The sequence below is a fragment of the Lichenostomus cassidix genome, chromosome 5 (assembly GCF_008360975.1).
Source record: "Lichenostomus cassidix isolate B80296 chromosome 5, HeHo_3.0, whole genome shotgun sequence".
In the NCBI taxonomy this organism is placed as follows: domain Eukaryota; kingdom Metazoa; phylum Chordata; class Aves; order Passeriformes; family Meliphagidae; genus Lichenostomus; species Lichenostomus cassidix.
In genome coordinates this window covers 10,257,959-10,389,775 of record NC_139486.1, presented here as the reverse complement: position 1 = coordinate 10,389,775, position 131,817 = coordinate 10,257,959, and the positions used below count along the sequence as shown (strand labels likewise).

At 44.7% G+C, this 131,817-nt stretch overlaps 1 protein-coding gene across 1 annotated transcript; it reads left to right on the top strand.

Annotated features, from left to right (window-relative positions):
* Nucleotides 1-42,620: 42,620 nt before the first annotated feature.
* On the top strand, nucleotides 42,621-124,848 carry RCOR1 (REST corepressor 1). Its single transcript, XM_085061325.1, has 12 exons — nucleotides 42,621-43,034; nucleotides 43,124-43,183; nucleotides 83,959-84,042; nucleotides 101,702-101,754; nucleotides 105,792-105,953; nucleotides 108,516-108,634; nucleotides 112,014-112,092; nucleotides 116,630-116,824; nucleotides 117,799-117,876; nucleotides 118,041-118,098; nucleotides 118,646-118,875; nucleotides 120,420-124,848. The coding sequence occupies exons 1-12, from the start codon at nucleotides 42,848-42,850 to the stop codon at nucleotides 120,459-120,461; spliced, it is 1,347 nt and encodes a 448-aa protein (XP_084917451.1). The 5' UTR covers nucleotides 42,621-42,847; the 3' UTR covers nucleotides 120,462-124,848.
* Nucleotides 124,849-131,817: the final 6,969 nt, after the last annotated feature.

Sequence of the window (131,817 nt, the reverse complement as noted above, 5' to 3'; positions counted from 1 at the left end):
CAGTTGGGGTGCTTTGTTCCCCTCTTACATGCACATACAGAATCCCTGAGCTCTTAGCTGGCTGCTGGCACAGCCTTCAGTGTAGCACAGACTGTGTTTTCTCATGTGAAATTCAATAAATTCAGCATTTTCAGGACCTAGGCATAATCAGGGTTTTCAATCTTCTCCTTCATTGCCTTCTAATATACCCTCCTAACAATTAACTCTGTGTGTTGGGAGAAAGCCAAATGCAGGGTAAAAGACTTCGTTTTTCTTTCCCATAATTGAATGTCGTGTTCACTGCTGTCTTTCCCACTCGATTAAGTGTCCGTGTATGGTCTAAAATGCTCTTTGGTGAATTAGCATAAAGTCTGTCAGGATTTCAACCAACATTCTCCCTCCTGCTGCATCTGTGGAGCTCACAAAGGGCAGTGTTGGCCGGCAGCAGGGGCCTGGAGGTGGGTTTACTGCAACTCTGAAAAAACCACTTGCAAACCTCTCCCTGGTCTCCCTCTGTGCTGCAGGCTGATTGGGACAGCTAGCTGAGGACAGTCCTTTTTTTTTTTTTTTGATTACATCTAAAGACATATTGGAGAACTATTCCCCAAGCTGGACTGTGGCAACATCTACAGCACTGCATGTGATGGCAAAAAATATAATAGGTTGTCAGTGACTAATAGATGTCTGAGTTATGGGCTGGGAGGTGCAGTAGCAGAACTTCCCACCAGTTCAGGATGAGCTGGAAGTGAGATGATGACTGAGGTCCTCAACATGGATGAGCAGTGTGGTTATCTTGGTTGGCAGCCCCATCTGGGGGAATGGCCACTTGGAGGGTTTCCCCAAAAAGCACTCCCTGGAGCCAGTGTACTTTTTGCCACATGCCCCAGGGCTGCTCTGTGCCATCCAGTTCCAGGCAGAGGTTGCTGGTCGGTCCCTGGGCAGTATGACATTCCAAGGGACAGTATGGCATTCCAAGGGGCAGCATATTTCTGATCAACTTTTCAGCACAGCCCCAGCTCCTGCCAAGAGTCTGTCCTTGTCTCCATTACATCCTGCAGTGCCCAGCCCTGCTCTTTACCCTTCAAAATGTTCCTTTTTTCCCCCCACTGTGTCCATTTTTTTAACAACAGAGAGTTGGCTAGGTTGGAAAAAACCTTTAACAACATTAAGTCTAACTGTTAAGCCAGCACCAAACCATGTCCCAAGTGCCACATCTGCACATCTTTTAAATAACTCCACTACTTCCCTGGCCAGCCTGTTCTGGGCAGTGCATTCCCTGGGCATCTTGACCATGCTTTCAGTGAAGAAATTTTTCCTGATATCCAGTCTAAACCTCCCCTGGCACAACTTGAAGCTGTTTCCTCTTGTTCTATTGCTTGTTTCTTTAACTTTCATGATTCTTCAATCTTCACAACTTCAGGTTTGTTACCAAGTCCAGAAGCAGTCTCTCATACAAGAGGATGGATCATTATAATTTGGGAGAAAACTCAGTGGTGAGGGGAACAGAGCTGGCAGATAAACCTGGAATGTAACTGGGAGTTCCAAGCCCTCCTTGTCCAGAGGTACCTCTGCTCCCTGAGAAGGGATTGCAGAGAGGGATCTCATACTAGTGCTGTTTCCCCAATTCTTCCTGCAGCTCTCTCCGTATCCTTTGGATAAACAGCTGCAGAAAGGGAGCCTTTGTTTCCAGAAGCATTGGGGGAATGGCTCGTGGTGGTACAGATAACCCTGCCTGTTGAGGAGAGGCTGCAGTACAACTGGGAGGGTACACAATGTATTATTCAGCAGCTGTTTCCTCTCCTTTCAAGATATTTTCTGTAAAAACAGGGGCTGGAAGTGGTGCATGTGAGATGTGCAATCAACCACACAGAAGGAGCTTGAGCTTTTGGCTTGCTGGGTACTCAGACCATCCGTCACGAGGAACTGGTTTGTGCAAATCTGTGTCTGGACCTCCATGATGTTTGACTGCAGGTGGCCCATAAATGTGTTTTCTTTTTCTCTGAATGCCTGTTGAAGACCTGAAAATCTGATTTACAGAAGTGCCAGCTGCCTGCAGCTTTGACAGACGTTGGTAGGAGTGATGCTTTAAACATCCAGAGAGAGGCACAGTGCCATGCACCCCCATGAGTGGGCTCCTGGGGCTTTCTGCTTGGGCCCCTGGCTGTTTGCAGCCTCTCCTTTGCTTGGCCCAGTCCCTAAGGAGGGGACAGTGACAGCCCCCCATCCTCAGGCTGCAGATAAAGGAGATGCTCTCACATTGGTGAGCACTGGGTTGCATTTGTGAGGTGCTGTGGAAAAAAGCCCACAAGAAAAAAATACAGGTCCCCATGCCTGAGTCCAGCACTGGGAAAAAGCAATTGCCTCAGATGTGAATAAAAGGCGTTGCTGGGTTTTTTTTTTCTTTTCTTCAACCTGGTTATTCAAACTGCCGTGAAAAATGTCTGTTCTTTTCTTTTATAACCTCTTAGAAGCTCTCAATTTTAGCCTCCACTCTCCAGAGCCCATAAAATAAATGGGTAGAAACACCATAAAATGAACAAAATCCCAAACCATAGCTAGTTCATATTCTGAGTGTCTGATTAAATGAGTATTAAGGAAAATCCCCCATCTTACATAAATATGTAATTGTTTACAAATCTGTAACTAATTTTAAGCTATTTGAAACAGCCTTGTAGTAGAATGACCTTCTAGAAATTGAAGGGGGTGGCAGCTGGCTGCACTAAAGGACAAGAACAGACTAGATGTGAAACACCTCTATTTTAATATATTTGAAATTTTTCCCTGGAAAAGTTATGGGAAAATTTTAAAAAAGGTAATATTACTCATTTGTTTAATGTTTTTGGCTTTAAATAATATTTAACCCCTAGGAACTCAGCACCCTGTCATACCCAGGAACTGAGGATTTAACCAGGAATCAGCTGGTCAGGCCACCTTCCTCTCCTGCTGTCACTTTATAGCAGTGGATACTCAGCCTGCTTTCTGCCATCACCTCCACCTCTACAGGGCAACAGCAGAGATGTGAGAGAGGTTATTGGGAAAGGACAGTATCCTCTTGTACTGCCTTGCCTATTTACATAAGAGCTCCCTCAGAGCTGGAAAGCAGTCTTCTGTGCCTGCAGTTCCAAGGGGAACTTAAGGCAGGGGGAACAGAGGAGTAGACATAAAAACAAATGGAATCACACATTGCATTTCAGTCCCTCGTGCTGAATATTGATGCACAGTGCATTGAGCACCTGGCCTGTGCAGCCAAATCCTACCCAATCCCCTGGACCTGGATGCAGGGGATGAGAAGCGCTTCCCAGTCTCCTGGGTCACATGCTGACAAGGTCTAGGCATCAAGGTGAGACTGGCCCAGCCATTTCCCAGCCCTGGCCAGGTCCTAATCCAAGAAAAAAAGAGCAAGGTTAAGTTCTGCATCCTCCTTCAGCATTGCCCCCAGCTGAGGAGCATCCTTCACAGGTGCCCTCCTGCTCCCAAAGTACCTTTGTTATGAAACCAGAGGGTGGCTCCAGGCTTTCCTCTGTCTGCCTAGGGAGAGAGGAAACAGGATCCTGTCTCCCAAGGAAAGGTGGAAACAGCTGAGTTGGTAAGAAGAAAATCCATCCCTGTCCTACCTGTGGCTGGGCTCCAGTGCTGACTCCCTCTCTAAGTGCTTTGAGGGGATTTAAAATATTGCTGCCCCTTTGGTGGAGACTGAGCTGACCCCAGAGTGGGGCTGAGCCTGTGCTGCTGCTATGGTGCATGATGACAATCCACATGATTACGTTCCCAGCAGTGGGTACAGTGAAGTGCTGCCAGATGATGACACCTCACACGGTCCCAGGGATGCTTTTAGATTCATCTATTAATAGCTCCCTGTGTTTTCATTTCTGGAAACATAAATATGTATCCCCAAATGCTCCTGATTGTCACATGCCTCATCAGGCTGGAAGTTGGTAAATCAGTGCCTGATTTCAGATCTGTCCATCGTAAGGCTCTGTGATTGATCGGCATGGCCGGAGCTGTCCTCGCCTCACTCCTAAGCCAAAATCCTGGGAGCGTGTGCTCATCACAGTGACAGGCTGGGAACAGTCTGAGGAGGAACGCTGCAGGAGCTGGGTCAGTCCTGGAGCAGGCTGGCATAACTTCAGCTGATTTGAATGTGAATTATACACATTTAGGCCAGGCCTGGAATTTGCCCCTGGCATGGGCTGGCTCTCTGCAGCTTCACTAAACCAGTTGTTTTTGCCCCAAAATGCTGTCTGTGGGAAAAGAGCTGAGCAAAAGCAAATCATGCCAACCTCAGCTGTGACTTTGCCTATGAAAAATCCAGCTAATATGAGTGGCTCTTACTCCTTGTGATTTCAGATTTTAGCTTTTTTTAGAAATTGCAGTAGTTAATAAGTGCATACAAATGTGTGTGCATGGGATGCAAACACACAAACTCCCACCCATGAACACACACTCTAAATACTGGCTGATTCAAGTATAAGTGTTTTGTTTCTGGATTTAAACTTGCTCCAGATTTAGTAATTTTGGAGTGGAGATTTTGTCACACTGTATTGCTGAGATGCTCAGTGCAAATGTTGGTTTTGATCTGGCTGCTGACAGTTTCTTGGGTGATTTTCATTCTGGTTTGTCACATGATTGTCACATGGTTCTGCCTCTGAACCCAAAAGTCCCTCTGGGCTCTGGACTACCTGAGCTGCTGCTTTTGGGGTACATGGGTATGTTGGTAGAGCTCCCCCCAGACTGGAGATCAGCATTCCCACCTTCCCAAAAGGCCACTTTATAGCATCTTTTAGCTGTTGGGTGACTAACTTAAGGTGTTCAACCGAGTGGCAGCATAGGAGGGAATCAGTGACCCCACTGATGGGAACACACAGGCACAAGCATGTTTAAGACCAAGTATGGTGTAATGTCTGTCAAGAAGATATTTGCAGGTGACAAATTCCATCTGCTGAGACAAGAGCCACCCTGAACCATCAGCAGCTGGTGGGACTATGTCCCTGTGCCTAACGGTGCCTCTCCATCCTCTGGCAACATGAAAATCACCCAGGGTGAGCTGCTGCCTCCAGCCAGCTCAGCATGGGTCTGCCAGCTTCAAAAATCACCCTGAGCCATTATCTGATACAAACGCATCTCTTCCTGGGATCAAAGAAAGCCACCTGCATTGAAAAAGCCTCATAAGAGCTTTGACTCCATGCCCCCTGCTCTGGGCAGGACAGCCACCCTCAGGAGTGACAGAGGACACAGCCATGCCCTGCAGAGGTCACACTTCACTCCAGGTGGAAATGGCATTTCTGGGCACTCTCTGGCCTCTTTTAAAAGTCTTAATAATTTTAAGTCCCACATTTGGCTAAGGTAAAACAATTTGCAATTCTAGTCACTCACATGAGAATTATTTTAGGATAAACAGCAGAGGCATTTGCAGTCTGGTGAGACACTCCTTGCAAGTATTAATTTTGTCTTGTTGCTGGGGGGACTTTCTGGAGAAACAAATGGTGAGAAGAGAAAAAAAGAAAGAAAGAAGAAAAGGAAACTGGAAAGTGAAGGTCATGTCTTCCCTGTCTGGAGATGGTCTTTACCAATGGTGGTGAACTGTCCCTGCCTAAATCTTGGTGCCTGGGCACAGAAGGGGAGACGAAGGAGAGAAGGAAGCAGTTTTGGCCCTAAAAATGCAGAAATAGGAGGGTGATACTTTGCTTTCTTGCTGCTCACAGGGAGTCACCCAAAAGCCAGTTGCAGTGCAGAGCAAAACGTGGCCAATAGTGATCCAACTGCTTATCGAGCTGGGGAAGGACTGAAGTCAACTAATTTAGTAACAGCCTGTTTCCATAGTTTAATCCCATGTTAGCCTTGAAAATGCTAAATCAGGAGTGAAATCAAGATTTTTCTCACCACTGGATTTAGTTTAGCCTTTCCAAATGGGATAATACAGCAGAATGCTGCATTTATTTGGGCTGTTATATTTCATCCCATTTTATTTCCTGGTTTGTCTTGAGTAGCCAAGGACTTTCCAATAGAATGGCTTTGTTCTCTGCAGGCTGCTCAGAGCAGGTTATAATAACGAGCTGTGGATAATGTTTCAGAGAGCATCTCAGAAACCAAAGGCTGTGCCTCAAACCCAGGCTGCATAACCCTGGGCTATCCAACATCAGGCTTCCCATTCCAGCACCGGTTTTCCCCAGCAGGACTGAGGCTGTATGAAACAAGATATCAGTGAGATTACTGCATGGCTGGGCTCTGCTTCTAAGGGGCAGGAAACTCCATTAAAGAAGCAGTGCAAGTTGCAGGGCACAATGTGCACTGTACTGGACAGAGTGGCACTGGTTTGGAGGCTACTGGGACACAGAAACTGGGAGATGGTAGATCCTAGTGTTTATTCCCTATGTGCAAAGGCTGTCACAGGATGCATGACTCATATTGCATAGCCTTAGACTGCTTTTGTTAGTGTTGCTGGCCCAAATGGCCTGGGAAAGGCTGGCCAGGAGAGATCCCATGGTGGGCAGTCCATGCACAGCCTCTGCCACTGCAGTGGGGTTGCAGGGAGCTCTCGGGGGACAGCAGCAGGCTCAGGGGCCACAGCCCCCCTTGCCTGCCTCAGTCAGGAGCACCCTCTTCCTGTGGTGGGAGAAGGGCATGTGAGCACTGGGAGGACTTTTTCGGGAATGCTTTGCCGTGGGGTTTGCCATCCATTGCCCCTGGTTTCCACCAGCAGGGTGCGGGATAGGCTTTGGTAGCAACGAGGGCTTCTCAGCCTGCTCCTTAGGGCTGGTCTGACAGAGGGATCCTGCGGGCAATGTGAAATTCAATCAGTTTTTGTTTTTTTACCCCGTGACACAGATCTCACTTTACCTGCCCTTTTCCTGCCTACCAGCAGCTCAAACCAGCTGTGTCTTACACTGAGCTCTTGAAGTCAGTGGATTTTCCACAGCTCACAGTCACAGATCTGAGTGTGCTGATAACTGACTACAGCTTCCAAGAGCCCTTCCATGCACATTTTTTTCTGTCCATTGTGAAATAGAGGTATGACAGAGAAGGAAATCAAGTCAGTGATGATGACAGAGTTGGTCACAAACTGAATGAATCAGCAAACACCCTGTTTTCAGTTATTTACTTTCAACAAACCAAATATTCAGGGCTGAATTTTTCTCTTTCAGTTCCTCTTGGGTGCTTAAATCACATGCAATACTTTGCAAATATAGATTTCCACCTCATGTGTAAAAACAATGAGATGAATAATTTTAGCACAGATGGCTCTTGTAACACTGTTCTGGTTCCAAATAGTCAAGGATCCTTTTAGAGCCCTGGATCCTTACTGCTGGCATTTGAAAGCTAATGTTTGACTCTTTTTATTTTAGATTCTGTTCTGTCTTTCAACTTCAAGGTCATAATTTTGCCCTAGAAAGGCATAGGAAAATGAGGAAATTAAAAGACACTCTCAAGTACACAGTTTTAAAGATTTTACATTAGATAATTTGAGCCTCTCTAAGTTGTGGAATCACAGCTGATTACATCAAAAAAGGGTATTCAAGATAAAGTCCCTTTTAAACAAATAGTATGTAAGGAGTTGACCAATATTAAAAGCTCTAGAAAAAAACATTGTGACACAAAGAAAAGTAGATAATGTGAATGCAACCCAGCATGGTTTCTGCCTGGTTCCACATGATGCTGGGTGGAGTGAGCCAGAGCCAGAGCCAGAGCCAGAGCCAGAGCCAGAGCCAGAGCCAGAGCCAGAGCAGCTCACTTGCCTGTGACTCCTTGCTCACCATCACTTCCCAGATACCCACAGAAACCCCCTGGCTCGATGAACTCCTCACCAGGTGGGTGGTTAAAGCTTTCATTGAGACACTAAAAATACCCCAACAACCTACAGCTCCTACAGACTGGCCTTCAGGTGGTTGCTGTTACTACTCACACTGGATATAGAGGGTACTTAGAAGCTGGAAGATTTGGATTAGGAATCCCAAAGAGGAGGTGCTGTTTTTGGTATTGATCTTTGCTGGTATGTTCAGTAGCAGTCCTGGGATTTGGGCTGGAGGGAAGCTTGTTTTGTTAAGCTTTCTGCTAAGGGCTGAGTGGTGCCTGCAGGGATCCTTTCTCTGCCTTGGAAGATGAAGATGGGCTCTGGCTTCCCTGGAGGATGTAAAAGCTGGGCTGGAGGCCAATGAGGCTTGTGTGTGTTTTGGAGGATGGAGACTTGCAGAGCCTGTGCAATGAAGAGGGGTTGAAATGCCCTGTAAGCCTGATGATAGCAAGCTCAGAGTGGGCTGCTCCCTGATACTGGAGAACAGAGCTGTCTGAGTTATTCAGAGCTGGGGCTTAAGGAGCAGGTGGGTCGAGGGTGGGCAGTTTGCAGTGTGAGGCTGGAGGAAAGCGCCTCTGCAGACAGCTGCCCTTGGGGTATGTGTCCCAGAGGTCTCACACAAGGACTAGTCAGTGCTTTTAGGAGTTGTTGCCGTGCTGATTCAGAGACTCCCTGGACAAAGTAATTATTACTCTCAAAAGTATCATTGTGCTGCTTCAGATGTGTCGCTTTTAGGCTGATTTGTGGCTGAGTCTGGCCCTTCCAACAGCAACTGAACATTAACAGCTGAAGGCTTAACAGTAATATGCTTAGTGTAATAAGATCAATTATAATAAATGCCTGATTAAGAGCCCCAGGGACTGGAATCTTTCCTCTGCAGGGGCACCAGTGAGTGCCCTGGCACCAGTGGGTGAGGCTTCCCCTCCTCCAGAAGCTGTGTGTTCTACACCTCACTGTCTTGTCCAGACTGCTTTTAATTGTAAATAGACATTTTTTTCTGCTCCCACCACTCTTCACTCCTGGTGCAGGTTGCATCAGGGACTCCTCTGACATGGATTTCTGCCCTTTGAGCTAGATTGCCCTGACTGAGTTGCTTCACCCTGGCTGGGAAGCAGGATGTACGTGAGGGCACTTCTAACGCGGGGCTTGGGGGCACAGACCTTGGCACCTGGGCAGCTGTGCTCACACGGGGAGCAGTGCTGCAAAGCACCTGTGCATGGCAAAATTAGCCTTACACATAACAGTGCTGAGTGCAAAGTGCTTCAGAAAGGGGAAGCAGCTCAGAGCAAGTTAGGGAGGAATATGCTTCTACTTGTAGCAGCTCAGCTTTCACATTCCCAGACAAAACACACATTTGGGATGGATGATATAGTCTACTAAATGTCTTCAACTCTCTACTCAATATACTAGAGATGCACACCAGAAATTTAGAAAAGAATTGAATCTGAATATTAAACCAGTGATTCCCCAGAGGGAAATTTTCACGACTTGTCTGATTCTCCAAGGAGATGGTATTCCCAAAGAAGTAATTTTATAACTAATGATCAGATGAAATAAGGCTCTGTCAGAGGTTTAGAAGACCTAACTTGGCACCAGTTGAACACATATGGAATTTGTCGTCAGTAATAATGAAAAAAAATAGTTTGAAACTTTTTCATCAAATGTGCATTTTTTTTTTACTGAAAGTGCACTTGGAGCTGAAACCACTGTTCTTTTCAATCTTTGAGGTGAGTAGATGATTATGTGCTCTGAAACCCATATCAAAGGGGATGGTCCACCTTTCTGTAGCATTTTCCTTTTATTTGAAGTCCTTTCACAGGAACCGATGGAAGTTGTCATGACGTGAGAGGCAGAAAAGTTGCCAAATGTGTTGGAAACACAGGCAGCTACTTCTGGGAAAGTGGATAGCTAAGGGCTAACAGGAAGGCAACTGCTTGATTCCAGATTTAGATTCAATGTCCCAAATAACATAAATCTGCTGAACTTCTTCTCTGTCAATTCTCATGAAAATTGACCGTGGGAGATGATAAAATGTGGTTGTACTGAGGAGTGACCTAATGAAGTTTGACTTTGTTTATTCTAGGCTTTCTTCAACTTTTGGTAGGTGTTTTCACTGCATTAACACTGTAGTGGGTCTGCTCCTGCCTAAAACTTGTGCTAAAAATCTTGTGCTTGGAATGCCATGTCTCAGGACATTTGAAGGTAAATTCTGTCCCCATTTGGCACTAGCAGAATGGCTGAGCAGATCAGGGATTATTTTTTCTTTATTATTTACATACGTTGTAAAATACAGTAATTTTTCCACATGTTCTGCCCTGGGCAATGGAGGAACATGCAGAGCACAGCAGTTTTGACCTGGGTTAGGTGAAGGAGTTGGAAAGAAAGGACTGGGGGAGGTTGGGGAGAGGTTGGTGCTGTTCCTCCCATGGATGGACTTTCCTGAGGGAGGAGAAGGTTCTTTGCTTTCCCCCTCACTCAGCAAGAGCAGTGCTGGCCCAGTAGTGGGGACCATTGGTGATTGAAACCAGCCCTTGCCAGGTGGGTGTTTGTTGGGTGATGGGAGGATCTGGGTGGATGTGTGAGTAAAGGAAAGGAATAAAACTGGAAGAGTGGGGAAGAGGAAGATCTGACTAATGGGCCTGTGTCTGAGAGGCATGTGAAATGTCCTGTAGAGCCCAGCGGTGTTGGTTAAACTCCTTTGTGGAGCTGTTGGCCAAATGGGAGGGTATTAACCTTCCTGGATGAGGTGGATCAAGAGATGGAGAAGACTTTTGCTCTGTGTGTGGGTCCCTGCCTTCATGCCCTGCTGGGTTGCCACAAACTGGCCTGTATCCTGACCAGGTGACACTCCCAGGAGACAAGAGGATCCACATGCTCCTGCCCACAAACCTTTCCTTGCCCAGTGGCTGGTGGTACCCAGAATGACCCCAGGAAGACTGTGGAGGATGCTTTTATGGGAGCGAGGTTGTCCAAGGGTGACACCAGCCCTGGGAGGCTCTGCTCAGCATCCGAGCCCAGATGAGCTTTCCCTCAGCAAATGCTCTGGCTAGATGATTTGGCAGTGCAGTCATGCAGTGGCAGCCATCCAACCCTGCAAACCACAGAGCAACAGAAACTTTAAACAGAAGTTGCTAAACAGCACTTTTGAGGAGGGGCTGCAAGAGGCCCAAAGTACTCTGGCTGGGCCATCTCTCCAAGGATAACTGGGTCAATACCCCAACCCAGGATGGCCTCAGGTTCCTTGTGTGACTGTTGGCATCCTGGGGTCGGTGAAACCTTCTAGGGAGCAAAGGGTGAGGATTGTCTGTGCTGACCTGTAAAGCAAAAATAGCCATGTTTCTTTTACCTTTAACTATTTTTAGGTGGAGGAGTGGCTTGAAAGTTCAGTTCAATTCTCCTCTCATTTGTGTTGATTTTTCACCAAGCCCTGTCACGAGCCTGGCTTGTTCCTTAGAGTTAATGTAATGAGCAGGCCAGGTCTTGCACTGATCCTCCCTTACTGGATTTGGAGTCAGGTTCCCAAAGCAAAAATCAACCCCTTGGGAAGTTGGGCAGCTTTCATAGCAGTTGGTGATGCCTCTTGGCTTTTTCTGTCTTCCCAGGAAGCTTCTCCCGTGGCTCTGTCCTGTGGGAGCTGGTAAGGAATCACGCTGAAAACACTGCTGGGAGAAGGGCTGCTCCAGCCTCCCCCAAGCTCTGTGGGTGCCTTTGTCTCAGGACTGAACCATGGATTAAGGGCTTGGCCCCAGCCTTGGGACACAGGGTTGGCAGGGCCACCAGCTCCCAGCTGTGCTGCCCTTCCTTTGGAGGGGATGGGCTGCTGTCCTGATAGTTCACAGGTCCTGCAAGATGCTTTGAAATCTTGTTCTGAGGGGGATGATTGATCCCTCTGTCCTCAGCGAGGAGGCTGGAGCAGCTTGGAGGCATCGCTTTGTTCCCATCGCTTTGAACCCACCACCCCGGGTGAATAGTTGGAGTGTTTCCCTGTCAAAAAGCACCTGCATTTTAGAGTTCGTTAACTGCCAGCTTAAAATCCCCCCTCTCTCCCGAGAGGAGTGACATCTCTTGCTGCTCGCTCATCCAAAGATCCGCAGCCTGTGACAACCCAGGCTCCAGCCCTGAGCGCAGAGGGGAACCAGGCGGTTTGGGAAGGGGCTGGCCTTGTCCCGTGGGATGGCTGGGAGCTGCACCATGGCTCCTGAAAGCCCGCTTTGCTTTCCACGGGAGCGAGCACTTGGTTCTGGTGGATCTCATTGCACGACCAGGGGTTTCTGTGCCCCCGCGGTTCCGCGCTGCTGCTGCTGTTGGCTCCCCTTGTTTCCCGAGAGCGGCTCCGCATGCCGGGGAGGAGCCTGCCTGGGAGCCGCTCTGCTGGGTTTGGAGTTTCTATTTTTTAAATTAATTTCCCCAGTCATTGTGGCCGCTGCGGAAGGCTTTTTGTGAATCCAGCTCCGCTAGAGGGCAATGTGATCTGGCGTGGGAACGGGAGCGAGCCGGGATGGGATGGGATGGGATGGGATGGGATGGGATGGGATGGGATTGGGATGGGGTGGGTGCGGGCAGCCGCCACACTGGCCCGGCCTGGGGCTGAGCCCAGGGCTCGGCTCACCCCTGAACGGAACTCCAGTGCTGGGCGAGAGCATCTCCTGTGCCAATGCCAACCCAGTGCGGAGACAGAACAGGACTTGACAGTCAGTGGATGTCACCGAAAAGCACGGGTGAAGCCCCAAGGACTCCTGAGCACTGCTGAGATGGCAAAGCAAGGCGTGGGTGGGGGATGGATGACATGCACAAGCACGTTCTGCTGTGAGCAGAGGAGCCTGCCCTGGACACATCTCCTTCCTGGAGATGTCAAGGATGATTGCTCTGTGCTTTGAGCACTGTCCAGTGTGGTGGGAGATGAGGCTTTCTGTCACAAGTTGTCTGTTCTACTCCTTGGAGGGGAGGTGGATGCAGGGAGCACTTTGTTTTCATAGGGTCTGGGAGATGGCATTTTACTCAATATATTGAAAATAAGAGGGGATCAGTTTCTTTTCCTGGTCTGGGTAAGGTTTGTTATAACATCACATTACTCTGAGACAGTATGTGATGCAGGGTGGCTTCTCCTGGGAGGAAGGAGGTTACCTGAGGGAGTCAAATGTGCATTTGGGGTTTAGGGCCAAGTCTCCTTATGAGGTTCAGGGGGATGTGCTTTGGCAGTAGTCTAATGCTCCAACAGTCACTCTTGGCATTCTTGCTGCTCTGTCCACCCTGCTTTAGGCTGCCCATGCTGGGCTGGTCATTGTCCCCAGGGAAGGCTGTGGAGCAGCGTGAGCCATGCTGGAGGGGCTGTTGGACCCCATCACAGCACTTGGTGGCCAAAAAGCTCTTGAACCTAGGGTGACCCTGGCTCTGCCCTAAGCTGGTTTCTGGAGTAGACACAGCCAGGACTAAGGGCTACTCATGGGGGAGGTAACACCACAACAGCTGCCCTGCTGGAAATTGCCTCTGTTAAATTCAACATGGAACCTGCTGCAAGGTGGCATTTCAATAAAAAGTGTGAATTGCTGACTTTGACACTCCCTCTCATGAAAATTGACCGTGGGAGATGATAAAATGTGGTTGTACTGAGGAGTGACCTAATGAGGTTTGACTTTATTTATTCTAGGCTTTCTTCAACTTTTGGTAGGTGTTTTCACTGCATTAACACTGTAGTGGGTCTCCTCCTGCCTAACACTTTGGGCATGGGCATGTGGGACTTACTGACCCCTTCCAGAAGGCTGTCAAGAAAGCAAAATTAATTCCAGCTCGGTACATTATGTCATTTTGTTTTTCTTCTGTGGTTTATTTTTCTTTAATTTCATCTGCTCCAAATTTGGTTATGCAGAAATTTCCACTTCAACCCAATCTGTGAGCTTTTGACAGACAAGCTTATTTAAGACCTACAGCTGGAAGAAGTAATTAAGGTTCCACTAAAAATGCAACTTCTTGACCTAAGGCAAAAGTACTAAATTTCAGTTTAGTTTTACTTTATAATCTCAGGTTCAGCTTCATAGCCGTGTAACATTTTATTGCTGATTGTGGAAACAAGGCTCTTGTATCCTCCTTTTGTTTTTGTAGTGGAAGCTCACAAAGGTATAAAAAACCTGTGAAAACCCATTTCCCTCCCTTCACAAACCAAGGCCTACAACAGAGGGCAGATATTTTTTTCTATTTAGGGTGCTGCCAACAAGCACTTTTAAATGTTGACTTCCATTGTAGGACTGGTGGTGTGGGAGCCAGGGTTTGTCCTTGTTTCACCAGGATGGGGATGAGTTGTCTCATGATGCGTGGATCTTGTGTTGCTGACCTGAGCTTTGGAGCTTCCAGCCCTTAAACCTTTCTGGGTGATACCTGCCCCAGCTCAACTCTGGCCCTTGGAGCTCTGAAAGTGCTACCAGCCCTCGCCCAGCACTGGGGGTAGGGATGGGAAGGGAAGCTGTGCCTTGCCTGCATCTCCCTGAGAGTTATTTCCATGCCAGAGGTGGGGGGAAGTTTAGGCCTGGCTCAGGGAGACAGTGTAAAACTAACACTACAGCTGCCTGGAAATATTGCCAAATGGGAGTATACCCAAGTTCCTTAAAAAATCAATAAAGCAAGAAGGTAGTGTGGAATCTTTAGAAAATCAGATGCTCAAATTTTTGTCACAGCAGAGTATTCCACACTATTTTTTATTAACTTGCAGGCATTCCTGAACAGCTGTCTCCTGTCATACCTCTTTCTTCCCCCACAACCTTTCTAAAGGTTTTCCTGGAAAGAGTGGACAAGGAAATGGCTGATGCTCAATGGAAAACTAAAAGCCAACTCTTTTAGAATGAATTACAGGAACAAACCTTGCTCTGTTTTTCTGGGAAAACTTCACTTATTTAACTCTCTTGGATGAATCATTGCTGTTAGCAGGAAAGCACTGCTGGTGTTGTCTCCACTGCATCCTCTTGCACCCGTACCTCATCTCCAGAATATGTGCTGCTAATCCTGTCTGGAGCCTGTTACTGCTTTAGAATTCTCCCTTTTTGGCTGGACAGGATTGCTGCTACTTTTTATTAACAAGCATAGTTAAAATATGCCGTTGCTTTTTGCTTTGTGCCATGATACAGATTTGTTTGACCTTAGCACCAGGAGCTGGATGAGAGGAGAGCCATGATCTTGGCTTGACAGTGCAGGGAATAGCTGGTCCTGGGGTCTGGATCACTGCTGTCACAGCCCCACTGCTACAGAGCAGTGGTGCAGCAGGAGCTCCTGCTGCACATCCACATGGGCTTAAAACATTCTGACAAGTAAACTGTATGGGCTGGCTTGATGCAAGATCAGATAGAGTTTGTCAGGGCTGCTCCAGCCTCATGGTTCATTGGAGATTAACCATCTTCCCACAGCTGGCATGGCCCTGGCACGTAGCTCCCAGCCAAGTGCAGTGCTCAGGGTAATCCAGGCCCCCTCTGCTTGTATCTAACCAGGGCCAGTTTTGTGCTGATGCTCATGTTTGGTGAGGGTGTTGCCATGGCTGGAGTGGGCAAGGCCTGTTCCACCATGCAGCTGGCAAATACTGCAAAGGATCAATATTTTAGGCAGGCAGGGAGGCAGATCCCAGGAGACTGTCAATGTGCTTGGCTAACCCAGCCCAGGAAAAGCTTTGGTGAGGCATGGACCACTGATCCTGACCTGGGGAGGAGCTGCTCAGCCTTCATGAACCCAGAGGCAGCTGAAGGAGTGCAGCCCAAGCCTGGAGGATCTACCCCTGCCACAGTCAGAAGTTCAGTATTTGTGGGAGAGGAGATGGATTGTGTTTGCTCAGTGGTCCCAGAGGAAGCTGTTTCCTAGGGAATGGAGAGTGGGAGGCAAAGGGAAAAACAGAGAGCAGTTTAAAGGAGTCCTTCATTTGCTGCCTGTGCTATGAGGTCAGCAAGGAGGCTGCTTGGGAGCTTATGGCACTGCTGCTGCACTGTGGCATTTGCTAACACCGCTTCTAAATCCAAGGGGGAGAGAGAGAGAAAGAAAATTCAAAATAAACTGAAAGTTTTGTTTTAATTTAAAATAAAATCCATTAGATACAAAAAATGGGAACAACTTTATCCCTGTCAAAATACTTTTTGATAGGGTTTTGTGTGCAGACTGCCTCATTTTCATCCGTTTTGCAATAAAAAGCACCCGACTTCTCACCGGGGCTGGCTCTGGCAATATCCCTCAGTGACGCATTTGCAGTTGGCAGGGGAAGGAGGGAGAAGGTTCATGTGGGGTCAGACACATCCCAAGCGGGTGTTCCTCCAAGCGGGAAGAGCTGCAGTGCAGAGCTGCAGCTGCGGTGGCTTGTTGTCCTTGGAAAGGCCCCGCAGGGCTGGGGAGGGACAATGGTGCTCCTGTGCCAGCTCTCATGTGTGTGCAGCAGAGCCCTCCTCTGGTTTTTGGTCCCACTGGCTCCCTGTGGGCTCCTCATGATTTGAGAAGGGGCTGTGATGACCTGGGGCAAATCTTTCTGCCAGGCTGTTCTCAGCAAAACTTTGGGTGATGCTTGGATAGAGCTGTCCATGTCTCAACACCCAGTTCCTCAGTTACCTCCTGTAAGAGTGGTACCTGCTCTCACCTGCAGCCTCTAGGGCAGCCTGGAAAGAGGCAAAGTCTGGGTGTCACAAGCAGTGCTGACCAAAACCCAGGGCTTGTGTTCCCCTGCTGTGTCCTCAGGTGGATTATGCGTATGAGCCACACTGCTACTGCCAGGTAAGTGATGTCTCAATGTTTTCAACATTAAAAAAAATCTACTTTTCTTGTTCCAAATGATTTCCAAACATGCTAGTTGTCTAGATGATTCCCCTTGCACCAAAGAGTTCATTTTCCCTTGTTCAGCACAGGATCTAGTCCACTTGTAGGGCTTTGGTTGCTCTGACAAACAGTGATGATCAGGAGGAAGAATGACAGTGACATTGAAACAAAATACACTGAGCTGGACTGGTTTTCTTTGCAAGCATTTTCTTTTCTGACAGCTGCAGAAATCTTTGCCTGGGGATCCTGTGCTGAGAAAAATACCCCTGGGAAAAGCAGTTCAAAGGCAATTTTGGGAAAGGAAACTTTCTTCCAGTCCAGCATTGACAAATGCACATGCAAGTGTCGTAGTATAGCCCAAAACCTCTCTGACTTCTCCCAGCAATGGGCTGGGCCCCTCAGGAGCCACAAGCCCTCCTTTCTCTGCTTCTTGGCTAGAGACATCCCAGATACCAAGGGTTTGGCACCTGAATCATACAATTTGTCGGTGACCTGCGCTATTTGGAGACTTGGGAATGTGCCACCAGGATGCAGAGCAGGGCTCTGTTTATAAGTCACGCTGCTGCTGTAACATATGTCCTTGAGGGCAAGTCTCATGAACAGCAGCTCTGAGACGAAATGCTCCCGTGTGGCTCTGCTCCCCCTCACAGGGAGAGAGGCACAGCCCTTCCCACCAGCTGGTGTTGGCTGTGATTTGGGATTGCAGTGGAGGAGTTTCCATGCAGAGCTGGGGACTCTGGGGGAGGAAGGTGCCCGGCCTGGCTGTGCTCGCAGAGCCAGCGTTGGCGGCCTGACCTGCTGGAAATGATCTGACCTCTTTCTCTTAATTAAGAGAGTGAGCCCTGCTTGGGGTGATTGTCATCACAGTGGCTCCTGGCTGGTGCTGAGTGTGGGGATGGAGATTGGGCAGCTTTCTGAGCAAGGGTGTTTTAATGGGGGTTGCCAGAGCCCACGCAGACCTCTGGAAGCACTGAGTGGCCTCTTTATCCCAGGAGGGGCATTAAAGGCAGCTCTAGAAGGGAAAATGCCAGGACAGGGGGGCTAGGAACTAATGAAAAGAGAGTGAGGGGGAAGGGAGGCAGAGATTTGCTGAGGGACTAATTAGCATGAGTGAAAAAATGATAATAGGGTGAAGAGAGACTGGGAAGGAAGGGGAGAGCTGTGTGTATGTAGAGACCAGCTGGTGGAGAGAAACCAGATGAAAGGGAAGAAATCAGGAGCAGCAATGGGGAAACAGAAGGTGGGAGGCAGAGAAAGAAGGCAGGAGGATTAGTTATTTTGAGGGATTTTTTCAGCAGAAGAAATTTAAGGTTAGGGGAAATGGCATCTGTGGAAAGCAGAGAGGTGAGTTGAACTGAGGGAGGGAAACCTGTGCTTTAATATTTCTCTCCTCCAGGAAGAGGAGAAAAACAGTTTCAGGATAGCTGTGTGCTTGGTTATCCTGAGAGGAAAACCTGGATAGTCAAAGCAAGAAAAAGAAAGCCAAGGTCCATAATAAACAGTCAAAGAGCAAAGGAACAGCAGCAAGCTGTTGGGCAATTGATTGCAGAGAGAATGCAATTGGATTTTTTTCCCCCTTTAAGCAGGGTAAAAGCAAGCTTAGCTCTCCTTCTCTCTCTGAGTAACCCTGAGGTGGCTGTTTTGCTGTTTCTCTGCTGTTGGGTCACATCCACACTGAGCACATGTGAGCAGAGCTCATCCATAGAGCTGTTTCCCATTTCCAGGCCTCTCCCAGTGGCTTCTCCTGCAGGGCTGGGTATGGGCACTGGCTGTGCCTGGGTCTGCAGCCCCAACACAGGGCTCAGAAAGCCATGCTCTGATGGGGGTGCTCTCCCTTGACAGATGCACCCCAAGGAAGCTAAACCTCAGCTGCAGCCTCTCCTGCTCCATCTCCCAGCTGTGTGCCAGGTGAGAACTCAGTTTTAATTACTGAGCAATAATCTTCTTCACCTTTCTTTTGGAGCCACTGCTGTTAAACTCTGCTGGTGTGAAGTGCTCAGGATGCTGAGCCCCTCTGTGCATCTGCCATGCCCAGACCACACAGCTGGGAAAGAAATACACACCAGGGAAGAACCCAGACCACGGAGACATGGCTGTGGCGGGACCATCTCTGCTGCTGGGCAGAGCTAAGACCAGGGTGCTGGTAGGTTTATCCTGGGTTTTGGTTTTTTTTTTCTGCAATACCACCCTCTATAATTCCAGTTACATGGGTGTAATCATGTCTAGAGGTCTCAGCTGCTCCTCTTCTCCAGCTTGTATAGCAGTACTGATATGCTGCCTATAGGCAGAGGAAATTTGGGTCTGATTCAAGAAACTGCCTGGCCAGTACAGGCTCTGCTCATACCTGATGGCTGGGCACAGGCAAAACAGCACTTGTTGGCCTGGAAACGGAATAGTAGGAATTTTTGTGTGTGTGTGTTTTTACAACTTCTTGTTCTTTATGTGAATATCTGACGGACCTGGTGACAACGTTTAACAGCTTCCACATCACTTAAAACATCACCCTGTCTCTCTTTCCCTTACTGTAATGGGGGTTTTGGTTAAATAGAATGAGAACTATCCTTGTAGTCTATCAGAGGTGCTCATGGAAATGGCCCTTCTGTGAAGTATAAATGAATTTGCATTTTAATACACTTCTGGACAGATTTTGGTTCTGTGTGAGGTTTGCACTCAGTAGAGAGGGGGAAAAGGTCTGTTAAGCAGAAGTCATTATCAAAATATTGACACCATAATACAGGCCCAAATCCTGCTTCTTGTCACCAGCCAAGTGATCATGCAGGACCAAATGCGACCAGATTCCTATAGGAATCTCTGAATTGGCTGTGGTGGTGGCATAAATCAGGAGTGACTCCAAAAAGTCAAAGCATCACCTTTCTGTGTGTGTCCTGCGTGGGGAAGGCACAGTATGTGCTCTGAGGTCAGGGCTGTGAGCACAGTGTGGTCCTACATACACTAGCCCCCTGGGCAGGACTGGGCAAAACTGAAAGCAAGGTGATCCCAGGGGAGTGGAGTGAATCCTGTCTGAGGACATGGCAATGGCCATGGGTGTTATGGGAAAATCCTCCTTAGATGGGCATCTCTGCTGTAATATAACTGCACTTCAGGCAAAAGGCATGTCTGATTTGGCAGCAGATAAAGCCTAAGTGAAACTCTTCTTGTTTATTTTTCTTAGCTTTACAGCTCATAACTGGAGTGGCTGGGTTTCCTCCACAAAAAATGCAGAAATTTAATGATATTGAAAGGGCTGAAAGGTAAAGCAGAAAAATAAAGCTGAACAATTCCTTGTTTTTCTAAAAATCTCAGGCTTTCAAACTTTAAACTTTTCTTCTGTTTTTACTCCATTTTTATTAATTTTAATTAAAAATCTGAATTCCATTATTCAGTACCAAACCAAGCATTTCATTTCACATCAAACTGAAGTGCCAGTAGCAATAGTAATAACATAAATAGCCATTTTCATAATACAAAGAAAGGGACATGCTGAGGCTGAGACCTTCTTTGGAAGGGGAGACTCAGTGGGTGCCCTGGTGACAGCAGCAAGAACACAAGTGCATGCAGTGGTCTGTCCCTTTCATTGACAGAGTCAGATCATACAGTCAAATCATACAGTCACAAGCCTTACAGACAGAGGGGCCCTTCTAGGATGGAATAAGGAAACTACAGTTCCTTCTTTTCAGCCTTTAACAGCAGTTCAAGGCCCTGGATCTCACTTCTCTCCTTCCACTTATAGAAGGCCGAAGTGGTTTTGCTTGGTGAAAAGAAAAACAAACCCAAAAGCTCTGGAAAAAGAAAATCAAACTCCCTCCCTCTGCTGGATTAGGTATTTTCTATAGGATGACATTTTGGGGGAAGCCAACATCATGAGAGCCAGTGAGCACTGAGAGAGCTGTAGGTGATTTGTGATAAACTGAAACCGTAGTGGGTTGAGGTGGTTTAACTGTTTTAGCAGGCAGATGCAAGGGGGTGGGAGGATGTGGGGATTTACTTACAGTCCTGCTGCCCTTATGGACTGAGCCGTGAGCAGAGTGAGGAGCAGGTGGGTCCCCCAGGGAGGGAGCAGGGAGCAGGACTAGTGGGTTCTGCCCATTGGCTTCACTCTTGATGGTTTTGTTCCCTGTGCTGTGGCGGACAGGTTCGCAGGCAGCAATTCCTGTCAGGCCACAAAGTGAGTCAGATCAATGGTCTCACAGCTGTGACATCCTTTTGGTTAGCACAGTGTCTTGGTGGCCAGATTCTGGTGTCATATCAGCTGGAGATTGAGCCAGGCTCAGCCCCTCTTGGAAGTGACAAGGTTTTCTACAGCAACCCGTTATTGGCAACTTGTCCTTTGCATCTGACACAGACAACAGACTTCTTGGTTTTCCTCTGCCAGAGGAGAAGCAGCTGTAGATATCTCCCCTATGCAAATCTGCACAGCCAAGTGAAGAGCACAGCCACCCATGGGTGTCAGGGGCCCTGACAGGTCTCCAAAGATCTCTCCAGTATTCTGGCCATCAATCATTGTAATAAAAACACATTTGCCTCACTCTTCCCTTCCATCTTTACAAAGAAAATAATTTGTAAAGGCAAACCCACACTACTTCCAAGTCCTCTTCTTGATCCCGTCTTGGTGTTGGGAGAATGCTTCCCCATCTGTTTTACAACTAAAGGTTGGGGATTATGTTCAGCTTTGATTATCCAGTTCCCTTTCTCTGCTCCTTCAGGCAGCTTCACTCTGTGTGAAACTTGCTGGCCCAATTCTGTGCTCTGGATCTTAGAGATGGTAACTGGCAGCCTGCCTGCCTCAAACTGATAGTCAGACAAGAACTTTCTCAAGCACTGTATCAATAAAGATGGATATATAGACTGTTCCTGGCCTTATAAAGGGAAAAACATTTTCACCGTGCTGCTTATTTTTATATTTTTATTTTTACCTTTGCAAGTATACACAGGCAGTATGACAGGACAGAGGCTGTGCCAGAAGGTGCAGATGTTACACCACTCAACACAGTGAAGCTTTCAGCATTTTGGTCAAAAGCATTCTTAAAAGTGAGGAAAACCTTAGCATTGGCTTGAAGCACAGAGCATTTACATTTCAATTTGCCCCTGAGGCCAACTTAGATAGCAGCTGCCTCTGCAGCAGACGTGTGCCTGGGCTGCCCACCTTTGAGAACCCTGGCAGGGCAGGTGTCAGAGGCCACCAGCTCCACCATTGCACTGCCCCTTCCTGCTACCAGAAGGTGCTGGCATGTTCTGATAATACATTATTGTGGTGATGTAATTGAGGAAAAATGCTGTGTTTATCTTCTGCTCACCTAAACCCAGCTTGAAGAAAAGGCTCTGCTCTCATAGCTTGAGGAGGACCTGTCCAGAGAGGTTAATGGTAGAGGATGTTTATACAGGAATGGAGCTTCCCAAGGAGAGAGCTGGGAGGAAGAGGTGTCTCCTCTAGCTGTCACTTTAATTTCCTGCTTTTAAATTATCAGTCTCTGCCTTTTAAGAAGGATGTGTGTTGGATGAGAGCTTTGCCACCGTGGTGGTGTGAAGTAAATAAACTGATGCCTCCAGCCCCACTCACAGAGGTCTGAAGCCAAACATCTGACATGGGTTGGCTGATCCTGTAGAACAGCCTCTGGCTGGAGGTCCCTTTAGTTTAACAATGGGAGGGGTGTGCCAGTGATGAGGGAGACTTATCTTACCTTCTGTGCTGCTCAGTGTGACACATGCCCCACCAGAGCCATGGCACAGGTGGTGTGGTTACCCCACAGGCTCCTGAACGTTATTCCCGACTCACACCCACAGAGGTTGCACTCAACCCTGTAGCAGCCCCCAAACCTCTTAGGGATCTCCAGTAGTGTCACGTCAACCTTCTAGCCAGGAATTTGGATGGAAAAAGACATGCTGGCCATCTTCTAGAGATAGGGGCTGGAATAGTGTTGTTTAGCCTCCAGATGCCCAGCCAAATTGATGCATCAGCACAGCTTCTTTCCCCATCCCGAAAGCCTGAGAGAAATTGCTCTTCTGCAGATGTCATCTTGGAGAAGCAGGGACCTAGGAGGTTTGGAGCACAGTTACCTGTGTAAAGACAGCAGCAACTGCTTGGAAGATAGGTGTGAGCCAGTAGACTTGAGAGGTCATTCCTGCTGCCCATGGTGTGGGACTGTGGCTGGAAGTATTGATGGGCCAGGGATATTTATACTAGTGAGGATCACGTTATAAAGGGGGTAGCAGATGGGTGCTTAACATAAAGGATTATCCTGTGCTGCTGCCCTGCACCAGGGGCACCCCTTCAGAGGGGTGCCAGGCAGCCCAATTTGTCTCAAGTGAAGCCATTATTCTAGCTGGACTCTATTATAAGATGTGGGGTTTGCTGTGTTAGTGGGAATGGAATCAGAAATGCCTGTATAGGAGACATGGCACACAAACAAAACTAATTTTGCAGTTTTTCACAATTTGACTAATATTTCTGGGAAGAAAAAAGTGCTCCTGATGGTGATGCTTATTTAAAATTTCTGCTAGGTAGCTGCATCCTGCCGTGTCCTGCCCTGACCCTCCATCGGTTTCAGCTGTCACCAGCTGTCCCTTGCTCTTGCCTTGTGAGCTATGTGAAACAAAACAAGAATAAGTCCAGCATGAAAGTGTGAACGGCCTGTGCTGCAGACCACCCTCAGACTCTCTTCAAGAACAGAAGCTCAGAGTCAGCAGCTCTGGAGACATGCCCTGTGCCAGCTCCAGGAGGGATAACCCGCTCCACACACACGCAAAACCCTTGTGTGGCTGAGGGGCCCAGACTCTCGGCGCTTGCTAAAGCAGCCAGTGTGGGGTGGGGCAGAGAAAAACAAATCCTCAAGGTCTCTTTGTGGTTTTCAAATGGATAGGCTTGGACTTCAAGGCAATCAATGCCCTCAGAAAGTCTGTTGATGCTGCTGGATCTCAGACCAGCTGCTCAAAGGCTGTGTCTGGCTGACTGCAAAAAGTGTTACCCATCTTTTGTTCCCTTGGCTTTGCTTTCCTCGTTAGTTTCCCCTCTATTTTTTTTCTGTACTGGATAGAGTGAGCATTTGAATCTCCAGCAAAGATAGACTTTAGGCAACACCTAACATATCTATGGCTCTCCTGCAGTCAGAAGAGGCCAGCAGAAGGCCTGAGCTGAACTGCAGTGACTTGGAGGGCCTTTATTATCCGTGTTCACCCACATTGGGTCTGGCAGCTTGCAGGCAGTGGGAGCAGTTGCATGTCTCCTGCCTGCTGCCACAGACTCACGTTCCTGTGCTTGTGGTGCCTCTGCCTTCTCCTTTCTGGCAGAGACACAGGTCTCTGTATATGTACATGTGTGTATATATATATGTATTTATCATAATGTGTGACAGAGGCAAGATTAGATTACTTTTGGGTATCCGTGGGTTTTTTGGCACTGTGATCATTTGGCCTCTCCCAGCTCTGCAAGGAGAGGAAGTTGACTGAACGTTTATTACATTTGTAGATTACATATGCCCATCTACAGCATATGTTTACAACAAATTTATAGACACCTATAAAGGGGCTAACAGGCATTGTATTTAATTAAAGTGGCAGAAATTATATCATTGTAATAACTGCCTGGCCTTTAGAGGTAAAACGTAGTGCCAAGGATTCCCAGATGAATCATCTCTGATAAGAACCAGAAATGACATAGGCCATATATTGTATGGTGAATTTGTTTGGATTGGTACCTTTAGGGTATTCAGCCTTGCCAAGTCTCTGTGGTGCTGACACAGTTTATTACACATTTTCATTTATTAAGAGATTATTTGACTGCAGTTTGTTGTTTTATTGTACAGCAGGTGATAATTTTACACTAAATTAACTGTAACATCTCTGTTAGGAACAGGCCGAAGAGGCTTCTTGCTATGATGCTAAATACTAAGTAATGGCTTTTATTCATCAAGGGAGTAATTTGCTGCCATGTGCAGGGCTTGAATAAGACTTTCCACTAACCTGTTATTAGTCTGTGCGTGTTCAGGTTAGGGTTAATGGTCTTGTGCCAACACAGGCTCCCTCATAAAAACAGATATCTGTGCTAAAATCACACAGCTCACTACTTTCAGGCTGGACTAAAAAAATGGTTTTAGGCTACCAAATCTACACACAGGCAGAGAAATGGCCACTGTGGTCTGGAGATGGGTGGTGCTTGTTGTGTCAGCCCATGAGCTTGGATTTTAGCATCAGAAGAGGTTACAGATAGGCAGGCAAAAAAATGAAAGCTCCTTGCACAGTCTGACTCTTCAGTAAAAGAAGAAGATGTTGTTTTCATCCCTGGCTTAAATATTTGTTATTTCTACCAAAGAAATAATTCAACCAGAAAATAATTTTCAAACTCTTTATGAAAACAAAGGAAAAAAAAGAGCAACAATAACCATCCCTCTTTTCCCACAGAAATTAATAACTTTTGAAGGAAAAATATTTATTCAAAAGCCCCATTTTCCATTTAAAATAGATTACAGATGAAAATAATTTGCCTATCCCTTAATGAAGTCCATTATACCAGACTAGTTTCATAGTCTGTCTCACACAGATACCATTGAGTTAAGCTTTGTGTTGGGAGATGGGAATTCCACACCAAATTGAATTGGAGACTGAAGCAGGAACAATTATGGCTGCAAATTATTAAAGCTTTGCTATATTGGAAATTCACAGCATGCTTATAGCCGTAACTTACTATTAAGAAGAGCCATACTACAAAGTTAAAAAATAGAGGAAAAAATCAGAACCATATTGCTTTGATCACAATTCCATGTTTAAAGAAACCAATCACTGGCAAAATAATCCCCTTCCCAACTGTGCCATGGATTATCTTTGGTTAATGCTAACATTGCCTTTATATGGAGCACATCAAGGGAAAAATTATCAAATAAAATCTAGGGCTGCCTAAGTAATTCACAGTAAATAATGTGCTCAAGGGAAGCCCCTGACACAAACACACACACACACACACTCGTTCTCACTCATGTCTTTTCTGCTGGCCAGTTCTGACTCTGAGTGCAGGGTGAGCAATAACTTCAGAGCAGGCAGCTCTGAGTCACACACATCTGTTCTGACTGGACAAGCACATCAAGTGTTATATTTCCAGCTACTGAAAGGATGATCAGTGCTCCTAAATTAGCTGTCCAGTGTGAAGATTTTTATGATTAGTTATTCCAAGTTGTCTTCTGGGGAATATTTTCCAGGGCTTCTTTTAAAATTTGCTGCTCAAACATTGCTCTGCAGCAAGCTTGTTAGCTGGAGTGCTCATAGAAAGCTGCTCCCAGAGCAATGTGCATCCATATGCTGAGGCTATGAAATAATATTCCTAACTACATTTTTGCAGTATTCCCCAGATCTATGAGCACCAAATGGGTATGCCTCTTTTATTTATTTGGGGGTGTTCTTGATTTTAGATGAGGGAAAGTGAGACTACATAAATGGATGTTGTCTTGTTGCCTTTTGGGAATGACATTTGATTTCCACCGCCTCCCCAGGTTTTTGGAGTCTCTGTTTTCTGCAGATTTCAAGCTCATCCTTAATGTGGGTTTTTTTGGTTGGGTTTTTTTTTTTTTTTTTTTAAGAGCAGGGGCAATACTAGCCTATAAAACAAAACTCTCCTGGGCCCCAGGCCTGGGAATTAAGTGTTTCTGTGTGGGAGGCTCTGCCCGTGCATCCCAGCTTAGGTGTGAACATTTGAGGACAAAACCTGCACACTGCAGTGTGGAGGAGGTGCATGGCACCCTAAGGACACCAAAGACACAGCTGTGCACAAAGGATACTTGAGAATGAATCCTTTGCTGGACAGCTACAAAAGCTGCTGCTCCTGAAGCCACCAGCACAAAAAAAAAAGAGTAAATCTGGGAATGAACCGAGTCTCAAACAAATCTTTTGTGCATATTCAACATATTTTTTCGTGCGTAGTTGAGATTTTAAATGCATTCAGTCCTTCAGAGGCAGTTTCAGTCACTGAGTTTTTTAGAGGGATGTGGTCTCACACCTGGACTGGAACCTGCAGGTCCTGCCTGCCCTGCGCAGCACTAGCCCAGTGATGTCCATCCCTGTGGCTTTTAGCCAGCATACAGCAGCACAACGTGGCCTTGTGAAGCCCTGAGAGATCCCTAAGTGAGGGCTGTTCTGCCAGGACCCATGGACATTACAAATCCCGTTCTGTTCAGGCAGGATTGCAAACACTGAGGTGAGCTGGTAGGAGTGACATGAACATCAACTAGATAACTTCTATTTTTAACATCCAGCAAAATTATTAGAACCAGTACTGTTATCATCTGCAGGGCTACACCCCTTCTAAAAGGAGAAGGTACTGTGGGACATCCCGTACAAAATGATGCTTGGAGGTTACACCACAATACATGCTATTATGTTACATTTCTACCCATCTACCATCCCTGTAGCCTGTTCAAAGAACTGTAAGTAAAAGCTGAGCTGCTGATAACCACTTTACAAATGAAAACCTTGATTTTATTTGATGATGTAAGACTTGAGAAGAAAATGGGGGGGAAGAACACAGAACAGAATAAATTTTATTAGTAGAGTAGATGTGGCAGAATAATTAGTTTCTGGGAGAGTGTGGGGAATAGCATAAGAAGGCTGGAAAAGAAATAGCAGCTTAAAATTTGATTGTCTGTTTGGGGTGATAGTAAAGTCAAAAGTGCCATTTCCAGTCTAAAATCCCTATATCCAATACTAAAGAGCATTAGAGCCTAAATAAGGATTTGAATACAAATGTCTTCAACTCCAGCTCACCACAAAATTAAAGGATCTGTTCCAGGAAATACAGTGTCTTCATGAAGAGACCCTCCTAAATCTATGCCTTTGAAGTTTACGTTTTAATTTGGGATTAAAAAAAAAAAGAAAGTTGCACAGGGCCCTGCAGGAGTCTGACACAGTATCCTGGAAGAGATCCTGTGCTGCTATGGACTCGAGCAGAGCTGGGCTGCACGTCTTGCCACTTGCCTGCCCTGTTCCTTAAGAAGGAACACAGCCCATGGTGATGCTGCTGATGCAAGAGTGATTCAGCTGTGAACATGGAAAGAAAAGCTGAATATGGGAGAGAGGCGTGGAATCCAGGGCAGGCAGGATGGCACACAGGCTGGCTGAGTTCTGCTGATGCTGGTTTTAAACACACATGGTTTGAGTTAAGGCTGGCCTCCCTCTGTCCAAATGCATTGCAGATTACAGATGATGTGGGCTTTGCATGGGTAATTTTTTCTTTTTCATCTTGGTATAAGGCAGCCCAGGAGACACTATCACGTATGATGTGAGCATTTTTCTTGTGCTCTGTGTTTGATTTAATCAAAAGAGCTTTCTTAGCAGCCTGGATACACCGGGTGACCACTTCTACTATTCTCAGCATTTTCCAACATGATTATTTTGCCTGTCCTCTTTTATGTGCAGGCTTGAGTGCGCTCAGAAGCACCAGGCACAGCTCACTGATTTAGGGACATCTGAACCGAGGTAAAATAAGACAGTGGGTAGCTTTTACCACTGTGTCTTTACCTCCTGGTGTAGACAGAGCTGGCAGTAGGGTGGCCTTCAGCAGGTGCCCATGGTTGGCCCTGTCACACGAGATGCCTCAGTGCTGGAAGTGCTGTGCCCAGCAGCAGTGGTGGCAGTCCTGGGATGCAGGGCATGCTGTTAGTTGGACTGCTGGGAGCTGAGGCTGGCCCACAGCTCCAGTGGTGGCCCACGGCTCCAGTGGTGGCCAAGGTGGCATCATGGTTTGTGGCCTCTGTGGTGTTCTCCCCATGCAGGTGACACAACCCCAGCAGCACCAGGAGGCTCTGCCTCAGGGTGACAGCAGGAATTTGCTGCCCAGCCTCAGTGATGCTCTGACAGGTGCCCAATTGCTCTGCAAGCAATCCTGAGATTGGGTTTTGGTTTTATTCATTACATTACATAAAATACTCAAATTTGGAGAAAAAAAAAAGTTCAACAACACCATGAAAATCCACAATACCCAAAGGTATTTCCAGAGAAGGACATTCCTGTTTGCTCCTGCTGGGCAGGGTTGCTGTCCTTTGGGCCTCTGGTGCAGTGCTTTCCATTTTGAGGTCTGATGTTCTTGGGTCAGGCCTGGACACTGGAGCCTGTCCAAATCCTAAGCCTGGTTCATGGACCACTTGCAAGCTCCCCTCCAAAATGAGTGTATGCAAATTCACTGGATGTATTCCTTGTTTTTCTGGAGCTTGTTGTGCAACTAAAGATTAGTTTCTGAGTCATCTTGCTGTGAGTCCCAAGTCCTGCAGGGAGACACGCCAGTATGAGCCATATTAGTAACAACATCTAGTAAAGGGGTTGGTAACTTCACTTTAGCCAGTGGGAGAACTTGTGCACTGCAGCTCAGTTTGGGCTCTGAGAGCAAGGAAACCTTGGGTGAGGGGCAGCTGAGGGTTAATTTTTTCACCTGGAAAAGCTACATCTTCCTGAAGAGGAAAGAGCCACCGAATCTCTCCTGTGAGCTGTGGAAAACATTTTGAATTTTTTTTTCTTCTTCAAATGAAGAATTCATTAAGTTTTCTGTTCCTCTGAGTCCCCGTGCTTCCCATTCCCAGAGGCATAATATTGAGCCTAATCACCAACTAGAACAACTGAGGCCTTTATTTTGGTGTAAAGCTGCATGAAAAAAGAAAGTCCCCTGTGTATGCAGCTGTAACACTTGCATAATTTTGAGAAATATGAAGAAACTCACAACTGATTTCCAAATCTGCGTCTTCCTTTTTCCTATAATGAGTGTGATGCATAATTTACACAGGGAAGAAAACGTAGGAAGCTGATTATTTTTTTTCTTTCTGTTTGTTTTCATTCAGTTACAGAAGGGCTGGAACTGCAGAAAGCTGAGATAAGAGCCCTACCCCTTCCTTGGTGCAGTGAGAATGATATGGAGGATGAAGAGGAACTCAAGGTACAACCACGAGGACTTAGCTGAGTCTTTCCAGCAGGTATCAAAACCAAATATGTCTCGTCTGTTTCCTGTCTTGAAAAGGAAGAGCATGAGAGCCACGGAGTGAAACACTCAGTGATGTTGGGGACAATCACAGCCTCAGCCACTGAGATACCTGCCCACACCCACAGCTCTGGCAATAAACTGCTGACTACAAGGAATATTATAAAAATTCCTCCCTGGATGCCGTAGACACGTTGACAGTTTTGCATATGTTGAAAACTCCCTGGCTAATGACATATTTCCTCTTTGGGCTGACTCACGAGCTGCTTCTCCTTGCTGCTATGAAAGTTGGAAGCACTTCAACGCTGCCTGCTGCAAGTACATTTCATGAAAAGAGAGGAAAATCTCAGTATTATTTCTGGATTCATGGATTTGACCCTTTCACTTTTGCTGTTGGTGCACTCTGCCACTTTGACATTTATTAAATAGCTTGCTAGTGGCAGACACAATGACAATAAAATTTGTGTGTATAATTTAAAGTAAACAATCTCCACTCTTAATCTGGCCTTCAAGGCCTGAAGTAAACAACCACATTTCAGGCGAAGGCTACTGAGAAAAGGAAAGGTCTGTTGGGTGCTACTTGCTTTTAAACATTGAGACAAAGTGTTTAACAGCCTAAAAGCTCTAAGCCTCGTGTTGTTATGGGGAGATAACAGCTCCATTAATTAGATGATCAAATATTGTTTTATTGGTAAATTCTTGCATTGGCCTGGAATGGCTTGTGCTTGCTTATGAGACATGTGAATCAATTCTTTTGAGCATTTATAATTTTCTAGTAGATTATTTAATGTAATTGCCATAATTCTCTAATTCACGTAATATTTGCATCAATGTTGTGTGTTGATTGTGACCTGGTTCAGGGTATTTATCTGTGCTGATTTTCAGCAGCTCTCAGGGAAAAAATAAAAGGTCTTTTCATGATGTACAAGTTTGACACAATGTCAAAGCTTGTTTTCTGTCCCTCACCAGGAGAGGTGAGACTCATGGATCTGTGTACCTGAGCTCATTTCAGGTTAGCACCATGCCAGCACATGGGCAGAGGGAAATGTGAGCGAAAAGAGGCTGGATAAAGCCTTCAGGGCTGCTGACACAGAGACCAGGAGCTGACTTGGCTTCCCTGCCCTGTCCCTGAGCAGGGACAGCTTATATGGAGATGGGCAACACATTCCTCTGTGTCTGTTTGCCCCCGTGCACTGGTGGTTAAGCCACCAGCAAGCTGCTGATGGCCAGAGGTTACAGCCTGGAGGCTTAAGGAAAACTAAAACCACTGCAAATTCACCTTGAAAAATGGGCTGTAGGCAGAGTGCTCAGGGGTGCAACACGAGCCAGAATGGGGAGCCAGGGGCACACTCAGGGGCAGAGTTCTGCCAGCAGAAGTCACTCGAGCCAGCGCCAGGCTGTCTTGCAGGGACGTGGGCTGCACAGACTGGAATTGCTGGTGGATTTAAATCAGCCCCAGCACTTCACAACCTCTCCCTGTAGCTCCCTATGCAGGGCCCCTATACATTTGTATACCATACAGCTCCTTCACAGCCTGCAGTACTTTTAACACATAATATACATGTTTATCTCAAAGCAGGATAGACACCAATTAATACTGCTCGTTAATGAGGGCACAATCAACTTGCATAACCTTGAACCACTGAATGCACACAGTGATGTATGAATGAGAGGTTAACTGCAGATGACAGCTCATTTCTTTTTGCTCTTCTGCCCAGAACATCCTGCCAATACACACATTATAAATAACATGTTCTTGTGATGGTAATGGGGGGGCATTTCAGAAGCAAGCATTGCTTATTTTTTTTAGGAGTGATTACGTGACATTTGGGGGTTCAGCTTTAATACCATCTGTTACCTAGGCTGCTGGGATCAGCTGTTTCTGCTGCAGGATCTCCACTGCTGGTACCCTTGACCACAGCCCAGTTCTGCGTCCTGAATTAGAAAGTTGAATGCGAAACAAATGAACATAAAAACCTCCAGAAAAGGGCAAGTTGCATTTTTGATGTGCCTGAGACACCGGTGCCCATGTGACTCACAGTTCACGACTCGCAGAGTGGTGTCATTCGTAATTCGTGTAAGCACTCATTCGCTCACCCACACACACCCGTGTTATATCCTGCTTTTCCATGCAAAGCACTCAGCCAGCCATACAGGCCAGTTAGCAACACGCTGTCTCTTCTCTCACACAGATTATGCCACATCAGTGTTCTTTCTGTGGGGAATATATTTACTTGCTGTAAGGAGCCATCTAGTGAGGGTTTACTGCACATAAAATTAAAGTATCTGTTTCTTTACCGTTTCCAGGCAATACCGAAAGAAAACGTGCTAATTTTTTCCCCTCTTTCCCCCCCTCCATGTTCTCCTGCCACACTTAAGGTGCAGCTACAGCAAATGTCTTGAGCAGGTGAGGCTGTGCAGGACCGAATGCTCATTCCTCTTGCCATCCCTGCACAAAGGACAGGGAGCACATGTGCTCACCCTCGCTCAGCTCTGCTCTCGGGGGACCCATGCAGAGTCAGCACAGTCCCGAAGGACCTGCCCTCTGCGCTGGCAAGAGCGAAAGCAAAGTGTGTGGGTGGAGAATACAGGGAAGGGCCACGCTAGGCAGAAATGAAAGGCCTTAAACTTGGTCCCGTTCTGGTGTGCAGGGAACTGAAGGCAGAGCCAGCCAGGGAAAGTGCCCTTCGTCACGCAGGCAGCGATGGCATAGCCGGGAGCTTAATTTAATTGGCAGAAGGCTGAGCCAGAGCCTCCGTCAGCACACAGATAAAGAGAGCGGCGCTTGAATAGGGGCACTTCTTGCCAGTCTGCTTTTTAGGTTTGTTTTGTTCTTTAAAGAACGATGAGCTCGTGCAGATGGAAATGCGAGAGTAGAGTTGAGAGTGTCTGTGCACTGCAGAAATCTGAAGTTACTGCTCCTGGAGCATCAAAAGCACGGCCACAAAGCAAATCCGTATTGTTAGGAACTGTACAGTCTGCAAAGGGAACAAGCACACCAAGCTGAATATTAAGCCCTCAGCCAGGGAAATGACAGCAGGTTAGAACTAAGATTCTGTGTTATGCTCTGAAACTATACCCAGTGAGTGCAGTGACAGGGTGGAGGGGCAGCATTGCCTGTTTCAGGTGTGCTGAAACAGCCTCCAGACTAAAACTGAGCAGGCAGTGGGGTCTCCATCAAGGTGTGCCTGGGATTCTCCAGAGCAAGTGATGTGCTGGAGCATCATCGTGACATTCACTGTAGGGGCTCCTCTGGTCTCTGCAAGCCTCCTGGGGTGGGAGTTTGCAAGCAAGCAAGCAGCTGCACAGCACTTTGAGCAGCCTTATGCTGTGCTGGCACTGGAGTAATCCTCCCCATCTCCTGCCTGCCTATTTGCAGTGCTGGCTCTTAGTAGGCAGCTTTTCTGCTCCTCGATAGCTCAGCTCTGTGCTCTCCCACGTTGTCCTCAGCTCAATTCCCTTAGGCACAACAGGCCAGCCCTCAGTGGGAGAGCACTGAGAGACAGCTCTGTGGCACACGGGAGGAAAGAGACACTGAGATGTTGGACACTGTGATACACAATAAACAGGACAGTCATTTTTCATAGCTACGATGCATATCAGGATAGGGAAAGTAATCCAACTTTTGTACACAAGCCTTTATTCTGTAAAACCCAGACACTATCTCATGCACAAGAAATTGTCCTGGATTATGAATGTCTGCAATTTTACAATAATTATTCCTTGCTTTTAATTTTTTTCCTTGAAAATGCAATAAGTTAATTTGTAATTTTTTTTACAGTGAGAAAATCCCCATATTTAGTTGGTGGAAATTATTTGACTACATCAATGATTAATAGGTTTAATGTAATAGCTGCAATAGAAATTTAGAAAGCAAACAAGCCAAACAGAGCTGAAAGGATTTGTTATAATGATTTCATTAGGTATTTCTAAAAGTTTGCTTTATACTTGCAGTTTGTTGTCAGAAAGAATTGGCTGAATTCAGTCAAAATGGTTTGTTCTTTGTCTGTCTGTGGTCACCATAGCTACCATTTCAATCTGTTAACATATGTGGTATTATTTTGTTCCTGTCTCTTAAACTCTGTTCACAGATGCTGTCAAGATTTCCCTTTGTACATTTCTGATCAGTTCATGCCAGGTTTGGCTCCGTGCCTTTCCAGGGGAGAGCCTCTGTGATGAGGACCTGGTGGTCAGGGACTCGGTGCAGCAATGGAGATGGGATTAGAAGCTGGGGTGGGGATGCCTCCTACTCCACTAAGGCATGGGATCTGTGAGAAATACCTTGGGAAGACGTTGCCAGAGGTGTGCCTTTTTTCTGGAGAGGCAGGTATTCCCTAGATGTGCTGTGGCAGCTCCTTGGCTGCCATAAATCAGTATAAATGCATTCATTTTAGAGGAGGTGTCGTGTCTGCTGGTAGTCAGGTCCTGTGATGTTGCTCATTACACAGGTTTTGGGTAAGGAGCCAAGAGATGAAGGAAGGCACGGCTACAACATTTAAAATAAATAAATAATAAGATTGTACAGTCTCTATTCTTTTGCTTTTTTCAGTCTTAGAAAAGGTTCAGGTTGCCACTGAGAGTGGAGGTGTATCCGCTGTGTGCTATGGAGGGGATTGGAATATTTACTGGAGATCAGATTATCCACATTTCGCATTTTAATTGGCATTGAGTGAGAAAAAAATCAGTTTTTTCTGTTGTTGAGTGTGAAGGTGATTGAGATGGCTTCATTTTCTTTCCAGCTGTGAAGCAGACAGGTAAATATATTGATGTATGTATGCAGTACAATTTATAGTGAAGTTGTAAGAGAAATCAGATAGTCTGGAAAATACACAATTTCCTTTCAACAAAGCACTCACAGTAGAGAGTAAAGTTAAGGTGAGTCTGTATATTATATTTTTAAGAGCATAAAAGCATTTGTTTAACGCTCTGTACCTCTGATTTTTCAGAGCCACTGAGCACCCTGCTCTCTGATTTCTTTTAACTGGAGATGTGGGGTTTTAGCATTTCTGGCAGCCAGGCCCCCTTTACTAATGCCTGCAGAGAGTAGCTGGAGAAACTGTGAGAAACATTATTGTAATGAGGGGCTAATTCTGCCTCTCCTTCCTGCCTCTCAGTGCGGATAAAAGAGTGCCTGCAAGTCATGTTATGTGCACGGGAAAAGGGAATTCTGATTACTGGCTCTGGCTCCCCAGGGGCAGGGATGCTCTCCTAGCACAACTCACAGTAAGTCACATCTGCATTTCCAGTATAAGGCCCATTTTCAAGGACTCCTAGTTTGGCTATAAAAATTCACTTAGCATGTATGAATAGAAACCAAATTGACAAGATAGACCATAACTGCTCTGAAAGGGCCATTAGTTCCTGTCATATGAAAAATCCACATTTTAAAAAAGCAGGTATTGTTCACATTTGCACAACAGGCTGTAACCATTCCTTCTAAGTCATTATAGACTGTATGGAAATAATAATTTTCAAAGTCACTATTGATACCACAGGCACAGAAACAGCAGGAGTCAGATGCCTGCGCTTGATATTAATCCAGAGCCTTCCAGTGCCACTGAGCAGATTTGGATCAGTTTAAAACCTTGATTTACACTGATGTAACTGAGAAGAGGAAGACCACAGAATAAAGATTTGATCTGATATCTGAGTTTGGTGCAAGGTTTTTGGTGTCATCAGGGGAATCCCAGAGGGGCAGTGGCTGTGAGAGGGCACCAATGAAAGACCTGTGCTCAGTGCTGCTTGGCAGGGGAAATGAATCTGTATTTGGTGTGCTCCATATTTAATAAGGAAAAACCTTTGGGCAGATAAGAAGGTAGCTTTTTTTTTTTTAATTGTGATTTTAAGAGGCACTGGGTCATGGCTTTTTAAAAAATAGTTTCTTTTGGTTCATGATTAGTGCCTCACTTGACACCAAGTAGAGGTTTCATTGATTTTTTAAAATTTGTTTTCCTGGTTTTCATGTGTTGCAGGCTTTCTTTAGACAAATACCAGTAAGGAACTAACCTGAATTTCTCTCTCCTCCCTCTAAGATCACTAGCATTTGAGATTTCCAGATTATATTTGGGCTGAATGAAGAGAAAGTGTACAATCAAAGGCTGGCACTGGAGTGCTGATGAGCTGTGCTGCCTTAGGGGTGTGTCCACAGAAACTGGGCCTGAGCCTTCTACTGCTTTTGCAACAAAGGGAATTTCCAAGGATTTCAGCAGAGTGATCCCCACGTATGTCAGAAGGATGTGAGTAAGATTATTTTCTCCACTCTCACATTCATTATGGATATACCAACCTGTACATTTTTACTCTATTACAACAGCTTGCTTGGACCTATGACTACGGGTTTTGAAGGGAGTTTCAGACTAATTCTAATAGTTCCCTTTCCCGTGGGAATGGCAGTGCTCTGAGACCCTGTAGGATAGCCCTGGGTGCATTTCCCTAAGATCCCCGATGTCATGGGAAGAGATTGGGCTGAGGGGTGGAGCAAAGAGGGCTGTGTTGGCAGAAAGTCAACACGCAGATTTTTTGGTAGGATTTCAGGAGCAAGCAGCTGCCTCTCAGCTGGACTTCTCTTCCCCATTGCAGGGATTACCAGGATAGCAGCAAGGCAGCAAGACTCATGGAGGACTCCCAGGGAGGCAGGAGACCACCTGGCTGAGGGACTTTGCTGTGGTCAGAGCCCCAGGCACCAGCGTGTCTCCATGGGAGGATGCAGGGAGGAGGCTGCCTGGCAGGTTGCAAAGGTGAGACACTTCTCTCTGGGCAGTCTTTTCTGCTCCCACTGTGGACTGCAGTGACATGGGCCACTGGAAAGCTGCCACCATAGAGGAGTTTTCTTGCTGGATCAGGGTGATGTCTCTCGTAGTTGGTTATCCTTGACATAGCAGCGTCCTTCAAAGGTAATGCCACAGTACTGCACGAGCTCCTGGGGAAAAATTCTTCCCTCACTCAATTAAAAAAAAAAAAAAGATTTAAACACTGAAATGAAAGGGATTGTATTCCCCGCAAAGCTCTTACAATGAATATCTACTGTTAAACCTCAATTCTTGTCCCACTAGGTCTTGTGACAAAGAGCTCTCTGAGGGGATTGTGTGCATTTCTTGTTCAAAATCTCCTGTGAGAAGAATTATGTTATTTGACTCCCAGACACCCTGAAAATGATGGCAGCTGTCCCCTGCAATTTCATCTCCCTTCACAGACTAGCACTGCTCACTGGCTGCCCCAGAGACAAGTGAAATGGAAGTTTATAAAAAGAGAGTGGTATATTCCCAGGTTAAGTGCTGTGCTAACTGCAATCATCCCCACGATTAAGTGGCTCCCTAAAAGGAAATTTTTTTCCCCCATATGTTTTTTTAAGGAGTGATGAATCTCTTCACACAGTGTGTTTCTCCTCAGATACGGAGATTAACTTAAACACAGAACTGAGTGAAGCAAACCCATCACTATCTGAGGCTTTCTACTCTGATTTTGCTGCATGCCTCTTCCTCATCCTCAGGCAGGGAAAGATGCCTGTCCCACCTCACTCAAGGTTTGTTTTTTGGGAGAAGGCATCAGCTATGAGGGGTTAACACCACCAGAGCCTATCTCATCTCCTTTCACTGCTGTCCTTTCCCACTTTCTCCTCCTGAGCTCTTCTCCAGGGCTGCCCAGGGGTGCAGGTCCAGGCAGGGGCTGCCTGCTCTGGGTGCTGCCTCCCAAGGTGCCCCAACCTGGAGCCCTGCTGGCTGGGCAGGTGGGGGAGCTGAGGGGGAACAGGGCTCCTCAACAGCCTCAAGTTTAACTAACTAAGAGGAGCTCCCAGGAGGAAAGGGAGGAAGTGGAGTCCTGTGAGACAAAAAATAGGGTAGCAGGAAAAGCCGTATGCCCCAGGAGGCAAAACTCTGCTAAGGGGATGGTCACAGTAGCATGTAAAGATAGGTGACTCCTGTTCCCATCAGCTTCACAAGCTGTGAAATAGCTCCTAGCATGGATGCTGAAACAAACCCACTGGGGGCTATGTCCATGCTTTGCTGGGGACACGCAGGGTGTTCTCTGCAACTCTGCCCACACCAAGATTGTCATGTGCTCGTCCCACTGCTCTCCCTGGCATCGCCAGCCTCTGCCAGTGCAGGATTTCAGTCTCATGCTCTCCTTCCTCCCAGGGCTATCCCTCACTGCTTCCCCTCTGGGTCAGCCTGGAGCCCTGCTCTAGGCCAAGGCAGTGTTTCCTCAGCTGCTGTGGCTCCCCTGCTCCTGCCATGCTCACCCTGCAGCTGCCAGCAGCCCTTTTTCTGCCTCCCACTGCTGATCCAGCCCCAGCTCGGCACCCTTTCACTGCCACCACAGTCCCCCCCCTCCCCGATTTTTTCTGCTGGCCTCCCACTCACTACAGGATATGAGACATTCTCTCCAGTGGGAAATAAAAGTTTGGATTAAAATCTGCTATATTATTCCTTCTCTAAATGTAACTTTTAGGCTGAAAGGCTCCAAGGACAGATTTCCAAAGGCCTGCAAGAGATTTAGGGACAGATTTCAAAACTCTTCCAGTTACATTAAAATGAAATTAGATGCCCCTTGGGGTCTTTCTTCATCAAAAGGAGGTGCTTTTAAAATTTGCACATTATGCCTGTTTATGTCTTTTAGGCATGTAAATGTTTCCAGAGATTTGGGTTTTGAACACCCAAGTCCCATTGAAACCTAAGAGAACCAGTCATCAATTCATGTGCATTCCTTCCAAATTCCAGCCAAAATTGTTGTCGAACTTGGAGCACAAAGTTCTGAAGTAAGAGATTATAAACCTGATTTCCACTCTGCATTAGCAGGCAGCTTAGCACCAGGGAAAAAAAAACAACTCATAGTGTTGACTGTATAAACATCTTGTTCAAAGGGTAACATTTTCCTGATTAATAGCCTTTCAGTATTAAAAACAATCAGTCTAGAGCATGATTAATTGTCCCTTTCACTACTGGTAACCAACTAGATGTATATACATACGTACATACATACATACTTGTGTAAACACACAGGCACATTCTCACTAAGGTAAGCATTTTTAGCACATCTGTTTTCAAGGAAAATACTGTATGAAGGAGGTGAGAGAGCTGCTTTCTACAAGTCCAGAAAATGGGAAGGGTTTTAGCTCTTGTAACCCTTTGTTGCAAGAACTACCAGCCCCAAGGATGCATGATGAGCATTGCAGTCCTGGGAAAAGGCTTGAAACACTCACCTGGGCAGGAAGGAGACCAAGAAAGAGGCAGAAGACACTCTTCATCCAGAGAATAAAAGTTGCTCAGTTCTTGGGCATCCTGGCTGCATTTCTGCTTCATCTGTATTTTACTTGTGGGACTGACAGGGTTAATGACAGTAAGAAAAGTTTTCATTTAAAAATTGGCAAGGAGATGTGCTTTCCCTTAACAAAGAGAAACAAATTTCGAGAATTTTTTTAAAATGACAGTCCTGCCTGGTCCAACCTGTTAGGCCATAGTATACACACACCACTGACACTGTCTTTATAAGGAAGAAACTTTTTTTTTTCCACTCTTTTTGTTCTGATATCAAAACAGGTGAGCAGGTTAACCACTACATTACAGTATTGTCCAAAAGTTGCAGCCAAGCTCAGGTGCTAGGAAAATACCATCCCTGCTTTACATAACTCAGTCTGCTGCTGATCACATACAAAATTCCTCTTGAGGAGCCTCAGCAGGACATACAGGTGTGTGCAGTCAAGTGTGGGATCATGGTCTGACTTGTCTAAATGAAGTTTTGATCCAGATAAACAAGACCCTGTACCTGCCAGAGGCTCTCCTAATTTTCAAAGGGTTTCCTCCCCATCTGCCCCACTTTGTAAAACTTAAAAATAATGAAGTTTTAACACAGGTTTTCTCCAGAGCAAGTGCTGTGAGCCAGAGGACCAGAATTTGTTATTCTTTTGGCATTAGTCAGAAGCTGCAAATAGCGTATTCACTATTGCTGCAAAAAAATAAAACAATTCTGTATTTTGTGTACAGTCTCTGTGTACATACTCACCTAAACTCTGCAAAGAATTTTCTTTATGGCCAGAAAACAATTTTTCAAAATTTCCTTCAAGAACAGCACCAAAATCTGTAGTGCTATTTTGGGACACGCTCAAAAATTCAGGCTTTTAGCTTAAGCATAAAGAAACTCAACACCACTGTTCAGAAAGCAAAAACAAACAGGAAAAATTTTCTCAATGGTCAGAAGCAAAAGGCTCCATCAGCATCAGAAATGTTATATTCAGGGCCCATGAATTTCTGCAGAAAGGCTGGAAAATGAAGAGCAGCCCTGCTGTGGATGCAGAGGGTGCTGTTGGCCTGGGACAACAGCTGTGACAGGTGCCAAGTGGCTGTGACAGTGACTTCCTGCTCTGGGGACACACTCACACATGCACGGTGCACACACACGCAGCCCTTGGCACCCAAGGGAGCCTGCACAGGGCTGCTGCTGTTCCTGGGCACCTGCTTATCCTCTGCTGCCATCAAGGAGCAGCCTTGGGCGGGCAGGAGGGGCACAGCGTGCCCGGCTGACCTGGGGGATGGCATCCCTCATGGCACTGCCAAGAACTGGGGACACAGGGAATGTGCTGCTTCCCCAGCCCACTCTGACAGGATGGAGCTGCTCAACCCCACTCCTGAGAGGGGCTGCAGGGGCCAGGGCTTTGGGAAGGGCAAACAGTGGTGAAGTGCTGGCAGTAAGTGTGGTTTCAACAGCTCAAATGAGTGAAATTGCGTTATAAATAATTTAGATGATTGACTTAATATTTTAATCTTGGGGCCTAAGTGGGTAATGGTCATGAAGAGAGGAGGAGAGGGAGGAAGAGGAAGTGAAGGAAGACCAAAATTAGGCCCAGATTTGCAAAATTGTACACATGTGTGTGTCTCAGTGTAAGCTGTACACACATTTCCAAATGTCATCTGTGGTCTCAGGTTCAAGTTCAGGTTCAAGTTCAGGAGTGCTTCAGCCTAAGTCTTGGGTGAGCCTTTTTTTTTTTTTTCCAGTACTGGGACCTTCAAAGCTCGTTTTAAAATGAAAGATTGGGTGTTCCCTTCCTGCCCTTGCATTTTTGGAGTAGAAATCCTTGAATACAGAGAAGGATAATGAACACTCAGCCATGTTTGCATTCCTGTCTATAATGAAAATGTTTTCTCTGCTTCAGAACTAATACACTTTGCACTGGGAAATATTTGTGGCTGTCAGTGCTGAGCATCACTGATTACTCCCCTGATTTAGAACTGATATTTTCAAAGAGTGTGGGATCAAGAGTCACCATCATACATTTTAGTTCTGTGAGCTAGAAAAAGTTATTTTTATGTATGTATTTTTATGGAGAGAAAATTTGCTTATTTTTTCAGTGGTAAATAACTGGGGTGAACAAATACTCACAGGTACATGCATGTGTAAATGAAGGAAACTGACTGTACATATCAGTATGTACACACAACACACATATCGAGTGAAGATGGGAAAGGAGATATTGTAAAGACCACAGTATGCTGGAACAAACTACCATGCACTTCAGAAAGATATTTATTTCCCTCATTTTAACGGAGAAAATAGTGCGTGAGTATCAAGGACCCTTTCCAAACTACTCCCTGGAAGTGAAATAATTTTGATAATCTTAGGTATAACATAGAGAACGAAGAGCAAGCCCAGGGCTGGAGACGATGGCTCTCCCTCGGCGGCTCTTTCCCCCTCCCCCTGTGCAAATTCTCTTGGATTAAAATGGCAGAGGGAGGCAGGGAGTGGCTGGGGACAGTTTGGCTGATACCAGATAACCGCTGCTAGTCAAATGGCACTTTTAATCGCTCGGGCCAATAAAAAAGAAAACTTGCTACAGAAGTTAATTTGAATGAAAATAGCAGACACACCCCACAAGCTGCTTTCCATGACCGTGCATTGTGCTGCCTCACCCTCGAGTCGCAAATAACAGCGAGTCGAATTCGAGTCGCAAATAACAGCGAGCGGTCTGGCTATACTTAGGCTGCCCATTCGAGCCACGGCGGGTCTGCACGCCCCGTTTCCCCCTCCGGCAGTTCTCCCCCGCGCCGAGCGGGTTTTCCCGACAGGAGCCTCGTGTGCCGCGGGAAGGCAGAGCGGTGCCGCTGCCGCTTTTGTTCCCGCCTCGCCCCGCCGCCGCTGCCGGAGCGCGGCCGCCGCTCGCTGTCGGGTCACGCCGGGGAAGGCTCGGAGCGTGGGACGAAGCCCCGCAGGCAGGGCTCGGTGCCGCTCCTCCCCCGGGGCCGCGTGGGGAGCGGGGCGCCGCCGGCGATGCGGGGCGCGGAGCTGTTGCGCGGCCGGGCCCTGAGCGCGGATCCCGGCTCGCCACAAGAGCCCCGCGAGGCCAAGGGGGGACGGGGAGTTGCTTGAGGGGACCTCGGGGGCGCCGGCTCCTGGGCACCGCGAGCCTCCGGCGGGCGGCTCTGCCCCGGGGCAGCTGGCAGCGCCCCGCTGTCGGGGCTGCCCCGCGGACCCGGCCGTGCGGTGCCGCTCCCCGGCTGCCCGCTGCCGCTCCCCCGGCTCTCCCGCCCCGGCGCTGTCCCGCACTCTCGGCACCGCTTCGGTCGGGCCGCCCCCCTGCACTCCTCAGGCCACTCCTGGCCGCCGGGACCCCCATCCCCTGGCTGACTCTGGCCGCTGTTGGCGGCGGGAGCCGTCCGGAACGGGGCGAGCACCCACCCCCGACCCTGCCCGGCTCCGCTCCCCGCGGCCAACTGAGCTTTGTATGGAATCCCATTCAAACCACGCCGTAACCTTCCGCCGCGGGGGAGGCGGTGGGGGGGGGGGTAAAGTAGTCCCTCGCCACGCTCCTCCCGGGTCCGAGTTCCCGGCGGGGCGGCGGAACCGGGGCCGAGCCGGGGGAGCGGCCGGGGAGGGGCTCCCCGGCGGGGGGTGCGGCCCCGCCTCCCGCCCGCTCCGCTCGGAGCAGAGGAGCGCGGAGCAGAGGTATCGCTGGGCGGAGAGATCGCGCAGCCCGCACACACACGGCCCGCGGTCCGCCTCCACCGCGCCCGGCGAACGGAAGCGCCGGGCCGCCGCGATGGACAGGCGGCGCCGGCCAATGGGCGGGCGGGCTGGCCAGCCAAAATGTAGGTTTGGCCAATGGGAAGGGGCGGGAGTGGGGGGAGGCGGGGCCTGCCGCGGGCAGCAGCGCAGGTTGAGCGGAGTCCCAGCGCAGGGCTGGGATGAGCCTCAAAGTTCGGGGCGGTCGCGGTGGGGGATGTAGCAGCGCCGCCACCGCCGCGCACCGGCCCGGCCCGCCCCGGCTCCCGCCCGCCCTTGGCGCCTCCCACAGCCCCCCCCCGCAGTTTTTAAACTCTGATCTCTCCCCCCCCTTCCCTTCTTCTCCACACCCCCCCCTCCCCTTCCTCCCCTAAATGCCAGCCATGATCGAGAAGGGCCCGGAGGTCTCGGGGAAACGGCGGGGCAGGAACCAGAACGCCGCCGGGGCGAATAATAACAACAACGGCGGCAGCAAAAGTTTATCCGCCGCCCCCAACGGCAACAGCAGCGTCAACTCCTGGGAGGAGGGGAGCTCGGGGTCGTCCAGCGATGAGGAGCACGGTGAGGAGCGGCTGCGGGGTGGGTTTTTTGGGGGGTGTTGGGGCCGCTCGGGCCCACGCGGGTAACGCTTGTCCCTCTGCCTCCCTCAGCTGGCGGCGGAATGAGGGTCGGGCCGCAGTACCAGGCGGTGGTCCCTGATTTCGACCCCGGTAAGTCTTTATTATATTTTAAGGGGGGCAACTCCTCCCCCTCAGCCAGTGCTTTGGACCCCTCCCGATGAGCGGGGCTATTCCCCCCCCTGCCCCCCGGGTTCCGCTCATCGGGGCCAAAAATAATCTCCCCTTAATTGCAGTCTCAAACACCCAGAGCAAGAACAAGGACCCCCCCCTTCCTCCCCCCTTCCCCAGCGCACACGGTTGATAAAAGAAGTCTCGATGCTTTCCAGAGGGCGCTTTGCAGGCAGGGAGGAACAGGGAAGCTGGCAGGGCTGGAGGAGGCAGGAGATGGCAGTTGGGTGGGTTTTTTTTTCTTCTTCTTCTTTCTTCTTTTCTTTCTTTCTTTCCTTTTTTTTTCTTTTGTTCTGGTTTTTTAATGTTTGGTTTTTTTTCTTTTTTTGTTTGTTGCACCCATCTCATGAACTCGTGTTTCTGTGGTCTCAGTGATAGGGGTGAAACTAGAAGACATCAAGTTATAATTATAATTTTTTTTGAAGGTATTTAGAAGTGACTTGGGTCTTTATTGTAATTTTCTCTCTTCCTAAGAAGCTGCTTGCCTCTCTCCTCCTCCAAAAAAAAATGGTTTCACGTTCCAGCTATTCTGCGGTTCTTTGTAAGCTAATTTAAAGTGGTATGGAAGCAAATTTTGAGCAAACAAAGGAATTGGGGCTGTGCTGAAAGGCAGGTGCTGGAAGCACGGTAGTACTGATGTATCTCCGTGTATAGAAAGACAGGCTGTTGACCTCTTTAGTTCGAAATCTAAGCTTTTTTTTTTTTTTTTTTTTTTTTTTTTTTTTTGTTCCTTTGTAAGTGGAGGTTGAAGCTTGTGAAAACCCTCCTTCTGTCTGGAGATCCTAGCATTTGGAGTTGTCCCTTTGCCCAGCCCAAACTTAATTGAATCCTCCGCAGCTCTCATATTAAAACAAAAAGAATGGTGTGGAAAGCCACAGTGTCTCCTTATCGAATAATCCTGAGAGTTACTATTGTGTGGACTCAGGAAAAAGATTTATCGTGGGTCATCCTCAGATTATGTACTACTGTTGGATGCCTTTTTTGTTATTAAATATATATGTCTGTTCCTAACTGTTAAGATCTCAGGGTGGGGGGAGGGCAAAGAGGATTTTTTCTTTTCTTAAGTTCAGTATTACTTTTATTCATTTACAGAATAATTTTTCCCCACTCCTTCCCCACTTCATTTTCTTAACAACATAAGATACAAGGTCTTGGCACATGGGAGCTCCATTTCTTGGTTGACCAGGAGGAAAAAGGGGGCGGACAGGGGGGAGGAGGAGGAGGGAGGGGGAGGAAGGGGGAGCTGTTAGCTAGGCAGCAGTTGACACTGGTTCTCAATCTGTAGGTCAAACGCAACATTTCTGTAACACACAACGTGCATCACACTGACTTATCAGCCACGTATCACAGCAATACTTGGGCTTTTCGGTCACCCTGGTGAATTATGCTCTTTTGTGCAATTCATTCCTCTAACATAATAGATGGAGGGGGGAAAAATACTGTGGGCTGCTTCCTCACTGTCATGTACTCAGATGTACATTGTTCTGGTTTAAACTTACAGACATACGGTGACCTATACAAAGGTTATTGCTTTCTGGGCTGTGTGGAGTGGAAGGGAGTGAGAAGTGTGTGATGTGAGAAAACAGATTTTTTTCTGAGTAATCTATACTCTAACACGGGATCGGCAGGTGATTTTGTTTGAGTACACAGTGTAATACAGCAAGCTCTTAGTAGGTTCACCCAAAGTAAATGATCAGCCTTCTGATGGCCTGAGTGGACATCAGTTCCTCCTTTACTGGCCTCCGGGGTTTTTTTCTGTTTCTGAAAAGTATGCATTTTAAGTTAAGAAGTTTGGGGTGAACTTTTGTCTGCTTGTGTATGGATTGGTTTGTTTCCTGTCATGTGGAATTACCCAGGAATCGTTTTGTGATGCCACGTTGTTCCCTGAATTTTGTCATAAAGGCTTCTTGGTCCTAAAGGCTAAAAGACACATTAAGTTAATTTGTTATGTCACTTTTGTTTCCCTCTTTAAGAAGGAAAACCCTAAATAAGCTTAACATGCTGCACTAAGACCTTTTGACTATAACTTGAAAGTTGTTCAGTCTCGCTGGTAATGTCAAAAGTTAAATCTATGAAATAGTGTTATCAGAGTGCACAGATGCTGTGTCTGTTTCTCACTAGAAATTTTAGTGACTGGTTGACTAAAGGATCCTAAACCTTGAAAGTTGTGTGTTGTTGAGTTGTGGAGGCTTTCACCTTCAGGTTAGCTGTCTGCGAAAATGTGGAGTGCTTGTGCTGCTCTGACTGTATCTGGGGAAAATAACACAGACCAGGCCTTGTGTGTATTTTTTTTTTAACTTAATGTTCAATTATACCTCAGGTTTGGCTGAGGTGTATCTGTAACTGCTTATTCTTACATCAGCATTTTATGTGGGAGTTCCTCTGTCCCCATGCAGAGGGATAGAGAAAGCATTTCATTTTGTTTCACTTCTCAGCCACATGCGAGCTGCTGCAAAGAGCAGTTAATTTAGGAAGGCTTGTCTGAAATCCTTTTCTGTGCAGCTGCAGGAGAAAAGAGAGGTAGAGCAGGGCAGTGGTGGGATGTTGATCTGGGTATCATGAACTAAATAGAGAGGAGTAAAAAACTGTTGCATAGTATGGCCTGTAAGTGAAGAGAGTGTTCTCAATGGTTGCCTAAGTTTAGGAAGTGAAGGGACTTAATCATATTTTTGTTAGCTTGGAGAAGGATAGAAAGTTCTTGTCTCTCCTTTGTTTTACCAGAGTATGAGGAAAAGGGTTAAGTGTTGTCCTGCTTTGTTTTTACTTCATCCTTGTTAGCAGAAAATGACACGTTCACATTCTGGATTGAAATGCCTTGGTGTAAGTTTATAATATTCCTTGTGGCCAAAACTCGCTGTGGCAGTGGCCAAGGAAGGGCCTGATGTGATTCTTTGACTGTGAAATTGCTTGTGGCTGGAATCCGCTGTAGGAGGTGGTTCTTGTTCACAGCTCCTTTAGTAAAGGAGCTCTTTACAGTTGCAAGGTCTATTCCGTGAGCTGGCAGAGCCTATAGGTTCTTTGCTAAAGTTATTGCTGCTACCTTTTTTACCTATCCCAATCTCTCCATATTTTGGGAAGGTACATTCTCGCCGCACTGATCCCACTTCTTTTATTATCTCAGAAACTTACAGCTCTATTGTTATTGTTACAGTACTTACACTTTTATTATTATTTGTATAATAAGAGTAGCTGTACAGTAAATGCAAGGCTTTTGCAGAGGCAACGTGTGTATTAAACAAGCCAATTCAGCTTGGGAGAAGAACAGGCAAAACTTCTTGGGCTGAAAATCCCATGCCAGAGCTCACTAGACTCAGTAAAACTTGCACTTCAGCTCTGCTTCACTGTTTGGCCTTGAGTTCACAGATGTGATGTGAAAAATGGTTGTTGTGTCTGCTATTTTGTCTCTTATTAGAGCTCGTAATCAATTATTTGCCAGCCAAAAGTTCTGTGTGTTAAACAAAGGCTGATATTGGTAGGTCAGCATTTCTTGTGAGTTCTGAAACTGAGACACGGAAGGTTTTGAAGAGGCAAACTATTATGGTTCTTTTAATCCATACAAATGAAACCCACATGTCCTTTTAATGGAAGAACTCAGTGGAAGGAAACATTGCATATCCTAAAGCTAAATAAAAATCTTTCATATGGCGAAGCACTGATATTGTACTTGACCGTTTTATTTGTTGCTTATTAATTTATGCTATTGGAACACTGAAAATAGGAGGAAGAAAACATTAGTGAGCACTTTAACACAGCCAGTGGATTTCACTAAAGATTAAAGCTTCCATAATTTTGTGGAGTGTTAAATAACTCCCTGAAGAGAACAGTTACTCCCAAATTTTGACTTGTATTGAAGGCAGATAAACTTTTTTTTTCTCTCCTTTGTAGCATTACAACTTTAGATTTCCTTATTTTTTGCAATGGCAGCAAAAATACAAGACACATCTTGTATCACTGGACATTGGTTGTGTTGGTCATCTTTGGAAAGCAGCTTCTGGGGCTCTTTCCAGTAGAAATAAATGAGGAAAAGCAGGTTTGACTCAACAGTGTCTTGTGGAAATGCAACTTTGGGATATATGTCAGCTGGGAGGCTTCAATCCATTGCTTGCAATGTTGCTGTCCTGCCAGTTTTTTTTATTTGTACTGTAACAGTTAAAGTAAAAATGGTGGAAGGAAATACTCTGTAGTGCTTTCACCCCTTGGTTCAGAAAAGCCTATTGGAAGGTGCTCACTGCCAGAATGTCACTAATCCTTGAGGCCCTTTTTCTTTGGTCCACCCTGTTAGCTGTACTCCATGTGCTCCTGCACAAACAGTTGATATTCCCAGGCCTTCTTTCGTGATCAAGACTGTGTTGTTTCAGCATTACCAAAAATTAAAGGGGGGGGGAATAAGAAACCCTTTTCTGTGCAGTTAGAAAAACTGTCAGTGTAGTAGTGTCTAAGTAGAATTAAAAAAAAAACCAAAACAAAACACCAAGGTAGTCTCTGCTGTCTCTTCTCTGGAGTGCCTGATCACTGTGTGGAAGTGGTGGCATGGCCATGTCCTAGGGGGAGGAAGCTGATATATCCATCCAACTCTGTCTGTTAAAATGTGCCTACCCTCTGCCTATTTAGGTTCAGAGGTTGAAAGTATAATATTGGGACCGCCCCTGGGTGTCTGATTCCCCTAGAACTGTTGTATTTCTCTGGTGGTTGTAAAGGCCATGTTTTATTAGGTTGTATCATCAGCTACTTCATGGGGTTCTGGGCAGAGGCACCTATTGACCTGCACAATCAGGACTATAACCCTTTAACAAGAGGTTATTATAAGCCCCTTTATGACTTACACTTGACAAGTCCAGCTCCCAGCCTGTTCTGGTTCTTTGTTTGCAGCTAGTCCTGTGTCTTACAGTCCTAATGGTTTGCAAGTAGTCTGAGTATCCAATGGGTGTAGAGAAAATGGTGCTTTGATGAACTGACTCATCAGAAAAAGGATGAGGAAAAAAAAGTACTTTATAGGTGAGACTTTGGGATCTCCATCTAAGTAAGTGGAAAATTCAAAACCAAGCTCTTGAAACTGGAAATACTGGTATCCTGGAAAGCTATCTCATCTCTTCAAATGACTATACCTTAAACTCAACAGACAGGAACTCCCTTAATGCAGCAGTCCTTTTGGAAAAGAAGGAGGAGTTAAGAGGATGTTTGATCTAATCAGAAATACCAGACCATAATGTACTAATGCCCAGGGTGTTTGGGCTGACAGAGGCTGCCTGGTGTCTTGGTAAACCACACACGCCTTGGGTCTTTCACTGTTGTTTGAGGAGATGTACATCATCCCCAAAAGTGCATTTTCAGAATTAGGTGGTGGAAAATTTAGGTACTGGAGGTTTTTCTTAAACTCTGGTGGGAGAAGAGGAGCTTTTCCCCCCAGCTGTAGTGTGCTCAGTGCCATACTTCCTCATGGGCTATATTTGTCTTGCCCTCCCTCTCAGAGGTCACAGCCTCTGTGAATGTGCTGTAGCGCAGAGCAGATGAGAAGGTCCTGGACAGGCACTCCACCAGAAACTGTTGCCAAACCCTTGGTTTTTTTGTTTCAACTCTGTAGGAATTTAGATACAGTGAAAGGGTCAGGCTGGTGCCCAGCAGCCCTAGGGAAGGGGCCAGGTGACTCCTGCCATCTACTTACTGTGCTGGCAACTCTGCTGGTGTGTGGGTGAGTCTGTCTCATCTGTTTCTGTCAGTGGTAGGTACTGCTGGTCCTGTCACCAGGGTGGGAAAGGCTGCAGTCCTGCTGCTACAGAGTGAAGCTGACTTGCAGATGCTGACACTTCAGCTTACCTGCTGTTTTTAAAATCCACCCTGGAGAAAAAGATGAGTAGGGCTCAAGTTGGAAACTTTATTATCCATACCTCTGGCACCTCAGTAGGAGTATAGCTGTTGATTTGGTGCCATATTTTTTTTTATCTGTGGAATGCTCACCTGAGGGGAGACCATTTTTAAGCCTACGTTGCACATTAGTCAGCTTTCACCCAGCCTATTCACTCGTCCTGTGAAGGGGTACAGAAGCTCTGGTGGTGAGCACAGCTCCCACTCAAACATGTTTCCAGGCATGGCTTTGGAGCTTTCTCATTATTCAAACAGCACCGAGAACATCCTTCTCAAACCTTAATGCTGTTGTAAACAAACAAATCTTGGTGTAGCCAAAGCCTGTGGCTTCCTTCCCTTCCTGGCACATGCAGTGTTTGTATGTGGAGGTAATAGCTGTCTCATGTACTGACAAATGTATTAATGGCTGGACTGGAATTAATACTAGGTAGAGTGACTGCTTTGTTCTTCATAGCTGGTTCCTGCTGCTTAATGAGGTGCTCTTAAAACTCTTGTTTTCAGTCCTAGTTAGGTCTGTGACTTGGCCAAGTGAAGGCTTAGAGCTCCCTGTGATTAGTCATTATAATTAGCTCGGAAATCTTTGCCTCTGTGATCAAGGCACACTGTATAATGCGGCTTATAGTGGGCTCTATCCCTGTCACATACCTTCAGAGTAGTATGGATGACAGTGCTTAGCTGGACATATGTATGTATTTCACTGTTTTGTAACTTTATTATACAAGTGTTTAATATGTGTCAGGTAAATCTGAAGTACCTGCCTCCTCAGAAACTTGTGGTTAGTGCTAGTCCCCACTTCTGTCAGACAGGACAATTTCTGGTTGTGGCCAAGGCTTTTACATTACCCATTCCAAGTGTAAGGTAAGATTGAGACATGGTGACTAGTAGCTGAATATAGGGAGAAATAAAAAAGAAAACTTTAGGGTAGTTAGGGCATGCTCCTTTCCTAGGAAGTCTGCACCTCCTTCTGCACTGGGTGACCTTGTCTTTTGAGGCTTTGACTTCGTGGTATAACAAGATGAGCAATCCCACATTAAGTATTTAAACTTGAAAGAGCAGTTTCAAATTCAGTTCTTGAAAACACAGAATTGATTTGTAAGCTAAACTTGATCTTAAAAAGTACTTTTTAAGGAGAGCTAGATTAGGTGTCTCTTTCTTTAAAATTTACAAGCTTTTAATTTATCATTCCATATGAAAGTTTTTATGACTTTGTGCTTTTTGAAAGTGCAAGAGGATGTGTTCAGCCTTGGTGAAGGCAGTGAAAGTTTCTCCAGCATACTGGAGAATTGAGCAGCTTTTTTGCTCCTCACATTGTTTTGAAATGCAACTGGTTGTGATGAGACTGGCTTTAAGTGTTGTAGGTCAAACTCAATAAATTTGCTGTACCTCTCATGGAAGGTTTTGAGATGGATCAAGTGAGTTTTACCTACCCTCCAAGTATCTTCAAAAATTCAGCTTTTTGCAGCAGCTTGCTCTTTGAACTTCATAAAGGAAGTATTGGTAAATGTTGCCTCTCTAGGGGGAGGAGGCTGCAGTAGTGTGACAAAATTGCAAAAATCCCCTCTGGTGAGGCAAATCTATTCTATCACCTTCAGCCCTGTCCTTCTATCATGCAGGTATGTCTAGGGGACACCGCTAGGGTCTCATAGGTACTCTGTGTGTGTAACTAGGTGTGTCACTGGAAGAATATCCCCCTGCCCTTTTAGGAGTAGGAGTTTAAGGTTGTGAGTTTTTGTCCTTAAAGTATTTTAATCTTTCTTTCCCCCTCCCCTAACTGTGCTCTTCACCTGGATGAATTTCACAAATATTAACCTGACAGAGCTTGTGTTTTTGCAGTGCAGTTGTGTAATTAGAGGAGTCTAACCACGTGGCTATCACAGCTTTTCAGTTCTGCTCTCTGTAGGTATCTGGGATAACCTGTGATGATAGGATGTGCATGTGCTTTTCAATGTCTAGGTGTTTTACCAGGTTGGGCTTTAGTTCATAGAGAGACTTTGATTTGAAAGTTTGGTATTGAAAATAATTATTAGTGTACATGACCTTGAATTGGTGTCCTTCTGGACTTTGTAACGCTGATATGAAAGCACAGCATAACAAATGTGTAATCATAGTTGTGGCTTCTGGGTTCAGAAATCCCTAAGGAATATGTATAAAAAAGGCTTGCATGTGGGGGTACAATGCCTGCTGGTCCCTGGAGAGGGTACAGAGAGATTCTAGTTGTACAGGGGGATTGGGGATGGACAAAGACTAAGAAAAACCTCTCTTGAGTAGGAAATCACCTTCTCTCTGGAAGAACTGAATTGACAGGATTGGGAAAATCTCATCTACGTTAACAGTGTTGCTTTTGTAGCAATTCTTTACGTGCAGCTTGCATTGAAATGCAAGGTGTTTTTTTCTCTTTTCTCTGACTTCCCACCTTCTTTGGGTGTCTAAACTCATACTCTGTTCTCCTCAGTAACACTGGTTTGAGTTTTGGCCCTGTGTAAATGATGATGGGGGATTTTTCACCTCCTCCCCACCCTGTGTTGAGAGCTCACTGCCCCATGTAGCAGGTGCTGTTGGCTGGAGTTGTGCATGGTTCTGCATTTAGGTTGCTAACAGCTGTGTGAGAAGCTAAAAGTGTCGCATCTGTAACCCAAGCTTTTTTGTTCTAAAGAATGTAAAATGATCAGCAGATACCAGTGTGTGCACATCTATTCCTTTGGCTGACATCTCTCCATCCTTAGCAGGGAGCTGGTGTGGGTGCTTTTGGGAGGAGTAAAGGACTGTAAAGGCAGGCAGGCAGGCATTCCAGGTGTAGCATTTGTACTTTCCTGGTATTGTTTTCTGTCTGGGAATCTTAAAGATGTCCCTCCTGGGACCCTTGTGCTGATTTGTGCAGCTGCTACCACACTGTTCATGACAGTAGCCATGGGAACACAAGTAGGATGATACAAGTTTAAAACTCTAACTTGTTGCTAGGCAGACCCAGCTCAATGTGTGGATTAAGTAGTCTTAACAACAACAAAAAAACCCACTCCAGATACTCTACCACTTCTGTGGGGGAAGACAACTGTGCTCACCCCTAACTCTGGGTCTTTCTTCAGGCTGGCAGAATGAAACCAGCCCCAGAAGAATCCCCTGACACCAGCCAACCTTGGGGGAAACCCCTCTTGTACATCTGAATCATGAGTAAGTGGTGGCTGGAGGGGGTGGCAGTTTCAGCAGGTAGGTTTTGACACAACCTTTTCCAAAAGACCAAGTGCTGTGAGGTAAAGCCATGTGTCCCCTTGTGCCGCTCAGTCTAAAAGTTTTAGCCTGCATTAAAATAGGTACTGCTACAAGTGACATACACTAAACAAAGGTCATGGGCTTAAAATATCAGAAGATCGCTTCTAAACTCTGGCTGTAAAAACTTAAAATTATGACTAAGGCAAGGTAAACACCTTCAAAAATTGCACTGCTTTTGCACACTGTTAGCGTAAGTGCTCTGTGTGCTGGATGAATGGGTGTAGACCTTTTTACTTGGTGATAAGTTGTTTTGTCCCAAGCTTGTGTTTTGGCATTTCGTGTTCAAGAAACAAGGGCAGCCTGTTCCCTCATGTTATTTTCGTTGTTGATGTCTGACAAAGGATGTATGGCACATTATAGGGGCCCAAAGGGGAGTGGAGACCCAAACTTTAAGGGAGCGATGGCCCCTGTATGCTTCTTGAGGACTGAGCTCCAGCATGTCTTTGTCCCTGCAGCTGTTGGCTTCCTGTATCACAGCAGTAATTAGTTATGCTCTGGCCACTGGTTTAAATGGATCTTTTTTATTTTATAAACATTTGCTGTGCAGTAACTGTCATTCCTGTTGGAATAAGGCCATTTATAGAGATGCTCCCAATTAACACCTGCTCTTTTTCTTTCTTAGCAAAATACACTCTTACCTAATTTAACCTCCCACAGCAATTGCTTTGAAGTTGTTTTCTCTTTGCATCTTGGCTCACTGCTATACCTTTTCCCTCTGACCACCCTAACAAACTGCAGTTGTCCTTGTTTGTCCTTCTGAAAATTACCTGCTTCTGGGGAGAAAGCCTGTTTCCTTGGTTTGCCCCAAATATTTTTGTAGTCAACTCTTAGAAGAAAAGGTTTCTTTCCTTTAGTATTTCTCAGCCCTTCTTTTCATTTCCTAAGAGCTATTTGTGGTCCTCCATCTTCCATTACAGTTTTGGTACAGTTTATAGATTCTGACTGTTCACCCTCTAACTAACCCAGACCTGCTTGGACTTCTGTGCTCTTCTCTGTGCTCCAGAGTCTTCTTTCTTTGTACTTCATTCATACAGGACAAACACCTATGTCTGAGCTTCATTATGGTTGTGTTGTTCCAAGCTCCCTCTCATACTGGAAGAAAGTAGTAATGATTTTTACTTTGTTATAATTTTGCTCTGTGAGAGGGGAAAATATAGCTGAACTCTGTCTCTTAATCTCTTTTACAACTAGCATGTCTCTTTGTTTCATCACTGAAGAACTTCTGCCTCAGCTTCTCCTGTGGAAGCCACTTGTTCTTGTAGGAGCAAATGCTCCCCCCCACTTTAGCTGGTGGTGCATCTGTCTCTTGGGCCTCTAGTGTCACTCTTCTGAACTGTTGCTGCTGTGAGCAAACAGGTGTGTGAGAACGGTGAGAGAGGTGATCTTTCCTTCAGCCAGGGCTGTCCTGGGAACAGGCTGAACACTACTCTGGAACCTTTAGCTGGCCTCTGCCTGCTGGGCCCTGAGGCTGAATTGCTGAGAATAGCTCTGAAGCCTGTCCTGTGAATTTGGAGAGAGAGGGGAGGTCTCCTTGCCTATTTTGTGACTGAAGCAGATCTTGAGGTTGCTGGCTGACTCAAATCTGCAAACAGTGAGGACATGCGAGAGCTTTTCTCTTTGCCGTAGTCTCAGCCTGGGGCTCATAGTTGTGTTTGCTGAGGGGAGGCTCAGGGGGTACAGCTGGATCTCATCTGAAGTTCTCATCACCTCTTCTCCTGATAGGCTTTATGCAAGTATCGAATAACTTGGGAGAGAGGCGTGCTGGTGGGAACTTGGTGGTGGAAGGACGATTTTTCAGAACTGTCCTCTGGATTTCTGCCCAAGAGCTGAGTTGCTTGGCAAATTGTTTCCTCCTGTACTGGCTCTGAGAAGTGGGTCTGCTCTCTGGGAAACTGCTGCATTGTGCTTTAGCTCTTTCTGTATTTTGGGTGGGTTTATAGTCCTTATGGTTTGGTTTTTAAGATGACATTCTCCCCCAAGATCTGCCTGGGATTGTGAGTGCATGGCATCAGTTTCTTTTCTTGGGCAGTTTCAGGTGAAACCGCAAGCTGTCCTCCACATGCAGGTCAGATGCAGTCCTTGTGGTGCAAACAGGGCAGGCACAAATCCAGCCATCCTGCCAGCAGGCTGAAAATTGGCAAGAGTTTAGAAGAGTATTTGTAGATTTGGGTGAAAAATTACTTTTTGTACTGGAGCAGACGCAAAGATGATTGGAGTTGGGAGGTCTTGCAGTTTGCTCTGGTGCAGCTAGTGACTGGGGAACATCCACTTGCTAGTGCAGAGTGGAGATGGCAGTCTGAGACTGACTGCCACTGGTTTGAAAGGGTGGATGTAGGTAGAGAAGATATTTATAAATGCTAAAGCTGTTTAAAGTGTGTGTGCGAGTGGTTATGTTAGGCAGATTGATGTTGTTTATTTTACTCATCTTGCTGAAGTTATTTTGAAGGATGGAGGGGAAATAAAAACACAACTTTTTGAACCCCTTATAATATTTTTAGAGATCATAAAAACAAATAAATGAGCTATTGGAGAGTTGGGCGTGGAAGCAGCCCTTGTTGCTCAGACACTTGCTGGGAAGGGGACTGTTTGATGCCCTCTTACTTGAGCCCTTGTGAAAGAGGCTCTGGGAACAGGCATCAGGCTCCTCTTGGAACCAGCCATCTCCAGCTCAGTTGGGTGGAATGCTGTCCTGTCTGGTTATCGCTCCCTCTGCTGTGGCTGCTGTGTTGCCCACAGCAATACCTCTGTAGCAGCAGCCGTGTCCTTTTGTTTCAGCTCGAGAGAAGGAAACCACTGTATGCAGTAGCATTGCTTGCGAAATGATTTCAGTGTCTGCTGGGTGAGGGGGTAGGAGGAGATGTGATGGGGTCTCTGAGAGAAGGATAGGAGAAATATTTCTAGTGACTATGTGGTTTGTATATTAATTCAGGCAGCAGATTTAATTTGTGCAGCCAGGGCCGGGACAAATCTTGGAGCAGGTGCACACCCAGAGCTTGCTTAAGTTGGATAGATGCCTGCTGAAATGTTTATCAAACATGAGAATAAAAGGAAAAAGGTTGTATTTAACCTTTTCTTGATGATGCATTTTAAAAATAGCTTATGTTTCTAAAGTCAGCAGCAGTTACAAGCAGGGTTTGAAAAATGGACTTGGCACTTGCAAGCCACAGTGGGAAACACCTGTGCCGCAATACACCCTGCAGCAGGAAGGGCTAGCAGGGCTGGGTGCTGCTTGCTCACCCTGGTGCTTGTTGGCTCTTGCAGCAGGGTTCTCCCTGTGTGCTAGGGCTGCCTTTCCACTCTTACCGCTGCTCTGTTCTTACTCATTCATCAGTAGACATAATTTGGCTTGATATCTGTGTTTCACTGCTGTACAAGTGATTCTGAGCCTCTGGAGTAGAGAAGAATGATTCTAGTTAGTCTTAGCTCAGTTTTACCCCTGTAAAACTAAGGCATGCGGTTGAGGCACTGAAGCTGCATCCAAACTAAGGAAGACACTACTGCACTAATGTGCTAATTTTATACTCTTACTTGGCAGGTTGCCTTTGTAATCAAAGGGCTGGAAATTTTTCAGTTTGAACAAAATGTTCTAAGTAGCTGTGCTCTAGGTGGAAACAGATTTGATATGGATTTCTTTTGAAGGCAATATCCCATCTTTCCATATCTTTCTGGGTATAATCATTCTGACTAAAATTCACTTTTGTGACTAAGTGAAGCTGTAGCCAAGATCTGAGTAAGGCTTACCTGTGGAGTTTCCCTTGCAGAGGTGTATCTCATCGATCTCTTAATCCCATGGGAATGGATGGAAGGGAATGTTTTCAGGAAGTGCCTGGAAGCTTTAGGAATGGCAGTTGCAATGAATTTCAACATAACTATTCTATTGCGTGTAATTTTCTCCCTGTATGGTTAATAACTGTTGGGGAACTTGGTCAAAATACAAATGCAATTTTAAACAAGTTTGAAAGAGAATGTTCTGGTGAGTTGTACAGTACCTCACACATGGAGATTATGCAGTACGGAGTAAATACCTGATTCTCATCAATAGTGTAAAAGTAATTAAAAGCATCCTTTGATACCTTTGGGTTTTTTGCCCTTTGTTTTAGGGAATCAGTGAGCACTGACTAGAGAACATATGTATCTGAGAGCAGACACTGGGCTCCTTTTGGAGCAGACTTATCCCTGAGCAGACTTACTTTTTCCAACACAAATGTCCACAGGAACAGAACAATCACAGAGTGGTCATATATTTCTAAAGTGGTTTAAAATGAAATGTTAACTCAAAGGCCATGTTTCTGTTACTGGAAAGCTTAAAACAAATGGCAGAATTGCTTTCAGGCTGAATGAAATGTGTCTTTCTGTTGCCTTTGATTTTTATTTTTTCTAAAAGTAGCTTCCAGTGTTCACGAATCTAATACAGAAATTTCAATACGCTATTTTCTTAATGAGTCTAAAATTTCTACTCCTGCAATACTGTAATGAGAGCTGCCTGCTAAACTTCATTGCTTTGAGTTTGAGATGAAACAAAACTCTGTGTGCCATATGTTAAAAGGACAAGCTGACTTGACAACAGCAATGTGTTTTATCTTCTGCATTTTGGCAAGATTTTGTAAATCCTGGAGGGCAACTGTAAGGAGAGAGAAATCAGTGAAGATTCAAGAATGGTGTGAGAAGGGCTTGTGAGGTCAGCAGAGCTGGAAGCTTAAGTGTCTTAAGTGGGAGGCAGGTAATAGGAAGGAGGAAGAAAACCAAGATCAGCTGGAAAGTGGCAGAGGGCAAAATATTAATTAAAAAAAAAAACCCTCATGTTTTTAGTGGCCTCTAAGATACTTGGCTATTCTTTCTAATGTTTTCTGATTTGATAGATTAAACATACAGTTTTCAGTAAAGATGAGTGCAAATCCACTCTTCCTAAACTTTGGAGAATATGGTCTTGAATATCTGACATTGGAAGACAGCCAGGGCTGGGATGGTGGTAGAGGGGAAGCTACACTCATGACAGTATTGAACTAGCCAAAGGCTGCTGTGTCTGAAGGCCTGACACATCCACATTGAGCTGAGCTGCTGCTTCTGCCTACAGCAGCTCTTCTTGTCTGTGTTAGGGGCTTATGTACATGACTGGGTACTGCTCTGGCATCCTGGCAAATAGGCAGCTTGCTTGGTGATGGGAGAGCCAGAGCAGGCCTGTCCTTCCTTTCTCTCCTCCCAGGCAAGGAGGCTTTCAATGCTCAGGTCCTCTGCCAGACCTGCAGCTGCTCAGGCCATTCAGCTGAAGGTCTTTGCTGTGACTTTTGTTTTCCCCTTTCCAGAAGCAGCGTGCTTAGAAGTTGAGGACTTACATAGTGGGATGCATGTTGTGTTTGGCACCTGCTTTTGTTGCTGTCACTTGTGATTTCCTGTGACCATCAGCAAAGTGTGGTATCTTCCACAGCACTGTTTGCTTGGCCCTGCTGTGCTGGGCTTGGTCACTATGGAGCTGATGACTTGCTCACCATAACCTGTGATAAAGGTGTGTGGGGGATTGCAAGTGTGTGTTTCCACTGTCCTGCCAGTATATTTTACTCTGCTGTTGGTTGTCCTGCCTGTCCTTTGAAGCCAGGCAGCATCCCTTTGTACTGCTGTCAGGGCATGGGGATGTCACATATGATTACCTGGATCATGGCAGGCTGCTGGAAGTGTGAGTGAGCCAAATGAACTGCTGGCTCTGGGGAATGTGCCCGAGCCAGATGCAGGAAGAGCCAAACACTTCAAGTCACCATGACGGCCAGGTCTTGGCACGACATTCGGCTGAGAAAAGTTGCATGACATGTGCTTTGCAGGGTCTAGAGTCTGGATTCTACTTTAAGTGGATCTTCTTAAGTCTTGTTACTTCTGTTCAGGCTTGAGTTTTACCGTACAGGTGTTGTTCCTCCACCTCTGTGTTTTACTCCCTGTAAATTCTTGGCTAAATACTTGTTTTGAGTTAAGGAGCCCTTATGGCTTTCTCTCTTTCCACCTCTAACCACCCTTCTTTACAGACCTCTTGCTTCATCCCTGGGCAGCACAATGCACCATATCTTTTTAGGATGTGGAAATATTGTTATCACCTGCATTCCTGGGCCTCTAAGAGGCTGGGACAGGCCTTGTCTAACTCAGCTCTTGTGAGTCACATTAATTCATGTCCCTTGTGCTATTTGACAGATTTACCCCTTCTGGAAAACAAGCATGTCCCATGGTGTGTGTTCAGAGCAGGACCCTCCTTTGCCACTATGGTGTCCTTGATGCAGCAGGTGGTTACTCTGGTGCTGAATTTTGTCAGCCGTGCCCAGGATCCCATTCAGTAGGAACATTCACTTTGTGCTGGTGCCATTGTTATAAAGGCATGAGATCCCTGTTGCACTTGGATCACAGTACAGTTACACCCTCTGGTTTCACAGATGCCTTTGTGTCACACAGCTGTAGGATGACAGCTCTTCTTGTCAAAACAGATGTTTAAGTGGCTATTTAACTTACATTGTAATGAGCTACCTCCATGCTCTACAATGAACTACAACTGATTGGAGTAGGAGTATGGGCTAGCACTGAGGGAAGTGGTGGGAATACTGCATCCAAATGGCCGTAAATGAATAGGTTTTGGTTGTGGGCAAGCATAGCTAGTGTTAGTGAAGTGAGCGAGGGAATGAAGTAATGATCATGGACAGACCCTGGAATGAATTGGACAGGGGAAGCTGTCAGCACACCAGAAATGGCCTTCTGTGTAGGTGTCTGACTAATTGGCAGTGATGGGGGAAAGCGCACGTAGGATGCTGGGATTTGACACAAGCCTCTGAAGGGCTCTTGGGCATATCTGACCACTGCCAGTGGCTTGACTAATAGGTGAAGCTGACTGATAGGTCCTTTCGAGGGTTTGGATATGTAGGAACAGGAGGTGGGCAGTGGAAAAGGAAGAAGAATAACCTGTTCCCCTCTTCCCATCATTTGGATTGTCAGAGCATGAGCTTGTGCTGGGATTGGGGAAAATGAATGCCCTTGCCTGCAGCATTTATGTCTCTTTGTACTTATTTTCATCTACATCGAGGAGCTTGGGACGTTTGTGTTCCACAGGAAAAGTAGAAACTGTTCCCATTCAGGACAAAACTTTCAGAGTACAGTTAATCCAAGCAGTAAGATGGGTAATTAGCACCTCTACTCTGCATGTGTGTTCTCCACAGCTAAGCATTCATCAAGTTCTTAAGTTCTGTATTCTCTTAGTCCCCAGCTGTGTTACCTTCTTTGTACAATTGAGGCTGGACTTGAATGAATGAGAAACTGGTCAGGAGGTGAGCCAGTGTGGTATACAGGTAATGTGATGATGTTTCTTCCCCTTTCTCCTCCTTTTGGCCCAGTGGCTTCAAACCTTGTTCTGGAAAAATATCCTTCAGTTGATTTTTCAAATGGGCAACAGCCAAGTCTCCCCTTAGTAAGAGAAAGTAAACTTCGTTTAGGGTGTTCTGTGCTGCAGCAAGGAACACTGACATCTGAAGGTAAGAGGTGGTGGCAGGGAGAAAACTCCAAAAAGAGCTTGGTTTCATTGAGCAAAGTCACCTAAAATCCTGACACGTGAGAATCACTGCCACTTGGTGGAAATGATGACAGGTGTTTCACTGTAGGAAACTCATTGCTTGACTTCCAGTGTGATCTTGGGCAGAAGCTGAACCTTTTAGCTTTCTCTGTTTCATGTTAAAGCTACCTGTGTTTTCCAGTATGGGGATGAGAGTGGAGTGGATGAATGTGTGTGAATGTGGAAGCATCAGGGAAGAAAGCCTGAGAAGAGTTTGTACTTTATGAGGCGGGGCTGGAATTCCCCCTGTCTGATTTGGTGACAAGTAAGATGGGAAGAGATGTCAGTGTTTGTGGTCTGTCATATTAACAGAATTGATGCATCTGAAGTCTGGTCTGACCACAACAGACTAATTCACAATCTGGAGGTAGAACAGGAAGAAATGTTCCTTTTTAATCTGTCTTCCAAAAGGCAGAAGTGTTTCTGGCTGCAGGCTAACTAAGGTGCATTAACTATTCCACTGTGAATTCCTTTTGGAGACAGTGTGCTTCATCTAGCTTTATTGCAAAGCAAAGCAGATGCAGCCAGTGCTTGGCTTGCCTGGCTACCTCAGGGAGGAGCCTGCATTTGTGCACTGGGCGAGAGGGAGAGATGTCTCTAACAGGGATGGCAGAGGCTAAATTTACTCATTTCCCCTTCAGGCTGCTTGGAAGGAAGAGAAATATATAATAAGTAAATGTGTGTTGGGTTTAGACTCTGTTGTGCCAGACCTGTTCTTGCCTTGTGAGCAGCCTTGATGTGTCTCAAAGTTTAACTCCTTCCTTCTGCCTGTAATGGGGTGATGAGGGACTAGATGTCCTGGACTGTCCAGTGCTGCTCATGTAAGGGCACATTTGTCTGGGTTACTTTAACTTTGTAGTTCATGGTGCTGCCTCTCTTGCTTGCTCATGCAAGAAAAACTGCTCCCAGGGACCACTGAAGCTGGGTAGCTCTCTGGTCTGACTGCTTTGGTGTTGTCCCTCTTTCTGAATGTCACTTCTTAGGTGAAGTCTGGCATCATAGAGCAGCCACAGCCCTGGAGCCCAGGAAAGTTCACTGATTCAGGAGAAACCCTCTTACCCTTTGCACAAAGGTTTTGGAGGGTGTTTCTTGGCAATTTCTGTTCCATGCTTTTTGTTTGTGAAATAGTCACAGAAAAGGGTTTCTGAGAATCTGGAGATCTGTGCTCTGCAAATCTGTGTGGGTAATACGAGGTACCAGGGAAGGCAGGGAAATCTTCAGGCTGGATTCAAGCAAGTGCCTGAAGCCCAGAATTTCCAGCGCTTTAAAGGCCTCATCTACTGCAAAAGCTGAAGAAGTGAATGTCAAGTGATGCTAATAGAAGCATGTTCAGTTCTTCCAGATTTCTCTCTAGCTGCTTGCCTAAATAAACACCCTCTGCATCAGTCGCACCATTCATTGTCTTATGCCTCTGAGCTATGCTAATTTTCCCCACGATGGTGTAAAACAGGAAATGAATTCAAAATCTTTATTGAATGACAACTACAGAACTGTCCCCTGCGAAGTGATGAGAGGACAGCTGGTCTATAGAGACACCACAGCATTTGTCACTTGGCCACGTGCAAGGTAGCCAGAGGGTGCTGAGTGCCTGCCACATTTATCAAAAGTTCTTGGTAGTGGAGCTCAGGTTTGTTCCAGCCCACTCTGTGCAAGGTGTGTCTGTACAGCATACCTGTTATTTGGAAACTTTAACAGAACCTGTGTTCAGCTGGCTCTTGGAATGGAGAGATTAAAAGCAGGTCCTAAATGTGTCTGCTGTGGTCTGTGAAAACCGCGGTCTATTGGATAGTGAAATTATCTTCCTGGGTTCAGTTATAATGGAGCCTTAGGGCATCCTGAGGGGAATAAGCTCTTGTTACTCTGATGTAGAAACATAATTTAAGGAGGCCCCTCTCAGAGTTCAAGGCCTCCTGGTGACCTACTTTACCATGAAGAGATCCTATCGTGACATGGGCAAGCAGGGGCTGCTCCAAGGCTATCACCAATTACACCAGGCTGTAGTCTGACGTGTGTTCTGACAGATGGGCACACAGGTGAGCCAAGGAGAGGGCAAGAGGTCACAGCTAGAACAGCTTCTCCTAGATCTGGCAGCCAAACAGGCGTTGTCCTAATCAGCACCTTGTGGGAACGGCTTGCAGAGAGGAGAATGAAACAAACACTGGCTCATCAACATGCTTCCTGGTATGCACCCAAGGGTTTTTGTAAATGTATTTCTGTAAGGTGTATTACCAGCTACACAGGGCATTTCATGTATCAGACAAATGGGTCTGTAGCTGTTCCTTGGTTATCATAAGACTTTTTTGCAGGATGTGTTTATCACACTAACATAAATCATCCATCCATCTAGTGACAAAAATCCCTGCTACTTATTCCTGGAAACCTGCTTTCGAATTGTCGCTGTGAACACTCTGGTGGGCTAAGCAGCGAGTCTGAAATGCGTCGTGCTGGCTTGGTCCCTGCTTGGCACACACAGTATGTGCAAAGGATCCCGGATGGATCCTCCGGGTGCAGGAGCAGTTGCTGGAAGTCTGGCTGCCTGCTGCTTGTGTCTTCTCAGCTCTGTGAGATTTTATGCTTTTAAGTGAATGATCTTTCTCAGTAATTGGTCCAGCGCCTTGGAAGAGAGAGGTGTGCAGCACTGGGTTCTGCTGTAGAGATGCTTGCAAGGGAGCAGAGAGCAATGTTGCTGGTATTTTGAGAGCAGTCCTTGAGGCCCATCATTCTTAAGTACATTGTGACTGACTGTCACCATGCAAAGCTCTTTCCTCACGGCTTTATCAATTACAGCTTTAAAAATTTTGGGAGTTAATGGCTGTGTGCAGGCTTGTGATGGTGGGATATGCTGTTAGTTCGTCTTTGAGATAGAGGTGTGGGTCATCTGCTGGCAAGCAGAAATCCCCCCCTGTAGGTGCTGTTTGACCAGCAAACCACACCCTTCTAGAGCAGAACTTGCTGGGAGGTGATTCAGTGTAACTGTACAGAGCACAGCTCTGCCAATATAGCAGGGTACATACTGGGAACGCTCTGGGGATGCTTTTGTACTTAACTGCTATGGAGTGAATCCATGAACTTCAGAGTGTAAATGCCATGACCCAGAGCCCAGCTAGGTCAGTGGAACAAGTCCCTGTGGGTTGGAGGACTACAGGCTGGGCCTTGTATTGCCATTTATCCCCTTTTCCAATTTATGATGTGAAATAATTGTGATTTTTTCCCCCCTCCTATTACTTTTATTTTTATGTAGCTAGTTCTAATGCACACTATTGTCTAATCCTGTCATCTGTGATTCTTCACAGTTGTAAATTGGCAAGAGACTTGATTAAAGCTTAGCAATGTGAAGATGTTTTTTAGTAGTCTAGGAGCTTTTATGATAAGAACAAGAAAATCCCTAGAACCTAAACATCTTGTCTTCATTTGTTTAGTTTTTTGCTTTAATAGCTGTCTCCAGTGATCTTTTTCAGGCAGTTCACCTAGTGCGGAGGTAAGACTTACTGTTCTGAACTTTCCGGAATCACTTCTGCTCACCTGTCCCCAAAGGTGTTCTGCACTTGGTACCACAGAGTAGCAGTGCCTGCTTGGAATAAACCTATGTGGCACATACAGAGGGATGGACTGGGGAAGCAGTGGAGGAGAGTTGTATCTGAAATTCCAAAGGCAGAGATAGCCTCCTTTGTTATGACTGGTACCTTGCTTTTTTTCCTAGTTCTTATTTTTAGTTTTATTCTTATTCTAGTTACTTTATTACTTCTTTTCCCTGTGCATTCATTTTTGAAATAGTGCTAGAAAAGGAGAGGCATAGATGCAGTTTCCTCTGTTCTGAAGTCTTAACAGAAATAGATCATTAGCTTCTCTGCAACTAACTTATCATCCTTAACTACTGCTCTTTGTTCTTGGGTTTTCCAGAAGATCTTGCTGACTTGCATCAAGACAGGAAGTCTGCAGTGCTGTAAATAACTGGAAGGTTCAGTCTGATTTCTTTCCATCCAACACTTACCAGACAGAGTTAAAATTCCTCTTTATTGGCATCAGTCATCCTGTGCTAGAGCTAGGCTTTCTCCTGGCATGTAATAGTCTATCAAGTTTCATTATGGAGAAGTGTGGGATTTGAGGGAGAGTAGGATTGGTCCTGCCTTGTCCTTCTGTTGTATTTTGGCAATATTCGCTCCAAAGGTACTGAATGTAAAGACATTACAGAATGTCAGAGCATTCTTGGACTCGGCCTGAAGGTTGCTGTCTGTCTTAACCTGACTGTAGGAAAGGAAGGTTTAGTTCAGCAGCCTCTGAGGAGCACACCAGATGGACATAGAGGATTTTGGTTTCCTGGTAAAGTTCTGCTGCTGAATTGATACAATCACACAGTATAACCATGGAGCAACCTCCCTGTAGTGCAAGAGTGGGCATAATGTGATGAAACTCCTTTTTCTTCAGTAACTGCTCAGTTTAACTTGCTCTCTTCTCCTGTGCAGAGATTTGAGTTATGTCATAACTGTCCTTGCTTGGCTTAGCAGCTACAGGTAAGTCAGTTGTACTCTGCAGTGAGATTCCTGGTAGAAGAACTTAATGAACTGCTGATAACTCCAGGTATATGGGTGTCATTGTCCTACTACATTTCAGTAGCTTAAGTAAAGCTTAAGCTGTGTAGCACATCTCTGGCTACACATCTACACATGGTTTTGCCTAACTCTTTGTCTATACTAGAAAGCTTTTCCTGTGTGAGCTGAGCTAGGCTGTGAATTTAATCTGCTGTTGTTAAGGCTTTAGAACCCTTAGAGAGGAAGTCAAGTCACTTTTGAATAGCTTGCTTTCCCCTTCCTTCCTTTTTCTTTCCTCTAGGGTCTCCTATTTAGAAAGGAGTTTTGCAAAACCTTAAATAATATTTGGGAAGCTGTAGACTTTCCTAGGTAGGCAAGGTTTTTCATTTCCTACTAGACTGCATTCTGAGGCTGCGAGCCCAAGGACACCTTTCTTTTGTCTGGCTTGAGTGAATGGTTTCTGTTTTGCTTTCCCCCTTCTGTCCAGGAGCCATTTTATAGTATCTGGGTCCCTGGAAAGGTCTTTGTCTGAAGCAAAAAGGACAAACAAAACTACCAAGAGACTTGCTCAGTTAACTGGCTTGACACTGGTGTCTGCTCTCATTAGCACTGGAACCAGATATGCAGCTGCTGTTGGTGTCTGCACTGGAAAAGTTAGTCATAATTGGGGGTGTGACCACAAAGTGCAGTAGCTGTCCTGCAGGACTCCACTTTTCTTGGCTTTTGTTGGGGTTTTTTTTGTGTTTTGTTTTGGTTTATTTGTTGGTTTTTCCCTTTCTCCTCAGAAAAACATCTCCTCCTCCTACATTTTTGTAGTTCAGTCTGCTGTGGAAGTTGTTCTTCAGCAGGCACAGTGATCTCTGCGTGTGCTAGTAAGTTGTTAACAGTGGGTGGTTCATTCTTTGGGTGTGATGGATGCTATGGCCACCACGAAGTAACTTGAATTGACTTTCTGTGGTCTTCTCACTTGGAACTGCATCTTGAGAAATTCCCCCAAGATCAGTCCTTGCCTGGCTCGTGGATGTGCAGCAGTTCTTTTTGCCCTGTAGTATGCAACATGGTCCTGATCATGGCCCTTAGCCTTTCCAGGTCTCTGTATGTATGTGTGCAAAGTGCTGAGTATAAGTGTGTGTTGAAGAGAGGAGCAAATTGAGGCACTGAGGTAAAATGACTTACTTCTGCTCTGGGGAGCAAAATGTGGTTTTCCAATAGCATCCTTGTTCCATGCTCAGTCACTTTCTATGGTAGTCAGAAATAAATCCATTTTTATGCAGCTTTTTCTTCAGAACTGCACTGCATAAGCATTCTAGTAGGTGATCTAAGCTTTTGTTGTTGTGCTGCTTGAGAGGAGAAAACATGGGGCTTCTGGCTGCAAAGGAACTTAGCAGGGGAAGGTCTTCATGAATCAGTAATGAAATGCAGGGAGTCCCATTCCAAGGATCAGGTCTTTTAGGTGTATGAGAAGAAAATAATACCCTCAGGTTCACTGTTTTAATAAATGAATAAAATGATTTTATGGGTGTCCTGTGAACTCTGGGCTCAAAGTCAGAAGGTCAGACTAACATATATCTTCATAACTAGAAGTAAATGACACCTAGGACTGACTAATGGATGATAGCATTGTGTTTCATGAAGGCCAGCTAGTTCTCTAGGCAAGATTCAGTACATGAAACAACTCTTAATCTCTGTGGAAAAGTCATGGATGCGATGTACTTGATGTGAAAAAAGAGTAATTTATAAGCTCTCAGAATCCACTTTCTTCTCACCATGTCCAGTGTGGAAAAATCGGAAGAGATACTCTTGAGATATATTTAGGATTAAAAGTGAAAAGCTTTAAATGGAAATGACTGCTGCAATTAAGTTATTCAGAATGTTTTCTGTCACTAATGAATTTGAATGTATGCTTCATTAAAAAAAGAAAATTGGTACATATGAATTTAATTAGTGATAACATGGGATCGGATTTACTTTTTGTCCTTGATGTTTTCATGTCACAATGAAGGATGCTTCCATGTAGACTGGGATGTTGTACTTGTTTCCTTACGTTTGCACTATGACACTAGGTCTTTATTTATGTACCATTTCAGAGCCCCCAGGATATTTAACCTTCTGTTTGAGTTAACAATATTGATACTTCCCATTTCTGACATTTTTCGTCCCTCCTTTGTCTCATTTTAGAGATACACCAACTGGCAACAAATACATTTATTACTGCAGTGTGCTGTGATGTTCTGGTCTCATATTTGAACAGTGATAAATGTACCTTGTATTAAAGAGCTTTATTTGAAAGCATACCTGGTGGAAATTTATGAGCTAACTCAAATAAGCATGACACGTTTCTCATTCCTAGATGAGAAAATGAAGTTCCAAGTTCCTACAGCTGACTTCTTTGAAAACTTCTGGGAGAGGAGGAAAGAAAAAAGTAGTTTTCACTCCCCATGTTTCCAAACTTCTAGAAACATTACATGTCTGGATGATGCATGAGGGGAACAAGACTGATCATCTTTACATTATGATGTAATGGTACCATTCCTTCTATCCTCTGCATGTGTACCTTGTTCTACCAGAATTGAGGTGGTTCGGGAAGTTCCCCTTCTGCTTCCTAAGTGTAACTTCTAGTGCCAGTGCTGAGAATGATACTGAAAAAAATCACCCAAACAAAAGAAATGGGAGGAACAAGGGAATCTCACAACCGTTTTTAACAATGGTCGGAGTGGTGGGAATGTGTGATAGTTTCAAGAGTTTTACACAGGAGAGGCAAGAAGCCTGGAAGGAGATTGTTAGGCTAGCTAAATGGCAAATGCGGGGATGGTAATTGCCACTTCTATTAACAAAAAAACAAAACAAAACCAAAAAAACAACAACAAAAAAAAATTTCTTCCCCTTGTGGCAAGGTTTGTAGTGGCTAAAATTGATGGTTCTGTAGGAGCAGCAGAGGAATTGCTTCTGAAAGCACAAAAATCTGCTTTCCTAGTGGTATTGGTAGCACATCCTTGGCTGATACATTTGAACTGAATCCTCTGTTCAGGAAGATGCCAGCATCACAGGGCAAAGTTGGACATGACCGATCCTAAACTTGACGAGGGGACAACTGACCACCCAACGTGTGTGCACACAGCTTGTGAAGGGATCTGCTCAGCAGTATTCTCTCAGAGAAGGCTTTAAGAGACAAATGCTTACATTTTGTTTCTACATACCATGCTCTGTGTGTTTCCTGTCCCTTTTGTCTCTCCCCTGCTCCTACAGGGGAAATGTTTCCTTGCAGGGGGAGTGAGCAGAGAGCAAAGGCATGGTGCCCTTGCCTTACACAGAGTGTGAGCTGCAGGGCACTAGCTCAGCCTTTTGCCACGTGACATTCAGTTTTAGGGATTGAGAAGCAACTTAAAAGCTTGTTGTGAAAGCTTTAAGTTTTTAGTAGCATCAACACTGCAAAGTGGGGCTTGGTGAAAAAATGTGTAGTTCCCGTGTCCCTGTAGATGCTGAGACTTCAGCAGGGCTCTGCCCTTGGTTAGGCTGCGAGGGCGGGAGGCTGCATCACGAGTCAGACGGAAACAAGTTTTCAGCCTTACCGACTCTGCACAAAAAGAACTGTCCAAGGGCAGTAAGCCAGGGATGTGGAAACTGTGGTGCTCTGGTGTCATCTTTCCTAGAAATTGCTGCAGAGTTCTCTACTGGAGATAGCACTGATATTTAAACAAACTGTGTAAAAGGGAGTGTAGTTTTCTTGGTGTACTGCTATAGTCAAGGGAGCAAAGATTCTCAAACAGAGAGTCTGTAAATCTTACTAGACGTTGCTTAATTATCACTCCTTTTTCTTGTGCAGGAATAACATAAAACCTGCTCTCCCAGGATCTGTGCTAGTCTCATGTGACTCTTCTGCATACTGACTGGGCAGTTGCATAAGGAGCTGCTGAGGTTATCAGGGGACATGCCAGAGTTCTGGGACTTGTTGAACTGTTCTGGGACTGATTGTGTCTTTTGATGAACCTGTTCATACATGTAGTTGAACTGTTGTGTCCAGGGGCAGGGGAGCAGGGTAGGGGGGAAGAAGGAGAAACAGAAGCTTTTGGAGGGGACTCTGCAGATTTAGACCAAAGTCAGCAGCAACAGACATCTAAACTCTCCTGCATGTAAGTTGATGCCTCTGGTTCAGGACAGCATCAGATGCAATGGGATTGTCCTGTTCTGCAAGTCTGGAACAGCTGGCAGTGGACTTGGAACACTGCTATGAGAAAGTGGTTTTTTACAGCGTGTTGTAAGCAGCTTCCTCCTGTCTTTCTCTGTGGGGGCAGGGAAACAAGCAGGGCCATGCTGTGAGCAGCTCTGCAGTCTGAGGTACTGTGCTGAAGGTGGCCACAGGTCTAAGACTCTTGTTGTTGGGACTGTTTTTCTGAAGGCCGTGTGAGTTGATCAAGCATGTGCTTTACCAGCCTGGACACAATGCTGGTACCTGTGAAAATCATGACCTTGAGGAAAAGAATATCCTGAATTTCTTGGGACTTGTCAGGGGTGTTTGTGTCTCCCTGCCTTGTGCCAAGGTCTTGCAAGCATTGCTGGTGTTCAGGCCTTGCTGGAGCAGAAATGCTGGTTTGAGTCTTATGCTGGATATACCAGAAAAAAATACCTGGATGCAAATATCTAGCATTCAGCTGCTGAGAAAACTTGGACTGTATTCCTGCTGAATGGTGGTGAAGACAGGATTTGTTTCAGGCTTCAAGGAATCTCATTTCCCTGCTGCTTCTGTGTCTTGCACAGCAGCGCGTGTTGTGTTTTCTCCTGCAGGATAGTGGAGAGCACAGCTGTTGCAGGATTGTGGAGAGCTGTCTGTGGAGGTGAGGGGGTGAGCCTGTCAGTGTTGCAGCTGGATGCCCTCATGCAGGAGTAGAGGTGTAGGAAGTGTTAACAAGAGCATGTCTGGAATCTTGCATTTGAGCCCAGTACAGCCAGCCAGTGCCTTCTGCAGGCATTGCTTGAGTGGCATCTTAGGAACGAGTAAGATGTTCTTGTTGCTCTGCTAAGTAAATGCATGCTGCAGAAATCTGGCATGGGAAAAGAGCTTTAGTCGTCTTGTTTGGTGAAGCCAGTTTACTCTTGAGTATTTTTAAGTGAAGCTTGATATCTTTTACAGGCTGTGGGCTCTTTCTCCTTTGCTGTTGTATATTCAGGCTAGGTATTAGTAATTATACCAAGAATCACTGCCAGCATCATGAATATCTGACTACAAATAGCTTTGTTGTTAGAAAGTCAGACTGATCGGAGCATGTCTTGAGGGAGCTGAGGCTCTCAGCAGGGTCCCTGGCCATGCTACCAAGTATTGGTTTAATGTGTGCAAAGCTCTTGCCGAGGGGCTCTGTGTGTGCAAGGGGGGAGGTGACACTGAAGGATTTTCTGAGCTGGAAGAGAGAAGTATGTGGAACCAACATACCCTGAATTACTTTGACACTTGTTCTTGCCTTTTAACATAGATACAACTGGACTTGTAGCAATTTGTGTTGCATTGTAGCACAGAGCAGAAGACTGAAGACTTTCAAATTTACAGGGTAGCAGCAGCATCCACAGCTCCCAGTTGCACATCAGAGCTCAGTTGCACTAAGCACAGAAGTTGCTATATGTGTTTCATGGTACCTGTCTTGTAGTCTATTCTTTAAAGTATTTTCTTGAAATAGCCTGTGAAAATCCAGATGCCAGGGAAAATGGTCATCTTTCAGTAAATGAAACAAATAGTGCAGGGAAAGTTACAGAAAGAATGCAGGCAAGGACAGAAGTGAAGAGGACACAACTTTTCTTCTCAGGAAGATACAAGTGTCTCAAAATGCTTGGCAGAGCCCCTTGCTACAGGTAAATGATATGTATTCACTGGCCTGTCTTGTCTTGTAATTTTGGCGGTCTGCTTTCTTCTCTGGTGCCAGTATGTCTCAGCTTCTCTGTGCTCCAGCCTGCATATGCACCTGTACAGCTGTTGTGTTCTCCAAGATGCTCTGCACAGACTTTTTTTCCCCCTTTGAAGCCCCAGCAACTTTAGCATGGTTTAGCTTCTCAGTCTCTAGTAACTCTGCTCTTCTAAGTACTGTCCCTCCCCTGAGGCTCTCTGTCCTCTTTATGTCCCTGCGTGTTTTGTTTCCCTTGCTGTCTTGTTGCTGCACTTTTTTTTAAACTTCTGCATTCATGTGTACAAGCCCCATTAAGCACTTCTGTACAAGCTGGGGGGAGCTGAGGTTGGGATTTGAAGCAAACTGGTGGCAGAAGAAGGAACTGCTTTAGGTCAGTGATGCTCAAAAGGTCATAATATGGAGACTGTTCGAGAGTGGCCAGGGTGTTTGCACTGGATGTAGGAGGACAGGGACAATTGCATAATGCCTCTTTAGGTGTCTGGATCTCAATATGGTGCCATGAGGAGAGTTGCTGCTTGCTTTTATGGAGTTATCCAGTAGCCACTGGGTGAAGCAAATGAACTTGGAAGCCACATTTTGAATTTGTTGAGAGCAGTGTGGGGCAGCATAACTGATGTGCAAGAAAGCACATCTGTATTCCTATCAAACAGCTGTTAGGGAATGGCTACTACTTTTTTCTTTTTTTTCTCCATTCTCTAATTTGTGGAAAGGGAAGACAAGACTTCTAGATTCTTAACACACGCAGGAACACTCTAGTTGCTTTCACGATGATGGTTTCTGGAAGGAAAGGAGAGGGGATATTTTGCCCTGAGCATAAATTATGCCTAAAAGACATTCCCCCCGCCCTCCAAATTGGAGAAAACAGTAGAATTTTTAGCCTCAATAAAGAGGCTTTTATGTGCTGAGAAGGCTCTCACTCCACAAATTGGAAAGACTAATGGCCCCGAACACAGTAAAATTAAGTTAATTTTGTAGCTGTGTGTGTGGAGGGCCGTGCCGCAGCGTGCGCCGTGCGAGGGACGTGCTCCGGCGCAGGTAAGTGCTGTGCAAATCCTTCCTCTGCCTCCTTCCCCTCCCGGGGCACTGCCAAGCAGGGTTCCTCCCTCAGCTCTCCACCACACCACGCTCTGCTCCTTCCAGCAGCGTCTTGGCTCCTCAGTTTATCTGCACTGCCAGGCTGGCATTCGGCTGGCTTCTCCTTATCTGCTTAGCCTCACTGTCCCCTTTGTGCTTGCTTCCTCCCGGCGATGGCTGGGGAGAAGGCTGGCTCTCCCCTTCCCCCGTCTCCTGGCTGCCGAGGCTTTCCCAGCCCTTTCCCAGCCCTCTCTCCTGTCTCCTGCTGCTTCTCGGCTCTTTGTGTGAGCTCTGCTCCTGATGCTCACCACGTGGTGGTTGCGTTTGAGAGCCTGTAAAGCCCTGCGCCTGCAAACTTCTGTCCTCTTTGTTAACCAGGGTGGGGAAGGGGATCGTGCCGATTTGCTTTTCCCTGAAGCGTTTGAGCAGAAAGCCACGAGCTTTTCTGCGGGCTGCCCTGAGTGCTGTGGGCCTCCTCTCCATGTTCACCTCCAGGCTTGTGTCCCGATTGATTTCTTTGTAAATATGCTGTGGTATGCAAATGCTGGCACTGCAGAAGGAGCGTTTGTAATCCTAAAGCACAGGCAGCTCAGGAAAATCCAACGTCTTTGCAGGGCTCTGCCCCTGTATTGTTCCTCTGGGCTGCAAGTGTTCTTACTGCTACTTATTGCTGAGAGCCTGTGTCTCCAGGGCTTGGTTCCCTGTTACTTGGCACCTTTTAGGATCAGTTATGTTCAGTGTGAAGTGGAAATCTGCAAAATGAGTGCAAGGCAGTGCTTCGTGTGCAGCAGTGATGAATTGTTCAGCCTCTCTTGTTATCGTACTGCGTTCTCGCTCTGATTGTTAATGTAGATGCAGGACAAACTAGTTCTGAGATTCTTTGATGGAGAAGTAGAGAAACCAGATGAGTTGTTTTGGATAGTCTTTTAGTAAAAGTTGAATGTTAAAACCAGAATGTTAAGATTTGCCACGATTGTTAGCTACATTTTAAATATAGTCCTTACTGCGCCTCTAAGTTTGGCAGAAATGGGGGAAAAACAAACTAACTTGTGAAATCTGTTGGAAAATTGTGATTCAGGAGCCGCCTGCATTTCAAGGGCATGTTAAATCTGACTTCATGTTTTTGGGTATGAATATTATCCTTACAGCACCCTGTTGAGCTGGGCTCCATGCAGACAGAAGGAGAGGGACTGTCTGTACCTTTAGGAGTTTGTAGGCTAGTGAATGCACCAGTCATCTACAAGGAGAGCTGGAAAGCAGACTGAGTTTTCACGATCTGATTTGAAATATTGCATATGTATTATTTGTGGTCCCCTATTTGATTTCAGCATTTCTGAGAGTGGGGTGATGAGGAAGGATGACCCACAGTTAGGGCTCTTACATGGGGTCGGGGGAACCTCACTCAGCCTCTGTGAGCCTGGCAGTCGGCGCTTTGCGTGTGTTGATAAAAGCTCTCATCTGCTGGCAGGGGTGCTGTGAGGATAAGGACCTGGAAGACTGTCATGGATGGGGGTGAGAGGAGGATATGCAACTGTCACAGACGTTTAGAAGTCGGATTTGTGTGGGTTAAACTGGGCATGCTCGCAGCCTGTTGATTGCAGTTGCACACCACATCGTGCATGACTCAGTGCTGGGTGGGATTTGATACATAAGCTTCTTGTATGCTTGCGTTGGCCTGGGGACAGGTATCTGTTTCTGGAGGTGGCTGTGTCGGGAGAGGAGGCTGTGTCCCCTTTTTGGAGGCTGCGATCTCTGCAGCTTTGCAAGCCAAGCCACTCCTCTAACCTCTATAATAGCAGCTTTGGGTAGAAATGGCTGGGTTAGTTTAGATGACTTCAGCACAGAGGTGAGGCCTCTGCTGGGCATCTGGGCAGGGCCTGATTCTGCAGCACTTGTACAGCACTACCTCCATCAGGGAGGTGCCATGGTGGTACCTTTCTTTTATGTCCAGACTATTCAAAGCACTCAGATGAGTGTGGAAGATGTGTTTGCCCCTGTTGTATGATGGGCTTTTCTGCTTGTGACCTTGAAAAGCCTTGGTGTTTGACCCAGATTTTAAAGAATCATCATCATCATTATGACAAACCTTTACTAAGTCTTTGACAGCTGACTGTGCTTGGTAGATTCATTCAACTGTGTAAAATTATTTGGTACTGCAAGAGTAGAGTAACATGGAATTTCTCTCTCAGTTGTCCTTTTGGGGGTGGACTCTTGGCTGGATGGGGACACGAGTGTGTGCTGTCTGCATGCCCTTCACAGTACTGTCTTGTCAAGCAGTAACAAGTTTGCCCAGCAGCCTTAGTTAGTAAACCATTGAGCATAGCTGGTAGTTGCTTTTTTTGAAATTTATTCTGATCTCCTGAGATGTGGGGTGAGGAGGAGAAGTGCCCATATCCAATACTCTTTGGAGACTAGGTTCTAGTTAGTCAGATCTGATCTTGACTGTCGTTTTGGCAAGGTTTTTTGAAGTGTGGTGGGAAAAATAAACCAGTTACTCTGTTCACCAAGAATCTGCATTTTATGTCACTGGTGCTTTCTAGACACTTGTTACTTTCACTAAGCAGTTTAAGCTATCTCAAAAGAAGGCTGTTGGGTGAACTTTTGATGGGTAGGAAGGGAAGAGGTATTGTTAAAAATACCAAAAAGTAATTTCTGCTTAGTGAACACTTGAGACTGACTGTTTTAGTTTCTTCTTGCATTGGGCAGTAGAAACAGGCCAGCTGGTCCTTAATGTGTGCAAAAGACGAGTAAAATGCTGCTTGTTTGGGTTGCCAAGGAATGGAAAAGGGTGGTTGGAGCTGAGTAGTGGGGACTACTTGGGTGGGTGGTCTAGGCAGCATTGATATTTAACAGGAAAGGGAATAGGGAGAGATGTGAGGTCTGAGAAACCCCTCTGCTGTCTTCTTGCTCCTTCTGTCACTTTCCAGGGGAAGAAGCCTCAGGAAGCCAAGGTTGTCCTGCAGCTGGGGGTTGGCAAGGAGTCACTCTGCACTTGCCTCTCTCCAAATAAAGCAACACTTGTGTATTCTGCATTTCAAATTATGTATCTTGTTATTTTTGTTTCTCACCTCATTTTTACTACTCACAGCTGGATTGTGCTTTTGTCAGTAAAAGACAGTATGTGAACGGGAGGAGGGGGCAGCAGGGGGAGGGAGTGTGGGCATCTGCTGAATGGAGAGAATGGGCAATGCGTTCAGTCTTGTGACAGGTGGCACTTGTTATGTGCTAACTAATATTGAGGGGGAGGGTAGGGCGGAACGACCCTTAACTGTATGTGTACAGCAGTGCTCTCTAAACTGCCCTTAACTGTCTGTGCAGCAGTGGTCTTTAAGTTTGATATTGCCTTTCCAGATAAAGATCTTGGTAGACAGTGTTTTTTTCATCAACTCAGTGGTAATAATGGAAAGGCAAGTGTATTGTTCAAAGCTGTTATGAAAGCATCTGAGAACAAAACAGCACCTCATTATGGCATGTTTTATAAATCCTGTGTTGTACCCTTTCTTTGAACACTGTGTACAGTTCTGGTTGTGCCCCATTCCCATCCCTCCCCCATGCATACGTGCTGCTCAGAGCTGTAAGATAACTAAAGTACAGGAATTATTCTTGTTTCCCATCTCCATACGAGGGAGAAGCAGAAAAGCCTGGACTGTCTAGCTTGGAAAGCATATGACTGAGAATAGTGTAGTAGGAGATCTGTACAACAGCAAGAGACACGGGGGAGGTGAATGGGGCGCAGTTATTCTCTGCTTCTCATAAGGCAGGAAATGGGGCCACCAAATGAAATGACTGGGTAGCAGCTTCAGAGTAGAGAAGGGAGTGTGTGCATGGGCTTTCTTTGTTCTCCTTCAGACAACAAACATATAATTTAATTGAAGCACTCTGCCACAGGATGTTGTAGATGCCAAAATTACAAATGGGTTTGAAAAGGATTAGTCTATTTGATGGATTTTTTTTTTTAATTTTTTTTTTAAATTCCCTCCTCCCATGGAGGGCCATTAAATCCAGCGATGCAGATACAGTACCAGGCCCAGGAAGTCTCTCTGCTGGTCCTGGTCTTGTTATTCCTAAGTGCTGCCTGTGAATAATGGCCAGGACCGGCCTAAACAGCTGCTCTTGTTCTTAAGGGAACACAACAGAGGACCCCATTCAGTGGGTGGGGAGAGCTGAGGGCTGGCTTAGTAAAGAAATGGGAGGCTGTATGAATGTGGAGCCATGCATGTAGGAGTTGCTGATTGTCAAAGATCAGGGGAGGCAGCAGAATCAAGATCTGTGATGGAAAGAGAGGATGTGTTTGCCTTATCTTTGCTTCCTCATCAGTAGGTTGTTTGGCTTCAAATAGATTTAGCAATGTCTAGGTATTTGTCAGCAGCACGAGACCTAGCACTTGAAGAAACTGCTGTGTTATTGTTCTTCCTCTTTTGTATATTAAATTCTGTATGTGTATCTTAACTTATGTGCACGTAGGCATGCCTGTGCAACTTTTTAGTCACCTGAATGAAAGTGGAAGGGAAATAGCGTGGAGGGGAAAAAAGAAAGGAAGGAAAGAAGTGTCATCTTGTTAGGTCAGTGTTAAGGGAGAACTGAAGCCAGCAGTAGTTTGCTTCTTGTAGCTTGATTTTGGGATACAATTGTGTGCATACATTTACCTATTTTTATCAAACTTTAAAATAGTTCACTGTGTGGCTGTGTGGAGGTGCTGCATTGATACTTTTTCTTTCGTAGGGTTGTAAGTGTGCAGTTTCCTAAGGTTACTGGCAGGATATGGGTCCGTGTGGCTGTGGGGTGGTAGCCATAGGGTGTATAGGGCCTGTGAGGCCCCATGTGTGGTGCTTGCTTTCGTTGGTACTGAATGGTGGGGTGGAATGGATCCAATCCCATCCCAGTCCTGATGGAGCTTTGGAGCTGCTCTGGCACTGAACTGCTCTCTAGGGAGGTGGGGGATGCTCCCGGGGATGTGGAGCAGGGAGAAGCATGCTTGGGAGGGCAGGTGAGCCTCATCGGTTCAATGTGATGTGTGTGCTGCAAGCTTTGGCTTTGTTCTGCTTGCTGCTTTCTGGGTGTGCATTCAGGATCACTGTGGTATACTTACCAGCTGTCCTGCTTAAAAAAAAAAAAAAAAAAAAAAAAGGATGGTGTTTTATAAAGGCTTGCAAGAGATCTCTGGTAGAATCTTGATCAAATGTGCATTTTCTCCTCTTAATTTTATACTTAACTCTCTCTTTAAACAAACTCCAACCCTTTCACATTTCAGTACAAAACCCCAGCCATGTCTAGACAAAAGCCTGTTGTGATTAGTAGAGGTGTGCTGCTCAATGCTGAGTGAGTGCAGGGGTATATTCATGTTTCTTATGGGGTAATGTGCTTCCTGTTTGTGTATGGATTGCAGGACTTGTGTGTGCAGAACTCACTGAAGAACTTGGGTTGGAATTGTATGGGTGTAGAAAATTTTACACACTTAAAGTGTATATTGAAAGGCCGTTTGCTTGTATAGTTATTCAGACCTCATCTATGGCTGCACATTGGTGCCACCTGCTTGCAGGAGAGAATGAGCAGACTCCTATTATTCGGGGAAAAAAATACAAGGCGAGGCCTCAACATCTGTTCTGGCTTTATTGTTCGGTCTGGCCTGGGCTGTGGGCAAAATGTAGGCCACAGCTTTTGCGTTACTGCTAGCTCTTAAACTGGAAAGGCATCTTGGGTCAGATGTGTTCTTAAAAAGTTTAAAAATAAAAATACAAAGATGTGAAGTTCAAACTTAGGATGGGTTGAACTTGGTTACTTTAGAGAAAAGGAAACTGTATTGCTTTCTATGTTTTTTCTCATTTTCTCTTTCAGTTCTTCTAATGGTAATAATTTTTATCACTGCAAAGTGACCTTTGTCATCATTGCTGGATGATTAATCTTTAACTGGGTAATTTTTAAAGCAATATTTTGCACACAGTTGTAATGTGTGATACCATGGGGTTTTGCAGCACAGCACCTACAATAATTTTGAGGCAGTAGGGCCCTTCAGCCCATGTTTCCAGTGCTGCTGCTCTGTATAGAAACCCAAATAGTCGCTTTTATTTCCTTAGGCAGATACAGAAATGCCCTCAGAACTTTATTTGCATATAGATTATAGTGCCAGCCGGGTGTAGTCATGTATAGGAAGAGCTAACTGCTGCTTCATTTATAACTTTTTAATTAAGAAATGTTTCTCAGTTTTCACAATTTCAGTTCTGTTTCATTTAATGCTGCTATCGTGTATATAATGATGGTATTTCTATGAGGTACCAGCTGCTATGACTAGGCAGTCCTTGGAAAATACGAATGAAAGGGGATCACAAGTATTATCTGCTGACTCAGGGAGAAGTCACATGCAAAAGGAAGTGGAGATGAGCAGCAAAGTTCTTAAAATGTCTTTGAGTTGCTGCCTGGGACGCTAGTGCCAGTAGTGGGGAAGGAAGGTGGACAAAGCTTTTCTTCTGACTCTGAATTTTGTTTGAATTTTTTTGTGTCACATAGGTGTTGTGCTATTGTATCCACAGCTGTGCATTTACAATTACACTGTGAGCCTGAGTAACACCGGTGAACTCATAAGAGAGAGTTTTTTTTGTACTATGGGAGCCTGTGCCTCCCTTGTCTTATTTTGTTTAACAGCCATCGTGGGTACTGTAAACAGGGGATTTGACGCTAAGCAATAAATTTAAGTTCTGCATTGATAAAGAAAATGCAGGGTTGGGAATGGAAGTACTTGTTTAATCTCACTTCACTAGAAGTAAATACATTAGACTTGATCCAAAACTGCTTTAAGAAGCATTCAGCAGCTAAGTTTTCATATGGCAGCTCCAGCTCTTCCAAACAATAAAAGCATCTATTCACCTTTGGATATTACACAATGCATGTTTTCTATATAGTGCTCAGAGTTGCATATTAAAAGGAAGAGAGGTTTCTTATGCTTTCTTTTAAAATCTGCAATGTGTGATTTAAAAATGAATTAGTACCAGTTGGGCGGGGGGATCAGTAAGTGCAGTTAGTAAAGCAGTAGCTTTTGTAGATGTGAATCTTGCCATCCTGTGCCTTGGGTATTTCAGTTGTTGCATAAACTTTATTAGCTTCTTGAAAGACATTGTTCAGATTTGGAAGTATTTTCTCACCTGTTTTACAAAAGATCAGTATCTGAAGAATTCCCTGTAGTTCTATGGCAAGTGCTTTGAAACTTTGATTTAAGGCTCGTCTTTGCTTTCCAGAGAAGATACAGAAGTATGTATTTGTATCAAGCACCTGATTGTGGACCTGCTTTTCTTTTTGTGGACCTTTTGCCAATTCTAAATAACAGGAGGAGCTGACTAGAACAGGGTCCCACTCTTCTCACACATGGTGTGTGTTGCAGTGCTTTCACATAGCCATGTCTTAGTGTGCTTTGCTTTGAGATACAGAATGTTTCAATATCTCTGAAATGCCTTGTGCAAACAGCAACAGCAAAAACATCACAGACTATTGAAAGGGTTATGGAGAAGGAAAAATGCTGGAGGAAAAATGCTGCTCAAGCCTCACTCTGACTTGGGCAGGATGGAACTGGAAGCAAAATGTGTCTTGACATCTGCAGGAGGTTAGGATCGTTTCTCCGAGGGGTCAGTACAGGTGTCAAAATGGAAATGTAAAGTGCTTGAATGGCTCACAGCTGTGGCTGGATCATGCAGCATCCTTGGGAAGAGCTGTGAGATGGAGCAGGTCCCTCAAGTGCAGGAACTCAAGTGGGAGCTGGCACTACTGCCTTTCACAGAAGCAAAATAACAGATGACAGAGTGATTGGTGGCTCTTTGAGAGGCCTCTGCTCCCACTGACTTTATTCTGGCATGTTTCTTCTCTAACTTGGAGAAGAAAAATAAAATGTGATGTGTCAGGCTGCAGTTGCACATTGCAGGACTCGTCCTTGCATGCAGGGTTTTGCCTTCCTGCAAGCTTCTTGTGTATGGTGTCCATTCCACCTGTGGTCCTTAAGACAGTGTAAACTGGTGCTGTGGTTGAGGGAGGTGTCCTGGCTGTCCCTGCTTCCGTACTCTTCTTCTTTGTCTCTAAGGATATGTTGTAGAAAACTAGGAACTGGTATTGAGTTTAAGCTAACAGCTTTTTTGTTGGATTACTTTTTTTTTTTTTAAAGCTCAGGTAGATCCCCTGCTTTGGTTTGTCAAGTAGATGGTGGAAGGGGAAACAATTTCGCATGCTCTTTTGCAGTGGTGCTGTTGAACCATCATATTTCCTTTGGTTCTGATGCCAGTTACTCCATTGCAAGCTTGAAATTGGGGAAGGGTCAGGAGGACAGGGAAGATATGGGGGACTTGATGTGTGTACACTGGTACAGTGAGCTTTGGTAATTCCTGTTTGGAGACGTCCCCGTTTCCCTTTCCCTGTCAGGTGTCCTGACTTGACAGCTCCTGGGTAGAGGTAGGGAGAGCCTTAGCTGCTGTGGATCAGGATTTCTCATCTTGCAGTGTGCTGCTCTTGCATGTGCCAGGCCTGTGCAGTAGCTCAGGGAGCCCCCAGGGATGGAGAGCCTCCGTCCATGGGTAGAAGTGAATGGTTAAGTGGCCATGTTGTTTCTCTCCTGTGCAAATCAGTGTATTTCTACACACTGGTGTTGAGATATGTTCTCACAGCTCCAGGGGAGAAAAACCCAAAAGCCCCTATAACTTTTAGAATAATATTGGAATATATATGTTCTGCCTTGCTTCATCTCCTCCCTTGCACAGTAGAACTTTTTGGGCTTGTGCAGTAAACCACATCTGTAAAATGGGACAAACTTTAAAAATAACATTTTCCTCATGAAGTTAATTTTAAGCTGGATTGGTTCTCTCCTGTGTTTTAGTGTATAGTCTGTGGAGCAGGGGTGTGTTCTAGGGGTGAGAAAAGAGAGAGGGATGGAAACTGCTGCGGGAAAAGCAACATGATACTGTGCATCGTTGGGGCTGTACTTCTCTGCTTGGCAATGGAATTCTGTGAATTCTGATAGTAGAACAAAATTTAGGGGGTGCTGCTTTTAGTAGAAGGTCTTCCTCTTGGAGGAAACAACCATGATTCCTGACAGACTTGGGACAAATGGGAAAGCTAACAGTGGGAAAGTGATTACTGAGTGTTTGCTCCCACAACTGTGATACGGAACTAATGACTGTGGCGCAGAGACTTTACAAATATCTGGTGGGTAGCTAAATGAAAATGCAGGATTACCTGAAATGTCAGATCTTCTTGTCTGCCAATGTACAGCTTCTCTAAACACAGGTTGCACTGGTTTAACTGTAGTTGCTTAAACAAGCAAACCCCATTGATCCTAAATTGATCTGTTCTCCTAAAAAAAGAGTAACCCTTGACCTTCTTATGTGGCTATTTTTACATGAAATATACAGCAGATTAAACTGAATTCTCTTTATAGCTTTGTAACTGAAGTGCAGAGTGTTAGAATTCATCCTGGTATTCCTTGTCTAGAAGCAGTGGACAGTGCCGGTGAGCATTGCAGCTGTGCTTGGAATGGTGCTGTAAAGGGATGTAACAGCAGCTCTGCTCTGAGGCCCCTCTTGTGCTCTCATGGCTGTTGCTCTGAAGCAATAATTTCATTTCAATGTGCTTTCAAATTCTGAGCAAGCTCTTAAGCTTATTCTTGGTACATCATGTAGTTAAGAGTACTTACACTGCATATGTTTATGGTGGGGTCAACACTGTACTTGGAAGAATACCTGTCATGTCTACCATACGTATGAGGGACAGTAAATGTGGGGGCTGTGGGCTTGAAAATGGGTGTTGGGGAGGATGTAATTCTGGAAGGTAAAGGGCCTGGCAAGTATCTCAGAATGTAGGGAAGGAGTCTCAGCCTTAATGGGTGCTTGAAGAACATCCCACTCGCAACCTTCTATGTGTGTTGGCCTTTAGGTGGTTCTGCCCTTTATAGGAAAGCATGAGTTTCAGCATAACCCTTCTGTGTGCCTTCGACTGGCTTCTACAGCTGTCAAGGAATGAGGCCTGAGGGTGGATAGATGTGGGCTTGGGTGGAGAGGTGGAATGGGGGGATAAGTTGTGGGAATACTGGAGGTGCTGCTTCACACCCGTTCATGAGCCAGTGGAACTTGGCTGGTTGTTGCTACAGAGGGGCTGGAGAGAGGAACTGGGCAGAAAGGGGTCCTGAGGGTTGCATGAAGCCCAGCACCTGCAGGCTCCTCTGGGTGTGAGGCCTGGGGAGGGGATGTGTGGCTGGAAGGAGGTAGCTCCTAAGCCAAGGCATTTCCTTTGCAAAGGGAGATCCTGGATACCTGTTGTGGAGCTGCACTGGAGCGTGAGGGACAGTCTCACCAATCCTGCTTGGGTGCCATGAGGTCCTGCTGTACCTCCCTGCACTGCTTGTCACCTCCTAGGGCTGGCTCAGATCACAGCCTGGAAGGCTGTGGGGGTCCCTCTGCAATGCCCCAAAGCCTAACTTGGGATTTTAACCGTGAGAGGTGAAGCTTCACCCATCTTACTGTGGGTGAGCTGAGCTAGCGGTGCTCTACTCCTGATGGGGGCAGCTGGGCTGGGACATGTGCCTAATGTGTCCCAGAGCAGGGGAGGTTCAGACTGCTGAACTAGGAGAAAACTTTCTCCTTTTCCTGATTTAAGTGGTTTTTGCCAATTCAACAAGTGAGACTGTGCTAAAGGCAGGCTTACATTGCCTGGTGTTACGCCTCATTGGCAGAGTTTGGGCATCAGGCTCCTGACCTGCAGTGGGTACTGGGGCTGTGTTGGGATTTGGGTGGAAGTGTCTAAATTCCTCAAGACCTGACTGATGATTTCTGTATTTGAGTATTTTCATGGGATGAGAATGTGCTTTTCAGTATAGGTTAAGGTGAGGAGGGAGACTTTTTACTTTTCTGTGCTTTGAACCCCATGCTAGATTTTATTAGGACAGGCCATTCTGGATAAGTAGAGTGAAGAGAAAAAATTGATAAAGGGGAGGCTTAGGGTTGTCTCTTTCTTTGCATTCCAGCCTATACTTGGAATGAGGAAGAAGGTAAAATTTAATGCCAACTGTTTCAGGGCTTGTAATTTTAATTTCAGACACTCCTTGTGTTCTGTGTACAGACTTGGTCTTCACCTCCCATCTCTTGCCAACAGAGGCTGTTGTCTCTTCTCACTCCCTTTTTTTGCCTGGTGTAGAAAGTAATGAACATGCAGAGTGTGCAAAATATCCTGTATGTGCAGTTAACCTTACTAAAAAAAATCAAAAATCCTCCCAAAAACCGAACTGAAAGATAAACATGGTGTCTATCATGAAAAGAAAACAACCTAGTTAAATGTAAATATGTTGCTGACAGGTGGTTATTTTTAATACATACCACTTGTGCTTTAATGTTAAAATATTTTTGTTGTCTAAACCCTGACTGTTCTTAGCTGAGCAGATTTCGGGTTATAAACAGTGGTCAAACCATGAGTGTTCATCATACTGTAATGTAATTTTGTGTTACTGGATCTTTTCTGACCTGTTTTAATGCATCATGAAGTGGTGGTTATATGTCTAATTGCACAGCACAGAGAAAATAGCATTGTGTTGAAATACTGCATAAAACTTCAGCATTATGTGACATTTTGTAGTGGAAATAGTACTGTAGGTACTCATTCATAACAAGATCTGCAAGTTTCTCTCTGCCAGGGCAGGTGGTTGGGCTGGCTGTGTGTGTGCTGACTCAAAGGAGGGAGTTTCTTTTTTCCTCTTCTCTTCCTCCTCCTGCTCCTCTTTTGACTGCTTGTGACCGAACATCAGCAGAATTGACAAGAGCTTGCTCTTAAAACATACCTTAGTTTGACATTGCTTTTTTTAACTATGTGCAGCTGTGGATCTTTGCTTGAAACTTTCAGAGCTCTCCTGCCTGGTTAAAAACAGACTTTTTTTCTGAGTGGGTTAGTTTCTCAGTGTGGATGTGAATGCATGTGGATTTCTCTGGAGCAGCTGAGACGAGGGCCTAATTGTGACCAGGGGGACCCAAAGTGTCACCTGGGTGGGCATTCCTGATTTTGGGGGATGGAGGCATAGAAGGGCTGCTGGTGCAGTGCAGAAGGTGCTCAGAAGTGTAATGTGGGAGGTTTATGCATGTGCCTACCCTGAAGTGTTAATCTGTCTGCACACTAGTCTCATGATGTCCAGGGCTTGGAGCCTGCTGCCTGAGCCTAGCTCCTCCCTTTTTCATTTAATGATGGCTGGAAGAAAAATAATCAAGTGTGCTGGAAGAGAAACATTAATTAACTTTTAATTTAGATCTAACGTATGCTGCTTAGTGTACTGCATGAGAGTGTGCGGTATCTGTCATGTTATATAGAGGGTGATGCATTGAAGAAACAAGGAAAAGCCTCAGGTCTGAATGGGAAGATGGGGTTTTAACTCTGTGGATGGGTTTTATATCTTGATTAAAAGCTGCAGATGTGTGATAAGTCGCTTTTGTATCCATTTTGCATCTGAAATTACTTTCTCTGTAACTTGGTTTGTATCTGTTTTCTCTTAAGCCAAACTTGCCAGGCGAAGTCAGGAGAGAGAGAATCTCGGCATGCTGGTCTGGTCACCTAACCAGAATCTGTCTGAAGCAAAATGTAAGTCTCTTCAACTACTTTTATTCCCTTCTTTCCTTACATGTATCACTGCAAGAATGCAAAGTTGCCACTTTTGGTAGAGAGGTTATGTCTGTGACCTTGCCATTATGAATTGAAATTAATTTGAAAAAGGAAAAGTCTACAAAGCAATCCCCCAGATGATCTTTGTTCTCCACTGGGCAGCTGCTCAGTGTCAAATCCACAGGGGCAGGGAAAGCAAGAGAAATGTGACACACATTATTCCTTGGTATGAATTCTTTAAGATACTCATCTGCAGGCCTACACAATCTGCTTTTTTTGGTGTTGGTGCTGTAGAAGACGACAGAAATAACTGGGGACAGCAAAAGGAAAAGTATTGGGGGGGGCGGGGAACCTGTGAAATATTTGGTAATTAGTAGTACCTTTTCCTCCACAAAGACAAATCTACATCTGGAGCCCATGGAGGTTTAAAATGCCAGAACAATTGCAGTGCCTTGGAATTCCACGTGAGGGCAATTAACAGCGCTCTGTGTGTGTCTGGGAACAAGTCTCAGTGCTGCTGCCAGATGGCAGAACTAGTGTTTGAAAGGCTTGTCTAGCTACAGTTCTCCTCATGAATAAGTAGGACTCCTTGATTAAAGGGCTGCTGTTTGAATGCAGTAACTAAACCTAAGTGCTTTTGGGGGAGGGAGCTGAAAAGAGCTAATTTTGACTTTGTGCTTATACCTTTTTTTTCCCAATCCTTTCTGATTCTGGGAACAAGAATGAGAACCATGCATTCCTGTTCCTCTGCAGTTTTTGTGGTGGCACTATTAAGGAATACCTGGTTTTCCCCTAGACCCAAGGGCTAGGATGCATCATAAGGCACATGTGAAGATGTAGTGGCATTTGCAAATTAAGGCAGCAGAGACTGTGCACAAACTGGCTCTGTCATGAAAGGCCTGTGCTCTGCCCTGGGGCATTTGTTCCACTGAGCAAGTTGCCCCTTAAATTACAGAAGGATGATGGTACTGTGATCAGCAGATAAAAAGAGCTTTGCAAGGATCATGTTTGCCTTCTCTCCTTGTCTGCTCCCTGCTGGCTATTGGATGCAGAAACAAATGAGGCTGATGAGGAGAGGAATGTATTTGACAGTTATCTACAACTAGAAACCTCTTAAAAGGTGTAACAGCAAAAAATTGTTGCTGCCACCAAAAGGAATGACTGTTCATGGGTTGTCTGTGGCACAGGATTCCTGTAGCTGCCTCTCAAGTCTGAGTGTCTTTTGAATCTCGGCTCAGCTTTGGAACCTTCAACTCCTGCCTGATAGGAAACAGGTTTCTTGAAGAGGGAAGAGAGAAGGGAGGAGGAAAAGCAGGGAGAAGATATGTGGAATTGAGTAAAATAATCTGTGACTGAGTATTCTGTGGTAATTGGCACAAAAATATACTCAAACAACATAGAGAGGATATAATATCTGCTAAGAAGATGTAATGAACATTACAATTAAAAAAGTAGTATGACATTGATAAATAAAAACTAGGTGGCAGTTTTTTGTTAGTGCAGTAAAAAAGTCAGGGAAAACATGAATAGAAGAAGAGAGCAAGAAGGAGTTTCTCAAAATACTGAAAAATTTAGCAAGAGTATAGACTCATCAGTGAGTTTACCTTCCAGAAAAGGTACAGCAATAAAATGAATAAATTTCATACGGAGTTTGGGGAAGTGAAGTACAAGGCTGTTGCATCATACAAGACACAAGAAATACCTCCCAGGTGCCTGATTGATACAGAGGGATGGAGTTAGGAAATTCAGCATCTAGTAGTAGTAAAAATCCAAAGGAGCACTGTGAGAGGTGGCTGAGGGGATCTTGGGGTGGCATAGGGGGAGGGGGCAACAGTGCAGGGAATCAGAGAACAGGGCAGGGGCTGGTTGGTCATTGCTTTGTTTTGTGTCAGTCTGAGCTGATCCTTTTGAAAGGAATCTGAATTTCTTGTCTCTATCTGGCATTTCTTAAAAATGAACTGTGAAAACTAAATCCTGCTGAAGGTAGGTGCTTTTGGTTTTTTTGAGACTATAAAAATGGATTGATTGGTAGAAATAAGTTTATTGTTCTAATGTATTCAAGAGAGCTGTTAGGCACTGATTGCATGAGAGCCTGATTCAGTTCCCCTTCCTTGCAAAAGATGGGATTTTCCTCCAAAACACCAGTGCTCTGCAATGGCTATAGAGCACTTACTAAATGTGTCACAAGCAGAGTGTCCTAATCTGCTTTATGGTTTATGATGAAAAAACACCAGGGGACAGGAGGTCTCTCCAGCGACTCTCAAGTTCGCTGACAAGTCTTGGCATCATTGATGGTGAATCCTAATTAAATGAGGTCCATGGGGATGTGTGAGAGGACTGATGATGATCAACATTTCCATCAGTGATGTGGGAATTGATATGGAATTGTGGATGAGGCATAGACTGACAGGATGGTAAATAAAATTAATGCTACTGACAGTCTTGTAGAGTGCTTTGGGTCTTTTCCTAACTTGGACTGCTGCCAATGCAATGGGCTCTTAATGACCCAACTGTAGGGTTATGAATTTCAGTACTGAAATCTCTGGCCTTCTGTATCAAGCCTGATGCTTGGAAACAAATGGCTTAGAGAGCAATCTTGGGGAAACAGTGGGCAGGTAATTCAACAAAGCTTCCCAGTGTCCTGCTTGACCCAGTAGATGATGTGGGTGTAAAGAGTAAGGCAGTCACTGGAACAGTTTGCTGCCTCTGCACCCAGCAGCGTTCAGAGGAATGAACCTTGGCTGCAGTGTTTAAAAACTGAGAAAAGGATGGAGACAGGAGCTACTGAAGCATTTTGGAAACAGAAGATGAAGCAAACTCCATCTGTTTAGCTTACTGAAAAGAGACTGAAGGGGGACTATTGTCAATTATTCTCTCAAAGAGAAATTTTGACATAATAAGAGACACACATAATACAAATAGATGGCTGCAAAATAAGCCCACACAGACTGAAATGAAATATCCAAGTGTGTGGAGTTTGTGGAGATTTTTTTTTTATATGATTGTCTACTGGAAGTTATCCAGGGAAGTGGTGGATTCTTGTATTTCTTGATGCCTTTTTAAACCATGGATTTTTGTGACATGTGTTACTCTTTGTGGGAGAGATCGTTCATTGGCAATGTGAAATTGCAAGTGGAGGGAGCTGTGGTCTCCAGGAGGTTGGTGTAGCCCCTTGGGCTGTATGTCTGTGAATCCCATCCATTTTAATACTGCTGTTCAGGCTGAAGTGAGGGTGAACAAATCTTTCTAATCAGCAGTGCATTGGTACCTATGATACTTCCATTTGTCCTCCAAAGCCTTTAATCCATCCTGTGCCTGTAAGTCACAGGACTCTTCTCTCTTCCTGTGGGTTGGGCTCAACATGAAGATGGAAGTAGTACAGCACATCTTAGTTCTTCCTCAGAGTGAACAGGTTGCACTTGTGAGCAGGAGAGTTCTGTGCAATCAGTGGAACTTGTGCAACCCACCCCTGTTAAAGGGGAGTCTGTGCTAAAAAACACTGAGCAGATCTGTGACAGGGCTCAGAGCAGTGCACCTGATGAGTTGGCAGAGGGCTGGCCAAACTGGTGGAGGTTGTGGGAGGGTCTCCTGTGAGCTACTGAAGTGAATCCCAGAAAGACTAGTGTGTCAGCCAAGACCTGATGGATATCTGCGTACTTGATGCTCCAGGCTCACACAATTAGTTAAAAGCTTGTTTGGGTCCCATGCACCTTGTGTGTTGAAGAAATGTTTTAATCACACTGTAGAAACCTTTTGCCTGGATGCCATGAAATGATGGATGTAATAGAGAAGATGAAAACAAAAGTATGTGTTGGCACATTGTTGATTTTTTTTTTTTTTTTTTTTTTAATCCTGTGCCTTGTTAACCATTAATCCTGGATACAAACCACGTACCACTTTGCCCATATTAATATCAAAGTTGAGTGCTATCAGCATGGTCCATATCTACTGCCAGACTTCTGCCTTTGAGGGGTCACTTGCATAGCAGTGCCACCACAGTAGTCACAAAGTTAGCCCAAAGCTAGAAGTTTGTCCTGTCTCTTTTAAAGAAGAAAGAAAGAAACATCACTGTGCAGTAACTGAACATTTGGACTTAAAATAACTGTGCTCCCCTTCTAGCTCTGCTCCAAATACCCTGTGCTGTGGCTGGGGTCACACCTCTCACAGAGAGCTTGCTCTCGAAGTAAGACTCCTGAGAGGCTCTGTGGACTTGTTGCCATGGAGGGCAGCTGTGCTGGGACTCTGTCACAGAGGGTGGGGAAGGAGACAGGGGAAAGAATGATGCCTTGAGCAAGGTGACATTGAGGAACAGGAACAGCTAGGTGGAAGACAGGCATCTGCTCTCTTGGAGTGGCACGTGGTAAAGGAGGAAGGGAAATAGTGAAAAATGCATTGTAATGACTCTGTGGAAACCCTGCACAAGATCGAGCTGGGCCAGCATGAAGCTATTAATAAAACAGCAGTGTCTCTCTCTGTGCCAAGTGCGCCAGTGACTGGAACCAAAAAAATGACTTTGGGTTGGTGTAGAAATCAGCAAGTGTTGGCATGCAGCAGCTGCCCAGGAGCGAGGCACGAACACCAGTGAGAGGGTAGGATGTGATTATTGCTTTTATGCATCTGCAGTTCAAAGGTGAACTACAAGAAGGAAAGATGTATTGTTTTGCTAGTGACTAGCTGTGCTTTGAAAATAATTTTTCTTCTCTCTTCGTGACAGGATACGTGTGCTGCTAGATGGGAGTTTTGTTTTTGCACTGATATCTTGGTGGATATCTCCAGTGGATTTGCAGTTTATGGGGTGTCACTGAGCAGGCAGACACTGTTCCTAATACCTGTAGGACACTGGATCATGGATGGCAGCTGGATCTTCTGGTCTTGCTGTGCTGCTTCTGTTTGACCTGATGGTCGGTTGGCATTGCCAACTTCGACATTCACCAGTCCCTTCCTATGTTACCCTGTGGCATCTCCTCTTTTGAGGCTGCAGCTGGCTCCCTGCTTTACATTATGCCTGCCTTGGTGCACATGGAGAAAATTCAGACACTCTCCTTCCCTCTGTGGAGGGGAAGTAGAGAGACCCAGGGGATATGGGGACAAAGGAGTGTCAGAAGTAGGTGAAACAGCTGGGTGCTCCGGCATCCACCTAATGTGCTTGGCCAAACCCTGTGGCTGGGGCAAAGGGAGCAGTCCCTAAATGTGCTGCAAAACCTGATGCTGGGAAGGCAGTAATGTGCCAGCTGAGGCTCTGATGGAGGAAGAAGTGCTGGTTGCTATGGTTACTAAAGATATTAACCCTGTGGTGTTTGGATGGGCAAGGTTTAGTTAACTGTGCCACAGGCAGGGTAACTGGGAGTGTGTGGTGTTCCACCCTAAGAAGTTACGAGTTGACATTCAGGGTTTCAAAAGCCCACGTCCCAGCCACGTTTTCAAGTGTGCTCTGGTCCTTAGTGTGTCAGCAGCCTTCTTCGAGTGCGAGTGAGTTTTGGTAGCTCTTCTCTCTTGTGATGGTGAATGCCAAAATTTCTGAGGGCAGATTGCAGGTTTAAGTGGCCAGAGTCTGTCTCCAGCTGTAGTTTAAGGGTTAATCTTTGCATAAAATGAACTCTGGATTACTCTTTAGTTTTTCTTCTAAAGGGGATGTTGAGCAAGCTTGGAAATCTATTTTGTCTATTTTCTAAGCTAAAATGACTGTCAGAATGAAGGATATGAAAATGCCTTCTAAAGTTGCTGTATGTGTCTGATCGTGATTTGTGTGGCTGGTCTCTGTTTTCAGTGTGTACCTGAGCCATAGCTGTTTTAAGAAGAGCTTCTGCTTGGACAGAACCTTTCCCCCTTGGCTCACTTATTTTGTCCTGTGAATTCTGTGGACATGCGACTCCATCACTATCATCATTAGCTCTCATTTTCCATGGGGTGTAGAGTGCCCTAGGAATAAGCAAATATGAGCAGAAAACTGCAAATGGGAGAGTGTAGACTGGGCAAAGTGTTGATCTTAAAATCTCCATTTTATAAAATGAAGCCCCTATGTAACAGGATGCCTTTAAAATGGAAGAGAATATTACTTCAGAGATATTTGAGAGCCACGTTCTCCCCAGCACAGAGGCACCCTTCCTCAGGTAGCAGCAGTGAGGCAGAGGATGTAGTCTGGTATGTATTCAGTATCAGAAAAGCTGGTTTTTAAGTCCCTCCTCTCCATCATGCCATAAACAGCATCCTTGAGACAGTTGAGATTGTAGTTTTGAGCCCCCTCTGCCCTCCATTCTCTATTGTGACTTGGTTTGTGACTCCACGAAAGGTTATGTTGATGCTCAGTAAGAGTGCAGCCACCTTGGCCAGGGATGGGAGAGTGGGAGCTGCTTAGGCTTTGCCACCAGAGAGAAAAAAAAACACTGTTGAACTCTTAGCTGAGCTTATACTTGGGGTTTTTTGTGGCCAGCTAAGTGCTGTGGGAGATTGTGAAGGAAGGAGCATATGTATTGTGCTTTTCCTGTTTGGGATTTTTCTGCTTGTTTGTGTCCAGGGTTTTACTTGTTGAGGTGTTAGTTTCCTTTTTTTTTTTGGTAGTGGTGAAAGTATGAGTTCTGAAAAAAGAGCTGCCAGGTCTCTAGGGGGTGGACTTCAGGAGTTGTGATTGTCTCCTTAAGAAGGTAGGTGCTGACCTTTTGTTGCTCAAGGGAAGATAGCAAAAAAATCCAAACTTAGGTTTATGCTGTTTGTGTATGCTCCTTACCTAGAAATATCAGTTTGTTGCCTGTTCCAGTGACAGCAAAAAGGATTAATGGGAAAGCAGAATTGGGTTTATGTTTATCCCTAATCCAAATTTCATATTATGCAGTGAACCTGGCAGCTGTGAAGCTTGGATGTAAATACAGTAGCTGAAGAGTGCAACTCCATGAATTCAGAAATGAAAGAATTAGTGTTTAATTTAAGATTGTTTGAATTTAGCTGTACAAATAATAGTCATGGCCACTTTTCCTAGCAGCTGCAGTTGTTGCACTTCAAAAAATGCTCAAAAGACAAAGGTGAAGGAATGCAATTTTTCATTTTGACTAAGACAATTTTCAATGCTTATAGTAGCAATATTGTGAACAGCAAAAAGTAGATACACCCATAGCCTTTGAATGCTGGTTATCCTGAAATGGCTGAGTTGCCTCAAACTTAGCTGCAGTTTCCCCTTTGTTTGTCATCTGCTGTGCTAGCTGCTGTTGCAACGCTGTTTGGAAATCTCAGAGCAGCTCTTTCATCATTATTGCTGCAGGTTGATATTTCTGGATCCTGAATGCATATTTAAATTAAGATGAAATTTTAACCCTTTGACAGTAGTGGAATCAGGAAAGCAATTTAGTTTGAGAGACTAGAGTGTGTATTTGGATGGATTTTAACAAAGGTACACTGGATTGTGTTGTTGTGTTTTGTTGTTTGGTTTGGGTTTTTTTTTCCAAAGCCCACAGACAGGGAAAAAAAAAACAACCTGAAGAAGAGAATGTGTTGGAGAGTATCCAGGAAAAGGATGTCTTATCTAAGGTAGCTGTGTTATCCTGGAGGAATTTTTGCTGCTGTGCTGGGAGGGGGGAGGTAGTCACCAGTTTCTTCATGTGCCTTGTTCTCTCCTGCCACCTGTTTGTTCCTCCTTTTCACTGCAGTGTGATCCAGGCCTTCTCTGAACGTGTCAAGATGACCCACTTTGAAAATGCCGGCTGCCACTACTGCGGGATTGAACCGGTGCTGGCGCTCGGAAGAAGCTTTTTTCCTAAGAGAAGTTTAGAGACAGGATGACGTGGATGTAATGGAGTGATGATAGCTGTGTTAAGAGTTGCCCTGGCAGCGAGCCTTGATCTGAAATACGTTTTGGAGCAGCCTTAGCCAGCCTGATCGGCGCTGCGTGAGTTGTAGGACCAGTATGACGAGAACTAGGAGGCTGCAGCTGCTTCATGCTGCTTAGCCCAGCCTTGGGACGGGCTGACTGTGTGCCAGTCTTGCTGGAAATGTAGGCTTGGGGCATTTCAGAGGACGAGGTTGTTTTTTTGGTCTCTTGTCTCTTATGGTAGCTGTGAGCAAAAAATAAGAATGGTTAGGGAACAGAGGGTAATTTTCTACATTCTTTTTTAAAAATTTTTTTCCTTAGAGTGAAGTTAGTCAACAAGTATATGTTTATAGGTATGTGATGGAAGCCGTACACAGGCAGGGAGGAGCTCTTGTGGGAGGTGTCTCCACTGAGGAATGCTTGAGGAGGTCATAGCTGTAACAGCTTGCTATGATGAGTTCATATGCTGCCAAGTGTGACCTTTACAGATGTGCTACTGCAGGGGGCAAAGCAGCTAGGCTTTCTCAAGGACATGTGCCAGAGCTTCCCTCATCATTCTGTGTTTGTTGTGGCATTGCTTGCTCTAATTAGGAACCACTCCTACTACTTAATTTTCCTGTACTCTTAATTCTGCACTCCATGTTGTTACTTCCCTGTTCATGTGCTTCTTGTGCAGATTCATATTATTGTAGGGTGGTAGCGCTGCAATTTTCTAGCACTGCAAGGATTCGTGGTAATATGTAGTAACTTCTCAGTCAGGAATGGGTTTCTAACTCCTGGCTAAAAGCCATGAAAACTCACCACTGATATTCCAGGGTATTTAATAACATTGGTTTATCATAGGCTTTTCCACAGAGTCTCTTAGGGTCAGCCTTGAAGGCTGAGGGTCCTGTATGTAATCCATGTTTCAGCATGTGCTTTATGCATCTGTAACTTGATTTTTTTCTAAATTGGCTTAATTTTATGGGTATTTGAATACCTTAGTATCTGCTACCATAACACTAATACTTTGATTTAGAGGCTACTGCAAGGCTGATGTTATCCAAGATCTGGCTGTGGAGCCTTGCTGTTTTTCTGTATGGACTTCTTGGAGAGGTCAGACACATCTTTGCACCTCTTTTGCTTCCAGTCCTGTAGGAAGTAAATGAGTGCAAGAATGGATGCACTGAGTGTTAGTGTCTCCCAAAGGCTGACCTGTCGGTAGTGGGATGATCCACATCTGCTGAGGGCAGCAGCTGTGTGACTCAGACTTGTCTCCTTCCTTTTGCTGACTGCTGGCTTGCCTGATGCTTCCTTTCTGCCCAAGTGACATCCCTCAAGGAGGTAGCTAGAGTACAAATTGATCATTTATTTTGCTTTTGTGTCCAGTATAAAAGGGAGTCAGCATGGCTTCTCCTTTCTTGTCACAGGTCTTATTATCAGTAACAATAATAATGAGCTGTAATTTAATGTGATGGCTATTCTGCTCCCCCATACCCCTTGTGTGTGTGCCCTCATGCTGCACAAAGACCCTGTGTTGTGGGGAAGTGGAGTTACACATGCTGTTTAGGAAGCCTGGCTCTGATACAGAGCTTTCATTAGTCTGCATTCCTACAGCAATGGAGAATATAATAGTTCTTAGGAACTATTATACTTGGTTTTTAGGAGCTTTCAAAATCTCTTTGAGGCTGGAAAATGGACTTTGTGGAAGGTTTCACTCTCTTCAGAGTCTTTGCAGTCTGGATATTCCTTGGTGGCTTCTGAAGCTGGTTGGCAGCAGGTTACTCGATGAAGCTTTATGTTATTCTCACTGACTGTTTTGCAGACCAAGAATTTCAATGTATGAAGTATGATGTGGATGAAGAGTTCAGAGTGTTTCTAGGCAGGCTACTGAAGCCTTGTATTGGACTGCTAGTAATCCAACTCTGTGGTCTCCCCTACTGATTTTGTCATTAGCGTGCGTCAAATTGTATCTGGGTGTTTTTTTGTTTTTTCAAATTAGCAAATATGGCTTTTGGAAGCATTCACTGGATCAGGCATTCTCAAGGAGTGATAATAATAATTTTCATATGAAAATCTGTACAAAGGAGGATTTTTCTAACCCAAGTTAGCATCATCTGCACTGCACAATATGATAAATTTTATTTCTTTTTAATAATCTACCTCGTATCACAACTGTATTGATAATGTTGCTACTTGAGTTGCTTGGGTATGTTGCTGCCTGTAGTTGAAGTGTATTATCCAAGGTTGTAACCTCCCAGCAGAGTGAACTCAAGCCATGGTTTGACAGCAAAATAAATCTGGCTTTAGGGCTTCTCGGACTGAGTTGAGAGCACTGTACTGAATAATGCAAAGAGCTGTTCTGCCATAAACTCACTTTGTTGTTTAGGTGTTTGCTGTGTGCATTTTTCCTGTCTGTAACTTCTCTCTGTGCTTGGAAGGTCATATGTTGGAATGAGTGTTTTCTCCCTGCTGGAAGCTAATGTGTTCTGGGTTTGTGTTCACACATGGGCAATATCAATTGCTCTGATAATTATATTTCATGCACTCCCTGTTTGTGTCTGATTTAGGATCAGGCTTGCAGTGCTAAATGATAGCTATGCTCAGATCCCATATGGTCACAATTTAGGTCTGCAGGTGATCCCATTTGTGTCCCTGTTCTTTGATAGGTCCCAGAGACAGTATTTGGTTTTTTTTACTGCCCTGTCAGATCTCTCTCATCCTTTTCTGTAGTATATCTGGCAGCATCTGGGCTCACGGTGCCCAGGGGTCTGTAGATACTTAAACCTGTGCCATCCCTCCAGTACAGTGGTGTTTAGTGCTATTGCAGAGCAAATTTCTGACTGAAGGTTCGATGTGATGGATGTATAAGAAGCATTCCTTCTTCCCAGAGGATCCCCTGTGGATGTCATTACCATGGGCATCCACATGGCCTTTCTGAAGGAGAACAGCAGCATCAGAAAGCATCAGCTGTCTGGCTTTCCTGATGGTAATCCTCATTAACACTCTGCCCCACATATATACAGTGTGTTGAGACTTTTCTTGGTGTGGTGTCAGCTGAGGGTGCAACTTCAGGAATGAACATATGTTGGTAAAGACTTTAAAAGTTATATGGGTACTAGCAAAAGGCATTTCCTTTGCCAAAAGGCCACAAAAACTGTGCTTATTTGTCAGTACACCAGTAGGACTTGAGCTGGTATAGCAAAATCTAAAGGCATGTGAGTGAGGTCTTTAACCATCATTGAGGTTTCAGCTTTGAACTTGTCTTTATATGCAGGCCATGAAAAGAGCAGTATTCAAAATAATAGAAAAGGAGGTAGGAAATACGGTGTTTCTTTTTAGCTTATTAGTGTGCACTGCTTGGGGACTGATTGCCTTTGGGGGACAAAGGGAGCTTTTGGTAGGTATTAGGGCTTTTAAAGGGGTAAATCTCTCAGCAGTGGGGCACTCCATTTTATTCCTTGATGTATTCTCCCTGAGGCTGCCATTTCCATGTTCCAAGTGTGGCTCTGTGAAAAACTTTTCTTCACCAACGCAAGTTTACGTAAGCCTGTCCAGCTGCTCATCCCTGCCACTGTGCTGTGGCAAGGAATGAGTTGCCCTTTCGGCTTGAGCCAGTCTCATTCCTTGCTGAAATTGAGGGCTCATCTCTTCTCAGGCTCGTGTAACCTCCCAAAAAAGGGATTTTTATATGGTACACAACAATATAAAAATTATAAAACTGTTTATGAATAACTTTCCTCTTTGGTGGTGGTCAGCTGTTCAGTGCCTTGACTGGCTCTGGAGCTGGTCCAGGACAAGGGGGCAGCCTGTGTGGGTAGGGCTGGTGACAGGAGGGTCCGGGACTGCCCCTCCTAGGAGGTGGTATGCCCTCTCCATGCTTTCAGCCACCACTCAGTGCTTGTATGCCTTTAATTGCTGCTTGGGTGAGGAAACTGATGTGCTGGGGGAAGGTTTTCGGGTGGGTCAGTTTGCCAGTCTGGTTCCCTGGGATTCCAGGCAAATGCTTGTGCTCCCAAGAGGAAAGAGGTGGATGGATAGGGGAGCTTAGTCTGGTCCTGCTGCCATAGGACACTTAATGCAGTGGTACTCTATGGTCCTTAGTACATGGACAAGAGATGATACACAAGTAAAATTTGAGCAACAGGGAGGTGAGTGGGTGGGACGTTGATAGATGCTGTGGAGTCCCATGACTCGAGCTACCGTGCCCTGCTGTGGCATATTTTCTCTTGCTCCTATCCAAGTAAGCTCCAAGTAAGTTTTCCCTTTTGCCTTGCAATTGCACCCAGACTTTATCCTCACCTGCTGCAGATGCAGTGAAGTTGAAGCCTAAATCCTCTTGTGCCTTCTGGTGCGTGAAGTGGTTTTCAGGTAGCCTTTGTGTCTGCGTAACCAGCACTCTGTGTTCCTAGAAAAAGTGTTAAAGGAGGCTGTGTGCCTGCCCAGGTGGGTCAGCACAGGCCACAAAACACGTCTATGCTCTGTCTCCTGCTCTTCTCCTGCCTGTTACACACATCTTACCAAGAACAGGAAATAGCTTTTCCAATGCATAAGAACCTTTTGAACAGAAGCATAGAATAATTACGGATCGAAAGACCTCTACGATCAGGTGGGATTTATATTCTTTTAAGTGATTTTGTTCAGGATATTCACCTGCTTCCCATGCTTACAGTTGCAGCTAACTTTAGGGAGACAATCGAGCAGACTCGTGTGCTTTTGGCAGCTTTCTCTCCCGAGCTGGGACCACGAGGTGGCAGGAGTGTTCCACCAGTGCTGCCAGGGCAGCGGGACAGCAATGCAGCTGCTCATTTTTATCGTTGAGGCGAAAACTGTGCTCAGTTGTTTGCGTACCGTCATAATTGTGTTTTGAAATTTGGAAAAGTTTCACGTGTATGTGCCTACATGTCCTTATTTTCTTTATATAGTATTGATTTATTTTGGGTCTTGACTTTCTTCTTTTTTCTTTATTTTCCATTGTTTTTTTTTCCTGTTCTCAAGGGAGATGGAGGGGAGGGAAAGATGTATAGCAACATCCAGAATTCCTTGCAGGTTCCAGCATTGATCAAACCCCGTGAAGCACATTACTGAGGCTGCGAAGGATGCTGCTTTTGTCCTCATTTCACCCTGTTCTGTCAGGGTATTGCATCACGTAATATGCAAAGTGTTCAGAGCTCCTGCAGTACCCTAGTAATAGGGGTGAAGTGAGGTTGCAGCAACAGCTCTACCTCTGCATTCCTGTTGCTTTCTGTAGGCTTTAGCACACTCGCTTATGCTGCAAACCTGCCTTGGGGTCACTGAGTCTGCTGAACATAATGTGATCCTTGTGGGGTCATTAAGAAGCAATTTGGGTGGGGGGGGAGAAATTCCCCAGAAACACCCACTCAGAGAAATCATAGTGTGATGAAATGGTGAAGAGGGGAGTCGTTATTTTCAAGCATGTCTCTTTTCAGAGTTCTCCCATCCTCCTGAAATTAATGCTCGTGTTTTACGTCTCAATTCACTGTTCGAGGATGCGGGACTGAAAATCAGCAATGCAGTTGTTTGCTCTTGTTCCTCCTTCCCTGTGTCAGCCAAGAGGGTCCTCTTTCTTTTGCCTCTAGTGAGGAATATTTGCAGGGAGGTGGTTAGCAAAAAGCAAGTATTTATGATAAGGATGGCTGGGAACAAGAACACAAAATTCAGGGGGTTAAGGGCACCTTTTTGGTCAAACCCCCCTCTCCAGAGGGTAGGGGAGATGGAAGCGTCTTTCTGTGCTTCCTTTGCCACTCCCTTCCATTTCCCTTATCTCTTTGGCTGTGTTAGTGCTACACTCAGGGTCCTTCAGTCATCTCATATTTGGGAGATGTGTGTTTTAGCATCTGAGCACTCTGTGCCCCTCTTTGCTGGTGACAGTGTATATGTGAGGCTCTGTTCCCTTTGCATCCCTGCCTTTTGTGCATCTCCTGCCTTCCTGAGCATGACTGGCTGTAGGAAGGGGCTCTTTGGCCCAGTGCTCACTCCATTTTGGATGTGGGTAGACAGGGTGATTCTGCTCACCCCACACAGCTAAAATGCATTCAAGAGAAGAAATGTAGCCAAGTAGGTGAAGAAATATCAGTTTATGGTTCTCTTCTGCGTCCCTCCCCCCATCTGGTTTCTAGTAGCAACAAGAACCTTCACAGGAGCAATGCATCTCCTTTGTCACACAACTGTCTCTATTCAAGTGTCATTGTATTTTTGGCCAGGTCTGTGTTGAAATATCTTTGTGGTGTAGGGAAATGAGTTGGATGGGAGGGCAGGATACTCTTATCTACCTTGTCTGGGGAAAAGTTATGCTGGTAGAAAGAGTGCTTGGTGGTGTGTTTTATGCTGGGGGAAGTGGACCGGGATTGCTCTGCTGCTCTTGCTTGCTGTCTTCTGGAAAGCAGCACAGAGATGTGCTGGCAAGCTGTCTCTTCTGGTGTAAGCAGGGCTCTGCCCCAGGCTCCTCTGGCTCTGAACTGTGGTGTCTAAACAGATTGCTGAATTACACACTGAGCGTGACTGAATGCCACTGAAATGCAGTGAGCAGAATTTCACGTGCTCGCTAGAGGTGCGGGGGGAAGGCAGAGATGGAAGAGGACACTTCTTTATCTGGTGTGGCATGTAAAGCATTAAGCTTGTGGCAATTCCAGGCTCTACTGGTATGGGAGACTAAAGGGATCCTGTGACTCAGCTGGTGCCATGCTCTTCCTTGCTTACTTCATATGGAGTGGGATGGTAAAGAAAGAGCAATCGGAAGGATTGCTCAAGGGACTGTCATACCTCTCGGATGGTGCAAGCATCAAAGCTAGTGAACTCACAATTAGCCAAGAAATGACAAGCAGAAGGGGCTAGATTGGCAGTAAGCAGGCAGGAAACAAGCCAAGAGGAGAGTACAGTGGTGTACTCCTTGTCCGTCCTTCACCCACAAATGCTCTTTTAGTGTGTAGGAGTAGTATTGCTGTGTGCTTATGGTCAATTTACTGCCTTATTGCCTTTTTCTTACTTTTCTTTTCTCTTCCTCCAGTGTAACAATGGGGTATAACACTGAGGTGTTACAGAACCTACCGTGACAGGAAAAGCACCTTGCTTACTTTCATGGTGTCTAGTCACTCATAATCTACTGTTTGGCTCAGTTGTTTATTGACTTGTTTGAAGAGAAATCTTACTGGTATGTGGGACCTTGCTGATATTCTTGCTTAGTTAGGAGAGAAAATGCTGTAGTGATTTTTTGGGGAGCAAGTATGTTTTCATTACTTAACAGGCGTAAGAAAGATAATACACTGGAAAGGAGAACGACCTTATCTCTTCTCTGTATATTTTAAAGGATAAGATGCTGAAGTCGAATGAGGAACTGTAGATCTTACCACAGTGAAAGCAAGGTAGTTAATGCAGTGGTACTTAGCATTCAGGAGCTTAATTCAGCCTTGGACTTGAGAGAATTCAGCTCCTTTCCCTCCTCCTTCCTTCACATTCTCCTTAGACAAAATATATAACACTGCATGTGCAAGACTTGATTTTTAAGGAAGCAGAGAGTATTTAGCTGAACCACAGGGAAATGCTGCATGTAGGGTTTCCTGGCAGCCTTTGTTTTTGATGTGGTTTTATAACCATCTGTTAACTCTGGAAGCACCTGAAGTTGCTCTTCTCCCCACATTTTACTGATGTTCCCTACCCTGTTTGGCATATGGAGGGAAGGGATGGTATGTATCTGAGGCAGTTCCCTTCTCTGTCCCTGTTTACTCCGTGTGGCTCTCCTGAATCATGTTCTCTTTTTGGGATGTGGTTTTGCAAGTTGGTTTTTTTTCCTGTGGCTGATTTTCGAGGTTCGTACCAGGCATTGGTAACCCGCAGGATGTTCTATTAGGCAATGCAGCAAAATCAGCCTAGGAAGTTTGTCATTGTCTTAGGCACCTCCACTGCCTTTGCAACTATTTTATTATGTTTCTGTTGTGCAAGGAAAGGTTGCTTGCAAGAAGGGATGGTTTTCATCCCAGTTCAGCATGGTTCTTAGCAACAATTTGTTGACTTGGAGAGACACATGTGTTTGTGCTGCAGCAGGGCAGATGAATGGCTGTGGCTAATCCTTTTTCCAATGGGCTAATAAAACTATTACTGAATGGATCTAGAACATGGAGCAATGAATGGGTTTGTCAGCCTGTTGGGAGTTGCTGTTGTGTGCAGGTGGGAGCTTGGAAGGACAAGAACCTCATGGAATGTCCTTGCTAATGTGGAACTGTGCCTGTGTTTACAGCATGCTCTTCTCCTGCCACAATGTGTGGCTGTATTAATATTCTCCTGGCTTCTGCATGGCACTTAACAAGGCCCTCTTTTCCAACACCTTTTTGTGAAAATTAACACAAAATTTTTGTACTTTTCCTTTCCAAATGAAGGTCTGCCATTGTCATCACATGTCATATTGGCTAGTCTAAAGATGGGATGTCCACTTTAAGTACCTAGATCTAAATGCTTATTATTAATGGCAAATTGGAAATAAGAGGCTGCTGCTCTCCTGCTGTGTGTTTTCTTATTTATCCTTTCTGTTTTCCCAGTGCCTTTTGAGTTTATAGCTTAGTTTGCTAAGCTGAAGGAGTAATTGAGGACTGCCCCAGCTTGAAGGAAAAGCTTTAAAGAATGCCATGCTATTCCATAAAAGTGTTTATAAAGGCAGAAAATAAGGGAGAAGCACATTTGAGAGCTGAAGTTAATCGTGAGGCCCAAAGTGTGGGAAATGTGGCTTCCTGGGCTGCAGAGTGCACCAGAACCATTTCCTTCCGGAGGTGCTGCGCATGCTCTCCAGGAGTCTGGTGCTCAGCACGGGAATTGGCTTTCATCCCTCCCTGGGTATCTGTAGAAAAAGAAGGGGGAATGGTTTTAAGTTCCTTGCTATGTGACTCGTTGTGAAATCGAAATTTTGTAGAAGGATGAGACCTTTGGCTGTGTGTATTGGTTTTAGGTCAGGCTACTAGCATGTTCTTGGGGATCATACAGACAGCCAGTGCTTACAGCATCTTCCACTCCACTAGGTGAAGCAGGAGTCTCACCTTTTAGATTAATTTAAGATTACTTTGTTTTCAAGGGTGTTATTAGAATTATGATGTGATTAACAATGACCAGGCACAAGGGTGCAGACTTCAGAACACTACCACTGGTACTTTGATCTAGTCCTCTCAAATGGATGCTGTTGGTCATAATGTGAGCTCAGTCATGCTGAGTGAAAGACATTTGGGTTTAGTCCCATCTCTACAAAATGCAGCTCCTCAGAGCATGTTCACATTGTAGAGGTTAAAAGCTCATGGGGCATAATAATACAAGAGTGTGGGGCTTGGACCAAGATAAAAACTGCTGAGACATAAAAATTGAAAAATTTACCAAGGTATTTGCAATGGTCATGCAGCACAAGGATTCTGGTGGTATTGGAAGGTATGGGTTATGTTTGGGGATGCTTTCCCTTAAGAAAACAACTACTTTGGGGTATTAAAAAAATCACCCCCAACCAACCAATAAAAACCCCACAACAAAATGAACACATACCCCAAAAAGCAGCTGACACAGTCATATCTACAGTTTTGATGAGCAAATTCTGAAATATCATAGGCTGTTTTTTCAGAAGTACTGGAACTGGATTGGATATCATGCATCATTTAGGCTTGTTAAGGAAAATATGGATTTTTCAAGTTCTGGTGACTTGTTTTGCTTTTGTTTCCTTCCTTTCCTGAATCACTGGAAACAGCAGCTGTTCATGAGAGTTCTTTATGGAGAGCTGAAGTCAGAGCTGCAGATTTGGGCTTTAGACTGGGAAGGGAAGATGAGATTAGATCATTATATAAAATGCACTCACACCTTCTCTTTGTTTTTCAGTGGATGAATATATTGCCATTGCTAAAGAGAAGCATGGATACAATATGGAGCAGGTAACAACCCTCTGAATACTTTATTTTAAAATATGTTTCAGCATGTACTCAAACATGACTTCAAGTGACTGCCTAGAACTGCTTGTTTCTTTCTGTACCTTCTATGTTTTCTCCTGTACCACTTGTCCCAAAACTGACTGTTCCTAGTAGTAGCTTGTGCTCAGTGGATATGGAGTTTACCCCTAGTTTTACATCAAGAGTAAAAAGAAGAAAAACAAAACCATTATAATTTCTAATGGAGTCTGGCCATGAGTATTATGCTTCCTCTGGTGACTGCTTCTTGAGCACTTTCAGAACCCCTAAACAACGTTAAAAAGATTGGCTTATCTTTGGACAGCTGCCTGATTGCATTGCAGTTTCCAGCTGACTGCTCCATCTCTGCTTCATGGATGTCTTGGCAGTTATTAATGAGCTATTGAACCATCATATGCTTTTCTGAGGCAAACCGATACCCACAGTTATTTACCTGAAAACTGTGCTGCAAATCATTTTGCATTTCACAGATGAGCACCGGGGCTGTCAGTGCAGTAACAATGGATGACTTTGCCAGCTGCCACTGACCTTAGCCAGTACCTGTAACCTAGGGATGGAAATCCTGATCTGAGGAACAGATCTCTCATTTATTCCCTGTGGTCTAGGATTGTGTACTAATCTTTCCTGTCTTAACTGACATTGATTTCAAAACTTGCTGAGGAGATGATTAGATCTGTGCCTGGGAAACTTTTCTGAATTCTGTGGAGTTTCCTCATTTACTAATACTTGCCTGGAAAGGGAAGGTGGGGATCTCATGACTTACTGTATTGGCAAATCACAAACTGTCTCTACAAAGGGATTCTACAAAAACTTGAAAGTTTATGAAATTGTTCAGGCAGAGGCTGTGAGCATAGAAATGAATGATTTGGATGGGTAAGGGCTTCTATTGAAATGATTCTGCTGTCATCTTTGAGTCAGACTTTTCGTGGTTGATACTCATGCTCAAAAAGACTTCTTGCTGAACAAGAACACTGAAATTGAGATAGTCAGTAAAATTTCCAGCAAAACCAAGAATGAGCCGACTTCATAATTGTAGTTTCTAAGAGCGGAAAACAGCTATAAAAGAAATGTGAAGGCATCAAAAGGCTGTGAACTTAAAATGAAAGTAAAGATGAGAACTTTCTTCAGCTGATATTGGTATACCCTAGTATTGGATATTGTGGGTAACATTTGCCAAGAGAGATGGTCTTGGAATAGTAGAAAAGGGTTTCATTATTTTAGTGGAGAAGTGTTGTTTGGAAAGTATAGACTGATACAGAAGACTGATCAAAATTAAGCTTGTGATTTTTAGAAAAACCCACTGAATTCTTGTGGTTTGAAAAACTTAAATTTAGCTAACAGAGCTTTGCATTCATTTTAATGTTGAAAATACAGACCTCCCACTCATTCCTTGAAGTCTTTCTCCATTTTTCTCTCCCCCTCTGTGTACAGAAGTTGCATGACTTGCCACATCAGAGTGTAAAGTGGCTGAGTAGCTTGTAAAAGTGTCCCTACGCCTAAAAATTTTCTCATTCCTTCTGTAGCACTCTCACATAATGCTCAGGAGTTAAACATGTTTCCCAGGTCCTTTGGGATTTCCTAGAGAGCTGCACTAGGCATTTTGAGGAAATAACTGGAGAGGATCTATCTTGTATTGCTCTGGAAGGCATGCATTCATTTTGTATTACGGGACAAGTGTCAAGGTTTTCAAATCAGGATGATTTGTTGTGTCACCAAGGGAAGCTCTGTCTTCAGCAGGTATCATCAGAGTCACTGTTGGCTGGATAACTGGGCAAGCTGATACAGACTCCCTGGAAGCCAGTAAAAGCTCACTTTAGCAATTGGCCACTGTCTCTTGGCTTTGCTGGCCAAGGCAGCCCTTTCCCATGCGAGCATTCCCGACAGCTGGTCATATTGCTCCTCTGTTCAGGTGGCTTGGCTAACAGTCATTACACTGAGATTGCCTTTTTTGCACCTGTGCCCACTGCCCAAAACCTCCCTTTGCAGACTAAGACATGCCAGCCTGCTGCAGGGAGTTGGAGCTGCTGGCAGAGTGCTGGGGCACGTGCTGGCCGGTACTCCTCTGCCCAGCGGTGTTCCTGTCCAGCTGGCCAATCCATGCCAGCCCAGCTCCCTTCCCTGTCCTTTCCCTCCCCTTGCCCGTGGCTGAATGCCCTGTTGTTGGCTCTGCTGCTGTTGGAAGATGGCTGGAGGCTCGGGGCTGTGCTGGTGGGAGTCCCTCCTGCCTGGCTAGCTCCAGGGCAGGCAAAGGGCAGGTCCTGCAGGCCAGTGAGCTCTGGCAGGGCAGGTGCTTTGGCTGGTGGTGCAAACAGCTGTGGGTGGTTGTGCTGAACTGTAGGAGTCACAGGCTTTTGGAAGCACCACAGTTAGTCTGGCTGTGAGCTGGGCTTTCCTTCCAGCCTTTGTCAGACATCCTGGGGCCAAGGGGTCTGGGCAAGCCCTGTGTTCACCTCTGTATGAGTGCAGAGTTCTTCCAAGGCAGCATGGGATGGAAGAGGAGTACTGACCTCCTATTAAACAAGCCTGTAAGGAAAACCTTTTTGCTTACCTCTTGCTTTATGTAAGCTGCTCTCCCCTCAGTCCTCACTAACACCTCAGTGCTATTTAATGCTACCCTGCCCTCCCAAAATGTCTCGTTCCTTGTTTTTCCTTTGCTTCCTCACATGGATATCAGGCAGAGCTCATGTCTGAAGCTGAAGGGTGATGTTGGGGAGCAAAAACTCAGTCCTTCATGAGTGCAAAATAATTTCTTTGACCCTATCCTTGCCAGAATGGCTGTGTGGCTCCTGTGACATCTCTGCTGCATCCAAGACTGCTTCTTGTTCTGCATGGTGGCAAAAGGGAGGAGAGGATGTCCTGGCAGCACTGAGGGGCCATTAGGGTTCTGGGCAAGATCTTGGATAACACTACCATTTATATGCATGCTCTCTGCAGAATCTCAGGGGCATGAGATCCCATAAAGGAACTGATTTTTTGCATAGCAAAGCATAATGGGGAAACCCCGTTTGGAGATATTTTGTAATGCTGGGTGGTCAGGGCGAAACTGCTAGATGAGGGTAACTATGGCTGCGAAACCTGTGCTGCATTTGCATATGAGGAGCAGGTTACTCTTACGTTTAACTCAGCATGTTAGGGATTGTTTTTCTTTACAGCAATTGTGAAAGGCTGGTTTTTAGCTCTGCAGAGTCAGACCTTCCCAAAATGACTTGCAGTGGTTGCTGGCATGCCGGAGGTAGTGATGTGTCATAACACACAGGGGCTGTGGACCCCTGGGAGAGGGGGCTGCACACGAGTGTCTTTGGAGACAGCAGGAGGAAAATTTGCAGGTGGTGAAGTGCAGTCACATGCACTTTGTCTTTGGAACTGAGAACCAGAGACTGCAACAGCAAAATTAAGCCTCTCTCAAGGGAGCAAAAGAGCAGCCCCCAGAATGAGTGATATTTATTCCTCCTTTGGGCCAGGGACTTTTTAGCAGCAAGTGAAGGTTGTGCATGTTCTCTGCCTTTCCTTCTTCCAGTTCTTCTTTCATTCTCTTCCCCTTTTCCCCTTCCCCCTCAGAAAGAGCCCCCTAAACAACTATAAAAATTCCCAGTCAACTAAACCATCCTTCTAATTGCCAGGAGATAGAGTTCAGCACTGGAAAGAAGCTGCCTTTTGTCCAGTCCTTTTTAGGTAGACTTCCCAAGTTTTTGCTTAGCTTATCTGTGCATACCATGATCCGTAAAGCTGGAGTAATTTCTTAATTTTTTTCTCCCACCTTTCTGTTGCTAATCTTTTATTACATGACTACCTGTGTGGTTTTGATAAACTTCAGGCTGGTCTTCACAGCCCAGCTGGGAGTCAGATTTCAGGTTTCTTGCACTCAGAAAAGCGTCTGATGTAGCTGAGCGTTAAAATTACGTCTAATGTGTTGCCTGAGAAAAATGTTTTAGTTCTCTCTTTCCATTTTCCAATAGTGTTTCTTTTGATTACAATTGTCCCCTTGGTGTCTGTATTATTTCTAGGCTCTCGGGATGCTGTTTTGGCACAAGCACAACATTGAGAAGTCTTTGGCAGATCTGCCAAACTTTACTCCATTCCCAGATGAGTGGACAGTGGAAGACAAGGTCTTGTTTGAACAGGCCTTCAGTTTCCATGGGAAAACCTTTCACAGGATCCAGCAGATGGTAAGTGGTGTCGCAGGAGTGGAAAAGCAGAACAGACCATCCTCTTCCATGCTGTTTGTGCTGAATGTGTGTCTAATGCTTGTGGGAGAAAGCAGGCCAAAGGGGATGTTAGAGGAAAAATGCTACCAGGAATAGAAAGAAACAATATTATTCCCAGAGTCTCTGTACCAGTGTTTTCCTGAAATGCTTTACTGGTTCAGGATAAACTTGACTGTGCGATTGTTTTTTTGGTTGGAAATTACAGTTTTAAGTCCCCTGTGTGCTGTGGTAGTGTTTGTCTCAGCTGGAGTTCAGGCATGGTCTGTACACACATGCCCACACATATGCAGTAAAGATCATCTCTGTGCAAACTTGATTTCCTTTTTTACAGCCTGATTTTTAGGAATTGATTTCATTTAACGATGAAGTCTGTGCCTAATGTGATTTGGGACTGTCAGTGGATGCTGTGATGGAGGTTTATGCATCATGGCAAGCATTTGGTCTTTTGCTTTTGGTTGGTAATGATACTGCTTTAAACATATGATTGAAAACTTTGAGGGTGGGTTTCTGCCTGAAGTGGAAGTGCTAGGGAGTGTGCAATTTTCTTTTGAAAGAGGGAGAGGATGGGATATAAAAAAAATTTTATTAATTGTATCTTGAGAGTATCTTCAAGTGGTCCATCACCTGGGTGGGAAGTATACTTTGTTCTTTTTTCTCCTTCAGTAAAGTAGTCTCTTGAGTGTTCCAGCAGGACCCAGTTCCACTGGCTGTGACCCTCTGAAGTGAGCCTAGGCTGTTGCAGTCTGTTCAGCCTCTTGAAAGCACATGTGACACAGGTCTGTGTTGCTGATCCCACTGAAAAGCGATAGGTGACTTGCCTTCCAAAGATGAAGGTCTCTTTTCAAAACGGTTGGCAGAAAGGCTTGTTTTCCTCATGTCCTCCTTGATGTTCCTTGTCCTTCATTGATGTTCATTTCCAAATGTTCTTGGAGTCCTAGGGTCTCCCACTCCCTTGGGTCAGGTGATGGAACTCTTGAAGGGTGAAGCTTCTTTATTCATCTGTTCTTACATAGGGGGGGAAAATAGGGCAGGGGCATGTCCTGGGGAAAAAAGAGAACATAATGCCCCTCCTGTTGGTTGGTTAAATGCCAAAGCAAGAAATTCTCAGTTTGGTTTATGTGCAGAAGCACGGCTCTGTCCCTGAGTGAAGTGCATTCCAATACAGGGATGCCAAGCTCATGCACTGTTCCCTAGGTAAAGATATTTTTTTACTGTTGCTCCCAGGAAAGCCATCCTGCATGAAAGGAATTAAATGGCAGGAAGCTTTGTGTTTAGCAGGGGACAGGAATCAATGGCTCAGGAGCATGTTAGCTGTTAGTTTATAGATGCTGCCCCATTAGCACCCGTGCAGATTGGAACTGAGGGGAGAAATCTCCAAAGCCAGAAAATGAAAGGAGAGTTACATTATTTAGCGGAGCTGGTTCTGATACTTTGGCACTCTTAGCACGGGTTTGTAGCCAAGTGGATATTTGTCATGAACAGCCTTGTCCCTGAGTTTGTTCTCTGGAACTCTTTTTAATTTCAGAACACCAGCCTGTTGCATGGCTTTTGGCAACACAACATTGACTTAGCACCTGTGCTTTGCCAGCGCTGATGGATTTCTGCCTGTGTGCAGCTGTGGGCCAGGGTGGGAGTTCTGGTGTGATCTGGTATTAGAGCCTAAAGTCAGTTTGCAGTTTGAGAACCAGGCTTGTCTCAAGTGAAGGCTTGAACTGCAGTTCTTGCTCAGAGTTTTGTTTTCTTCCCCACTTGTTCTGCCCTCCAAGCTGAATCAGACATTTACCTAAAATATGTTTTAATTCATCAGAAAAGGCTGGACACTTTTACCTTTTAAAAGTCCTGTGTGAGAGCATCCATGTAGAGTATCTCAAACTTAGAGAATTACTCCTAATGTTGTTTTATGCTTTTTGGAGGCAGACTTTTCATTCATAGCTACAGGATAAAGGCATTAGTGTAAGAGGACCAAAAAAAAAAAAATTGTGTTTTCCTGTACTCTTAGTTCACCATACAGTAATGTTTCACCTTTTGAAAACATCCTTTGTTGAGACCTTTGAATAGACTTCATCATGTGAATGGTGTGAATAAACCTATTAAATCAAACATCAAAGATATGCTTGGGATGTTGTCTGCAATTCAGCAGTTTCTGCAATTGTTTACATGTGTGTGTGTTGGCTTTTAAGTCTATGTTGGCTTTAAAACTATTATCTCAGATTCAAGGCCTCATTTCATATTTACTCTTGCTGTGTTCCTCTATTCTGGAGGGAACCAGCTGTTTGACTGGTGAATGGAAGCTTGCTGAGATGCTCTTTAGAGATCTTGATGTCCTGAATTGTAGGCACTGACCCGAAATACTCCCTCATAGAACATTTTTGGAAGGGCTGCAGAACTGCCTTGCTTGAGGCTTTGAGAGAATCCAAAGTAAAAAGGTTGGCTGTTCCTTGGAAAAAACAGATCAAATTGTATGTAAACTTCTGGGGATACTTTACATATAAACATATAAAAGGATACATGTTTAATTTACAGCTTCCTGACAAATCAATAGCCAGCCTGGTGAAATTTTACTACTCCTGGAAGAAGACAAGGACTAAAACTAGTGTGATGGACCGTCATGCTCGTAAACAAAAAAGGGAACGTGAGGAAAGGTACGTTTGCAAGCAGAAAGGGTGTGTATTGCTGCACACTGATTTCATTAGTCTATCCCAGAAATTCCTCTTAGCTTGTAAGAAACTAGATGTAGGATTTTCCCCAAAACATTTCCTGGTACCACACCTTTCCCCACCCCTCTTCCCTGCTATGCATGTTTTGCTTTGCTTAAAGCCAAAAGGCAGTTGGCAGTGAGGTGTGCTCCCTTTTTTGACACTGCAATTCCTGCTTGCCTTCTAGTGCACTGGTTACAGCAGTCCAGCCATTTTAGAACTTTTTCTCTTATACTGCTTGAGGGTCAGGAAATTGAAATTAAAGCTATTTACAATCTGATTGGCACTGTTGTCAGCAGAGCCAAAAAGGCTGATAAGCAGTACAGTAAAATGAATTAATGAAAGAAATGGAGTCTGCCATTATTTCCTCCATGTGATGTTCAGTAGAGTGAGAGTGTGTACCTCATACAGGAAACAGGCTGCAGTGCAGGACCCCTCTCTGCCTTCCTCTCCTCCCTCTTAGAAAACTGTGACCAGTGTATGTCTGCCTGGCCAAGCTCTGTTCCCTGAGAAAGTTGAAGGCTCTGTTTTGGAGTGACTGAGAAGAGGGGAGCACAGAGGAGCTTAGGATGAGCTCTCTGGCAGAGCTGTTCCAGGGAGTGCTGGATGCTTTGGGGTTTGGGTGAGGCTGATGGTGTTTGGGAGATCATTAGTTACTGAGCTTTAGCAGATGAGTTTGACTCATGCTTTTACTGCAAACTCACCCTCCTGGATACCCATGCAAGCCCTTGAAGGTAAGTCAGCCAGTGGCCTTGTGCATATTTCTGTAAGTATCTGTACAATTACTGCCACTTGGTGACTTCACCTAGTTCTGGAACTGAAAGAGCCTCAGAAATGCAGAGGTTTCAGGTGACTGTATGAAAAACAACCCCTCTGAACAGCAGCAACTCCATCTGCTTGATGTGGGTGCCTTCTCAACCTTTTCTAAAATGCAGTTAATGTCTTTGCAGACCAAACTTCAGGTGTGCCTGCCTTTGGAAGACTTTTAACATAATAGGGTAAATTCTACAAAAGCATTTCCCCTCAAAGGAGCTGTTGCATTTCCCAGCTGGCTGTTTGGTGGCTCCAGTACATATGAGCAAGCCCTGTTTGGGAAGGGGGAAGAAATGTGTTTCTAGGGTTGAGCTCTGCTACACCAATGACTCACTCAACCTCTCCCATCTCTCCATTAGGTCAGCAATACTTGCTTAGCAGGCAGGGCCAGGGAGAATACTGCCAGCCAATTTGTCCAGTATTTAGTTGGCTTTCTCTGACCTGAGTCTCTTTTCCTATTCTGTTCTTTTCTCTTCTCTGCAAAGGTTATCTATTTTTCTGCTCCCCAACCTGGTTGTTGGTGTTTTTTTGTTTGTTTAGTTTTTCAGTTTTTCTACTAATTTATGGGGGAGGTGGGGAGGAAATGTTTTATATGGAGTATGTGTTTGTCTTGTACTGTGTAGTTTAGGGTCTTTTACTACTACCTCTCTATTTTTGTTCTGTGCTCATAAATGAAATTACTACAATTTAGAAATACACCTTTCAGTACCTATGCCTGCTTGCTCGGAAAAGCAGCACCTCGCACCATCTGGTGAATGGGAAAGAACTCTATGGGCTGCTGTGTGCTGTAATATTGTAACCTTTGAGGAAGGCAGCTGGATTGAAAATGCTTAACTTGATTTACGTCTGCAGCAAGCTAAGCACCAGGCCATCAGCTTGATGTTTGATTTCTATTCTTCCATTATGAAAAACAGTCAAACCCCTACACCCCCAAAGGATTTGTAAGTGCAGCCATGCAGGGTGTGGAATCCATGCTGGGTGAGTTTAGAGTGCCTGGATTTTCAGGTTATATTGTGCCATGTGGTGTTGGCTGAACTTCAAAAGTGTTCTTCAGTTACAGTGATCAGTGTCTAGAACTGCAGAAAAGAGGGGATGGGCTTTAATCTAGCTCATATCTTGGGAACTTGCTAGAATACAAGAGCAAGCTATCAGCACAGCAAAGACTGCTGTGAAAAAGCTGAAATCTGAACCTGGATGAGAACACAAGGAAGTTGTTTTGGAGATGGGGTTAAGAGAAGAGGGCAGTCTGAGGTATCTCTCTCTGATACCTCTATATCCCTTTTGTGGCTAGGCAGGGAAATTCCCCAACCCCTCAGATTGTCACTAATACAACTCAGTGCATTTGGGACCAGGTTTTCAGCAGCTGTTCTAAGTTGTATGTGAGGGGCTTTGTGTGTGCAGCTCTGGGAGGGGATGCCTTGGAGCTGATTCCCTGGAATCATCATTACCCAAACTAAATGTCTTGTGAATCAGCTGGTGAGCCAGGTGGCTTGGGAGAGCAGAAGTGGCTTGTACAAGTGACTGTTCTTGTGGAGGTGGATGGCAGCCTGTTCCTCCTGAGGATGTGGCTGCAGCAGGAGGTGGCCACGTGAGTGCTGTGCTTGCTGTCCCTGCTCCCTGTGAGCACAGCCTTGCCCTGCACTGGAGCTGTGACATACCTGCACCAGCTGATGCTCCTCAGCCCAGGCTATAAAGTTTGATACCATAAAATAGGTTGGTTTTTTTAAATTTTATTTTAAAAAAGCCGCTTTGATTAGATCAGCTTATTTCTTCTGTTTCTGGGCATCATCTCAAATGGTGCAATTAGCTTTGGTTGTGTACAGTACAAAAATTCTAAATGGTGAAAATGCATTTGATTTAATGTCTGATTAAAATTCCACTGAAGCCAGACTGGACAGGTGTGCCAAAGTCACTTTCAATATGGCCTCAATCTCATGCCTATTATTACTCTGTAACTGATAGTCTTCTTTTCCAGGGAGAATGAAATGTGAGGCTGTCATTGAAAAAAAAAAAAAAAGAAAAAAAAGAAAAACCTAACATTTTTGGTCCTTGTTCTTGAGGGAGTTAATCTTGTGCATGTCTGTTTTGCTAAATATTAAGGAGTTGTATGAAATCTGTGTTTTAGCTACTTGCTGTATTTTTAAGTGTTTCTTTCTGTCTCAGTTTGCCTAAAGTAAAAATGCTTAGTGTCCCATGTTCTTTGAAAGATAACTTGTGGAATTAATTTCATGTCTCTTGCCTTTATCTGTGTAGATTTATTTTGCCTAAGTATGCTGCTGGGAAGTGTTCATGTAGGTACTGTCTTCAGAATTAAGAATTTATTGACTTAAATCAAAATCAAATAAAATCAACAGTAAAAAAACCCAACCCCCCAAAAAACCCACATTCTGAGAATAAAACTAAGGAAAATTGTTGGGCTTGCTATGGCATTCATGCATTTGTTTTAGCATGCTATTTACAGAAAAAAAGAGCCTCACAAACTAATACAGTACTGTTTGCTTTTGTCTTCCAGTGAGGATGAAATGGAGGAAGCAAATGGAAATAATCCTATTGACATTGAAGTTGAACAAAACAAGGAGAGCAAAAAGGAGGTATAATTCTTTTTCTTACTCCTGTACAAATGAAAATGTTTACTTACTAGCTCCTTCATGTAGACGCTGACAGTATCTAATTTTCTTTCTGTGCTTTGTATAGTTGTCATACAAGAAAAGAAGAATTGTCTTCAGAATTATTCTTAGATCAAGACAAATATAGATAAATAAGTTGTTATGGATGGATCTGGGAAAATTTAAGACTTTACCATCCCATGATAATGTACTGTGTGATTGTTTCCACACTCTTTTATTCTCTCTTTGGCTATGCTAGCTTAAGCCACCCTCAGTGGTTCACATCAACCTAACTGCATGGTGATAAAACAGAAGCACATCTCCCTGTGGAGATGGCTTGGTGGAGGAGAAATACATCCTTTTGTTCTAGATGGACCAACAAAAATGTGTTCATGTACACGTTAGACTCTAAGGTACATTTCTGAGGTAGTGATATCCCCAGCAGTAGTTCTTATTTCAGTAGCACGAGGATCGCAGCTATGTTGGTGAAAAGTAAAGGAGAAAGTTTTTGTGACCAGTTAATTTTGTCTGGCAGACTGGCCTTAACCTGTTGTTATGTCAACTCAAAATGTAGTACTTGTGTCTCACTTCAAGTACTTCATTTTAAGTGGGCATAGAGTTCTGGATGAAAATAGCCACACAGACACAACAGTTTTGAAAACCTAGTCTGCGATGCCTGACATGAAGGCATGTACTTCATCTTCACGTGCATAACCTGCAGGTTACCTGTTACTAAATAAAAACACTTCGCTGTTCAGCAGCAGTGTGGGTTGGATGTGTGAGTGATACAGGAAGATACTTTCATTAAAGCCTTCTCTCCTTGAAGTTAGCTCACTTTTCTGATTTCTTGTAGCCTGATTTCTCTCCCACTGTCATTCTGTTTCATTTCTTAAATTTTTTAATGGTTATATGTAGGGAAAACACACTAGAAGTATTTAAAAACATGATCCCACACAGTCATAAAAACAAAGTCCCAGAGCAACAGTTTTGTCAGTCACTGTCAGTGAGATTCATTTCTCCAACAAATAATTTTGAATGGGAATAACTGAAAAATCACAACATTCCCATCTGCTCTTCACCCATGTGAGGGTGCTCTCTAGACTTTTCCAGGAAAGTTTAGCTGTTGCTTCCACTGAAGGAGCCAGCAGCCTTGATGTCTTCCTAGGGGCAGAGTGGATGTGAAACGATTTGTATTAATCCTTCTAAGAGACTGAGTCCTCAGAAATCTCAGCAACACCCAAACAGGAAGGGTTCTCACTTGGCTAAGTTGCAGCTGCATACTGCATCTCTATAATGTCTTGGGAAATGAGACAATAATATTGTTTACATTATTTTAATAAATGTACAGTTTAGATTTTTCTGTAAGCTCTTCAAAAGCTTGCATCTGTATAAGAGTTCCCTTCAACACCCTTTATTATTTCTTCCTTCGTAACCATTGCTAACATGTTCTGAACTTGCTGCAGAAGAGGGGAAAAGATAGTTCTTCACCAACTTGGCTGCATCTCTTGTAAGGCCAGACCAGATGAGATGAGATGTCTGGTTTGGACAGTTACTATCAAGACATTTTTGCAGAAAATCTTAGCGTGGGAGGAGGCTTTGTGCCCTCCTTGTCACACTGGTACGGGCACTCCAACCAATCTGAAACTCATGGAGCATATGTAGTCTGGCTGTGTATGCCATGGCAGGCAGCCTTGTGGGGGCTCTTCTGGACAGGGATTGTGCTGGAGGGCAAAATGAAGCTGACAGCCTTCACAGCCTGTTCAGAGTTTAGTCTCGGAGAGGAGAAGACTCTGGGGAGAGTCTCTCTTACCACTCTCTACAGCTACCTGAAAGGAGGTTGTGGCAAGGTGGGGATCAGTCTCTTGTCCCAGGCAACCTCTGACAGAATGGGAGGAAATGTCCTCAAGGGGAGGATTGGGTTGGGCATCAGGAAGAATTTTTTGCTGAAAGGGTGGTAGAGCATTGGAATGGGCTGCTTGGGGAGATAGCAGAGTCACCATCCTTGGAGGTGTTCAAGAAACGACTGGACATGGCACTTAGTGCTGTAGTTTAGTTGACAAGGTAGTGTTTGGTCAAAGGTTTGACTCCATGATCTTGGAGGTCTTTTCCAACAGTAACAATTCAATAAGAAATTCTGATTTTACAGTACCTGAACTCAGGGCTTACCGAAATGCCTTGAGAGAAAGAGAGCAGGTAACCAGAAGGGGGATAAGTTAGTTCTTGATCATTAGATCTGTTTTAATGATGTGGTCAGACCCGCAGGGGCTATGACGTGCTGGCAGCCCCAGGACTCTTACCGTAAAGAACTTCCCTGTCCCAGCTTTGCAGAGATGGTTTTTTCAACTCTGAAACATGTTGGTTGCTATCTGACTTGCCCAGTAATACTGGGATTTCTCAGAGTATCTGAAATCTCTCATGTGTTTCCTCTTTTGGGGATCGTTGGAGGGGGAGTCATCTTATTTTTTATTTTTTTTCACTTTCAGTGTTAATACAACTGTTCAGGTTTCCTCTCATAGTGACTCCACAATACTGAGGTCATGACCTAGACCTGCTTTCTTTGTATCTTCCTTGTTCCTGGAAGTACCTCCCACTTCATCCTCTGCTTTTACGTAGCTTGAGATAGCTTGATCTTCTTTTTACACAGTGAAATCTGAGGAAGGGAACTTTGTATTAAGGAGTTTGTAAGATTGAACTGCACTGGATAGCAATGGCAATATCTAAATAAACAGGAGCACTGCTAAATCCCTGTATTTTAATTCTCTCTGGTTTTCAAAAATTGGTTTAATTCTAGAGAAAAATGTGTGTGGCCAGGAAAGAAGATTTTCCAGGACAGACTAGATGTTCCAATTTTTCTGGGGCCTAGAGGCATTTGGAGCTGTCAGAAACTGTTCTGCTGGAGCTCTGGTTCTTGTCCACAACACAAAAGAGCTTTGCATTTTTTGAACTGTGTAAAACAGTAATTTGAAACTGCTTTCATTTCTCTTTAATGTTGAGGCTTCTGGGATGTTTGCACTGCAGGCATTACATGTTGGTGAACTGACAGCCTGAACCTGTAGTGAGACATTGCTGCGTGGTCCTGGGAAGCACTGTATGTAGATGAAATATGAGTGGATCTGAAATGCCTGTCCATGCTGAATAATTTACCTGGCTCAGTTATCAAAGTGCTCCCTTCTGGAGCAGAGTGCAGAGCTTACCTCACTTGTTCATAGCTAAGCCAGACTGGTTTCCCCTGCCCCTTCTGCAAAGAGAAACAGGGGTATCCCTCCTGCAATGGCAAGAGTTATCTCTTGCCTCTGGGCTTGCCTTAGGCATCATATCTCATGGAATACTTTGTAGGAAGAAAAAGGTTGAGAGCAGGCAGTTGTCCACATTGCTGCTGCTGTGGGGCTCTGGCCTTTGTGCCCATGAGGAGGGTGAAAGCTTTTATCTGTGGCAGCTGTGCTGGAGTCCTTTGGGAGTCAGAGCCTCATGCTTGCTTGGGGGTTTTGTGCTCAGCCTGGTGTGGTTTCAAATGCAAGCATTTAATGCTCACTAATGAGCAAATGCCACAAACTGTGTAGAAACTGCATGTAGCTGCAAATTAGGAGGAAAACAATAGCACCAAGTGAAGCCAATGTGTTTAAAGCTGGCAGTGATCGAGCAGAGGATTCAGATGTATAGCCTCCCCTCCCTGCTTTTTCTCTCCTTGCCACCCTTCTCCTGTGTCTGGCCAGGCTCCAGTCACTGGGTAATAAATCTTAGGTATGAGTTGATTGTTGAAAATAACTTCTGGAAGAAATGGTTTTGCTGTCTTAGAATCAGGTGTGCTCTTGAAGGATCTGTAGTATAGTATCCTGGCTAATCTGCGTGTCTTTGCTTTAGACATAAGGGATAAAACTAGTAAGTGGTCTGTGAAATACTCCTTTTCCCAAAAAAAGACCTCATTTAAGGCAAAACTGCACCATTTTGATGGAACACTTGATACACAAGTGCTATGCAAGAAAACTTGGCTTCCAAGAAATGGTGTAACGATCTAAGTTGTCACCTCACTCCTTTATCATTTGCCTTTAAATACATTTGGTTTATTCCTTCTCCTGTCTGGCAGATAGTAAAACAAGTCTTAGTAAACTGTTTTAGTTGTGTTCTTTCTGTCTCCATACTTCACTTTGTTTCCTTCTGGTATTCAGTTAAACTGCTATATTCAGACCTGATGATGAAAACAAGAAGAGGGGTTTTGGAGGTTTGAAAATAACCAGAACATTTAACTCCTGCAAAATTGGGCGTCTGTCTCCCAGAATGAGAGTGGGCAAAGAAGGCAACCACAGTATCTCTGTAAACACTGAAAGCTGCTGAAGGAAAGGAGAGATTTGTGTAAGACAGTTTGTATGACATGCCACTTAAAGCAAAAATGTCTTCCTTTTTGCAAACTGGCTTTGTCATTCTCCAGCCTTTGGTGGCTAAAAGTCATAGAGTCACAGAATGGTTTGAGCTGGAAGGGATCTCTAAAGATACCTAGTTTTGTAAAATGACTGCTGTTTGCCAGGTGCCGCCTGCTGAAACTGTCCCTCAGGTGAAGAAGGAGAAGCACAGTACACAGGCCAAGAACAGAGCAAAGAGGAAACCTCCCAAAGGAATGTTCCTCTCCCAAGAAGATGTGGAGGCTGTTTCTGCCAATGCAACAGCTGCTACCACTGTACTCAGACAACTGGACATGGAATTAGTCTCAATCAAACGACAGGTATGAATGGGATAGTACAGGAATAACTGCTGGGTTTGGTGGTAGTGCATGTTGCAGTCTGCAAAGTTGGCAGAAATTTGTAGCTTGGCAGTGGTGATGCACAATGCTATGTGCCTTAGTTGACAAGCTGCTGTCCTTGTGCTCTGAATGCAGCTCTGGGCTTTACATCTCTTATGTTTTATTTCTGTGGGCAAGCCTGCTTTAGACCTGAAGTGAAGCAAGGAAAAGTTCCGTAGCAGGGACTTGAAGGACCATTTGTTGTCACTTAGTTTTTCTTGCAGTTCAGAATTCCATCTGTTTTAACTGTAACTTTCCTCAGGTGACCTTGGTTTCAGCAGTATCTGATTTCCATCTGCAGCAGCTGGTTTCCTTTGCCTTTTCATGTGGTACTTTTAGAAGTGGCAAATATGTTTGGCTTAGTCTTTCTTAGACAGGTATCATACAAACTTCCTATGTACCTTTTGCTTCCCTGATGGATCTGCCTTTTAAAACAGATGTTTTTCAAACATCTGTGAGTAAATACAGGTTTACTACATGCATTTGTTGCCTACATCTGAGCATTTTGCTGTTTCTAAAGCAGAGATCTGTCTCAAGCTCTTTATTAAACTTAATAGAATTGGTATTTTGGCCTGAAGCCTTTTTCTTGGCACTCTGGGAGAAGCTGAACTCTCTAGCAGTGTTTGATTCATTACTTGCTGCAAATGGGGTTGGTCTTCTTATGCTGGGCTTTATACAAGCCTGGAACTTGGGGCAGTTCTGACTCCGAATAACTTGTAGACAGCTGAGAATAAATTAAATAGGATCTTCTGATTTGCCAGCTGCTTCTGCTTTACATTATTCCCATATAGCAAACTTTTTTTGGTGAGAAAAACTGGAAGGCTGATCTTGTGAGGTTCCTGCCAAGGCTTCTGGAAAAAGGCTTGTCCACAGATATTTTTAAATCCTTGTTAAAAGGGATAAAATTTTCTTTTCAGATTCAGAATATCAAACAGACAAACAGCGCGCTCAAAGAAAAACTTGAAGGTGGTATAGAACAATACAGACTTCCAGAGGTGAGATAATTCTCTGACATTTGTTAATTGTGAAGATAAATGCTAATGGTGTACTTTAACTAACAGTTAATTCCTTGTTGCACTTTTGAGAGGTTTTTATAAGCTCAGATACAAGTGAAAGAATATAAATGAAGTTACCTAATTTTTTTTATTTTGCTGTCTAGGTCGTCCAGAAATTTAATGCACGTTGGACCACGGATGAGCAGCTTCTTGCTGTGCAAGGTATGGCACTACAAGTTTATTTGTACTTCAGGTGTTGATAGTCAAAACACTGCTGCATTTCAGAGCTGAGTTTCCCTTCAGTGCCTAATGAAGGACTTTGATATTCTCATGTACTAATGCCCAAAGAATGTGTTTGAAGGAGGAAACAGTATTCCCCCTTCCCCTCCCTGAGCAATATAAATTGTATCATGTGAATGTTTGCAAATAAAGTCTGCTCGTCCAAGCTTTCAGAAAGTGAAACTCTGCTGGAGTCACTGCTGTATTCTTTGCCTGCATAACTTTTCAAGTAGTACAGGCAGATTTACACAGGACTTGTACATTTGGCTCTGCCCATCTTTTACTACACCTTTATTTTCTTCCCTTCTCCAGGGCTAGCCTTAACTGTCTCTTGCCCAATTCAGACTTTTTTTTATCCTGGATTAATCTGAAAAAGGCTTGAAACCTTGACAAGAGTTCAGCTTTGGATCTTTATGGTGTGACTTAAGCCTGATTTGTGGTCCTTGTGGAAATAACCCATTGCTTTTGTTTTTCTTTTTGTTGCTTTTAGCAATCAGGAAATACGGCCGAGACTTTCAGGCAATCTCTGATGTGATTGGAAACAAATCTGTGGTGCAAGTGAAAAACTTTTTTGTAAATTATCGACGTCGTTTCAACATAGATGAAGTCCTACAGGAGTGGGAGGCAGAGCACGGCAAAGAGGAGACAAATGGAACCAATAGCCAGAAGCCTGTAAAATCCCCTGATAATTCCACTAAAATGTCTGAAGAGGAAGATGAGGTAAATCTGATTTAAAAGTCACGTAAACTTCCCAATCTGAGCTCGGTTCAGATAGATGTGTGTGTGTGTGTGTGTGTGTGTGTGTGTGTGTGTGTATGTGTATTTATGTATATATGGTCTTTGCAAAAGCCATTTTGGCAATCTTCAATCTCAGCATATTTCACCTCATCTGGATATACAATACCAGTACTGATTTTGGGAATTGGGAAATCCAGACTTGTAGGAAAGTGGAAAGAGAACAGCAAATTTTCAGTCCTCTAACAGTATGTCATCAGAACAAGGGTGTTTTAATACCTCTTGCTGCTGAAACCCCATGCATCTTTATCTCACTTGGGTGTTTTCCCTGCACTCAGTTTTCCTAGCTCTTCTAGGTTTGGCTTTGTGGGAGCACAGAGTCTTCTGGGCCAAAGCTCACTTTTTCATTTTTGGTGAGCAAGTGGTTTCACTCAGGTGAAGGGAAGAAAGTTATAAACAAGATGAGTGTGTGAAACTTCACTCTGGAATTACCTAAAGGCAAAGTTTCCTTGATTTTATGGCTGTTTCTGTGAAGACAGAAATTCTGGAAACAGCCTCTCCTTGATGGAGGTTCACAGAGTTGACACTTCTCCAAAGGCCATGTAGGTTTGAAGTTAACAAAGAGAGAGTAGAATGTTTAAGTATGGAAGTTAGTTACAAAAATTTAATATTAACAGAGTCTTGCAAAAAAAAAAAAACCCTGGCAGAGGTTTGTGTGTTAAAAATGTCTGATCAAGGACTCCCTTTAGTCTAATTTATAAGACAACTTGATGCAAAAGCTGTATATTGTAAATGCAAGCACAGTCAACAGCATAAGGCAAATTTTGGTCGTGCATGGAGTAAAGACTTCTCAGTGTGCTGTATATTTTTGTTGCTCTGATTAGGGTTGGATCACTTGGGCATTGGCCTTCAGACATCCAAAAAGCAGAATTTCACTGCTTCACAAACCCTAATAACATGCAATTCAAAGATGCTTATGTTTGGGAACTAAGTCCAAAGCTGTGACAGATGAACAAGACTAAACTCAGAAAACTTGCCTTCACAGGAGTGTGTGAGTGACATTGTTCCATTCTTCCAGAATTGAGAGGTGGAGCAAAGCAGCAATGGTATTAGTACATAGCCACCAATTTGAAAGATTGCTGTTGTCACTGTCTTTTCCTGTGACCAGTAGGATTATATGTTGGCAATGCAGAACTTTTCTTCTCTGAGCCCTCTGAGATTCTTACTCGCTTCAAATACACCCTTGCCTCTGAAAATTGAGGTAAAAAAAGGGCAGTTTTACTGACATAGGGGGGAAAAAAAAAGGCAGCATCAGTTCCAGTCTTAATTCCTGTGTGTTTACATTCCCAACAACAAATCCCAGTGTGCCTCAGAATAGGGAAAGCTGCTGGAATTCCCCCCATGTGCCAGGGTTGTCTGTTTTGTCACTGTCAGTACCATGGACCTGAGCTGAAGTTTGGAGATGCAAAAAAGCCTATGTGTATTCATTTTAAACTTAATGCCTGCTTTTTCTCCCCGCTTCCCTCCAGGCTACTTCTGTTCTTGATGTCAGATATGCATCTGCTTCGTGAGAAGGTGCTGTAGCCTAGAACAATTTGTGTTGACTACTGTGTTATCCAGGATATCAGGTATTAGCAAACCTCAGACAGCCATCTGCATCATATCTGTGGACAAGCAGCTATTACCAAAAAAAAGGCAAACGCTTCCAGTCCTGTGCTACATCTGCCTTAATCTCCCCTCATTCCTCCATACCGCCTCCACTTTCTTTCAAAAGCACCCAGGTAGCTCAGCTCTCCATTTCACCAACGTCATGCTTAAGCATGGGGACTTCTAGAACCAGTAACACCTGTCTATAAATTTTGACCAACCTGCAAAACAAGGAGCTCCTTAGCAGCCCCACAGTAACTCTACACATTAGGAGTTCTTATAATACTTGGTCTGTAGGGTATAAGTATGTATTGCTGCATGGCCTTGTGGTCTCCGCTTCCTGTGTATTCTTACGATGACACTATGATTAGTGAGCTTTCTATAAAGGAGGGGCCTGTGCACATGCCAGCCATGTCAGGTTTGTTCTGCACTGACAGGACATGTTAGCAAGCAATCATGAATAATGCAAAGTGATAGGCAATGTTTGTTTCTAAGGTTTGGTCAGTCCAAGGTTGTAGATGTAACTCATTACACTTCTGGTTTGTGCAATTCTTTCCACTGTATTTGTGTGTTCTTGCTTCATAGAAAGCTCCCTAATTGAGCATTTTATTCCTGTATATTTTAATGGCTTTTATTTAGTGCAAAAGGGAATACTTAACCTGAAACTGTTTGATATGCTATTTAACCCCTGGCATTCAGCATTTGCATTGTAACTTGTTAAGTGAGTGCTACACAACTTTCTTTTTCCTGATCCTCTGTGGGATTAAGTCAAAACAACTTTCTCTGGTGCCTCTCCTTTTGGGGAATATGTGCCTTTTTGCATTTGGCTACCATAGATCACTTTCTGTCCCAGTGTCTCATTCCTCTTCAGAGCGCTGTTTGCCAAAGACATCAAACTGCTTCTCCCACTGGAAGTTTGGACAAGGGTTGGAGCACAAAATTCAACCTTCAAGAGTTTTTGGTTTCTCGGAAGTGTAATGGAGAAGAACTGGGTTAATTCTCATTGGCCATTTTAACCCTTCTGAAGCACACATCGCTTTCATGTTCTGAACCAAAATATGCAATTTAAAATCTTAAGAGGTGCTTTTCCAAATACTTGGTGCATGCAGCTTTCAAACCCCAGCCCTCTGCTCGGATGGCCTGTGCTGTGGCCTATCTAGCTGGCTTGAACTGGAACTGTTCTTGCAAGTCCCCTGGGAGGACTTTGCACCTTGAACAAGGTGGTTGCTGACTGCCGAGCAGACAGTGTCCAGAGAAGCTAGAAGCAGCAGTATTACTTCTTGTCCATTGGAAAGCTGCAAAATAACACTAGTCACAAAGCATTTTAAAATGGTTAATTTAATGATGTTGGAAGAAGCCACCAGGTGTCTTTGCAGGTGGAAAAAAGGACCTTTCTTGCCTCTCTTCCTCTGCAGGGTATTCAAGCCAGTTGGGCACACAGTCATGTACAGCACCAGCCTTTCTTAACACAACTTGAAATGAGCTAGCTCGTGGCCTGGCCTGCAGCTGAGTGGTGGAGCTCAGAGCTGGGCCCAGGACTTGGTGCTGAGGTTTGGCTGCTGGGCTGTGCTGTGCTGTGTGCTGTGGTGGCTCTGCTCTCTGTACCTGAGCAGGGCAGGCTAATGTCAGCTGGGCAACACAGCTGGCTCTGGCACCTCCTGCAGTGTGGCCACAGCCCAAGGAAAGGCAGGGGAGGTGGCCTCCTGTAGCACTGAGGTGTGGCCTTCCCCTTGGGCTGTGTGTGAGGAAGGGAATTCAACATCAGAAGCTGGGTGGCAACACAGAGGCACAGAGTAGGTAGAGATTTCCTAGGGCAAGGTAGAGTGTGGAGCCCCAAAAGGGCCTGTTTCAGAAGGCACTTGGCAGCTGTTTCTGGGCAGTTCCATTCTAGTAGCTCCAGAGAGATCCTCCAAGGTGATGGGAGGGAGCTATTCCCTATCCTCTGTATTGCTCTTGGTGTCTGTACAGCTGTTGCTGGGAACTGGCAGCTCTGGTGATTCAGATGTTCCTTCAGACCTGTGCCAGTTGGAGCTGGGAGTCTCTTGTGGGAAGGAATGCTAGGTGTTAGCCAGTGTGAATTAGGAAAAAAGACCGGGCAAATAGCACTGTGAATCCAGTTGACAGTTGTGGTGTAAAGCAATGCTGCTCTTTAGAAACACTCTAGTATTAAATATTAAACCTCCTGCTGGTACCAATGCATGGAGACAGGTCCTCGCTGGTGTGGGAGTGGTGTGGGAGCTCACATCCTAGCTGGGGGAACTCATCAGGAGAGGCTTCTGCTGGAGATTTAGGTACCTGTGAGGACTTCTCATCGGTTTTTGCCCTCAAATCTGTCCATCTTATGATCAGAAAAGTTGTGTTTTGGCTTCATCCCCATGGGGTAGGGGGAAACGTGTATAATTTGTGATATTAGGAAGAAAAAAGTTGTTTAATTACTTTTCAGTTGACTGCTATCTTATTGTAGTTGATACATGCAATATAATAGCACTGTATTTTAAACGTTTAGTTTTTTACATTCTCTTGAACTATGTTTTTAAATGCGATAAAATCATTTTAGCTTTTGAAATGGTTTGACCTTGTTTAGGTGAAGACCCTCTTTTTCTTTTGTTAAATGGGTCAAGCATTAGATACATCAACCGGTTGCATTCTGACTAGAAGGGTCCACAAAGATAACTGCATAAGATAGAATATTCACTTAAATTTTGTTTCTTAAACTATCAATGTGAATGTCATAATTATATATATTTTGTGGAAAATGGGAAATTATTTCTCCTAAGTATAAGTTATTGTGCAAAATATGGTATCGTTAAAGAAAATGATAGTTTAAGTTTTAGTTTTAGAAATCTTAAAGATATAAAAGTGTATTGCATATGCATAAACAAATTTCATTTGTTCTATTTAATTTTTATGTAGTTGTGTAAAGTGCTAGGTAACTTCTTTTCTCACTTATCCATTAAAACAACCTTGTTACTTGAATATTCGTGTTTAACTGGTTTGAAACAGTGATCAATTTTTGTAATATAATCTTATAACCAAGGGAAAAAAATACACGCCTCAGTTGTGCTTAACAGTAAAGCAACAATGTACAATCAGATGCTTCAGACCATAGTAGCCATACCTGGTAGTGCAACCACAATGGTTGTGTCTCAATATATTTAATACCAATGGGGATAATGGTTTCTTAATATATTTTTACAAGTTCGCAACCAGGAAGTCCCCATAAATATCCACTAGAACACTTTTTTAATAGTTAAAATAAGAGTGAAACTCTTACTCTCTTAAAGCAATGTCCTGACAAACATTTTTCTTTCCTGTACAAATACATCAGAAACATTATGTATTAAAATATGCTCATTGTCACTTTAAATTTCAGTTTTTATTCTATGAAATCGCTAATATGCTGTTGGTATTCTTGCACACCAAATATGAGCCAAACAGTGCATTACACTAACTTGATCACTGGATTTGTGAACAAAAATCTCCCAAGTCAATGAAATGCAAAAATATCAAAGGAGATTTTTTTTTATAATGCATTTTTTTTCAAATTGGTATGAATTTGTGCACAGCCCATTCTGCGATGAGTGGCCTGGTGTTTTACAAAAAAAGGAGAAAAATTATTTTATTAGCTCCAGCTTGTCTTCAGTAAGTCAAAAAATCTAGTGATCTTGTGCAATGCCCCTAAAGCAAATACTTTCTGCCACTCCCTGGATTAATGCAGCTTTTCCTGTTGATAGTAAAGCACAATTGCAGTGAAAGTTACAGTTCAGAAGATGGAAGGTCAGTATAGTCTATGCATGTTGTATAATAATGAGTGTTTACATTCATATTCTCCTAAAATAAAATTTATACTGGAGTGTATAGTATTCCATTATGTAGATTTTATCAATTTTGTTAACTGCTTATAGATTGCTTAAAAGAAGTTTTTTCAAGATTTTAAAAGATGTATAAGGTTAAGTTTGCAAATATAATGGAAATGCTGTATAGCTTTTGAAGTGATGAAATACTCGTTGGGATTTTAAAGAAAGTATGTTGTAATAATGCTGTTGTAAGTAATATTTTAAATGTCTTTTTTGCCTGTTTTCTATTATTCAGCACACTTACTGTGATGAATGTTCATAGCATTATAAAATTGCTTAGCCACTGAAAAGTAATATTTGGTTTTGGATTATTTTACTGTATGAGGAATTATAGTGGGGTAAATTCCTTTGTGAAATTCTACATAACTCATTTTTCTATGATTTCCAATGTTTGCTGACATCAAATAAAATTTTTTCAAGCCATTGATGTAATAAAATATGTAGTAAAACGTTACTGACGTAAAGTGTGGTTCTGATGTGTAACTGAGCCCCTACCTTTCAGATTTTGGTCAGGAGATGCAAAAAGGGTATGCCCCTTCCTGACAGTGTCATCCCTAACATAAAGAGGACTTGCAGAATAAACTGCCACCTCTTCATTTCATGTCAAAAGCACTTGGCTGTACAAGTCATCAAGATTGCCATCTTTGTCCTACAATGAAAAAAACGCTTTTAAAATATACAGGAAAAGGCAACACTTGCCCTCAAAGCTTAGCAGTGGGCAGTGTTGCTATTGAGGATGCTCAGAAGGGCAGGAAATTTTGCACCTCGGAATTTTCAGTCAGATGGTTTCTGTCTTCACTCTCTGGGGTGCTGCTAAGCAGTAAATGCAGAAGCACAGACAAGACTTCATGGGGCAGTTTGGGGGAAACTGCTTTGCCTTGCCTTGTTCCACTGAGCAGGCAGGTCCCAGCAGGGCCCTGTGTTAGCACAGGACAGGTGACAAGAAGTTCACTGCTTTGCTTGTGTGAGTTAAAGGCAGCAGAGCTCCTACAGCAGGACACTGGTGGTTTCCAGCTCTGCAGCCTATGGAGGGCAGGAATTAGTCATGCCTTTCTATATCGTAAAGCAAAGGGGTGAGGAGGGGTAGAGAGAGGTTTGGGGTTTTGGAAGAACAGACAGCATTTTTGAGAGCTGAGGGTGTTTCCTTACTGGAAAGCATTCCTTGTAATTTTCCTGCTGGTAGAGAATATGGTACCAATATTGTAAGGTAGCAATCTGCTTTTTTAGGGGAGTTGTTTGACTTGAAGCACTTAAACCTTCACTACAAACCAGCCCTTCTTGCCCGTGTGTCCCCCAACCCCAAAGTAAAAGAAAGAGAAACAAATTTTAAAAAAGGAACTTCCTTTCATTCAGGTGAGGAAATGGGGACTTCCCCTGCCTGAACATGTACTCTCCTGAGGAGTCTAGAAGCGAAGGTAAAGTAGTGATAATACCACTGTTTCTGAAACCACAGATGCTGTATCTGTGCCTGGTAATGGTATGTATTTGTAAATGGGAATGCAGTGTTGAATTAAGGTTGTATTATTCCTGATAGCCTGTCCTACATAAACAAATTGGAATCTGAACATGGTGTCACTGAGCACTTCTTCCTTAGGGTAGGAGCTGCTTTGCAGGATGTTGTACAAGCTGGAGTTCAGGTGGAAAGGGAAGAGTGCAGTGTTGGTGCTGTTAAGTGTGCTGAGATCTTAATATGATCTCCAACTATCAGCTTTATGAAGTAACAGTATAAGCCTGGATCTAATTTAATAAACCATCTTCCAGTCTGAAAGATGCAGAATGATGTTTGGGAGAGAAAACCAGGTATCAAACCTATTACTCACCTCTAAAACATGCTCTGGCTTATCCGCCCAAATAGCCTTTGAAGGAGTAAGAGTGAATGTAATTTCTGGTCCTGCTTTTAGTAAACAGTCAACAAAATGTGTATGTACAAACAAACTCAAAACATTCTGTGAAGGGCCTGCTGACAGGGGTAGAGAAATTGCTGCGGAAGAACTGAGAGAATCACTGTAAAATTTTATGGGAACTAAGTTTCTAAGGTCATCAAGAAGGGAATTCTTGAGGACAGTACCATAGAGGAGGTCTGAACTTTGATAGATGGAGAAATCACCTGGAAGTTTCCCCTAGTAAAAGGGGAGAAGTTTGTACAGAGGAAGGCTGCAGGCCTAGCCTAACAAGTGCAACAAAGGGCAGGAATTTCTGATTTGGGTAAAAACGTTGACCAGATAAGGAGTTCACACTGGGCAGATCAAGAAATAGGAATCATGTCATGCTGACTTCTTGTTTGTAGCTGGAGATGAGGATGTGGGAGAGGGGAGGTGTTTGTTCTGATTTTGGATGTGTCCTCAGTTTTCATGAAGTTAGTTTGCAACAGGAGAAGGTGTGTGGAACGATGGAAATAAAATGTGAACTGGGAGATGTTTTTCCCTGTGCACACTTTGGGGGAACAGACCTAATTTGTCTGACATCTAGCATGTAAGACTGGCTTAGTGAGACCTGAATAAGCTTTTGAAATGGAAGATGAGACTGTGTGTGTGACAAAACGGAACTGATTTCTAAAAGAAAAAGATGAATAGGAGATCTAGGCAGCTGCAGACTTCTTGATGCTGCCTTGTGTATTCAAGGTTTAAAATAAGACACGATGGAAAGGTGAATTAGGTGAATTAATGAACTAGAAGAATGGGTGCAGTGGGTTTGCCAGAGATCCATGTGTGCCTGACTAGTCTATGGCGAGGTGCAGGATTCATCTGTGGGTAAGGATATCACTGCCTGAGCTCGCTGCCCAGAATCCCATAGAGAGAAATAAGCTTTTCTAGGGTATAATTAATTTAATTCTAAATTAGATGTTGAAAACTGATCTAATGTATTACATCCTGAAAGTGCTTATTCCTTTCCTTATTATAGATCAAGGTAGAGCCTAGGGCTCTGTCTCTGATGTGGGAGCTGGGCATTAACCACACTGGGGCCATGGCTGCCTGGGCTTAACCCAAGAGGGGACAAGGACTTGGGCCCCTCACTGCAGTGCTGGACAAAGAAATATTGATGCCTCATACCAGTGATTTGGAAAGTTTCTCTAGGGTATTGTGTTCCTGACGCGAGATACAGTGGGGAATCTGGGATGGTCAGAAACTTCTGGAGCTTCTATAATGATCCTTGAGATCCCAAATTTTTGTTGCATGTTGAAATATGCCTCTGATTACAGAACTAGCTCCCCTGTGGCCTGGAACCTTTTCAATGCTCTGGAAATGTATCTGTATTGTGTGGGGTACCTCACTGGGCCAAATTTCTATTCCTTTGAGCCCTGTATCCCACCTCTCCAGGTAAGAAGTGTCCTGTGAAGAAGTGTCACTAATGCTGAAAATATATATTTTCTACCATTTTTAGCTTTTCCAGTACAATTTTAGGGACGGCTTTTCTAATGCCAAAAGTAGCTTTGTGTCTCTTATCAATATGTTGTGCTGTTAATGCTCTCAAAAAAATAAATTAAAACCAACTATTAATAAACCAAACCAAAAAGCAGTCAATTGGATGTTCTCCTTTAAGCTAATTCCATTTTGCTGCATGATTGGTTCTGCCCCTTGTACAGTCAAGTCTCGCTGGCGCAAATATTCTGAGAAGATAACTTTTAAGCTTAAACAAATTATCCTTTAAAAGTATTTGTATAAAGATTTCAGTTTCTGCAATTAATCACGGGAGGCCGTGGGTTCAGTGCCGTGCCTTACTCAGGAAGCAAACAATACCCTGTGCCTGTGCTCCATCACAAGCAGCCTCTCACTTTGACTTTCAATGAGTGACCCAGAACCACCGTGGGATTTAGGAGCAGAAAAATAATTTAAGAGAACTGTTCCATGCACACAGGGAAGATAAACTAGTCAAGCAATTTTTTATGAACAATGCCTTTAGCCCAAGGCATGGATGGATAACTTCTCTTCCTCACGGTTTTATTTTAGTGCATTGTTAGCAGTGAGTACTGGGATCTGCCAGGGCTCCAGATTTGTGGTTCAGAATTCAGTGTCAAGAAAAAAGATCATAATAAATATCAACTGACTTGCGTCTTCTCTTCCCCCAAATGTGCACTGCCTAGGGCCTCCATGAGAAATACACTGAGTCCTCTTCTGCCAGCCTGGCTCTCAGTATGCACAGAAAATCTCATACAATAAGGAGAAAACTTGATTTTTGTGTTTGTGTGTGTGCATATGTATATAAATATATACATAAATTACCTGACTCCCTAACTTCTGCTGGATTTCCCAATATATTTTTTGTATTAATGCTTAAACCACAAATCCCCCAAATGAGGGGCTGTAGCCCCTGCTACAGGCATTAAAAGAATATGGAGCTTAATCCAAGCTTTGTTCAGTGCATTTACATAGTCTGCAGTGAGAATTGGACCAGGTGGATAGTAAATAACTTCATAATGTTAGAGCAAATGCAGTTTTAAATGATTACCTGTCAGCCTCTCATTATGTGGGGGCCAAGCAGAAACTTGACAAGGACGTGCCTTGCTAATGAGGGGACACGTGTTGGTGTGCTGTGAGGAGCAGCAAGATTTCAGCAATGCTTTATTGACTCGAGAGAGCATCCAGCTCCTCAAATGGCTTTCTTATTAGTTAGTTTTGAGGACACAGAGGAGGGAATTTTGTTGCATTCATGAAATATTTTCCTTTTCACTTCATCCACTGGAGATGGTAATTTCCTGGATTAAGCTGGATAATCCCAAGGATTTCACTAGTAATTGTGCTAACAAGAGGGCAGTGGATGTGGTCCAATTTCCCATCCTTCTGCAAAGTTTTGTTTCTGTTAGGAAAACAAAAAGTTATCTGTAAAATGAAACAAAGAGGGGGTTTGTTCTTTTTGTCACTGTTCTTGCATTTAAAGATTGCCATAAAGCAGTGGAGTCATCTCTGTTTCTCTTGCAAAGGTGCATTTTTTTTGTTTAGCAACTCAGTTTTGTTTCTACAGCCTCCTGGGATGGAGAGGTCACAGAGCTGTATGAATGAAAGCTGAGTAATTGAGGTGGTTTTCAATGTTTTTGCATTTTACTAAAAAGTTTAATGTTTACTTAATGGCCTGTAAATCCTCAGGAGAATATGTCTTTGTTTGAAAATTCACAACCTGTGAAAGGCTTCAAACAACTGCTGGTTGCGAGGGAGAGCTCACAGCATTGCTGCAAGTTGCTAACGTGCTCATGGAGGTGGAGCAAAACTATAATTCCTGCTAATTTCTGCCAAACCTAAATTAAGGTTAACTCACCCGTGAGCTGTCTGACATCTGCAGATGGGCAGCATTAGGATGTGCCTTCCCAAGGATTAGTCAGTCCTAGAGTAATGACCAGTTAGGGCTTCCATTGCCAACCTGTGGGTGTTGGGGAGGTAGAACCCTCAGCTAATATTTCACAGTTACAGAAGAGCAATTATGTACCTAAAGAAGATGCATTTCCTAATCCGTGTGATACATGGCTACCAAAAGCCCCAGAATGCCATTTCAGGCAGTGTGCTCAAGCAAAGTGTTGTACAAGAGGTTTGTGGTGGATGTTGTCTAAGAGCAAAGGGTTATTTTTGGCTTGTGTAAGACAAGCCCAGTGAAAAGTCCATACTGGTGGGAAGGGGCTGACTTGAGCTGTGTGTGGCTGTGTGTCCCTGTTGGAGGAACATCACAGAGGCTGAGGTCATGTAGCAGACTGGAGGGATGGGTCCTTGGCTGGATGCTAGAAGCTTTTGGAGAGAGATGTCAGCGTGGATTTGCTCTCTGAAGGCTGAGGTTCTCTGACACTAGAAGGATATTGCCCTTGGTGTTGGCTTGCTCCTTGGCAATGATGGTATTTTTAGCAGGTTTTTCTGGAAACTCCTAACCAGGCATAATCAAAGCACAAAGTTGGAGAGCACAAAGAAGAATGTCTTGATGTTACACACATCAACAAGATTGCTGGGCTGTGTTCCAGCTGCAGACTAGCGTGGGTGGCTAGAAATCAACAAAAGGTACCTGGAACCTATGCTGGGAGCAATGGAAGCACCATCACTGTCTGTGGGGGAGTTTGGGCTTGGGACTGCTGCCATGATCCTGTCTCTAAGGCCATTCCTGAGTAATGGATGAAAAGTTTGGTTTGTTTTCCCTGCTGAGTCTCGCTGCACATCACAAATTCCCTTTTTTCACGACAGCCTTTTATAACAGGTTGTTCTCCTAGAGTAGCTGGAGCTTTGGAGAACACTGTCCAAATTTCATCAGTGTGTGACTATTTTGTTCTAAATGAGTTGTTTTGTAGGCAGACCCCCAAGGGCCACTTGCCTGGGTGGCTTCAGCTTGGATTGGTTTATTTTTTGTACACAAATTATTCCTTTGAGATTCCCTTTGTGATTTCTGTTCAGCTGTTTAGGTGTCTCGGATGAGAAGACAAAGTAACATGTCATTTAAGTAAATTAGTACGTGAAAACTGTGTGTCCTGAAGTGTTTGATTAATGCTTGCAGAGGCCTTTGGAAGCCATGTGTTTGTGGTGGGAAGCTGGGCAGTGTGTGCAGGCTGCTGTCTAAAACAGTTCCTGCAGCAGAAGCTGGGGAAGAAACTGTCAGCCCTACAGGAGGAAGGGGCATGGATGTGTCCTTGCATTTCCTCTGCCCTCCATCCTGACCCCCCTTATAAGGAGGCCTTTCATGTTGGAAGCTTGGCGTAAATCTGGATTACTCTGGCCATTCAAAGCTGTTGAAATGTACTGGCAAAAAGTCCGCCTCTTGTCCGGCAGTGAGGCTGAGGCTGCAGAAGGGCAGTGGCAGGAATGGTGAGGGGCTGGAGGGAAGTGGTGCAAGTCCTTGGGGGATGGAAAGGAGGAGTGTAGGCTGTGCCCCTGGTGCAGGGAGCAGCTTGGAGCCCTGAACTGAGAGGATTTATTTCTGCAGGAGATGGTTTTTGGCCAGGGAGGGTGAACAGGTGGATGCTTCAGCTCAGGCTGTGTGGTAGGGCTAGAAATTAGCTCTTGACAAAATCCTGGAAATGAGGCAGCAAAGGGAATTAATCATTAGCAGAGCTGAGTGACAGATGTGCCGCATTCTTTATTGCTGTGAAACTTTGGTTATCCTTCTACAGAAACTGTTTCTCAACAGCCTGTGTTCAATGCAGGAGTGCCAGGTGGCACCTCCAGCCTGTACTTTGCCAGACTCGGCAAAGCTCTGAGGAGGCAAGGATGGGGAAGGTGTTCCCAGTGGCCCTGAAAAGTGATTAATCTTGTCAGATGACAGCCCAAGCAATACCTATTCCAAAGGACTGGGGACTGCTTCAATAAATTATGAATCACTAATGATTTATTGGGGGGATTTCTGTGAAAAAAGTCTGGATGAATATAATTTGAAGGGGAGGCACAAGCTGTGCTGGGGGCATGAAGGAGCCACATGTCTAGTGATAAGTGATCAAGTGGGATGACTTCTTGTAGGTTTT

What these genes read in the sequence shown, in the direction of transcription:
- RCOR1 (XM_085061325.1), top strand. Translation starts at nt 42,848, where the DNA reads ATGCCAGCCATGATCGAGAAGGGCCCGGAGGTCTCGGGGAAACGGCGG. An exon ending in AACAATACAGACTTCCAGAG is followed by an intron (nt 117,877 to 118,040) that starts GTGAGATAATTC and finishes TTTGCTGTCTAG; the next exon opens with GTCGTCCAGAAATTTAATGC. An exon ending in GCAGCTTCTTGCTGTGCAAG is followed by an intron (nt 118,099 to 118,645) that starts GTATGGCACTAC and finishes TGTTGCTTTTAG; the next exon opens with CAATCAGGAAATACGGCCGA.